Below are 121896 nucleotides of genomic sequence, written 5' to 3' on the forward strand. Positions count from 1 at the left end.
GTCGATAATAAGGAAATGGCAAATGAAATGAACAGATATTTTGCTTCTGTCCTCACTGTAGAGGATATAAAATATATTTCAGTAACAGCTATATATCAGGAGATGAAAGGGCAAGAGGAACTTGATGATGTTACAATCATTGGGGAAGCAACACTGGGCAACTGATGAATCTGCAGGCTTGAGTCCAGATGGCTCCATCTTAGGGTCTAAGAAGAAATGGTTAATGAGGTAGTAGATGAATTGGTGTTAATATTCAAAATTTCCCTAGATTCTGGATAGGTTTCATCGGATTGGAAAGTGGGAAATATAATCCCTCTATTCAAGAATAGAGGAAGCAGAAAACAGGGAACTGTAGGCCAGTTAGCTTCACATCTGTTATAGGGAAGGTGTTGGCTCTGATCATTAAAGTAGCAGTAGCTAGGTAGTTAGAAAAACTCAAGGTAATCTGGAAGAGTCAGCATAGTTTTATGAAAGGGAGACCATGTTTAACCAATTTATTAGAGTTCTTTGAAGGAGCAACATGTGCTATGGATAAAGGGAAGCCTGTAGATGTACTTAGGGTAGATGATGAGGTGCCGCATCAAAGGCTATAAAAGTTCATGGTATCGGAGGCAACATTTTAGGATGGATAGAAGATTAGCAGGCTGGTCGGCAGAAAATAGAGTAGGAATAATTGGGTCTTTTTCTGATTGGCAGGGTGTGATGAATGGAGTCCCAGAGGAATCATTCTGAGGCTTCAGCTTTTCACAATTTACATTGATAACTTAAATGAGGGAGCAAAGACATGATGGTACAAAGATAGTGAAGATTATAATAAGAACATAAGAACATAAGAAATAGGAGCAGGAGTAGGCCATCTAGCCCTTCGAGCCTGCCCCGCCATTCAATAAGATCATGGCTGATCTGTCGTGGCTCAGTTCCACATTCCCGCCCTCTCCCCATAACCCTTAATCCCTTCTCTTATCAAAAACCCATCAACCCGCTTCTTAAAAATATTTAGCGAGGCAGCCTCCACCACTTCAACGGGCAGAGAATTCCAGAGATTCACCACCCTTTGAGTGAAGAAGTTCCTCCTCAACTCCGTTCTAAACCGCCTCCCCTTTATCTTGAGGCTGTGCCCCCTAGTCCTACTGTCTTTTTTGAGCGGGAAGAGTCTCTCCACCTCTATCCTATCCATCCCATTCATCATCTTATACGTCTCAATGAGATCTCCCCTCATTCTTCTAAACTCTAACGAGTACAAGCCTAGTTTATTCAGCCTCTCCTCATAGCTCAACCCCCTCAACTCCGGTATCAGCCTAGTAAACCTCCTCTGCACTCCCTCCAGGGCCAAAATATCCTTGCGCAGGTGCGGCGCCCAAAACTGCACACAGTACTCCAGCTGCGGCCTCACCAATGCCCTATACAGCTTATGAAGAAAACAAAGCAAGTTTTCAGACAGATATCGATAGGTTGAGTGAATGGGGGAAAAATCTTGCCGATTGAGTATGATGTGAGCAAATATGAAGTTGATCAACTCAGCAGGAAGAATAAAAAACAGAGTATTGCTTAAACAGAGAAATGCAGAATTCCAAAGGAAGAGAGATCAAGGTATTCAACTGCATGAGTCGTAAAAAGCTAGTATGCAGGTACAGGACATAATCAAGAAGGCTACTGGAATGCTATCTTTTACTACAAGAGGAATTGAACAGGAAAGTAAGAGCGTTATGCTTCAGTTGTACAGAGCATTGGTGAGACTACATCTCAAATACCTTGTGTTGTTTTGGTCTTCATATTTAAGGAATGATGTAAATGCTTTGGAGATGGTTCAGAGAAGGTTTATTTGATTGACTGATGAAATGAGTGGGTTGTCTTATGAGGAAAGTTCAGACAGGCTGGGCTTGTTTTCACTGGAGTTTAGAAGAGTAAGGGGTAATTTAATTGAAGTGTATAAGATCCTGAATGGTCTTGACAAGTGGATGTTTTTCCTTGTGGGTAAGTTCAGGATTAGGGGCACTAATTTAAAATTAGAAGTTGCCCTTATAGGACAGAAATGAGGAGAAATATTTTCTCTGAGGTTTGTGCAGGCTTGGAACTTTCAGTTAGTGGTGGAAGCGGGGTCATTGAATATTCTTAAGGCAGATTTAGATAGACTTTTGTTAAGCAAGGTAATTAAAGGTTATTGGGGATAGATGGGAATGTGCAACTCAAAACACAAATAGATAGCTATGATCTGTAATCTTATTGAATGGGGAGCAGGTTCGAGGGGATGAATGGTCTACTCCTGTTTCTATTTTGCATATTCATATATCATCCACAGTAATAATCTGTGCAGAACAGGCTACAGACTTGCTATTCCCCATTGTGTTCTGCTGCCAAAGATTTAGACCTTGCTGCTTATAACAAGATCATTTGTTTCTCCAAGAGCTTAAATTCTATTTGATGAGAAAGTTTCCCCATCGGGACATTTTTTACTTTAACTGAAGTAACATTATTCTATAATCTTAATAACTAAGTTTCATACCAGCAACTTAGGGTTTAAGAATAATATGAATCCTCCTCATTTATACTTTGGCTGGATCGGTTAGATTTCCCAGGATAACTTGTTCATAATATGACACTAATTTGCACTCAACTTGCTTTTGTTCTAAGAGATCAGAATGGTGGCCATAACAGGGAGTAAAATTGTCATATTGACACTGTCTGAATGCTGTGAGCGTACACCACATTGGGGAAAATTTATGGGAATAATTTTCATTCCTTCGCATTCTGAGGGATGTGCACTTCAAGTTCCTGATATACTGATGTGTAAATGTCTGCAGTGGGAGTAGTAAATGCTGACATTAGTCGTTATCTCAGTCCACTAGTTGAAACATTTTTACTCATTTACAAAGGAATACATTTTCAATTTTGTAAATAATGGCAAATAGAGGAAATCTGTCCCACTGTTGATAGTGTGGAAGGAAATTCACTCTTCATCTGGTGCCACCTTGAAACTGATGCCAAGGCAAATCAAAGAGCATCTCATTTCCCGGCACTGGTATTCATCATTTACATGAATGAAACACTCACCCAAACAAAAATACGTTTAGAAATATGCTTGCCCTGATTTCTTCCTTTCCACTCCTGATTTCTACTCTACATGCCAAGAATTGACTTTTTACGAGGACAGTCAGCATTTAGCACCTAGCATGTCTCATTAGCACTTGTTGCCAAAGATCAGTATGGTATTTAACTTTCCTTGATGCCCCAAACTTACCTCATTAACAGCACAGCACATGCTGTTTTCCACATATGTGCAATAACAACAGATGGCTTTTTCAGTTGTAAGGTCAGTAAATTTGAGGCTATCTAGAATTTAACTACAGTGCACATTAATCTGTGGGGCTGTCCCCTTGCTGAATGCCTTTTTTTTGATCACTGGATTTCAGTATTGTAATTTTGAGTTAACTTTGCAGCAGAAAGAGTGGCTTTATTGGATCACAAGTCAGAAACAGCTAGGAGCATTGTCTCGTAAGTTACAATGGCAATTATGCTGGAGAGATCAGTCAGATAACAATCAGGACCAGTTGTGTATGTATAGCTTTGCATTGACATTTGCTGTCCTCATAGAATCCAGCCAGTTTTTGGACACTGTCAAGAAAGGGCAGGAGATAAGAGGTAAATTTGTTTTATGGCTAAATAAATACACAGTTCACATTTGAATTTTATTTCATTGCTAGTGCTAAGTGAGGAAATGTCCCTCAGGAAATCAGCTGCCAAATACATGCCAAATACTTTGCATGGATATTGAGTACAGTAACCTAAATTTCCAGAGCCTGTCCTGCAACTTCCCAACATCCAGAATGCTGATGCTGTGACAATTTCCAGATTAACCTCTTTACAATATTATGGTGAGATCCAGGCACCAGGAACACTTGCGATAGTGGAAGTAACCAATGTAGGTGGCACAAAATAATAAATTGCTGTAAGAACTGCCTTCTGGCTAAGATAAAGGCCCTGATTTTACGGGGTGGATGAGGCTCGCAGAACAGCATTCTCTATTGGCCCTGGGTGCGATCTTACGAGCCTCGGGCGAGCCTATTGATAAAATTTCGGTCCAAGTGTAAGATCAAGCCCAAGATCAGGTGAAACGCCTTATCTTGTCAGCTTGGATCTTGTTTGTCTCTCCTATGGGGACCATGAATTGTATTCAATTTGAACCGATTTTTGGAGCAAGCGAGGAGGTGAATTCAGGCTTGCTCAGTCCACTTTGTGCATCGGCTTTGTAACTTTAAGAAAGGAGTGAAACATTAAAAAACTGAACACCTGCATCAGTTTAAAGGACCAGGCATAATTGTTTTGTTCCAGATATTTTCATAAAATTTGCCTTGCGAAGATGAGCTGGAGAGATGCACTTCCCCCCAACCTTCCAGGCTTCGTGAATCTAGCAATACTGGAGATCAAGTAAAGGAGGGAAAGCCCATTCAGAAGAGAATGATGAAAAATCAAGGCAAAACTGGTCAAAGGCAGCAGAAGAAAACAACAAGGACGTGAATCAGATGCTATTAAAATACTTGAATTTCGTATACAAAGGCAATGAGGTCCACTATACTATAGCGGGGGAATCTTGCTTATCCTATTCTCCTGACTTCAGCGAGGGGCCCAACAATGGACCACACTTTCTTTGGGGAATTTTCCACAGGGTATTTCCTCACTAGCAGTGACCACCATTCTCAGTGACGTTGCTAGGACTACAGAACTGCCAGCCAAGGGGAAGGGAGGAGGGGTGAAATTTGGTCACCTTAGTCTCAGTCCTCCCCAAAGCAGAAGGCAATCAGGGTGTCCCTAGCCCTGTGCTCCATGCGGGCCCTGGCCATCACCCAAGATACTTCTCTTGGGGTTAACCCTTGCTGCCCTCAGTGACCTCCTCCTCATCTGAGAAGATGTGGTGCTCCTGTATGTCCTCCTCATCCCGCATCTCACCCAGTTTCAGTAGCAGATTGTGGAGTGTGAGGCACAACATGATATTGTGGGACACCCTCTGGGGACTGTGCTGAAGGACTCCCCTGACTGGTCCAGGTAGTACAACTACATTTTTACCAGACCTATCGCCTGTTCAACAAGAGCATGCATAGATGCATGGGCCTCGTTGTATCGAGTCTCAGCTGGTGTCTGGGACCTCCTCACTGATGTCATCAGCTACCGCCTGAGTGGGTACCTCTTTACCCCTGAGGAACCATCCCTCCAGTCACTGGTCTCCCTGGAATTCGGCTGAGATCTAAGAGCATCTGAGAATGTAACTGTCATGGTCACTTGATAGAAACATATAAGATAGGAGCAAGAGGAGGCCATTTGGCCCTTCAAGCCTGCTCCACATTTCACTATGATCATGGCTGATCATCCAACTCAATAGCTTAATCCCGCTTTCTCCTCATAACCTTTAATCCCATTCGCCCCAAGTGCTATATCCAGCGGCCTCTTGAGTACATTCAATGTTTTGGCATCAACTATTTCCTGGGTTAATGAATTCCACAGGCTCACCTCTCTTTGAGTGAAGAAATATGCCCTCACCTCTGTTCTAAATGGCTTGCCCCGAATCCTCAGATTGTGACCCCTGGTTCTGGAAACAGGCACACACCTGCTGTATGCACATTGAGTGATTATACATGATCTTGACAATGAGGGAGTGGTGTTCCCTGTGGTTGATAAACGGTACCCCATGCTGCCACAGGGAACGCAGAGCCAAGTGCAAGCTATGACACCCTGCATTTGAGGCAAGCCAGGTATGCGGACAAAGCCCAGGGCCCTGGTGTCCTGGCTTACCTGATCCCGGTCAATCTTGATGTAGAGATTAGCCCGTGCAGAAAGTGAATCAATCACCTCACATATGCATTAAGTGCGGCAGACTGGGAGATGCCGCAATGGTCACCCATGCAACCCTGAAATGAGCCGTTGGAGTAGAAATTCTGCTTCATCATCCTCTTGATCCAAAAACTGAATGGAGACAAACAGAAATGTGAGCAAAGAGGTATTCTGACAATGCCATGACCTATAGCTCTTTCAGGATTTGGGACATGCATCCGTGAACCTTTATGTGAATGCCTTTCTAATGAGCTCACTCCTTCCTCTCTCACACAATGGCCATATTCCCACATTTGTCTCTCCCAATTCTAGTTCTCAGATGTACTTGTACCTTGATGAGCAGCGGTCTGTGTGATCCCCCAAGGGTGAGGACTGAGGGCACCTGAGTGCACTCAGTTGTGCTGCGTACTGATTTCCCAGGGGTACAAAAAATTGCCCACCTGTCATGTCCTATTACAGCTGATTGATGAGCTCATTTACTCTTGCGCCTTGCACTGGGGCAATATCTGTTTTACCTCTCAGGTATGGAGAGTTGCGTACAGCAATGGAATGAAATGGTTGGGGGGGCTCAGTTTCCAAAGGGTTAACTTGTGGATGTCAATCAATGACATAGTCATGCATTGCAAGATTGACTCAAGTGGCATGACTGACTTGTCAAGGAAGGGTCTAATCGGGGAACTGGCTTGCCCTGGGGCAGGTGAGGACAACTGATTCATGACAAGACTGAAATTTACAATTAGCCTCATCCTTAGAGTTCAATGGATCAAAGGAAACATGCAAACTGAGCAGCCAGCATTCCAAGATTACATTGCTTATAGCCTGGCCACCATGACCAGTGGCATTTGACATCCACACATCTCATGGCCCGAGGCTACACTTTGCAACCTGAGGGTGGGGATTCATTTTGACTGCACACACCATCCCCCTGTGTGAGAGTCCATTTGTCCTCTGCTGCCAATCACTTCCCCTTGTCACAGTCCCCTACATGGCCCATGAAGTCTGATTTCTCGCTGGACCTACCCAGGTACCACACATTGCTGATCCTGGATGTTTATCACATCCAGCTGCCACTCCAGAAGGGCACTTCCTCTGAGAAAGACCACTTTAATCCTAGCAAGGGTGATCCCAGAAACAATAATGCCACACCAGTTGTCAGACCCCTTGGAGACCTATGGCCAATTACAGTGAAGGCTAAGATCCATGAGCAGACTGTGCCCTCCATGCCAAGATTCAACACCCTCTCCCTGGTAATCATTTAGCTGGCTCCCCCGCCCCATTCATTACTCTGGAGAATAATGGTAAGTCAAACCATCAGGACATCACGTTGGCACGTAATGAATATCAGTGATGGTGGAAGCCCCATGTGGGACAGACCACTAATGAGATGTAATGCACTTAAATGAGCTTCCTAACCTCCCTGAGTGGGAACCTCATTACATCATGGATGAGAGGCAGAGAAAATTCCAAAATGGATCTCGTCAGTGAGGATCATGTTTCTCAACTGTCGTGGGATTTTGTTATCGCTGGCAGCTAATGCAGGGTCAAAATTCCACCATCATTGCTTTGGCATACTGACTGTTGTGAAGTGGCGCTCTGGATATACATGTACATCTAAACACTGCAATGTAGTAATGATAAAGTTGCCATAATCACAGATGACAATAGGCTGTTCTCCCCTTTGAGGGGGAGCACTGACTGATGGCAATTTAAACTGAGGATCACCACATGTCAATCAAAAGGCAAGGTTGAGAAGGTGGGGCCTTAGTGAATAACCTCAGCTGGTACAGGAATTGAACCCACACTGCTGGTATCGCTCTGCATCACAAACCTGCTATTCAGCCCACTGAGTTACATCCCACTTTTCTGCCTGAGTTGACGTTTCATCAAAAAATGAAAACGTTCCACCTTTTGATTTGATTTATTATTGTCACATGTATTAACATACAGTGAAAAGTATTGTTTCTTGTGCGCTATACAAAATATACCGTTCATGGAGAAGGAAACGAGAGACTGTGGAATGTAGTGTTATAGTCATAGATAGGGTGTAGAGAAAGATCAACTTAATACAAGGTAAGCCCATTCAAAAGTCTGACAGCAGCAAGGAAGAAGCTGTTCTTGAGATGATAATACGTGATCTCAAAATTTTGTGTCTTTTCCCCGATGGAAGAAAGTGGAAGAGAGAATGTCCAGGGTGCGTGGGGTCTTTAATTATAATGGCTGCTTTGCCGAGGCAGCGGGAAATGTAGACAGAGTCAATGGATGGGAGATTGATTTGCATGATGGTTTGGGCTACATTCACAATCTTTTGTAATTCCTTGTGGTCTTGGTTCTATCTCTAGTTTGCTGTGGGGTTATTATTGGAAAATTGGATTACACCAAAACAAAGGAGTTGGGAAATATGGCACCACTTAGAAAGGGGGAAACAACTCAAACACTTTCTGTTTATGGACACGTAATGAGAGGAGAAATTAGTGCTGTTTAAATTAGCCCCTTTTCCTGTTTGTAACACTATCTATATCCCTCTGTAATCTCTTTGTATCCTTTCATTGTTTATTTTCCTATCTAACTTTAGATCATTAGCAATCTCGGATATGGTATACCTCATCCTCCTCACCTTAGTTATCAATGTGGATTGGAAACAGTTGACGGCCATATATTTAAAGTTTAAAGTTTATTTATTAGGTTACTGTTAGTTTATTTATTATTTATTCATAAGTTTGCTGACAACACCACGGTAGTGGGTCGGATCCCAAACAATAATGAGACAGAGTACAGGAATGAGATAGAGAATCTGGTGAACTGGTGCAGCAACAATAATCTCTCCCTCAATGTCAATAAAATGAAGGAGATTGTCTTCGACTTCAGGAAGCGTAAAGGAGAACGTACCCCTGGCTACATCAATGGGGGCAAAGTAGAAAGGGTCGAGAGCTTCAAGTTTTTAGATGTCCAGGTCACCAACAACCTGTCCTGGTCCCCCCATGCCAACAGAGGGAGAATTTAACAAGGCCAATACACCCAACTATCTTTTGGGCTGTAGGAGGAAACCGGATCACCTAGAGGAAACCCGTGCAGTTATGGGGAGAACATGCAAACTCCACATAGACAGTGACCCAACAACCTGTCCTGGTCGCCCCGTGCTTTCTCAGAAGACTAAAGAAATTTGGCATGTCAGTTATGACTCTGACCAGCTTTTACAGTTGCACCATATAAAGCATTCTTTCTGGTTGTATCACAGCTTGGTTTGGCTCCTGCTCTGCCTAAGTCTGCAAAGATCTACAAGAGATCGTGAATGTAGCCGAATCCATCACGCAAATCAGCCTCCCATCCACTGACTCTGTCTACACTTCTCATTGCCTTGGCAAAGCAACCAGCGTAATTAAGGACCTCATGCATCCCGGACATCCTCTCTTCCACTTTCTTCCTTTGGGAAAAAGATATAAAAGTCTGAGGTCATGTACCAACCAACTCAAGAACAGCTTCTTCCCTGCTGTTGTCAGACTTTTGAATGGACTTACCTTGCATTAAGTTGATCTTCCTCTACACTCTAGCTATGATTTTAACACTACATTCTGCATTGTCTCGTTTCCTTCTCTATGAATGATATGTTTTGTCTGTATAATGCGCAAGAAACAATACTTTTCACAGTATGTTAATACATGTGACAATAATAAATCAAATCAAATCAAATCACAAGCAGGCCTACGTTAACACTGCAATGAAAGTACTGTGAAAATCCCCTAGTTGACATACTTCAGCACTTGTTCGGGTACTTGAGGGAGAATTTAACATGGCCAATGCACCCAACTATCATGTCTTTTGGACTGTGGGGGGAAACTGGATCACCTAGAGGAAACCCATGCAGTTACGGGGGAACATGCAAACTCCGCATAGACAGTGGCCCAAGCTAGAAATCAACCCGTGTTCCTGGCACTGTGAGGCAGCAGTGCTAACCACTGTGCTACTGTGCTGCCCTGTAGGTTAATGGCCTGTTGCTTTTCCCACCGGCAGGTAGCTCAAACACTATTTGCATTCTTCTGAATATTTTGCATTCAATTCCTATTCATACAAATGCACATTGCATTTCATGAATGCTCATTAAAACAGTGCTAATCACTGTGCCACCATGCTGCCCAAATTGATCCTAATAGTTTTCATTGACTAATCCAAAAATATCCCATTTATTCCTGCGGTTTGTTTTCTGCCCATTAACCATTCTTTAATCAATACTAATGTATGACCCCAATGCTATGAATTCAATTTTGTGTCTAAATGTTCAAATTCACTACATCCAATAGTTCCCTGTTATTTATCTTACTGTTACATCCTCAAAAAACTTGAACAAATTTGTCAAATGCAATTTCTGTTTGATAAACTTGTGTTGACTCTGTTTAATCATATTAAGGCCAGGATTTTCTCACCTGGTGGATATTACAGTCTCGCCAAACTAAATGGGGATTTAAATGGTTCACTGCATCCATCAGGGGGAGACACCCCACGGCAGGGCCATAAAATCCTGGCCTGTGATGGTCTAAGTGTTCTGATACCACATCGTTAAAAATAGATTCTCGTATTTTGTCTAATGTTCAGCTAATGTTTTGTCTGATGTTAGTATAACAGGCATATAGTTGCTGGTTTTCTCTCAATCCCGGTATAAGAAAGGAAGAACTGTTTGCTACCTTGGAGTCCTTGGAAACTGTCCTAGAATGGAAGGTATGCTGGAAGATCAAAACAAATGCATTTACTTTCTCTGCAGCTCTCTTTTTTTTATGCCCTAGATGCAGCTTGTCAGGTCCAAGGGATTTGTTGTTGCTGAGTTTCAATTAGTCCAAAGCAGTTTCTTTCCTCATGGTGATTTTTTTTTTGAAGTTCCTCATTCTGCTAGACCTTACTTCCTCTTTATTTCAGGATTTTTTTAAAGTCTTCTACTGTGATGACAGATACAATTGATGAATTGTACAAATTGATGATGTATAAAATTGTATAAGTTAATGATGAACTGTATAAGTATAGTTGTATAAAGATGTGCAGGTTAGGTTGATTGGCCATGGTAAATTGATGCTAACATCAGTGGGAGCAGCAGGGTAAATGTGAGGGATTATGGGAATAAGGCCTGGGTGGGATTGTGGTTGGTGAAGATTTGGTGGGCTGAATGGCCTCCTTCTGCACTGTAGGGATTCTATTCTATGGAATTCCCAAATCCTTCCAATCCTCAGGCTTACTATCCCTTTTTAGCAACATTATAAACCTCTTCTTCTTATCTAATATTATTTTTTAACTCCTCTTGTTAGCCATGGTTGGATCATATTTTTCTGTGGGGTATTTGTGTCTTAGAAGAATGTATATTTGTTGTAAATTATGTATTATTTCTTTATTACTTATGTGGCGAAAAATTGCAGCAGGCGACGGTGCAGAGGGACCTCAGGGTCCTTGTACATGAGCCGCAAAAACCCAGTCTGCAGGTGCAGCAGGTGGTCAGGAAGGCAAATGGGATGCTGGCCTTCATTGCGAAGGGGATTGAATATAAAAGTAGGGAGGTCTTGCTGCAGCTGTATAGGGCATTGGTGAGACCGCAGCTGGAGTACTGTGTGCAGTTTTGGTCGCCGCACTTACGCAAGGATATTTTGGCCTTGGAGGGAGTGCAGAGGAGGTTTACTAGGCTGATACCAGAGTTGAGGGGGTTGAACTATCAGGAGAGACTGAATAAACTAGGCTTGTACTCATTAGAGTTTAGAAGAATGAGGGGAGATCTCATTGAGACATATAAGATGATGAATGGGATGGATAGGATAGAGGTGGAGAGACTCTTCCCGCTCAGAACGGACAGTAGGACTAGGGGGCACAGCCTCAAGGCAAAGGGGGGGGGGGCGGTTTAGAACGGAGTTGAGGAGGAACTTCTTCACTCAAAAGGGTGGTGAATCTCTGGAATTCTCTGCCCGTTGAAGTGGTGGAGGCTGCCTCACTAAATATTTTTAAGACGCGGGTTGATGGGTTTTTGAGAAGCGAGGGGATTAAGGGTTATGGGGAGAGGGCGGGAATGTGGAACTGAGCCACAACAGATCAGCCATGATCTTATTGAATGGCGGGGCAGGCTTGAAGGGCTAGATGGCCTACTCCTGCTCCTATTTCTTATGTTCTTAAATGTTTGACATTGCTTATGACTGTCATTGCATCAGATGTTTTTGTGTAGTCTACTAATCTAAGACAGCTCATCCCTTATTGCTACATAGGTTGTTTTGTTTTGATTTAAGACCTTAATTTTGGACTTAACTAAATTATTTGCGACTGTAATATAAAATTCTATCATATTTTGGTCACTCTTCCCTGATGTATCCTTAGCTACATTTTCTCAAGGGAAATTGGTGATGGGCAATAAATATTGGCCTAGTCAGCAATAGCCACACTCTATGAAAGAATTAAAAATACAAGGTTATTAATTAATCATTTCCCATTGCATACCACCTCACTTCAAACATTCTGCACTCCACTTAGTTCCTCCATGTATTGAAATAGAAAATTATCTTCCCTGAACTCATTCTTCACATTACTGTTGCAAATTTGGTTTGCTCAGTCCACATGAAGATTAAAGTCTATAATCATGGATTTACATTTATACTTTACATGCATCTCTAATTTCCTGATTGATATTCTACCCTCTACGACAATGGCTACAATTGTTCAGGGGCTATAAACAATTCCCACAAATTACTTCTGCCTCTTTCAGTCATTGATCCTCTTTGGCTCCTCTCCTGAGTTCACAGAAACATTCTGGATGGGATTTTTTGGCTGTGCTTGCCCTGAAACTAGAAAATCGCACCCTAGGTCAACAGACCTTTGCATGGGTCTGTTCCCCATCCGTTACAATTCCCGTGACAGACAAGACAGGAAAATTCCCCCCTCTGTCTCTCAAATGAAATTGGCACTCCTCTGCTCCTCTAATCTATCCTCCCTGACTCTAAAATCATCCACCTCCAGTTCATACTTTACTGTCTCCTCTCTCTTCTGACAGTTCCCCCTAACAAAGTTAATGCTGGTACTCTCCTCATTATCCTCAAAGTGTAGTTCTTAGGTGCCTCTTCCTAAAAATTATGTTTTCGACTTTTATTCTCTCTTTTCCATTCACCTTCCAAGAACTACTCCCAGTTTCTCACCCATTAACTATTCTCCATGGCTGTCCCCTTCCACCCCTCCCCATTAAAATACTGCTTGTAACTTTTTTTTCTGACCTCTTCCCCCCAAGTATTGCTTCAACCTCTCTCCCACACCAAGTTTCATGCCAATCATTCTCAATCCCGGAATACTGTTTTGGAATTTTTCTCTCTCATCCCACAAATACACATTCCCAGCTCATCACCTCTCTTCCAATTTGCAAAACAACAGCCCCCTCTCTCACTAACACCAACCCCGACATGGCACTGACTTTGAAAGCACTTTCTCTGCCCATCAACTTGTTAAAAGTGACACTCTTGTTCTAACTGATGCTGCTGGACAGCATATACTAATTCCACAGAATCTCTTGCTCAGAGTGTGCATTGTTATTAGAATATCAGATCAGATTATGCTTTGGGGAGGAGTGCCATCTATATGGATTTTCAAATGCAAATACCTTCAAAATGTTTTCTGTCTGGATCAATTGTGGACTGTTTGCAATTATGCCATCAATTAATTTCCACAAAGGTGGACAATTTCATCACAAGAGTTAAGAGAAAATCTCAACAATAATCTTCCATTTTATAACATAAACCAAGTTTACATAACCTCTCTTCATAATTTAACCCTTTAAGCACATAGTGGATCTGTGCCGCACATTTTCCAAGGTCAACATATCCTTGCTGAAATGCAATGCACTCAAGATACACTTACACAAAATACACTTCATGTGTAAATTTGCTTAGCAAACAGCTACCACCATTTAGTAACCCAGGAACTAAAGCACTCATAATGATCAAAAATACACTCACACACTCTGCTTTTTACCAACTTACCATTTTGCCAACAAATGCACAAAAAGGTTAAAGTACTCATGTATACTTAGTCTGATAATGAGTAGTGAGATTGATTGTGTGCCCAATGACCATGTCCGTTTTCCATTTTTGATTTCCTAAACAGAAATGCAATGTACTGCACGCAGATTCACAAGTTACTACATAGTGGCTGACATTAACACTGTACCATATCCCATCGTCTTTTTAAAAAAGCTAATTAATACATATATCTTTCAGTATTACAATGGGAAATATTTTGTGCATCTCAGCTGTCTTGTGCTATGGATATGTTGAGAGTTAATGCATAACATTTGATTTAATATGAATGGTTTACAAAGTGATGCTGGATCAATTATGCTTGTAGTTCTCAGAAGAACACTTTACAATTGAGATGAGGAGCATAATTTACAACTTAGCTGACAGCAGGTGAAATAGGATGACACTGATGCACAGTGCGATTCAATGAGGCAATGGTTATGATGGAGGGACCTGATAGAAAGCAGAAACAATGAGGTTGATTCTTCAGCAAGTCTGCTTCTAGGTTATATCAAGATGCACTTGAAACCAACCACTGCAAGGATTCTGATTATACTAGCCAAAATGAGGCATTTAATATATAATATTTTGACTGGACTTGCTCAATTTCAGATCCAGGTTATGATACATGATCAGTCAGTGAATAACAAAGATGTATTAACAGAATACCTATACACATTACAGAGCAGAGAAAAAGTTCTTAAACTCCATAGGCCCAAAACTCCAACTGACTGAAGCAAGTCCAGCAAGGTAATTTTGTAGTGGCTTTTATTTCAGGATTTTAGCCAATAGGATGTTGTAATGGTCCACAGCAGAATGATGATTAGGTGTGGAATTATGGGTCAGTGGTGATGTGGACATGATTGTAAGGGAATCAGAGTTCGATTAGCCTCTGAAGCAATGGGATCCTAGATGCATCTTCTTTTTCCTCCTCTCCACAAGGTTTGCGCTGCAAGAGAGCCAACATGCAGGAGACACCAGGAATTTGGAAGCTTTCTCCATGACCAAGTGGTCAAGACATTGAAACCATTGTTTTAGGATTGCATCACAACATTTCTGGTGGAAGCAAGGCTCTTATTGTATGTATTGCGTTCTAGTGGTGGACGTGGAGAGTGGGGTAAATCTTGTCACAAAGCAGCCAAATTCTGCATTGTCAAAGTGGATCAAATATGTTGGAACAGTTGACTGGCACAGAATGAAAATATCATGGCTACTGCCAGAATAGTGAGAAGTTATCAATATCAGGGTGTTTACCTGGCAGCATGCAAACTGCACATGAAGGAAATGGTAAAGTTTAAGTTTTATGAAGTTTATTTATTAATGTCACAAACAGGCTTATGTTAACACTGCAATGAAATTACTGTGAAAATCCCCTGGTTGCCACACTCTGACACCTGTTCAGGTACACTGAGGGAGAATTTAGCTTAACCAATGCACTTAACCAGCATTGTGAGGTAGCAGTGCTAACCACTGTGCCACCATGCTGTCCACCCTTGTATGGTAACCCTTGTGGTACTGATACATGCCCTATTGATACATGGTACCCATTGAGTAGGCTTTCTTCTGAGAGGCCTTCAAACTCCACTGAATGTCTTTGTTAAGTCCAGCACAACTTTAATTCAGCAATTTTTCAGTATTTCGCCAACAACACAGTACGCATATCTCATACAAGCTCTGCAGCAGTGAAAGTCAAAAGCACTTTAAATGAAAATCCCATGCTGACACCTTTAAAAAGCAATATTTGTTTAATTATTTCATTGAAATGTGAGCACTTTTTTATCCATTTCTAATTTCTATTGAACTGAATGTCTTGCTAGGTCAGTTCAGAGATCAGTGTGTCTGGAATCACATGTAGGCCAGACCAGGTAAGAACAGCAGATTTCCTTCCTGAAAGAACATTGGTGGCCTGGATGGGTTTTTACAATATTCAATAATAGTTTCACAATCACCATTACTGAGGCCAATTTTAATTTCCAGAATTAATAATTCAGTTTAGATTCCACTAGCTGCCATGGTAGTATTTGAACCCTGGTCTGTAGGGCATTTGTCTGGATCCTGGATTACTAGCCTAGTAACATTTCCACTACACTACCATTTCCCCTTGTAGATGATCCCCTGTGCTGCTGAATGCATCTTAAACTGAGATTCTTTAATAGGAGCTGCCAGATGGCTACTCTGCATGCTCCTGGTACATGCACTCCATACCCACACTGGCCTCTTTTACAAGCATGGCATGCCTCACATTCCATGTCAAAAATACCTGGAAACTGATTGACCTATAGTTTCAGAACTTTGGGCTCCTGTAGTGCCAATACTTGCAGTGCCATGAGACCCAATTTTCTGTCCACATTTTTATATAGTAAATAAGAACATGAAGGAATGAATGACTGCATTGTTTTCAGAATCTATTGCTTTTATACAATAGCTTCTAGAATATAGAACATATGATTTAGAAACACAGGCTTTGTTGTTATATAATTCTGTCATAAGTATAATTTATTCAGTTTTAGGAAGGAGGAAAACTGAAAATATTCCATTCTTTTCCAAGATTGATGTTAACAAATGCTCAGGAAAGTTCCCTCTTGCTGACTCACTGGCGTTGAAGATAATTTTTTATATTTAATGGGAGCAATTTTGAGCCCATGCTCTCCATAAACAGGAATGGCAGCCCATGCTCAAAGTCCATAGAACGCAATCCGCACTGGCACGTTTCTGAGTTCTGATCTTATTATCCCTTCGCCAGCGGAATGGTGTGAAACATGCTGCGATACCGTAGAAAGCTCACTTAATATATTAGCATGTCATTAGCATGTCCTTCTCCGGGACTTTCCCCCTCACCAGATATTCAGTGTAACATCCTGGGCTCATTAAATCTATATAAAATACATTCCAAATATATTTAAATAATTTATTCAGCCTCATACTGGAAATAGGTGTGAGGCTAACCTCGCTCGTCATCCAGTGCCGATAAAATTTGTGAGAGGAGAGATATTGAGCTGAATCTGATTCCTCACTTTTGCACAATCTTACTGGCTCATTGGCTGGTGAGTGCAATTGTAAGATCATCCCTCCTGGAAAGAAAACTGATGGGCTTCTCCAGAGAGAAACACGTTGGATTTTTGGTCGGAAACAACACTCTGCTATTTTTTTGGTAAGATTTTGCCCATTAAATGTAACAGCAAAGTTCTGTAGGTTATACAATTGATTGTTTTGTACATGCAAAATTTATACATCCTGGCTCAAATAACCAGTTATAAAATAGCCAGAAAATCAGAATAAATAATATACACATTATGGTTGGTACATTACTACTAGAGAGGCAAGTTGGAACTGTTGACTCAATGACAGGAATAAGAGATCCAGATTGCACTGCCCTTTACCTTTAGGTTTATTGGGGGAAAATGATAGTCACTGGCAACACTTGAGGATGAAGTGAAAGGTTCAAAAATCTCATTACCATGGTGGCCAACTCTCGATCTTTCTAATTTTGCTTTATAACGGCATGGTTATTAAACTCTTAGTTACAGGGTCCAAGACCTTATTACCCTTTATTTACATTACATTTGTGGAGCACAGCATTCCAGCGAATCAGTGGGTCTCCATCAACTGAACACAATCCAAAGATTTCCAAAGCATTCCTTGGGGAAAGTACTTAAAGGAGACATAGGCTGGATGACCAGCCTCCAAATTTTTTGTTAGTTATTCTTTTATTGGCTGTGGAAATTGTTGGTAAGGCAAGGCCAGCATTTGTTGTCCATACCTAAACGCTCTTGAAACAAATAGCTTGCTAGGTCATTTCAGAGTCAACACTGTGGATCTTGAGCCAGACCAGGTAAGTTTAGCATATTTCCCTCCAAAGGACAGGAAAGTGAACAAGATGGGTTTTACGACAATCATAACGATGATGTAATCAATCAAGCTTTTAGATTTTATTCATTGCATTTAAATTCTATCAGTTGCCTCGGCAGAAATTGAACACATGTCCCCAGAGCATTAACCTGGGTCTCTGGACTACTAGCCCATACACTATGATCCTCCTTTGCACTATCATCTCCTTTTTGCTGAGATTGCTAGTACAGGGATGTCAAGAGAAATACTAACACTAACTAAATACTAACACTAGATTTTCAGATCCTATCATTGTACGTATACCAGGGCTTATTCAAGTAACCAATACATGGTAACCTGATTATAATCATAACATAGAATCACAGGGGGAGTTTTCCCATCCCACCTGCCACGGGAATTGTAGCAGGTGGCAGGGGCAGGGAACGGACCATGTAAAAGTCCATTGACCTTGAGTGGGATTTTATGGTTTCAGGATGAGTGTGGCCAGAAAATCCTGCCCATGTAATCCCTATATTGCAGTCAGCAAAGACTGGCCCAACAAGTCTGCACTAACTCTCTGACAGAGCATCTTACCCAGGCCCATTCCCTGCCAATCGCTACAACCCAACGCATTGATTCTGCTAATTCCCCTCACTGATGCATCTTGGGACATTTAAAGGGGAAATGTAGCATAGCCAATTCACCTAATCTGCACATATTTGGACTGTGGGAGGAAACCAGAGCACCCAAAGGAAACAAAGACAGATACTGCTAGAATATGCCAACTCCACACAGTCACCCAAGACCAGAATTGATCCCAGGTCCCTGGTGCTGTGAGGCAGCAGTGCTAACCACCGTGCCAGCAACAACTGGATTTGTGCATTTCTGTGCATTGTTCTTGTTCAGTATTTGGGCAGCCAGGGCTCAGAAAATTTCACTCTTTAGTCTTTGGTGGCCTTAAAGGGAAAGGTTGATCTAAGCACAGGTCCACACCGGCTGAAGAATGCTGCATTGTGTACTGCATTGTAAAGAGCTCTTGCACATCCACTACTTGTCATAAACAACCTTACCAGTTCAAGCCAAGGTCTACAGCACAGAATAGCCTGTGGTTGAGCAAGAAATTACAGTTTCAATCAGAAAAGCCAGAATATAATTTATGTGTGGCATAGTAAAATGTCACACTGGTGCAGTAGCTGTTAACACTTATGGGTTGAGGTTGATACTTCATGTTAGGGCAGAACAGAACGTAACTTCCTACAACAGCTAACCCATGTCTAATATTGTTGCTGGCAACTAAAATAGGAAACCTTTCATTCCCCAATCAAGGACATCCTTAATCTTGATCATAAAGCATACCAAAATAATCAAAACAGAAAAAGAGAACTGATGTTTTGTAAAGCAACTGAGGTAGGAGGAGATCGTGGCTAATTATTCAACTCCCATTGATGATTGAGGGAGTGATTCACTGCAAGAGGTGATTTGTTGTCAACATTTAGAGAGCATTTTTAGCATTAAAAAATATCCCAATATAAATTATATGGTATAAGGGAAATTACACAAAAGAAGGACAGACCAAAAATTTAATTAGAAAAGATTTTAAGGAGAATTGTAAAAGAGGAGAAGGCATGAAGGGATTTAGGGAGAGGATTTATTCAGAATCAGACATCAACATTTTCATTACATTTGTGATAAACTAGTGCAGCATCAGCAAACTGCACTTCACACAGGGGGCTCAGAATTTTTAAACTACTGTGGAATTGACACAGTTGGACTTCCATGAGGTTGTGACAATTATGTTGGTATGAATTAAGGGTCAGCAAATGTAAATACTTCGAGGCATGCCGACTGTAAATGCAACCTGCACTAACACAGAAAACAACAAAAACATTCAGCTCCAAATTGATCTTAATGACAAAGAATGGGGTGGGAAAATGCCTTTGAGGATAAAAATAAGCATACCATCTGCTCCACTAAATCTCCCCTCATTTTCTCTCTACGTGTGACACATCTTCATTTGTTGCTGTTGGGGAATCAGAGAATCTGGCTGTAATGAGTGGCAGCAGCTTCATGGATGTTAGCTCCTCATATCTGTGGAGGCCTACTTTTCAAACATGGAGGTATTGGGGGCAATCTCACAAGACATGAATCTGACGACATGGATTGTCCACAACAGAACTCAACACCATTTTCTGTGCCAATGTCTGAGAAAGAAAAGGTTAAAGTTTATTTATTTCTCACAAGTAAGGCTCGCATTAACACTGCAACGAAGTTACTGTGAAATTCCTCTAGTTGCCACATTCCGGTCCTTGTTCAGGTCAATGCAGCTAACCAGATGAATTTAGACAGCATTAATTTGTGGTTGCAACAAGAACATCTGACAGAGAGACCTTAAGACCAGTCAGTATATTGCACATAAGTGCTTTGACCATTCGACTTCAGCTGTGGTTAATGCTATTTGTGATTTTTCGAAGTGTGTAATTGTGGAGCTATTACAAGTACACCATTTGGATACAACGTCTGAACAGATTGAGTAGCCCTTCATTGCAGGAATGAGGACAGATATAAAGCTGCAGCAGCAATGATTGTTTTTACCTTGTTCTAGAAGCAGAGCGGAGAAAGCTGCCAGCTGTTTCTGCAATATTTACTGCAACACGAGCAAAACAGAGTCCACAATGACACCAGCACAAAGCAGAGAAGCAAGTCATCAAACTTAACACAATTATCTGAAAGACAATGGCAAAATAATCTCAAATTAAATACAGGGTGCCAGCAAAAGCCATGATCTAAATACCTCACTGGTGAAAAGTGATCTCATATAAATACAAACAGGCTGACAACCAGCTGTAAAAAAATAGAAAGACTGCATTAATATGCAACAACAAAGTAATCAATATTTTTGTTGACATCATCTCATATCAAAATTCATAGGTATTAAAGAGTAAAAGTGATAAGATGCTGAACTATCAGAGAACCAAAGATCTCTATTTGGTTTGGCACACTCTTGCCATTAAAAAGACCAGAGAATTTACATAGCGCAGGGCATCCCTTTACAAAAAATTAAATACTTTTGAAGTGTTAATACTTAAAAAGGATAGCAGGACTAGAGGGCACAGCCTTAAAATAAGAGGGGGGGCAGTTTAGATCGGAGTTGAGAAGGAACTTCTTCACTCAAAGGGTGGTGAATGTCTGGAATTCTCTGCCCGTTGAAGTGGTGGAGGCTACCTCGCTAAATATATTTAAGTCATGGGTAGATAGGTTTCTGATAGACAGACAGGGGAATTAAGGGTTATGGGGAGAAAGTGGAACTGATCCACTTCAGATCAGCCATGATCTTATTGAATGGCGGGGCAGGCTCGAAGGGCTAGATGGCCTACTCCTGCTCCTATTTCTTATGTTCATCACTGTTGAGATGCAGAAACTGGACAGCCAGTTGAACATGGAAAGCTCCCACAAACAGCATGGTAATGATCTGTTTTTTTTTAAACTTTATTCCAATCCAATCAAGTCAAATTAAATCCAATTCAGAGTCCCAACAAGTTGGGACATTCTTGATCCAAGCTGACAAGACAGGGCTCTCACCTCCTGTCTTGGGCTTGACCTACATGATCCAAGCTGATTGGAGCAGGTGTAGCTCCACCTCCAAGGCTTGATCTCATTTGCATCTTAGCCCAAAGGCCCAGATACTGCTTTAAAAAATTGCTTCAAAAGAAGCTGAAATGTAACTTAATGATTTCAACCAAGTGCAGCATGTCAATACTATACTTGATCTTGTTTTAGTGATATTGTCAAGGAATGTTACTCAGGCCATGAAGGAAAACTCTCCTGCTCTCTCTGAAATATTTCCATGTACACCTTAATGTCCACCTGACAGAAAAGATGAGACCTGGGTTCAACATTTCAGTCAAAGGACTGCAATTTCAACAATACGGGGCTCTCTCAGTACTCTGTCGGTGAGGACTGTTGCCAATATCTTGTCATGGAAGAGCTGGGGATGTTAATGAATTTCTCTGATCAGCCAGTCTTTGACACGGTCTTCCATAGCACTTCCTGGTTGATTAAGATGAAAAACTTGGTTAGGTCAATGTGGAGTGGTTGATGGGGCAGCACAGTGGTTAGCACTACTGCCTCACAGTGCCAGGGATATGGGTTCAATTCCCGGCTTGGATCACTATCAGTGTGGTGTTTGCTCATTCTCTCCGTGCCTGCGTGGATTTCCTCTGTGTGCTCTGGTTTCCTCCCACAATCCTAAAGACATGCTGGTTAGGTGCATTGGCCATGCTAAATTCTCCCCCAGTGTACCCAAACAGGTGTGGTGACTAGGGGGTTTTCATACAGTAATTTCATTGAAGTGTTAATGTAAGCCTACTTGTGACATTAATAAATAAAATTTTGCTCCGGGCATTTCTGTTGAAGCTGTTGATCAATGAAAATCAGGTCCATTGTTCCACAGTTTGGTCAGAAGCCATACTGCCTTTCTGAAAGGATTTCTTCAGAGACAGGGAGAAGGTGGCTTATGAGGATTTGGTCAATGATTTTTCCTGTGTTAGAGAGTAGGGAGATTCCACATTAGTTTCTATAGTCCACTTTGTCCCCTTTCTTCAAGATGGTTGTGATGGCGGCATCTCTGAGGTTGGCAGGGACTTCTTCTCTATCTCAGGAACAGCTATACAGAGATGATGGGTGATTTCTTCACCTGCAAGTTTGAAAATCTCCACTGGAATCCCGTTCACTCCTGCGACTTTTCCATTCTTCACATGTTTAATGGTGACTTGACAGTCCACACTCAACGTGAGTCCAAGATTATCTCTGGTGGGGAGTTGGCTGATTTCCTTGAACACAATCTCATCTAAAGTTGTATTATAGTTTGAGAGTCTTTGAGGTGTTCTTTCCATCAAAGACTGATTTTTTTTCAGTCTCTCAGAAGGCTTCCAGCCTCCCTCCAGTTTGAGGTGTTGAGTCCATGTATTACCTTGATGGCAGTGAAGATGCCCTAGGTGCCATATTTGTCAATGAGGAGTTGCAGCTCCTTAGCTTTCTCAGTCCAGTATTGGTTCTTGATTTTCCTAGTCCTTCTTTGTACTTCCACCTTTGTACATGTAGCTTTTCCAGGTATGGACAGCATTCCTCTTCTTATTAATGAGATCTTAGCTGATGTGTTCATTCCCATCGAATCAGTCTTGCTGTTTCCTAGTCTTGTAGCTGATGATTTCTTCACCGGTTGAGATAATGGTTGTCTTCAGCTTTTTCCAGTTTTCCTCCATTCCATTAGAATGAACACTTTGGAGATTTTGGTGAAGACGTTGTTAGACTTTTGCCAGCATGCTTGGCTCTCGAATCAACATTGATTTTTTTTTTCAGAGCTGTTTCTTCATCTTGCATTGCTTCTGTTGGAAGTTGATGGACGTAGAAGGGCAAATGACCCATTGCCCTGTCCAACAGTCTTCTGCACTGGTTATCGCTTTGGTGATGAGGGCATCTTTTTGGTCTCAGGATTGGCTGATGACGTGGTTGGTCATGTGCCAGTGCCTTGATCATGGATGTCTTCATGAAGTCTTTAACTTGTCTTAGTGATGACAAGCTGGTGTTCCGCACATCTGATGAGCAGGAAAACCCTGCTGCAATTGCAGTTCTTAATTCTTTCCTTTCTAATATTTCCTTTCCAGATTTTGGAGTCCTTTTCAACCTGATATTGAGGTTCCCAAGGAGGATGATCTCACCTTCATTAGGAATGTCCAGAGTGGAGTAGAAGCCTTCTTTGGACTTATAATCAGCATCAATAATTGGTGCATAGGCACTTATGATTACTGCCTGCTGGTTCTTGGCAAGTTGAAAAGAAAGAGTCATGAGGCATTCATGGATGCTGAAGGGAGCTCCAAGAGTCAGTTGACGAGTTTGTTCTCGGTGGCTAATCCAATTCTGTTGTTGGGATTTTACAGCCTCGCTGATCCCAAAACCGTAAAATGATGCCCAAGGTTAATGGACTGTTCCATGGTCTGCTCCTCGCCCACTCTGATTCCCATGGCGGGCAGGCCGGTAAAATTCCGGCCAGTGTGCCCTGGACTGATCCTTGGCTTTTCCTCTCCAGAGGATGTTGTAACCTCTGCCCTTTTCCCTCAGCTGCCCGTTGACTGATCTTCAGGCCTCCTGCAAGACAGTAACATCAATGTTGAAGTACCTGAAATCATGGGTAACCAGGGTAGTTTTCCATTCCGGTTTGTTCTGTATGTTATCCATGAGGGTTCATACATTCCAGATTCCAAAACTGAATTTAACTTTAATTTTCTGACTGCAGGTAGATGAGTCTGCTGGATATGGTTTTCCAGTCAGGTTGCAGATGGAACAGACTATTTTTAGGGTACCTTTCCTAACCTCTTTATGCAGGTTGAGCAGAGTGGATCTTGAAGAGGCTGCTCAGTCGTAAAGGAAGCTGCCAAAATGCTCTTCTATTCCAAAAGTGAAACGGCTGAATCAAACTCCATCACCAAGTGCTGATCCGAAGCTAGGGACTTTCAGATCTCACGTCCCTGTCCCTGTCACCTCTTACTGATTACTGCAGGGCTTGTTTGTGTGGGGATGTGTCAGTTTCCTCCAGATAGATGCCTTTTGACTTGGAGATGCCACTGCACATCAACAGACACATGGGTCGTTGACAGAAAACAAGTCTAGTTCCAGTGGCAAAAAAACCTTGGCAAGAAAACCTTGACAACTGGACCTTATTGCTGGAGCTTTCATCCACCTTTGCAGCCATTGATATTACACAAGTATCTTCCACCTGATCCATTGAGGTCTTGTTTTGGACTGCACCTTGTCTTGTCCCTTCCCTCTGATCACCTTCATGGGTGATCCTGCCAGGAGTTTAAAACTCCCAATGGCAGCTTTCTGGGAATCAACAGATGTTCAAACCTCTCCACCACAGCAAGGTAGCAATTCATGGAAATGAAAAATAAACATACTCTTAAACTATCAAACAAAGCATAAAGATATTAAACGTCTCAGTCTATAGACAGGAACAGTATATTGTATTTTCTGGACACAATGAAGATGATGTGCTAACAGATTGTTTTGTCCTATGTTGCTTTAGTTCATCACTTCAATGTTAATGCTTGGTGCTCACTGAATCTCAAGATGCTTCTGTGAGGTATCCTTCTATTGCTTAAAGAATAAGACGCAATAGTTGTTTCACTGAAAGACTCCGGTGATGAAGCTATTTTTTGATATCTGTAAATATAAGCCTGAGAAAGTCTCGGTGTATGCTGCTGTACTTCAGTGTTTGTCAGGGTAGCATTTGTCTTGTCACCTGTGAAAGTGCTGGTTGAGGAGTGCTCAAAAATACAGAGGTATTGTCATTTAGAGAAACAGCATCCTCATTCATGGCCTTTATAGAACAGACCTTGCTGCTGGACACTGACTCAGTATAGAATCATAGAATGATACAGCACAGCAGGAGCCTATTGAGCCCATTTGAGCATGCTGTCCATTTAATCCCATTTATATTGTTCTTTTTTCATAATCCTGCAATGTTTTCCACTTCAAATATTCATCTAATTCCCATTTGAAAATTTGAATTGAATCTGACCCTATATCCTTTTCAGGTAATGTATCCCAGATAATAACTCACTGTATAAATATTTTATTTCTCATGTCCCTTTTTTTGCCAGTTAACTTGCATCTGTGTCTCCTGGTTATCAACCATAGTGCCACTGGAAATATTCTCTGCTTATTCCTGTCAAATCTGTTCATAATTTTGAACACCTGTAGCAAATCGCTCCCTAACCTGCCCTGCCCTGAACAGAATATCCTCAGTTTTTCTAGCCTTCCCACATAACTGAAATCTTCCAGCCCGACTACCATTCTAACAAATCTCCTTTGCATATTCTCGAGTGCTCCAGCTGGGTCCACTCAGTGTTTTACAAAGGTTTTGCATAACTTCCTTGCTCTTGCACTCTATGCATGTAATATTAAGACAAGAATCACATACACCCTTTTAATGCCTCAACTTGGTCTGCAACCTTCAAAGACATTACATATATAACATGCTGTTTACCACCTTGATTACCAACATCCACCGCCAAAACATCAGCCGCTGAGCCCCACCTCAAGGTATGTGGAGATGAATCCTTATTCAGCCTATTTTTCCAATCTTCGATTATTACATTGCACTTTGGCTCTTCCTACTCTACCTTTCATACTACGTAAACTTCAGCTCAACCAAAACTCTGTTGTTGCTATTCTAGCCTGTATTGAATTCCATTCGCCCACTATACTTGATCTACAGTGGCTCTGGGTCTGGCAATTCTGCAATTTAAAAATTTTTATCCTTGTCTTGTAAACCTTCTATGACCTTGCCTTTCGCTACCCTCCTTCAACCATACAAGCTTTTGAAATCTCTGCATTCCTCCAGCTCTGCTCTCTTGCAGAACCCCAATTTTAATTGTACTATCGGTGACCAGGACTTTGGCTGCCTTGGCCCAAAGCTCTCTCTAACCTTGCTGCCTCTAATTGTGTTTCTTCTTTTAAACTATTCTATTGTTATGGTTCAGCTCAGAAACTCCAAAGTGTTTTTATGAAGACTGCCTGAACCTTGAATTTGGCTAGGATAAGCATGAGGTGTTTCACTTCAGGTACAATTCAAGTGGCCCACTTGGGAACTTTTCTCAAATAAAGTTTGTTTACAAATATAGTTAACATGTAGAGTAAGAAAATTTACAAGAACTTTTATCAATTACAAGCAAAAATGAAAAATCAAGTAATGTATCACCCTTAACCAATATATACATCAGATGATCCAATCAAAACCAAAATCTAATAAACAAAACCCTTTAAGCATGTTTATAACTGCGCAGGCTAAGTCACATAATACTGGAATCCAGTTCCCTTGGTTGAATGCTAATTTCAAATGATCTTGGAAACTCAGAGCAGCTTGTGGTTTTCAGCTCCCCAAAAACCAAAAGACAGATTTGTTGCCGCACGATGGCAAACAAGATGTGCTTGCAGCTAACTGGTAAAACTTTCAAAATAAAAACAAAGAGTAAGACTTCCTTCAGCTACGCTTCTAACACTGCTGCCAAAATGAAACTAAAAACAACCCTTGTTACCTGAGCTGCACACATTTTTTTTTCTCCTGCCAACAATAACATCACCTAAGGCTGTGAGCTGAGAAACACTGACTGACAGCTGCAGAAATCATGATTTAAAAAAAAACTCTTAGAGGGACACTATAAAATCTACATTTCTAATCAAGTATTTCATCCTTTGACCTAATACTTCCTAATGTGGTTTGGTATTGTTATCATGGGGGTGGCATGGTGGCACAGTGGTTAGCACTGCTGCCTCACCGCACCAGGACCTGGGTTCGATTCCCAGCTTGGGTCACTGTCTGTGTGGATTCTGTACATTCTCCCCGTGTCTGAGTGGATTTCCTCTGGGTGCTCTGGTTTCCTCTCACAGTCTGAAAGATGTGCTGGTTAGGTGTGTTGACTGAATTAGGTGTATTATTAGGTGTATAGTAGGAGGGATTATTATTTAAAAGGCGAAAAGCTGCATCACGCTACGGTGCAGAGGGACCTAGGGGTCTTTGTGCACGAGTCGCAAAAACCCAGCCTGCAGGTGCAGCAGGTGATCAAGAAGGCTAATGGAACGTTGGCCTTTATAGCGAGGGGGATAGAATATAAAAGTAGGGAGGTCTTGCTGCAACTGTACAGGGCACTGGTGAGGCCGCAACTGGGGTACTGTGTGCAGTTTTGGTCGCCGCACTTGAGGAAGGATATATTGGCCTTGGAGGGAGTGCACAGGAGGTTCACTAGGCTGATACCAGAGATGAGGGGGTTGGCCTATGAAGAGAGACTAAATAGACTGGGTCTGTACTCGTTGGAGTTTAGAAGGATGAGGGGGGATCTTATAGAGACATATAAGATAACGAAGGAGATGGATAGGGTAGAGGTAGAGAGATTCTTCCTGCTTAGAAAGGATAGCAGGATTAGAGGGCATAGCCTCAAGATAAGGGTGGGGGGGTGCAGTTTAGATCGGAGTTGAGGAGGAACTTCTTCACTCAAAGGGTGGTGAATGTCTGGAATTCTCTGCCCATTGAAGTGGTGGAGGCTACCTCGCTTAATATATTTAAGTCTCGGGTAGATAGGTTTTTGATAGACATTGGAATTAAGGGTTCTGGGGAGAGAGCGGGAAAGTAGAACTGATCCACTTCAGATCAGCCATGATCTTATTGAATGGCGGGGCAGGCTCGAAGGGCTAGATGGCCTACTCCTGCTCCTTTTTCTTATATTCTCATGTTCTAATGACTCAAACAGGTGCCAGAGTGTGGTGACTAGGAGAACTTCACAGTAACTTCATTGCAGTGTTAATGTAAGCCTTACTTATGACTAATAAATAAAACTTTAACTTTATTGTGAAGCTTCTGGGGTCATTTTATTATGTTAAAAATGTTGTATAAAGGGAAGTGGTTGTTGCAATCTCAGCCAAAAGAATATGGAGAAAATCATTATAAAATACATCTGAAACAGCGTAAGCTTGTCATATTCAAAACAGAATTTTTATTAGTTTGCTCTGTCCATGAAACTGTCTAATGGAATAAGAAAAATTACAGTCTTCAAAATGAGATGAAATAATATAATTTAAGTTTTAAGTTTGTGACAAATGTAGAAATATTAGCTTAAAGAAGAGAACTTTCTGAAACTTTAGGACTCTTGGGGCAGGAGTTTACAGTCCCACCTGCTGCCTGGATCATTTGGACTCATTGAAAGTGATTGGGCATTTGGCTGGACCACCAAATCTCCCACGATGGGTTCCGCCACACTGAACCTGAAAATTCCAGTCCTGATTTCACAGATTACAGTGTAATTTCAACTGGAATTACATATCTTGGAATAAATAAATCTCCTCTAGTGTGAGGCTGTAATGTCTTCTTTATTCTGGGTTTTGGCAGCTATGAAGTCTCACAACAGCAGGTTAAAGTTCAACAGGTTTACTTGATAGTAAACATCACAAGCTTTCGGAATGCTGTTCCTTCGTCAGGTGAGTGGAGAGTTCTTGTGGCGGTTACTATCAAATAAACCTGTTGGACTTTAACCTGGTGTTGTGAGACTTCTTACTGTGTTTTTCCCAGTCCAACGCCAGCATCTCCACATTTTGGCAGCTATGCCATGCTGCATCATACCATGATAAAACCACTGCTTTATTTTTACTCTTGGTGTTCCCTATACGCTGTAGGGCCAAGTTTGTGTTCGACATGTCAGGGTGCTAAAGAGCAGAATCAGTCAATGATGTGCCAGTGTTCTGTATGGTAATGGTATGAGTGAGCCAGTTGATGTGGTGTCAATATACATGTGGTGAAACTATGCATACAATATTGCAAGTGTGAAGTTGGCCCAACTATTGCAGAGTAGTGGATGTGATGTTAGCGTATGTAATGCTCTGGAGATGCTGGGAGTCTGTGCAGTGCTGGTGCAATTGGGGTGCAGAGGATCTAGAGAATAGCAATGTTGTTGCTGACATTAAACTCACATGTGACATTCCAGTGATGCTGGAGAGACATTGGTCTGTACAGTGCTCATCCATTTAGTGCCAACATTGGAAGTAAAAATAAGCAAAGTAAATAGGCATGTAAAAAAGTCCATGCAGAACTGTAGCTGGAGAGAAAGCCAGTGTCAGTGCTTTGGGAAAAAGAAATATAGAGTTCACTTTATTGGTGCAATGGTGAGTAAGGGAGCAGGACTGATCTATGTGGTGCCAGAACTGCTGGAGGGTATTTCGACCTTGCACTGCTAGGTAAAAGGGATAAAGTTTATTCTGCAATGCCAGTGCTGTGATCAGCAGCGTCAGTCCATACTGTTACAGTGCTGTGATAAGTTATAAGCAGAGTGAGTTTGTGCAGTGCCAGTGCAGTGTTTTGTAATAAGCAGACAAAGTTTTGCAATGTCAGTGCTGAGATTAGCAATAAAGCAGTTCTAGTGATATGACCAGCACTAAGTAGAATGGCTCTGTGTAGTGCCAATGCTGTGCTTTTTAATAAGCAGACTTGTTATGGTTGTTCATACCAGCGGGATTTCCCTATCCCGCTGCAGTGAATGGAGATCTGGCTGGACGCCTGGCGTGAATGGTTGGTAAGATTGCTCTTGGTCTGTGCAATATGTGCCAGTACGGTGACTGACAGTGGGCCTGTGCAGTGCCAATGCTGTGATTGACGGTGAGTCTGTGCAGTGCCAATGGGTGTATGCAATGCCAATGGATTTGTGCAGTGCCAGTGGGTCTGTGCAGTGCTGTGGGTCAGTGCATTGGCAGTGGGTTTATGCAATGCCAGTGGGTCTGTGCAGGGCCAGTGGGTCTGTGCAGAGTCTGTGCAGCACCAATGGGTCTGTGCAAGATCTGTGCATTGCCAGTAGGTGTGTGCAGAGCCAGTGAGTCCGTGCAACGTTTGTGCAATGTCAATGGGTCAGTGCAGTGCCATGGGTCTGTGCAACACAAATGCAACAGTATAGTGCCAGTGGATCTGTGCAATACCAGTGGGTGTGTGCAGTGCTAATAAGTGTGTGCAGTGCCAGTGGGTCAGTACAGGGCCTGTGCCAGTGGGTCAGTGCAGTGGCAGTGTATATGTGCAGTGCCAATGGGTCAGTGCAGTGGCAATGATTGTGTGCAGTGGCAGTGCATGGGGTTTCTGCAGTGCAAGTGCATCAGTGTAGTGCCAGTGGATCTGTGCAATACTAGTGGGGGTGTGCAGTGCTAGTGAATGTGTGTAGTTCCAGTGGATCTGTGCAGTGCCAGTGGGTCTGTGCGGGGTCAGTGCCAGTGGGTATGTGCAGTGCCAGTAGGTTAGTGCAGTGGCAGTGGTTGTGTGCAGTGGTAGTGCATGGGGTTTGTGCAGTGACTGCCAGCAGGTCTGTACAGTGCTAGTGCAGTGACTGGCAGTGGATCTGTGCAGTGACAGTGCATTGGGTTGAGTGCGATGCCAGTATAGTGGGTCAGTATAGTGCCAGTGGGTCTGTGCAGTGTCAGTGCAGTGCCAGTGGTTGTGTGCAGTGCCAGTGGTTGTGCGCAGTATCAGTTCTAGTGGCTGTGTGCAGTGTCAGTACCAGTGGTTGTGTGCAGTGTCAGTGCAGGGTTGGTGCAGTGCCAGTGGGTCAGTGCAGGGTTGGTGCAGTGCCAGTGGTGCAGTGCCAGTGGGTTAGTGCAGGGGGGTGCAGTGCCAGTGGGTCAGTGCAGGATGGGTTCAGTGCCAGTGGGTCAGTGCAGGGTTGGTGCAAGTGGGTCAGTGCAGGGTTGGTATGGTGCCAGTGGGTCAGTGCAAGGTCTGTGGCAGTGGGTCAGTGCAGGGTGGGTGCAGTGCCAGTGGGTTAGTGCAGGGTCGGTGCAGTGCCAGTGTTGGGGAGGGGGCGGGGTTTGGCGCTGGCGCTGTCACGTGACGCAGTGTTTACATCCTCAGCTGTTGGAGTCTTGAGTTCAGGAAGAGCGGCGACGGCGGCGGAGAGACCGAGACTCAGACCTCGGAGCCGCGCACTGTCTCCATCCCGAGCCAGCTCCCTTCACACGGTGTGTCTCCGGCTCGCGGCTTCTTTCAGGTGTCGGTGAGGAGAGCAGCCGGTGTGGGGGCCGGCTCTCGGGGTGTCTAATCGCGGGGTCGCGGCGGTCTCTGGTGCCCGAGGACGGGAGGCAGTGGCCTAGGAGCCGGGCGGTAAACACCGGCCCGGGCCGGCACTGTGCAGCTGGGGCCCGGAGCCGGGGAGCGGGGCCTGCCGACCGTGAAGCGGCTGGGGAGGGTGTGAGGAGCGGACACACTGGCTCCTTTTGTCTGCTGAGCAGCACGATGCCAGAGCCCAGTCTCCCCACTTGTCCCACAACCAGCTCTCTGACCCTGTCCGCCGCAGACACCGCTCCCAACGCTTTGTTTTGATTAGTTGCGCATTGTTATAATCTGTCATTAAAATGGTGCGGAAAACTTTCTGTTTAAAATGGATTTGCCCTGGCCTTTGATACAGTCGTCATTGTTTTTGTGTGTGTGCCAGCAGAGCTCAAATGTGGTGTCCTAGTGGTTAAACTTTCAAAGGGACTTATTGACTCATTTTTTTTACGGTCCACACAACACTCCAAACAAACATTGAGTGGGGATGGTTTTAAAGAGCGCCTTCTGTTGTTTTCGTTGGTAAAATGGGCAGTCGACGTTTTTTTATGTCTCGTCCTTGTTGGCGAGTTTGAAGAAAGACCTGCGTAGAAATGCTGCTGACGTTATTTCAAAAACCTGTTTTGGCGACTTGCTTCCAAACCGCTAACATGTACCTTGTGAGGTTAAATTCCTAACCGTAGACTGCTTTAAGGAAGAACACTTTGTATATATTTGTATAGATATGTCTGCGGTTTTATGTACTTTTTTTTAGAAAAATGAATGCACAAGATTTTTTTCACTGGAATTTGTTTTGAATTTATGCTCACGTGTTGTTTAAAGTATTCGTGGACAGAACGGCTCAACTGGTTTCTTCGTTGCACTTTTTTAAACAGCTGTTTGACGATCACTGGTTTGGTGATCAGCAGGACTGCGAAGAGCTCCTCTGATTTATTGCATACGGTGATAAAGACCCTGTCTTATCTCAGTCGGGATTCTACTGGGATGCTCAGCTTGGGAGTTCAGATTGCTACCGAATGACCCTGCTGGTAACCGTACATAGCGTTGTTCCTCTCTCAGTCAGATAGCTTGTCAACAAATCATTATTAGAACTCATGCGAAGAATGATTGTTTAGATAATAATAGAATGCTGCTGCAAGTCCAGAGGTCTTTAGGGCCAAGGGGCAAACAAAAACTCCGAAGGGTCAATATTTGTTCTTGCATGAGTCTCGTGAACTTGAAGCACATATTGGAACAGTACAGACAAAATTATTGGCCGCCTGAGTAAATGGTGAACAGTACACTTGCAATTTCCTGAAGGATGCTTTGGGTAGGTGAGGCCTGGTGCAGGAGTACAAGTTTAGAACAATGGGTCATGCACTCCTCTGAAGAGAATTGCCTCTTATTCCAGAACTAGAGGGGGTGCTTAAGTTTTATGCTTAAGTTTTATACTTAGTTTTCTCCTTTTTTTTATGATGCTTAATTGCCCCTTAGTGTCCCAAGATGTTTAGGTTAGATGGATTAGCAGGGTAAATACTTGGCCTTGTGGCGATAAGGCCTGGGTAACATGCTCTGTCGGAGAATTGGTGCAGATTCAATGTGCTGAATGGCCTCCTGCACTGTCGGGATTTTCTAATTCTTTGTTCCAGTTTGGAATGATTTCTTGTATCAGTGTAGTGGTACAATACAATAAAGAAGTATGGAAGGAGAAAAATTTAACAATGAACTGAACCAGCAATTGTATCCAATGTCTGGGAAATAAAATGACATGGGGGACCTGTGCCTTTAAGCAGATCTGTATATTTGAACTGTTTTGAGGGAGCATTGTATCCACTTGCGATGAAGCCATCTTTCCAATGTAATTTTATCTTGGGCGATGTAAAGAGCTTAAAACGTGGTAAGATTGCAGCTGGCCAGATAGTATTTTTACTCAAAATGGAATAAACAGCAAAGACACTTCAGGAAATGTTAGCTTATAAAAAATAAGGTCTGAATTGATACTGGAAATAAGACTTCAGTTACACATTCAAAGATGTTGGCTAGCTTGGTTGAGTCAAAGACGTTGTCACTATTAACAGTGTCTCCAGAAATCGGAAACTAAGATTTAAAAAAATAAACCCTTGAAAGATGTTTTCAACAGACAAGTTAAGTGCGGATGATGTATTGTATTTCAAATAGACATGTTAAATGTATAAACATTTTGCTATACTCCTGTGTGCATTATCCTTTTGTATCCTTTCTCGTGATTTAAAAAAAATGATTTTGTGCAGATTGCACTACATTTTAATCATACTTGTATGGAAACATAATTGCAAAGAATAATCATTCTTATTACAATAACCTATTCTGGCAAAAAATAAAAAGAAGCTGTGAATGTTTAGCTTTAACTTCTCTGTTTTTAAATCCATGGCGTAAATAGAAACACATTTCAGAGGCTTGAGATGTAGTTTATAATGTATCCCATGATAATTCAGGCACTACAATCTATTAGATCTGTTGCAGGTTATTATTTCATATAAAAATGCAGCCTGATGAAACTGGAGATTGAACACCAAAGGGGGAGGAATTAGCACAATGTAATTTCATTGAACAGCCAAGCATAAACCTGAATATTGCTAGAATCTTAAATTGGAACCATTTATTTTGTTTTCATATCTACATTTTAGATCTAAATTATTGTTACAAAAGCCTTTGAATACATAATCAACTTGCAACATAGGGATAGGCCATTACGTTCTTTTATTCAGTTGAAATATAGCTGATGTATACCTCAGATCTGTTTACCTTATTCCATGTCTGTGGATACTCTTGTTCCAACAAAATCTATTAAACGCTAACTTGACAGTTACTGAACATCTACTACTATCTGGCTGATCTCAACAGTAGCAATCAAATCAAATTCCACGTGTCTTCTGAGGATACCGAGCTCTGCTTCACAACCATTCTCTTGATCTTTTTACTGTCCCTGATTTATCATTGTCTCTTATTCAACATTTGATATTGGATGAGCAAAATTTTTCTGCAGTTAAATTGTGGGAAGACCAAAGTCATTGTCTTTATTAACTCTTGACTCAACTGTTCCAATGCTCCTCTGGCTGGTCATCCATTTTTTTACCTCCAGCTAGAGCTCGACAAAAGTTTGCTGCCCATGTTCCAATTAGTATTTTTGCCCCTTTCATCTATGATCCCTGTGCTTGCTGAGCTATGCTGGCTGCTCATCAGGCAGTGTTTTGTGTTTAAACCTTTCATGCTTGTTTTTGATGGCCCTGCTCCCCTCTATTTACGTAACCTCCTTTGGCCTACAATCCTCTCAGATCTCTGCATTCATCCACTTATGGTATCTTGTTCATATTTCCTCCCTCCACTATTAATTACCTGGACCATAAACTTTGAAATTCCTTCCTTAGCCCTCTCTAGTTCTTATCTTTTCAGGCACTACTTAAACCTACCTCACTGACCATGCTTTTCAATGCCTGTTTTAATATTTCCTCATGTGACTTGGCCATACTTTGTTTTATTGTTCTAATGAAGTATCTTGGGATTTGATGTTCTGTAAGGCTGCATGGCTATAATTTTAAGATGTCTGCCTTCTTTGCTTCCTGTCCTCATACTCTTTAAACTCAATATCTTTTGATAAATGTGTGATGTAACTCTCCAAGGTTAACACATTTCCTGATGTCCAAAACTCAATGCAGCGCTCCAGTGAGAATCTGAACAAGGATGTACAACTGACCACTACATGTCGAATAACGTTAAAAACCAGTGTTGCTTTTTGATTTTGTTTTGTAGTGAAACCAAAAATGGGATTACGATGGAGGCAGGGTTATTAAATGAGTATGTTGCTTCTGTCTTCGCTAGAGCAGAGCATGCTGTCAATGTAGCAAGAAAGATCTAATGATAATCAATAGATAGAGGTACTTAAACAGGTAATAATCCTTGATGGACCACTTTGCAAAGAAGTAGAGGTGGAAATTTAGGAGGCTCTGGCCCTAATCCTCAACGTGTCGTAGAATCCCTATAGGGCAGGAGGCCGTTCGGCCCATCGGATCTTTACTGATCACAACCCCACTTGGTCCTTATTCCCGAAACCCCACATACTTATTCTGCTAATTCCCTGACACAGGTCAATTTAGCATGGCCAGTCAAACTAACCTGCACATCTTTGGACTGTGGGAGGAAACTGGAGCATGTGGAGGAAACCCACGCAGACACAGAGAACATGCAAACTCTACACAGACAGTGACCTGAGACCAGAATTGAATCTGGGTCGCTGGAGCGGTGAAGCGCGTGTGCTAACCACTGAGCCACTATGCTGCCCATTATGATGTGGTACCAGAGGAATGGAGGGTTACAGTTTTGATTTTCTTGTTTTTTTTCAAACGAGTGAGACATCAACCCAAAAACTATAGGCTGGTCCAGCTTAACACCCATGGGGGGAATATTGAGGTAATAACCCAGGACAAAATGAATTGACATTTGAAAAAGTCTTGGTGACTGAATGACATTAACAAAAGTTTATTATCCTGTTTGATTAACATAATTTCCATTGTGAAGTAATGGGTTGCTGAAGGTAATACGGTTGCTGTATATATTTTGAAAAGATTTTTTGCAAAGTACCATGTGATAGCAAAATGAAAGCCAGTGATATTAAAGGGATAGCAACTGATGTACAGAGTGAATGGTTTACTTTTTAGACTGGAGGCAAATATATACTGATTTTTTCCCCAGAAAATCACAGGTATTAAAATCACTTTTAAAAAAATACATTAACCTGGACTTGGGTATGCAAGGCAACATTTACAAAAAATTTCACTTGAGACAATATTCAGAAATGTAACAAACAATGAGGACAAGAGTAACATTCTTCAGGAGAACATAAACCAACTGGTGAAATGTGTGGACACACACACACACACAAGTGACACATTTTGATAGGAGGAAGGGGGAGAAGCAATATGATGTGAATTAAATTATACAATGTTTGGTGTGGAAACATTCACCTAAGGGTGTATGTAAACAAATTGCTGAAGATTACAGGATAAGTGAATAGACCTTTTTTTAAAATTTAAAAAAATGGAATCCTTGGCTTTATTACTAGTGACATAGAGTATGAAAGCAAGGAAATATTGATTAGACTTAGTAGGAGGTATTGTGTTGAATTCATATTGCCACACTTTTGGGAGGATGCTAAGGCCTTGGTGAGGGTGCAGAACAGACTTATTAGAATGAGTCCAGGGATAAAGGACTCCAATTATGTGGAGGGAGCAGGGAAGATTAGGTGGAGATTTGATAGAAATGTTGAAAATCATAAAAATCATTGATAAGAGTAACTAAGCAATTGTTTCCAGTGGTGGAAGGGTTGGTAACCAGTAGGTGATTTAATAGATTTAATGTGACTTGGTGAAAGAACCAGAAGCGTCATGAGAAGACTTTTTTATTAGTGAATTGTTATGATTTGCAATATACCTGAAATGATAGTGGAAGCACACTCAATAACTTTCAGAAGCAATTGGCTCAGTACTTGAAGGGGAAAAAGTTATAGGGTTACAGAAAAGGAATTGGGGGGAGGGGGAAACTAATTGGGTAGCTCTCCCAAAGATCACACACAGGTATGGTGGGCTGAATGGCCTCATTCACAGTGCATGTTCTGTGACTCCACCTGCGTATTAACTTTTGGTGATTTGTGTACCTGTCGTTCTATCTGTTTCCATCGCCCCATCCCCTCCACTCCTCAATTTCTGGCCTTTCGTTATTAAGAAAACATGCTGACGTGTCCTTCTCGGAGCCAAAATTAATAACATCACACTTGATCACATTGATTTCTATCTGGCATTTTGGTCTCTTCCTCCACTGTAAAAACAAATCCGAAGTACACTCAACGAGTTTGTCAGTGGAATAAGAAGAGGTATTGATTGATGACAACCCCAGAAATGGCACCTATTTTTAGTTCTTTAAATGTTTTGTTGAAAACTATCCTGAATAAATTCGGAAAATGCATTCGTTTTACAACTTCAACTATTCCTCTTCTGTGTTTGTGAAAATTAAAATCAAACTCCTTTTGTTTTTGTGCATTTATACATCATATATGGGAGTTGTACATTGCCCCACTATATTTTTAAGATGACTGTCTAGAGAAATGTGCAGAAATAAAGGATATTTAATTGCTTGTAATAGAATTGACATTTTTTTTGTCGTTACAGTGAAACAAGTAGCGGTGCTGTAGAAATGCTCCTACATTTCTCAGAAATTCCATTTTGGGAATCGCTTGCCTTTGGAGATGGAAGGAGGCCCAGTGTCTGCCTAAATAGAATTTCTGTTCCCATTTTACAGTAGCCTAATTCTGCGTGCGTCTCATCAATTCAGACAATAATCATAACCAGCTTCAGGGGTAAGTTTCACAACGTATTCAACTCCAAGGTACACTGAGATTTTGATATTTTAACCATTCAGCTCATTTTTTGTGTTCAAATGTTAATTCCTATCTGATGTTTTCTCTTCTATGTTAATGTAGATTATATTTCACGTTGCCAAAAGTAAGCCATTTTGAAATGCACTTTTCTGTTGCTACAAGAGCAACCCGAGCACTCTCCAATTAGCACTTATACTCCTTGTGTGTATCACATACAACAGTCTTATATTGGCCCAATATGAATGTTTGTAATCAATCCTGGGGTCTGAGTATTGTATGTTGCTTCTAACAGTTGTGATATTGGTGATTTTAATCTAAAGCTGGCCTGAAATTTAAATCATTGGATGTTGAAGAGAATGGAGAATCTAGGAAAAGAAGTGGAAAAATGCCATGCAGAATAAAAATGTAGCTTTAAAAAAACAAATGAACAAACTATGGACTCTTGGGCAGGTTGGCAGCAGTGGGGGGGGGGGGGGGGGGGGCGGTGGTGGGTGTGGTGAAATTGATTATAGTTCTCTTTTCTGCTATTTACTTATAGAACTGGGAAGAATGCTGTTTGGTCAACGAATGAGGATGTAATTAGTTTGCAAGTGCATCTCGAGCTCACATGAAATGTAGCCACTTGATCAAAGTAACAAAGGCTACTAATGTTTTTGTGTGTTTGTGATTAGATGTTTTTAAATTGCTATAGCAAAAATGTACATGAAGTGAACAGGTGATTAGACAAGAATGGTGTTGGCCAATTTGTAAATGGAATCAACTACATTGCAAAAATTGGAATGTAGAATGCTGAGCTTAGCTTATGGAACTGAATCTCAATACAGGTTCAAGATTTGGATGGATCTGAATTTCCTTTTTATTCTCCTATGATTTTGAGTGATTTTCATGAAACGAAAATCATAACCTCTGCCAATAACAGTAATGGACTCCTTCTTTGAAATGTCAGGCAATCATTTCCACCCGAATTAGCAGACAGGGTCACAGTTTCATATGCCATGTGTAAGGCAGCACTTTTGACAGTGTATCAGTTATCAAGCTTATACAATTGTTTGTTTTATATGTTAGGGGCCATTCTTCAGTTGACACCTTTTTTGAAGGGATCAGTGTGAGCTGTTTGTTTGAAGGTGTTATTGTTCTCACTTTTCCAGGTTGACTTGTGTAACTGGTATAGGGTTAGTGTGGGATGGAGTACAGTGATGTAAGAAAGCACATGACCCAGGCCTAGGGCCTGTATGGTTTTGAACAAGGACATGTTAAAATTTGGACATGGGAGGTAGTTCCTTGCTTCTGCCCTTCACGGTATAGGTGCTTATTTTTACAAGTAACAATTGGCCAGCATGGTGGCACAGTTGTTAGCACTGCTGTCTTACAATGCCAGGGATCTGGGTTTAATTCCCAGCTTGGATCATTCTGTGTGGAGTTTGCACGTTCTCCCCATGTTTGCGTGGGTTTCCTCCGGGTGCTCCAATTTCCTCCCACAGTCTGAAAGACGTGCTGGTTAGGTGCATTGACCTGAGCAGTGTGCTCAGTGAGCACCTGCTGGAGTGTGGCGATTAGGGGAATTTTACAGTGACTTCATTGCATGTTAATGCAGTGTTTATTTACTTGCGACAAATAAACTTGTGTTGTTATAAGTAGTGAATAAAGACTTGCACTTAATGTACAAAAGACTTCAACCGACATGTTCTGTGACCAGCATCGTCCCAGCACCTGGTACAGATAGCACCTAGTGCAGGTCAGTGGTAATCACCAGTTACCACCTTAGAATAAGCTGTTTGCCCCAGTGTACCAAACAGTTTAACGTAGTGATGCTATAATATGCTCAGCTTTTAGGTGAAATCTTGAATGATGGAACTTTGAGAAATGCAATGTAAAATGTTTTGAAATGATTCAGTACTTCAGTTTTGAGCTGATTAGAGAGGAATGTTAGATGGCAAATCACATGTAATGCCAGCCTGCAAATTGTCACTTGTTTCAAACTAATTTACAAAATGGGTCAGGTTTGGCAAAGTAGTGAGGCCTGCATACTGTCGTATTATTTCTGAGTGAGATTAATGATGAGTTAGGAATATTAGACCAGACGATAGTATTGCAAAGCTGCTGATTTGGTTAGCTTTTGAAGAAACTAATTGCATGTCGAAACTTCCTAAGTAATTGTATGGAAACAAGTGGAAGTGCAGTTTTTCAACATGTATGTTCGATGTCTGTATTTGGCATTTTTACTGAAGCTGCAATAACTAATGAACTGTTCCGTGTGAATTTCAATTATATTTCCCAAACTAAATTATTTTAGCCTGTATCATTACCATAGGTTATTTTAAGTCAGTACAAGTGAAATGCACTTATTAATGTATGTGAGAAAGCAGGAATTTGATCTGCATGAAAGACAAGTATGGCTCACAACATGAGTTACTTCCTTTTTTTGATAACTTGTGTTTTCAGATATAGGCAAGAAATGAGGAAGCTTTTTACTTCACTATTTAATTTTAAACCTGTAATCTGTCTGTAACAGCAAGAAAGTGGAGTTTGTGTACTGCTGTCATTGATTATATTTATTGCTTTCCAGTTGAGCTAAAAACCGGGAAATAGTGAAAAATGACATTATGAAATTGATAAATCTGTTCTCTTAAAAACATTCCTACTATGGTTTGCATAGTTAAATTGATCATGAAGTGACACATTTAATTCAAATGAACTGTTTCCAATTAGCCTTTTCTTGGTATTCCTTTTCGGTTTCAAAATATCTCGTAATTCCTTAATGCTTGCTGCATGGTGAGCCCCTTGTTCAGTGCAACTATCATTTCTTTACTCCCAGGGTTTCACAAGCCTTTCCAGCCACAGGACCTCTTCGACCTCGCTGACAGGAACTCTCAACTCCCTCTCACCTGCCCTCACCTCCCTCAGCCATTTGCATGCCCTACCTTGCATTTATTGCCCATCCCAATTTGCCATTCAGAAGGTGGTGGTCAGCAGCCTTCTTGAACTGTTACGGTCCCTGAGGTGTAAATGTACCCAATGTACTGTTAGTGAGGGAATTCCAGGATTTAGACCCGGCAAGTGATAGAACGGCTATATATTTCCAAATCAAGATGGTGAGTGGTTTGGAGGGGCGCAGCCAGGTATTGGTGTTCCCAGGTTTTGTGGCCCTAGTCTTCTTAGATATATATGGTAGTGGTTGTGGGTTTGGAAGAGATGCCTCAAGGATCTTGATGAGTTCTCGCAATGCATCTTGTAGATGGTACACATAGCTGCCACTGTACATCACTGGTAAGAAGTGAATGTTTGTGGGAGGGGTAGCAATCAAGCGGGCTGTTTTGTCCTGGATGGCGTCAAGCTTCGAGTGGTGTAGTTGTCATTGCTGTTGGCTTGCAGCATTAGGCGGATTGAGCAGCAGTAGCAGAGAAGATTAGCAGCCTTTACGGGGAGGAGGAGAAGATGTAGAAGGGCTCTCAGCAGAGGGTCCTATCCACCATTATCCTCTGAGAAAGTTTATTTTGTCTCATCCTAACCAGGAACAGTATGTGTTGTTTCTGTTTTTTGAAGGAGGTGATCGTGGAAATCTCCGTTCTTTTGTAGGCAGATCTGTAACAGCTTGTATTTAAAAATGATTTAATAAAACATCCCAAGGTGCTTTATAGAAGAATTAAAGCAAAATTTGACACTGAGCCATACCACTATTAGAACAAAATGGCCAAAATCTTGATAAAATGCGTAGATTTTCAGGAACATCAGAAAGGAAGAAAGAGAGGGAGGTAAAGAAGTTTGGGGAGGGAATTTCACAGCTCTGGACTTCGACAGTTGAAGACACAGCTATCAGTACTGCAGCATTTAAGTCAAGAATGCTCAAGGCCAGAATTAAATGAGCACAAATAGATCTTAAGATTGTAGGATTGAAAGAGATTGGAGATGGATGAGGGGAACGAATTGAAAACAAATTTGAAAATCATGACACTGTTCAATTGGGGTTCAGTGTAGCTCAGTAAGCACAGAACTGAAAGTTAAATAGGACTTGGCAGAGTAAGGGTGTAAGCAGCTGTCCCACCTGGCTGAGCATTGGAGGCAGTTGATGTGCTCAAGTATGTTGAAGGCTGAGGCAAATGGTTTATCTTGGTGATCATCATATAGGATTTGTGATGTCCTGGATGAGTAAGCAACTTTAGCAGACAAAAGTAGGAGTTGATGGTCTATGTGGTCCATTTAAATCTACCAGTGGATAGCTAAATTAATTGTATTCATTCAAGTTTATGTCCCTCAGATTTAAGGAATTAAGGAAAAAGGCTGTACTGGCTGAGTGGGCAAAGTGAGAGAGAAGGAAAATGTTTTTCTTGGGGACTATTGCATCACAGATAGAGGTGAGCAGATCACTACTCAGAGCAGGGCAGTATTGGTTCTGCCAGTGGCTCTGTTGGTGGACTTGCATTGCCTTTGAATTCTTCCAGGTTAAAGTAGGCAACATCGGTGACAGTTCCCAGATCACCTACTGCTGTTGCATTAAAGAATGTGATTTTAACTGGAGAAAGGCATGTAAGTGGGTTTGCAGGATAATGAGCTTCCCATGGTGTAGGGTAAAATTGTGGCTTTGTAGGTGTCACATCTGAATGCTGATGTGTGTTTGCAACAGCAAAAAATACTATTCATTCTGCAGTGGGTCTATGAGCATTCTCAGCCATGCAGGTTGTATGTTTGCTATGTGGACAGCAGTCGTAATGCATTTATGCTGCACCAGTTGTTGTTTCCTCAGTGTACAGCCATATTAAATGGGTGAATGGCTGCTTGGGTGACCAGGGAAATCAGCTATAGTGTCCTTTACAATCTCACCATCATGAGGCCACAGCCTTTGCCAGGATGATATGATGAGCAGTTCAGGCGGATGCAGAGGAGGGAAGATGAGCAACGTGCTTTTTCTGTCTGGGTTGTCTGCAATCATCTCCTCTGAACCCAATGTCAAATACCCATTCTGCAACAATTGGGGATCTACCCTCTGTTGCTCATGATCACAGTGCCTTATTGGCTCCAGTACCTTTTTTTTACTTTAAATTTATTCTTTTGCTGAAATGAAAGTCACCACAGACAACCACAACAACTTTATCGAGCATACTGTCCAGTGTTCCTCACAAAAGTTCATTAATGACCCTTGTATGTTTTCATTATGCCTGCTTTGTGCGTACCTTTAACTTGACCAGTCACTCCAACACAATTGTGCTCCAGTGCCTGCAGCATGGCTGGTGGAAGGTTCCCTAATGTGTTAACTTCCCGAATTTTGCTATGCTCCCAGGTAAAGAGGAATTAGCTGACTCTCCTTTACTAAACCATCCCTCCCACTTGTTTTTGGCAATAAGGTTAATTTGAAAGGGCTATGTTCCCCTGTGGATACCGTTTGAGTCCAAATATGTTTACTTTTTAGAGCCAAATTAACCAGGCTTTCTTGAGTCAAAGAAAGGTTAAGTTTATTAGTTACTAAAAACCTGAGAAAATAATAAGAGCGCAACACAGACATATATGTTCCTGATCAGAAATGAGAAGTTAAAGGTCCAGATTAAAAGTAGAAACAAAAGAATCTTGGCTTGTCTGTGAGCTTAGATGGCCATGCGTTGCAGTGATTAAGTTGGGTAATTCCAGTAGAACTGACTTTGGCAGGTTAGCAGTTAGTTTGGAGACATTGGGGTCTGCAGGTTAGCTGAAAGCTGTCCTGTTTCCTTTGTGATAGCTTTTGCTGAGCTTCACCTGCAGTGAAGTCCTTTGCCTGCTTGTCTTTGCAGGGATTACTAGCTACTGTCTCCTCTTTTTCCTATATCTCACACGCACACACTGATACTCCAGCACACTCGGTTAAGGGCTGCAGCTAGCTTTTTTAACCCATTTTCCAGTGTATTCCTGAAAGGGAAGTCTTGCGCCCCCAGTCCATGTTCTTTCTTTCAACTATTTTCACATTCTGCAATAAAAATCAAAAGGAGATTGGTTTTGGATGTTTGCCGAATGCAGCAATCAGTCTTCATTGTTTCTGTAATGACAGGAGATTAATGTTCAGTCTTTTGCAGCTTTCCTATTTCCCTTTTCAAATCTGTTTGAAGAAGTTGCTGGTACCTTTTCAGCTGCAGCAGTCCATGTTGTCTCGAGACTAGTCAATCAAGTACAACCCACAAGGGAATTTTCCAGATGGTGGTCATTTTACATTCTTGGCCATCTTTCCTTTGCTTGTATTTCTTTTAAAAATACATGTCTTCCATATGCACAGTCATGACACAGGTCAAACATGGACAAGGACCCTACTGCCAATTCTACCTTTTACCCTTAGCTGATGAATCCAAACTCTTCCATGTTAAACACCACTCGAAACAAGCATGGGAATTAGCAAGTATCCTTTGGGTGGGGAACTTCAGTGCCGCTTGCCAAGAGTGACTTGGTGGCATCGGCACATCTGGACACTTTTTTTCTATTGTACAGCATTATTTCAGCTCAAGCACATTACTTTAGAGTAAAGTTCACAATAAAAGTTCCTCCGGGGTCCTCAGCACAATCATCTTCGGCTGTTTCATCAATGAGTTCTCTGCAACATAAGATCACAAGCATAGACGTTCACTGACTGTATAGTGTTTGGTAACATTTGCAACTTGTCAGACATTGTTGTAGACCGTGCTTACCCACAGCAGTACCTGGGCAACATTCAGGTAAGGCTATTTAGAAAAATTATTTTATGGGATGTGTGCATCGTTGGCTAGGCCAGCATCTATTACCCATCCCCCATTGTCATTGAAAAAGTGATGTTGAGTCCTGTTTTGAACTGCTGCAATTCATTATCTGTATTGAAATCACCATTTTGATGTTACCATTGACCAGAAACTTGAATTGAACCACAATTGTTGTGGCTTCCACAGCAGGTAAATACAAGAGTAAAAAAAAATTCGCCCAACCCTTGAGTGCTTTCCATCTATGTCCAGTTATCCCACATGGAGTTTCTCAATTAAATTAGTTTGCAAATAATAGCAAAATATTGAACTAAATACCTGCATTTCATTGTCTTAAAATAAAAACGTTGTCAGACCTTTCAGTTTTACTTTCTGAGCTACAGAATTCTGCATTTCCTAAGTTGCTACTGCATCTTGTAGTTACTCCGACCAGGAGATGTGCTGTCATGGTACGTCAACTTATCTGTCGTGTGCTAACTTGACACATCCAATATTTGTTGTCTGAATTCACTCTGACACCTATTTTCTAACTATGTCTAGGTGACACCTCTTTCTGCTGCCCTCCACTTTGCCTTCTAGAAGAGATCTTCAGCTTTTCAGCTCTGATCAAACTTAAAGTTTATTTATTATGTCACAAGTGGGCTAGCATTAACACGGCAGTGTATCACTGTGAAAAGCCCTTAGTTGCCAGACTCAAGTGGTTGAAATGCTGGCGTTTTCCTGAGTCTTTTTTGTTCTTGCACCTTCAAGCACCTCTTCATTTGACTTATGGGGGGAGCGATTCTCCCAGTCCACTGCACTGCTCTAGCAGCGTAAGAGCTGGGAGATGTCAGCTGAGGCTGTTCCTTTTGGGCTTCCCACTGGGCACCATGACCTCCGCGCACCTCCGGGACTAAGATTTTCAGATTAATCAGCTCCACAACAGAAATCAGCGTGGAGCTGATTTCAATATGCTAATTGGGATTTCCATCTTATTCGCGGGCACGGGGACTGAAGTCTCCTGGCTTGTTAGTGTCTCCCACCTGTCCGGAATGATTCACTCCAGCAGGGTTTACAGTTGCTCCCCGCTAACAGGAAACAGGCAGTTTGACTCTGTTGGAGTGAAAAGAGTCCTTGAGGTCCCCAGGAGGTCAGGGGTATGGGAAGGTGCCTCTTGGGTAGTGCCAGCCTGGCTCCCTGGTGCTGCCCAAGGGGCACCTTAAAACTGTCCACCAGGCAGTGCCAAGAGAGTGGGCCCTATTGAGGGGGTGATGGGTGGGGAGTTCCCGCTATCACTCTACATGCATGATTGCTGGTGCACGCTGTGCATCACAGTTTGGAGATTGAAAATCATGTTAAAATTGGCAGGAGTTACTCCTGTTTTCATGTGGAATTAGGGACTTTGAATTTTTTTTTTTAGGTGAATCCCACTTTTGATCTATAAATTGAATTTTGGCATTTTTAAAGGCCAGTTTTGTTAGCAGATCTGGGTTTTCTCACAAGTGGATAAGATGGTCAAGAAGTATGACATGTTTGCCTTCATTGGTCAGGGCATTGAGTTTAATTGGCAAATCATGTTGCAGCTGTCAAGAACTTCAGGCCATATTTGGAATATTGTGTACAATTCTTGTCACCACGCTACCAGAAGGAAGTGGAGGCTTTGGAGAGGGTGTGGAAAAAGTTTACCAGGAGGGTATTAGCTATGAAGAGAAATTGGACACACTTGGTTTGTTTTCACTTGAACATCGGAGGCTGAGGAGCGACCTGATAGAAGTTTACAAATTTGAGAGGACTGGATAGTTGGAGTCTTTTCCCCATGGTAGTAATGTCAATTACTAGGGGGACATAGGTTTAAGTAAAAGAGGGAAAATTTAAAGGTGATGTGCAAGGCAAGTTTTTTTTTAAGTGCCTGGAATGCACTATCAGAGGAAATGGTGGAAGCAGATTCATTAGCAATGTTTAAGAGTTCTCTTGATAGATACATGAATAGGCAGGAAGTAGAGGGATACCAACCACATTGAGGTAAAAGGTCTTTGGTTAAGAAAGGCGTCACGTGCCACTGCTAGCTTGGTGGACCGAAGGGCCTGTTCCTATGCTGTACTGTTCTTTGTTTTTCTGAGGCGTACAGGACACCTTGCAAATTTTTTTCATGTTTCAAGCTAGAGCTTTATTGTTACTAACACATCCTTCACCTTCAGTAAATTACTTCTGTTTACCTCCTATCCTTCTCATGTCGTTTGAAGATGTGAAATCTAAAATTTGAATAGATGGCCTCTTAAACCTAATAAATCTAAATTCAGGCATTTACAGTTTGCTGTTGTATGTGTAGAATGACCAATTATGGAGCACTCTGGATAGCTATTTAAATGCTAAGAATATAAAATCACCTTTGGCAAAGCCTGTCATAACTGCCAAACAAATATATTGTTGGTTTTTAAAGCAATTTTTTTGATGCTTTAGAACCACTGGGTTGAAAGTAGATGTGGTTTTCTGCTGTGCTTAAAATCATTGATTTTTGCAATCATTAAATGAGCAAAATATTGTCTACATGTGACTTGCTTTCATCCCTGGTTAAGTTATAAGCACTTAGCAGGATGTACAAATGAAAATTACCTATATTTCCATGGAGTGAGCTGGTTGTAAATAGATAGGAGAGAAATAGTGACCTACCTGCATGCTTCGTCAATGCTTATCTTTAGCTGACTTAAGATGGTCAATTTTATAGTAACTATTAATAATGAGAGTTGATAGTAATTTTAATCATTAGGCCAAGAAATCTCCTGTTCTCCTAACTCAAGCAGTTTCAATTGTTTTGCAGCGAATTATGTAGCCTTTAAAAACAAATTATGTTAAAGCACAAAGCAACATACCATGGATATTGGAAATCTGAAATAAAAACAAAACATTAGAAATATTCAAAGATTCGTCTGCATTTTTGAAGGGAGAATTAATCAGGTCAATGGCTTTTCATCAACTGGGATAATTTAAAGTTATACAGCTGGTGGAGATTAATAAGAAGATCTGAGCTGGGGTGGAAGGCAGGAGTTATCAAATGACAAAATGGATGTTCATGCAAGTGAAAAGGAGATGATAATGGATCAAGTCTACGATGATCACCCATTAATGAGTATGATTGTCAATCTAAGAAGCTCTGTGTGACTGGTCGTGGGTTTTGTGGGTCCTTGCTTGGCTGATGAGTCTGATCTTAGAGCCACGTCTTCGACTGCATACTTCGCAGGTGTTTCCGGGAGGTGGCTTTGTTCCTTTTACTCTAGATCACTGGTATTCCTTTCCCAGGCTCCTTTTCCAAGCCTCCTCTTGCTGTCTGGTGTCCACGAAGAATTGTGTTACTCCAAGTAAGTCCCTTCAGAGCAAGCGTCTCCTAGACGTTGATGTTTATGTTTCATTTCTTGAGGTAAGTCTTCGGGGCATCTTTCAAATGCCTCCTTTGTCGTCTTCTTGTCCAAGAGCCTTCCTTGAGCTGGAGGAAGAAGATTTGCTTTGGCATTAGGGACACTTGCATCATAAGCACCATGGCCGACCCAGCAGATTTGGTTTTGGATGATCGTGGTCTCAATGCTGGTGCTTTTGTCACCTTCAAGGATGCTGATTTTTGGTATGACTGTCTTCCCAATTGATGCAGAGACTCTGTCTCAGACTGTGTTGATAGACCTCACTAGTGTCTTGAGCTGGGATCTGCACTTAGTTCAGGTTACTGAGCCACATAGAAGAGTTGGGACAACAATTGCCTGCACACAAGGCTCTTAGTGATAGCACAAATGTCACAGTCATTAAAGATTCTTGTCCTTGGGCATCTGAAGGTGGTGCTCGTGGTTTGGACATGATGGAGCACCATGTCCAAACCATGAGCCTTATTGATGTCAGCCTTCAATAAGACATGACTCCCCAGTTTAGGGAACGGTTTCTCTGATCCTGATGGAAGGAAGGACTGGATCTTGCCCTGGGGCAAGCTGGTAAAGGACTCCTTGAGCTTGAGGCTAAGACTGATTCTTTGGTAGGTTTCCGCGAAGGTGTCAAGCATGGCTTAGAAATTTTCTTTTGAGAATGGTGATGTCATCTGCATACTGCAGTTACACAAGCAATGTCCACCTTGTTTTCTTCTTGAATTTCAACCGGTTGAGGTTGAAAAGTTTTTCATCCATCCTGTAGAAGATGTCCACGCCACTGGGCAGTTTGTTTTTGACAAGGTGAAGGATGGTGGCGATAAAGGGAAGGGCACTGACAAATCCTTGCTTGCCTCCAGTCTTGACCTCAAAGGTTTCTGTTCCTATTTCTGACTGTGAGGACTGTCATTGACATCTTGCCCTGGATGAATGGTAGGGTGTTAATGAATTTTTCTTGGACAGCCGACCTTTGACAGGATCTTCCGTAGCACCTCCTGATTAACTGAGTTAAAAGCCTTGGTCAGATCAATGAAGCTCATGTAGAGTGGTTAATGTTGCTCTTGGCCTTTCTTTTGAAGCTGTTGAACAGTGAAACTCATGTCTGCTGTTCCACAGTTTGGTTGGAGCCACACAGGCTTTCTAGAAGCATTATTTAGAGACTAGTAGAATGCAGCTAGCAATGCTCTGCCTGGTGATGGAGATTAGGGAGACTCCTCAGTAGTTTCTACAGTCCTTTTTGTCTCCTTTCTTGAAGTTGGTGACGCTGATGGCATCTGAGGTCAGCAGGAATTTCTTCTCTATCCCATATTTTCTGGAACAGCTAACTATTTCATGTATATGCAGAGATAGCCAATCTGCAGTGGGGATGCTGCTGCTGATGTACTAATTTTCCTGGTTCCCTGGCCAGCACACTGCTGAGCTCAGTTCTCATCTCTCACATTCCTCCCTTTTGCAACACAGGCAAGTTGCTTTGATTAGGGGAAACTATAGGCATCAGACTAGCATGCATGACTCTGCAGCAGCAGGCTGTCAATTGAATTAGGACACATATTACAATGACTATCACAAGACTGATTAGGGTATACTTTAGGAGCCCCTTAACCATCCTCCTACAGCAGGCAGTCAGCACCACCAGTCAAAAGGTTTTTCCTCTGCTATTTGATGCAAGAACTGCAATTGATCATGTATGATTTTCACATCTGTCTCTGTTTTGGCTATGATAGAAACAACAAGACTCATTTATGGCTGTGCATATGCCTCCCTGGGCTGCCAGGAGAAGTCCAGACCCAAACGATTCTGTATAACCACCTTAGGCAGGGATTGAATCTCAGATTACAGGGCTTGGATAGTGTTGGTAAAGTTATTTTCTATCCTTTCCATAGTGGCTGAGATTTTGATGATGGCACTGTCTAACTTGGCTATACCCAAAGTAGGGAATATGGCCCTTCAGAAACTCATGGAACGCAGTGCCTCTTAATGACAAGGGGGTTTGGGACATCACGCTTGTGGCTTCTCCCACTGAAAGGGATATAATTATGAACGGAGTGGGCATAGATGTGATCCATACCATAAGCTTCAGGGCTATATACTCTATAGTGCTTGTGCCAGCCCAGTGTGTTCCTCCCTTTGCACAATTGGGGTTGGCTGGCAACTCCAAGTTGACATATTTCGAATTAGGACTACCATTTGGTCCTTAAGCCAGGAAGTATTTGAAGGGAATGTAAGCAAGGGGAGACAATAGTGGAAAAGTGGGTTCAGAACCAGCAATTAGTCCAATTTTCCCTTGTGAGGCTATGGTCTGCATTCATAACATAAGAACATAAGAAATAGGAGTAGGCCATCTAGCCCTTCGAGCCTGCACCGCCATTCAATAAGATCGTGGCTAATCTGAAATGGATCAGTTCCACTTTCCCGTTTTCTCCCCATAACCCTTAATTCCCCTGTCTATCAGAAACCTATCTACCCGTGACTTAAATATATTCAGCGAGGTAGCCTCCACCACTTCAACGGGCAGAGAATTCCAGAGACATTCGCAGAACAGCAGAGTTATTTACCCAGGCCCCGACAGTACTATGTGGGATCACTGCACAAATCAGCACCATTAAACAAAGTTCAAACATGATTCCGGTGTAGGAGCCTGCTTGCAGTGTGAAGCATGTATCCACGTTGGCTTCCCTTCAAGCTTTAGTGTGGTGTGTGTGGTCAGCAATACCAGGTGTGGCCCTTCCCTGACAATTCCTGCATCGGTAAGCGTTCATGAATGTGCAGTTCCCTGGCTGGTAAAATGGCAGGTCTCACTGGCTGGTTCCTTCAGGGCCTCTGCTATCTGTGAATGAAAACCCTTCAATGATTTTGTTGGTGCAGTGCAGTAATTATTTAGAATCTTTTCACTCATGGTGTGGATGTCCACTGCTTTGACTGTCACAGGGGCACTTATTGGCAGCCTCATAGGTCTCCCCATAATGACTTCATTTGGTGTTAGTCCGGTGGTTCTGTTAGGCTTGACCTCAGTACCATAAGTGCACTGCGCAAGGCCTCTGGCATTTTAGACCAGTCTCGCTACGTAATTTGGCTGTTTTGGTTTTCAGAATGCTGTTCTGTCTTTCTACTGCTCCAGTGGATTGTGGGTGATAGGGGTAGAACAGCCATTGTTTACATTGGAGTCCTTTCACAAGCTCCATAACATCTTGACCTGTAAAATGTGGCTTGACATGATTTCAGGAATGCCATATCTGGGCACAATTTCTCTTGGTAAAACCTTGGCTCCCATTAGTGCATCATTTTGACAAGTAGAGAATGCTTCTATGTTTCTAGAATATAAATCTGCAATTACCAATGCATAATTAAAACTCATACCCTTGGGCATTTGAATGAAGTCAGCCTGCATATGTACGAAAGAGCCACAAGGTTGGGGTTGTAAAGCAGTTTGTATGCTAGGCATTTTTGCCATATATAAAAAAATTTAATATAATTTAGTGCTAATTTTAGCAGCGTAAGCAGCAAAATCCAGAGGATACATCTGCTGGATAATATGATCCATCCCTCCCTTTGTATGCATGAAGTGATGACACGCATGAGCAAGCCAAGGGTGTAGCTGTCTTGGGGTGACCACGTGGCTGTCGTGGGACACCCAAAGGCAGGTGGGATTTGATAGCAAGCGTTGTCAGCCCAGGCCATTTTCTCTGACACGTTAGCAGCAGCTTGCAGTTGTACTATGTCATCAACAGATGGGGCTCCAACTGAATACGAAGCTATTTGTAAGCACTGAGTTACCATGGTCTCTTTGATTTGGGTGGCTGCGGATTGAGCTAAAGTGTCAGCTCGAGTGTTTCCAGGGAGACATCATTCCGTGCGCCACTGTGGGCGGCACATTTGATTACAGCAATCGCGAAGGGCATTTATATAGCTTTTGATGAATTTTGAATAAGAGACCCATGTTTGGTCGGCATCCTGGAAGAGGTGAGAAAGCCACATAATTCCCACAGTTTGCCAAAATCACAAATGACTCTGAAGGCATAACAAGCACCTGTATAAGTGTTGACTGTAGTGTTTTCTGCTGGGATGTAGGTCCATGTGAGAGCAAAAGTTTAACCGGGGGGCAATTTAGCTGATTCCAGGGCAGTGGAGAATGTGCAAACAGCGTAACCAGATTGGAGAGTCCAATCAGCTGCTGTCGTGGAGGAGTCATCAACATAAATATGAGGTCAGGATTTGGCAGAGTATAATCTTTTGAGAGCAGGTCTCGGGGTGCTAAAAGTGCTGAATCAGATAGTAAGGCAGTTTCATATCAGGAACTCAGGCAGAATGAGTTAGTAAGGAGTTGACTAACTGTGGGACATGCAGTATGATGGAGTGACCCAGAATAATGTCCTGAGAGGAGACAACTGCAAGGTAGGTAGCTGCAATTGTTTTGAGGCAATAGCTACAGGGTGGAGCTGCACACTAATAGGAGACTGGCCGGTATCCAGCACTATGCTGCTGAGTAAGCACTGACTGTGCGAACCTTTCGGGGTCTTTTGAGGCAAACAAGTGGAAAGGCTTGGTGTTGTCTGGCAGTCTTAATGCAGGAGCGGATGCAAGGGCAATTGTGATGACCACAAAAGAGGTGAGAGTGGTTTCATTCCATGTGAGGTCGTCTGGGGCAGATGGTAAGACAAGACCTTGTAGAGGTTGGCAAAGTTCTGCATAATTAGGCAACCACTGTCTACAATAACCTGCCATTCTGAGAAAATGCACCAAGTCATACTTAAAGGGGTTTTAGGACTTTTAAAATAGCAGCAATATGTTGCTATGACAGGAGACGGGTGTCCCAACGTGGCCCGAGCATGTTATGGATGACTGGCACAACTGAAGTTTTTCCTTAGAAGCCTTATGATCCTTCTAGGCTAATGCATTGAATAAGGTCACACTGTCCCCTTCCAAGGCTTCCAGAATGAGGGAGGCAAGGAGGAGATTTAAAAGACACATCCTGCTGTGATGCTCAAGAAAAAATGTTGGGGCTTTCCCTATATCTCTGTGGCAGGCGAGTCCAAGTATATTGTTTGGCTTTATTGGTAAATGCAAAGAGGTACTGTGAATCTGGGTGGATGGGTATAAAGATGAAAGCTCCGCGACAATCCATAAGTGTGATAAGTAGAGGTAGGTGATATGCAACTCTGCACAGTGGCTGGATTGGGCAGCTGAGTAGGTGGGGATTGCACATGCATTGATTGCTCAAAGCCCTGGGCGAACCACCATACTTCTTTGTGGGGTTTCTTGACAGGCCGGATAGGTGTGTGGTATGGACTAACGGTGGGGATTACAGTACTTTGTTGGATTAACTCCTCAGTGACAGGCCCGATCCCTTTCTCAGCTTGAGTACTTCAAGGATATTATAGTTTTCGTGGCAGGGGTTTCATTGGGTCCACGTGCAGTTTATATGATTCTGCTGACAAAAAGGCGAGGTTAATTGGGTGGTAACTCAGCAAACCTCGCAGGATCCCAAAATGGTAGCTTGCCTGAAGTCCGTGGGGAAGGTTTTGGTATGTGGCTGTTGTAATGGATGCTGTACCATCGGACCCAAATACTTGGCCTCATAATGTCCCATAACAGTGTAACGTGAAGAGCGGTATCACTGTGACTCTTAAAGACAATTTTGGCAACTGGGGACAATTCGACTATCATGGCTACGTCTTCGGGACTACAGTAAAAGGATGTCATACAAAACTGAAAATGTTCACTGAGGTACAGCATGGCATCACAGTCTTCTGGGTCGTAATAGGCAGTACAGTGTAGATACATTGCCAGCATTTAAGTGTTGTGTCAAAATGTGGAAACCTCACCTGTACGAGGTGATTCTGTAGCAAATCTTGGGTGACTTGGTCTTTGAGAAAGACCTGGAGTCATAATTTGCCACCACCATAAGGCAGGGTTAGTAATAAGAGTTTGTTGTGTGAGTGCAAATATATGTCCACAAAGTTGTTCTGGCACTGGTAGATTAGTTCTTCCCAGTGTACAAATCAGAGTGCAGTCTAGTTTGCATAATAGATCTTTGCCCAGTACGTCGATTGTGACATTGTTAGAAATAAAAAAATGGTGCTCTCCTAAATGGCCCTGATGGAAAAAGGGACCCTATCTGACAATTGCATTGAGAGGAGCTGACCAATAGTCCCACCACATTAAGTGAAGACGTGAATTCCTGCAAGATGGGGTGTTTGGCACTCTTAACAGTGGAATAAGTTGCCTCTGTTTCGATCAGGAAATCTCTAGTGTGGCTGTTGACAGTGAGGGGAATCACCAGTTCTTGTGAAAATAGGTATTTGTCAGTTGTTACTAATTGGGATGATGTCTGGGAGTGGCAGCCCTATTGTGATGGTTGAACGTGGGCCTGAGCCGAATGGCTTAGAACATAGAACAGTACAGGCCCTTTGGCCCTTGATGTTGCGTCGACCAATGGAACCAATCTAATGACCCTCTAACCTAAGCTATTCCAATATTATCTATATGCCTATCCAATGACCATTTGAATGCCCTTAAAGTTGGCAAGTCCACAACTGCTGCAGGCAGGGCATTCCACGCGCTTACTACCCTCTAAGCAAAGAACCTACCTCTGACATCCATCCTATAATTATCACCCTTCAATTTAAAGCTATGTCCCCTCGTGTTAGCCATCACCATCAGAGGAAAAAGGCTCTCACTGTCCACCCTATCTAATCCTCTGATCATCTTGTATGCCTCAATTAGGTCACCTCTTAACCTTCTTCTCTCTAATGAAAACAACGTCAAGTCCCTCAGCCTTTCCTTATAAGACCTTCCCACCATACCAGGCAACATCCTGGTAAACCTCTTCCGCATCCTTTCCAATGCTTCCACATCCTTATAATGCGGCGACCAGAACTGTACGCAGTACTCCAAGTGCGGCCGCACCAGAGTTTTGTACAGTTGCATCATGATCTCATGGCTCCGAAATTCAATCCCTCTACCAATAAAAGTTAACACACCATGCGCTTTCTTAACAACCTTGTCAACCTAGGTGCCAACTTTCAGGCTAAGTGAAGCATGGTGTTCTAAGAGCTCTGGCGTCCCCTGATTAATATTGGCTCTGCTCTGTGGACACACTTGTGCCCAGTGACCCATCTGTCCACAGTAGTAACAGGCATTTCTATTCTGTAACCTTCCTGCTCTTCTGCCTCTTCCTGCATCCCTTTTTGTTTGGACCCCAATATTGGTGCTGGGGTGCTCCCTGGAGGCCACCCAGAGCCATTACCAGTACTTTTTCTGTCTTTTCTTTAGCCGTCTGCTGCTGATGCTCAATCTGGCACTGACAACATTGTAAAGCACTTATGATTTCTTGCAATGGTTTTGTTTCCCATCCAATGCAAGCTGTACAGAATATTTGTTTCATACATGATTGCAATCTGTTTACAACACTTGCTAATGCCGGCCCCCCTTTACTGTGGATCAAGTCTGAAATATTTCGCGAATACACCACTAATATGCTCCACATAATTTCCAGCAACCTCTGAGTTTTTGTGTTATGTTATTAATCTTATGTCAATCAACTGTAGGCTGAGTGTGTTTAAGCAAAGAGGCATATAATTCAGACCGTAAAGTATTGAGGCTGTCCCCCTCAGTGTCATCATTGGACCAGTTACACTTTCTCTGGATTTGCTCCACTTGGCTGATCCCAGGCAGGCATCAAGGAGCTATGGAGTAATGGCACTTCTGTAGAATTAACAATTTTCTACAAATTTGTTAATTTGATCTTTAAGGTTAGGCATGGAATCAACAATTGCTCTTAACTCTGAGGGGGTCCACAGTCTGCATGTGTGAACGGGGACCCTGTCAAGTCCAGGGAAAGCCTTTGGGGTATCTGATGTGATGACCCTGGCTGTTCCCTAATTTTCTGGCTTCTTGTCTGTGCCGTAATTGGAGTAAACCCCTCGGCACTGCTGTAATAAAACACTGTTGAATCAACAGCGATTGAACCAGTTCTATCCTTGATGGACTGTGTACTGAAGGAGGTAGATTCAATGGTGGCACCAAAGAAGTCAGAATCAGTACAGTAACAGGCTGAGGGAGTGGGTCGGGTTGAGGAAAGGTAGAATATAGGGGAGTCCAGTCACTGTCCTCATCATCTGTCAGTATTTTTGGTTTTGACATCATTATGTACATTTTACTAGGCTTCTGGACCAGTCCATGCTGTTAGATTTTTCAACCTCTCATCTCATCTTCCTTTTTTTCCCCTTTCTCTTTCCCTTTTTTTAATCTGCATCCTCTCTACTCCTATGCCTGGACTCTTCCTTCCCTTTCTAGGCTTCTTGTCTGCAGCCCATAAATTGTGACTATCCCACGTCTCTCTTGCCCTGTTTCCCTTTTCTCCTTAAAGTTTCTCTCAAAAATTCTATTCTATCCTAGTTGAACATTTTCTCTGGAGGAAAACGTCCACTTTTCCTTTCTGCCCATTTCATCCATTTGTTGATGTACTGAATATTTCCGGATCTGTAGTGTACGTCCGTATAGGCTAGGGGTGTTGCCTTTTATGGGCAATTTGATTTGAACTCTGTCCCATTTTGAATTAGCTGATAGTATCTGGAACTTCTTGTTTTAGGAGACAGCCTACTCACTCAGAGCTTTGGGACTTTAACCCACACACCGACTTCTTGGGGACTCTAACTCTTTGTAGTGCTCTTGGGCACTCTAGCCCTCAAGTTACAAATCGGGAACATTCACCCCATGATGCCTTATCACAATAGTTTTCAATCAATCGTGACAACTGGCTATGGCAGAATCCTTCACTCACCCTGTGAGATGCACACGGGAGACCAACGGTCCCTGCCTTATTTGTGTGCTGGCTGAGTCATCTGTCGTCAAAGCAATGTATCAAGACTTTGCCCAGGAGAGAGGTGTTACCATCTCTGTGGGACCTCCAGCAAACTGTCGGAACTAAAAAGACATTTGGACACAGCGTTCGAAGTGATGGCTCCTTTGTTGCCTTGTTATCGATAAGTTGAGGAGAACTGAAGAATTCCTAAGGCTACTTCAATCTGTTCTGCCTGATTATGCAGTCAGTCTTATAAGGCATTTACAACTTCTAGTAAAGATAATTGTTTCTAGTCATGCACACTGATAAATTATTTACATATGAAACAGAAAGGTAGGCCCGAGACAGTAGCTGTTTAATCATGACCCATTGGTAATGTCATAATCTTTAGTGGTAGGTGGATAGAATGTCCATTCAGACAGTGGTCACTTAATAATGTCTTTATTGCTGTTTTGGTGCTGTTAGTAAGGACATTCAGTTATGTGATGGATATAGTGAAACATCCCCTTTGTCTGCGCTGACTATTTCATGTATGTGCGGAGACAGCCGGTCTGCATTGGCGGTGTTGCTGCTGATATGCTAATTTTCCTGGTCAGCTGGCCGGCCCCCTGCTGAACTCAGTTCTCCTCTCGCGCACTAGACCCTTAGACTTTTTTGGGTCGTCACAATTTCTAGCTTCATCATTTAGACATTATTCTGTTTTATCCTTTTTAGGTCCAGAGTGGATGATCTCACATTTGCCTACGTGTAAATTCATATGTTATAGATATGTTTGTTCACTTAATCTAGCAACATATTTTTGTAATTTTATGCCTGCACTTACACTGTTTACAATACCACGTATAATCATGTTATCAGCAAACTTTGTCTCCAATACTTGTAGTGGATCATGTAACTGTGAGGTAGTAAATTTGTCAAGCGTTCTAGTGTTTTGTGCAAATTAGAAATATACAATCAGAATAGTTACAGCACAGGAGGAGATCATTCTGTCCTGTTGAAGCCATGCCAGCACTCTGCAAATATAATTCAGCAATTCCCACTCACTCGTCTTTCTCTGTAACACAGTGCTGTTTATCCATTTCCCTTTCTGAAAACCACAGTTGAATCTGTTACCACCATCCTCTCTCTAGAGCCCTAGTGGAGGGAATAAATAGGGCGGTCACAAGGACTTTAAATAAGTAAACTGAGAGGAGGGAGTAGGTGATGCAGCAGTAGGCTCAGGTGAAAAAGATGGTATTAATAATTCAGAAACAAATGAAAGGAGTCAAATAACAATACATTGTACTTTAGGCAACAACGGTAAAAGAACTACAGAAAGACATAAATGATTAAGAAACCTGAGAAAAATGTTAAAGCAGAAAGACTGGTTAGGTTGTGTGGCCCAATTAAGCATTCTTCATACAAAATCACAACATCAGGAAAGTATGAAATGGAATTCAGGTCCCATTTTAGCTTAGAGGGTACGATATGCTATCGACATGGCTGCAAGGCAGCCAGGGCTGGGAACTAAACATATCAAGATTTACCTACCGGAAGAATAGGTAAAATGATGGAGGGAAGAGTGGTCTTATTGGTTAAGGATGAAATCACAATACATATTAAGAAAGCAGGCAATGTGAATAACATTAAGAAATAGAAAAGGATTTTAAAATGTAATGTGGGTTGTGCTTGGTCCTGCTGATTTAGCTTCAAAATTATAGTTTGTATAATTGCTGAGATTAGAGAAGCAGGCAGCAAAGACAGAATGGTTTTAATGAGGAATCTTAATTTATACATTGGGATTAGCAGATGAGCACGTCAGCAAGGTGAATTTATTCATGGTATCCTTTTTATGTTGTACCTTTTTTTAATGTGATCAACCATCCATGCAGATTGCAACATTATTGCCTTATTTGAATTCATTGAGAACTTATTTTTATATTGCCTTTTAAGATTCTCACTAAAAAGTTCTAATTTTTTTTTATATGGTAGGTTAAAGCTGCTTGTTTTTTTTTAAATAGTACATTGCATGCCTCGTTATAAAGTCTGGACAAAGTGAAGCATTGCAGGTTTTAAGGAAAAGTTTAAAAAAAATCTATATTTACAAGACTGACATTTCCAAGCACGTGAAGCATTGAAAACAATTAGATTAGAAAATGCTCGTCTTTCTATATTAAACCTGAAGAGGAAAAACTTTGATGGAAAACCTTTATTCTTGGGATGCAGGTCTGCATCAGTGTTTGAGATTTGAGAGTGTTCTTTATCTTCCAGTTGTACCTTTTACCATCACCTATAGATGTAGCATCAGCTTCCACATGTATGTTGATGACAGCAACTATTATCTGTCCTCTACCTTCCTTGAACCCTGAGCTGTTTATGTGCTGTCAGTTTACATGTTCACATGCAGTTTTGGATTCATAATTTCTTGCAGCTAAGTTTTGGAAAGACAGAAGCTAATATATTCAGTCACCATTGCATTACTTTCCATTAACATTCTGATTACTGTTGCAGATTATTCACCACCTTCGTGCCTTAAAGAGCTGTTGGACAGCTGACCAATGCCCTTTCCACCACAAAGTTCTTTTTTCATCTTCACGACCACTGCCTGATTCTCTCCCTTCTTGAACCCATGGCCTGCTGAAATCAACATGCATGTTTTTGTCCTGTAAGCTTGACTAAGTCAATCCTGTATTGGTCAATAAATTTATGGTAGAATTCAACTTGACCAAAGCTCTGCTTATCACCCATGCTGCACCAAGCTCTCTCTTATTTTACAGCATCATTGTTACTGGTTTGCATTGCTTCTTATTACCCCACCTGCTCCCTTTGTTACTGCATCCTCAAACTCATTCCATTTCTCTTTAGCTTTGACTTGGCTATTTACGTTATGTGTCTGCTGTACCTTTGTTGGTCATGAGCAGTGTAGAAGAGGTTTCAGAAAAGATCTTGCAAAATTTGAGTGGATGTTATGAGGTTGCTTTGTTTCAAGGTCCCGTGTATTTTATCCCTTCTCCAACTAATGTAAGTTGAATGCATTTAAATTGCATAGTTCATTTTCATGTACTGTAATTATCTTTTGCAGGTTTCTACACATTACATTGTGTTCCAATACTATGATGCTGTCCTAAGGCCCTGTATCCAGGCTTGTGAAGTTCTACACTGTTGTCATTGTCTGCTCATGCATTATCTATTGCACTTGGCGTTCTAACATTTTGTGGATCTGATCTGATTTCCCAACTCGAAGTCATGGGTGGAGCTGTGAGTGCTGGTGAAGACAATGATGATTTAATTGACAACTTAAAAGAAGCCCAGTACATTCGTACAGAAAGAGTGGAGCGAGCCTTTAGGGCCATCGATCGTGCAGATTATTATTTGGAGGGATTTAGGGAAAATGCTTATAAGGACCTGGCTTGGAAGCATGGAAACATACATCTGTCAGCACCTTGTATCTACTCTGAAGTCATGGAAGCACTGAAACTTCAACCAGGATTGTCTTTCCTGAACCTTGGCAGTGGAACTGGCTATTTGAGCACAATGGTGGGCTTAATTTTAGGTAATTCAATTTTATGCTTTTCAGGTTGCATTTTTAAAATTTTAAATTCAAAGCTTACATGGTAAAGAATTACCCAGAGATATTGCAATGGTAAGCAATAATTTATTGCAAAATCTGCTAAAATATGTCACTCAGTTTACTAATGTTGGTTAGTTTGTCTTTAAAGGCCTGAAATTCCATGTTATAGTCTGCCAGAGCACTAGGCCTCCTATTTACCTAAAGTCAAAGGATTTGACCATGTCCCAGTCCACACCTCTTAATTGCAGGTGTAGTGGTAGTCATCTTCAGGTGGAAGGGGTCTGTATTTTTTTTCCTTTTCTTTAACATTGCTGTAAAGGGAAAAGGAGACAATAAAGCACCAATAGAACATTATATTTTCCTTTGGCATTCTTGGGACTTCCCTACAGCTCAGTTGGGAACATGGGTGACCTGTTGTGTATTGGCTGCAATTTGCATGAAGTACAAGTACACTACCTTCTTCCAACCTTGAAATTGTGCTCCCAAAGCACTCCATTGGAATTCTGGGGGTAGTGCATTTTACGCAAATACAAATTTTAAGCACTCAAAAGATCTTTTGCTTGAAAGAGAAGTTATGGGAATTTTGAAGTGAATCTGAAGAAACACTTCTTCAACATGATTGACCACTTGTTCCTATATGAATCAGGCTCTGAGGGAGATCATTCCGATATAAATTAGAAGGCTTTCTTTCAGAAAATACTATTTTATGCTATGTCTGAGCAATTTTAAGAGTAGTTATATGGTTCATCTAGCATTTTTGGGAGGAATTGATAACCTTGGATCTGTGTTTCCCAAAGTTTTCCATCAGTGTTTCCTTGTTTCACATCTGGATGTTGTAGGCTACTTAATCAAGATTAATTGCCATGATTAGACACCAACTACTATTATTGTATCATCTGACTACTGAGGTGATAGAAGGGCTTTTTTCAGGACACATAATTTGTGTAAAAGTTGTGCAACAATCTACAAGTATTCAGTGTATAGAAAACTGAGTTCATGCACTTTGTATGTTTCATATTACTCAACCTATATGTGGATGGTCCTACACAGCATTTATAGATATATTAAGGTGAAGGTATAGGTGAACATGAAATAATAATAAACTTACTAATCAGCTAATGAATTAAAGCTGAGCAGAATTTTTTCTCCCCTTCACATACAATTCAGGTGTTGGTTTTAACATGTCTTTCCAACATGTCTTTTTTCACAAGCTGGTGCAGAAACTAAGCTGAATGTTTTCTGCACTGTAACCCCTCTATGGTTCTATTTTGCCCTTGAATGGAGTGGTTTGCTTGGCCATTTCAAAGGGCAGTTAAGAGTCAACGACATTATAGCTCTGGAGTCGCATGTAGGTGAGGCATTGAAGGATGGCAGATTTTGTTCTCTAAAAGACATTAGTGAGACCCTATATTTTTAAAACAAACAGTGATGTCATTACTGAGACTAGCTTTAAATTCAAGATTTAAAAAAATTACTTCATATTCCATCCATGTCCCCAGAGCATTAGACTGAGCCCCTGTGTTACTAGTCCAGTGATGTTGCTGCTATGCCACTGTCTTCCCCCTGTAATTACTGATCTGAGAAGTCCACCTTGCCGTAACTATCTTGGTCCTTTTTAAGATATTTAATCCCAGCAGCGGAAAGAACGTTGGCGACTATGTAAAAATAACATTGAAATAAAAGCAGAAAATGCTGGGACTACTCAGCAAGTTGAGCAGCATCTGTTGCTTTTGTGAGAATAACATTCTCCTAGATAAAAGGTATAGAGTTTCATTTCGCTCATCTGGGATTCTGACTGTTGAATATATTTTAATCATAGTTTGGACAATCAGATGCTGGGCCTACTATTCTGTAATTTATTCCACTTTATGGCACAAGAAGTCCATTATTCAAAAGTATTATCTTCGGCATAAAATTAATAATATTTTGAAATGGGAAGTTGCAAAATGTATGAAGATGGCAGCATAATAGTAATAATTAGTCATTAACAGGACCAGCAATGCCGAAGGTCTTATATTGTCATGATATTTAAAGTACCACAAAATTGTGCATCTGAAACCTAAATTGCTCTCACGTCTTGCATAAAATCTACAATTAGAATCGCTACAGTCCAGAAGGAGGCCATTCGGCCCATTGAGTCTGCACTGACCACAATTCCATCCAGGCCCCATTCCCATAACCCTGCATATTTTTCTTGGTAATCCCCTGACACTAGGGTCAATTTAGCATGCCCAGTCAACCTAATCCACGTGTTTTTGAACAGTGGGAGGAAATCGGAACACCCAGACAAAATCACACAGACATGGGGGGAATATGCAAACTCCACACAACAACTGACCCAAGGCTGGAATTGAAGCTGGGTCCCTGGGGCTGAGAGGCAGCAGCTCTAACTGCTGTGCTACACCTGCCAACAATTTTGCAAGCAAGAAGCAGGAATGGGCCTTTTAACCTACTCCTGCCAGGGAAGTTGCACTTCTGATTAATGAAAACATCACAACTGTACTGAGGGGGGACATACCTGAGGGTTCGTCCACTGAGTCTGTACAGGTTGAACTAAGAAATAAGAAGGGGGAAATCACTTTGATAGGTTGTACTAAAGGCCCCCAAATAGTTGGTAGGAAATTGAGGAACAAATATGTAAGGAGATTACAGATAGCTCCAAGATGATAAGGTGGTAATAGTAGAGGATTTTAACTTTTCCAACATTTGACTGGAACAGCCATAGCATTAGAGGCTTGGATGGAGAGGAATTTGTTGTGTATTCAGGAGGAATTTCTCATTCAGTATGTGGATGGCCCGACTAGAAAGGGGACAAAACTTGATCCCCACTTGGGAAATAAGGAAGAGCAGGTGACCGAAGTGTTAGTGAGGGATCCCTTTAGTTTTAAGATAGCTATGGAGAACGATAGGTAAGACCCAAAAATTAAAATTCTAAACTGGGGCAAGGCCAATTTTGATGGTATCAGGCAGGAACTGTCAGATGTTAATTGGGGGAGTCTGTGGGAAGGCAAAGAGATGTCTTTTACGTGGGATGCTTTCAAAAGAGTGTTAATCAGGGTAAGCACATTCCTCTTACAGTGAAGGGCAAGGCTGGCAGAAGTAGGGAACCCTGGTTGACTTGGGATATTGAGGCCTTGATCAAGAAAAAGGAGGCACATGACATGCATATGCAACTGGGATCAAGTGGATCCCTTGAAGAGTACAGACGGTGTAGGAGTAGAGTTGAGAGAAATCGGGAGGGTAAAAAGAGGACACAAGATTGTTTAGGCAGATCAAGCAAAGGAGAATCTGAACAGCTTCTACAATACATAAAGGGCAAAAGAGCAACAAGGGAGAGAGTAGGGCCTCTAAAGGATCAACAAGATCTTCTATGTGTGGATCTACAAGAGATGGCTGAGATTCTGAATGAATATTTCTCATCAGTATTCGCTGTTGAGAAAAGCATGGATGTTAGGGAATTTGGGGAAATAAATAGAGATGTCTTGAGGAGTGTATTAAACCTTTCTGACGATTTGAGGAACTTCTAGTGTTTAATACTTTTATGGTTGACTTAATATTGCTCGAAAGACACAACCGTTTCTTTCTGAGCCAGCTGCATTTGTTGACCATGCTTTTACCATGCTTGAGGAGAGGAGGAGGTTTTGGAAATCTGAAAGCACATCAAGGTAGATAAATCCCTGGGACCTGAAGAAGTGTATCCCAGGACATTGTGGGAGGCTAGGGAGGAAATTGTGAGTCCCCTAGCATAGATATTTGAATAATCGGTAGTCATAGATGAGATTGAGGGTGGCAAATGTTGTGCCTTTGTTTAAGAAGGGCTGCAGGGAAAAGCCTGGGAATACTGGCTGGTGAGCCTCACATCTGTAGTGGGTAAGTCGTTAGGTATTTTGAGAGATAAGATCAACAGGCATTTGGAGATGCAAGAACTGATTATTGTCAGTCAGCATGGATTTCTGAGTGGGAAGCCATCTCACAAACTTGATTGAGTTTTTTTTTGAAGGGGTAACCAAGAGGGTAGATAAAGGTAATGCAGTTGATGTTGTCTACATGGACTTTAGCAAGGTCTTTGATAAGGTACCGCATGGTAGATTGTTGCATAAGGTTAAATCTCACGGGATCCAGGATGAGGTATCTAAATGGATACTAAATTGGTTTATTGCCAGAAACCAGAGGTAATTGTAGAGGGTTGTTTTTCAAACTGGAGGCCTGTGACCAGTGGTGTGCCTAAGGTATCGGTGCTGGTCCACTATTATTTGTCATTTATATTAATGATTTGGATGAGAATTTAGGAGGCATCATTAGTAAATTTGCAGATGACACCAAGATTGGTGGCATAGTGGCCAGTGAAGAAGGTTGTCTCGGATTGCAATGGGATCTTGATCAATTGGGCCAGTGGGCTGATGAATGGCAGATGGAGTTTAATTTAGATAAATGCAAGGTGATGCATTTTGGTGAATCGAACCACTGCAGGACTTGCTCAGTTAATGGTAGGGTGTTGTGAAGAGTTATATAACAGAGATCTAGGGGTACAGGTTCATAGCTCCTTGAAAGTGGAGTCACAGGTGGACAGAGTGGTGAAGAAGGCATTCGGCATGCTTGGTTTCATTGGTCAGAACAGGAGTTGGGACGTGTTATTGAAGTTGTAGAAGACATTGGTAAGGCCACACTTGGAATACAGTGTACAGTTCTGGTCAACCTGTTATAGAAAGGATATTATTAAACTAGAAAGAGTGCAGAAAAGATTTATTCAGATGCTACCGGGATTTGACGGTTTGAGTTATACAGAGAGGCTGGATAGATGGGACTTTTTTCTCTGGAGCATAGGAGGCTTAGGGGTGATCTTATAGAGCTCTATAAAACAATGAGGGGCATAGCTCAACTAGATCATCAGTATCTTTTCCCAAAGATAGGGGAGTCTAAAACTAGAGGGCATAGTTTAAGGTGAGAAGGGAGAAATACAAAAGGGTCAGGAGGGGCATTTTTTCACACAGATGGTGAGTGTCTAGAACAAACTGCCGGAGCTAGTAGTAGAGGCGAGTACAATTTTATCTCTTTGAAAAGTGTTTAGACAGTTACATGGGTAAGATGGGTATAGAGGGATATGGGTGAAACGTAGGCAATTGGGACTAGCTTTGGAGTTTTTAAAAAAAAAGGGCGGCATGGACAAGTTGGGCCAAAGGGCCTGTTTCCATGCTGCATACTTTTACCACTAGCCCCTCAAGTCTGCTCCATCATTAAATAAAATCGTAGCTGATCTGATAGTAACTTTAATCTATTACCCCCTTGCTTACCAACAATCTATCTATTCTGGCTGGAAAATATTCAAAGGTTCTGCTTTTACAATCTTTTCAGGAAAAGAATTCCGAAGACTCACGACGCTCAGTGAAAAAATTTCACCTTGTCTCCATTTTATATGTGAATGTACTATTGCCAAGTTTGCAGATAGTGCAAAATAGGTAGGAAGGCAAGTGGTGAGGATGACAGAGTCTACAGAAGAATATAGACAGGTTAAGAGAGTGGGCAAAAAACTTAGCAAATGGAATATAATGTAAGAAAATGTGAAATTATGCACTTTGGTCAGAAGAACAAAGGAGCTTGAATATTAAATTGGAGAAAGACTGCCTAAAGCTGCAGCACAGAGGAATTTAGGGGTGGGGGGATGGAGCCTCCGTGCATAAATCACAAAAAGCTAGCATCCAAGTTCAACAGGTAATTGGGAACGCAAACAGAATGTTGATGTTTATTTCAAAGGGAATAGAGTATCAAAATAGATCATTCTTGCTAAAATTATGCAAGCTATTAACCTTCTGTAGCAACCTTTTGTGAGGCACCTTATCAAATGCCTTTTTGAAATCTGAAAACACCACATCCACCGGTTCCCCCCTGTCTACCGCACTAGTCACATCCTCATAGAAATCCAATAAATTCATCAAACACGACTTCTCCTTAACAAATCAGTGCTGCGTCTGCTCGATCAAACCATTCTTTTCTACATGCCTTGCTATTTCTTTGATGACGGATTCTAGCATTTTTCCAACTACAGACATTAAACTAACTGGCCTATAATTCCCTGCCTTTTGTCCGCTACCTTTTTTAAACAGTGGCGTAACATTAGCCATTTTCCAATCTTCTGGTACTTCCCCGGAGTCCAGCGAATTTTGATAAATAATTACTAAGGCACTATCACCTCTGCCATTTCTTTCAGAACCCTGGGATGCATTCCATCCGGTCCTGGGGACTTGTCCACCTTCAGTCCCATTAGTCTATCAAGCACTACCTCTCTAGTGATAGTAATCGCATTCACGCCCTCAACTCCTACCATCCTTCTATCTTTAATATCCAGCAAACTATTCGTGTCCTCCTCCGTGAAGACCGAGCCAAAAAACTTATTTAAAGCCTCAGCCATTTCCTCATCTCCCACTGCTAAATCACCCCTCTCATCCTCCAAGGGTCCAACATTCACTCTAGCCAGCCTCCTCTTTATATATTTATAAAAACTTTTACTGTCATTTTTTATATTTAGTGCTTGTTTAGCTTCATACTCTATCTTTCCTTTCTTTATCACCTTCTTAGTCATTCTTTGGGAAAGATTTAAAAATCAACAATCTTCTAATCACTTCTAATCATCTATTTTTAGCTACTCTGAATGCATCAGCTTTTAATTTAATACTTTCCTTTTTTTTTGATAACCACGGCTGGTTATCCCTTGTCCTACAGTCCTTCACCATCGGAATATATTTCTGCTGAGTACCGAAAAAGATCTCCTTAAAAATCCTCCACTGTTCCTCAGCCGTCCTACCAACCAATCTGCGCCCCCAATCTACATTCGCCAATTCTGCTCTCATCCTATCATACTCCCCTCTGTTCAAACAGAGGACACAGGTTCAGGACCCTACTTTCTCATCCTCCATCTGCATCAGAAATTCAACCATACTATGATCACTCGTCCCAAGAGGATCCCTCACAAGAAGTTCCCTAATTCTACCTGCCTTGTTACACAACACCAGATCTAAGATAGCTCGCTCCCTCGTAGGTTCCATCATATACTGTTCAAGGAAACTATCCTGACAGCATTCCAAGAACTCTTCCTCAAGCCCACTGCATCCGACTTGGGTCATCCAATCAATATGCAGATTAAAATGCCCCATAATTATCGCCGTTCCATTTCTGCACACAATTATTTGCTTGTTTATAGCCCGCCCCACCTCAAAGTTATTATTTGGGAGCCTGTAGACCACACCCCCAGTGTCTTCCTCCCCTTACTATTCCTTATCTCCACCCACAGCGATTCCATGTTTGGAATCTTTGGAGCCTATATCTTCCCTTACTACTGCCCTGATATTATCCTTAATTAACAGAGCTACCCCACCCCCTTTTTCCTCCTGTCTATCCTTCCTAAACACCTGATACCCCTGGACATTCAGCTCCCAGTCCCTGTCACCTTGCAACCACGTTTCTGTAAGGTGTTAGCGTGGATAGACGATTGGCTGTCTAAAAGGAAGCAGAGAGTTGATATCAGTGGGTGCTATTCTGGTTGGCGGTTGGTGACTAGTGGAGTGCCGCAGGGATCGGTGCTGGGGCCTCAACTATTTACCATTTGTATAGATGATCTGGAGGAGGGGGCTGAGTGTAGGGTGACAAAATTTGCTGATGACGCAAATTGCGTGGAGAGTGTGGAAAGTCTGCAGAGAGATCTGGATAGGCTGAGCGAGTGGGCGAGGACCTGGTAGATGGAGTATAATGTTAGCAAGTGTGAGGTTATCCACTTTGGCAGGAATAATAGTAGGAGGGATTGTTATTTAAAAGGTGAAAAGTTGCAGCATGCCACGGTGCAGAGGGACCTGGGAGTCCTTGAGCACGAGTCGCAAAAACCCAGTCTGCAGGTGCAGCAGGTGATCAGGAAGGCAAATGGAATATTGGCCTTTATAGCGAGGGGGATAGAATATAAAAGTAGGGAGGTCTTGCTGCAACTGTACACGGCACTGGTGAGGCCGCAGCTGGAGTACTGTATGCAGTTTTGGTTGCCGCACTTGCGGGAGGATATATTGGCCTTGGAGGCTGATACCGGAGATGAGGGGGTTGGCCTACGAAGAGAGACTAAATAGACTGGGTCTGTACTCGTTGGAGTTTAGAAGGATGAGGGGGGATCTTAGAGTCGTATAAGATAATGAAGGAGATGGATAGGGTAGAGGTAGAGAGATTCTTCCTGCTTAGAAAGGATAGCAGGACTAGAGGACACAGCCTCAAGATAAAGTGGGGGGGAGGCTGCAGTTTAGATCAGAATTGAGAAGGAACTTCTTCACTCAAAGGGTGGTGAATCTCTGGAATTCTCTGCCCGTTGAAGTGGTGGAGGCTAACTCGCTAAATATATTTAAGTCACAGGTAGATAGGTTTCTGATAGACAGGGGAATTAAGGGTTATGGGAAGAAAGCAGGAAAGCGGAACTGATCCACTTCAGATCAGCCAGGATCTTATTGAATGGCGGGGCAAGCTCGAAGGGCTGGATGGCCTACTCCTGCTCCTATTTCTTATGTTCTTTTTGGTTAGACCACACCTTGGAATTGCTTTGGTCCTCTTTACCAAAAGAAAAAATATACTGGCATTGGAGGTAGTCCAGGAAAGGCCTGTACTCATTGGAGCTTAGAATGAGAGGTGACCTTATTAAGACATGCAGGAATCTCAAGGGGCTTAACAGGCTAGATGTTGGGAGGTTGCTTCACCTTATGGGAGAGTTTAGGACCAGAAGGCATAATCTCAGGATAAGGGGTCACCCATTTAAGACTGAGATGAGGTGAAATTTCTCCAAGCGTTGTGAATCTGTGGAATTATTTACCGCAAAGAGCTATAGAGGCTGGGTTGTTAAGTAAATCCAAGGCTAAGATGAACAGATTTTTAATCAGTAAGGAATCCAGCGTTATAAGGAATAGGTGGGAAAGTGGAGAGTTACATCAGATCAGTCATGATCCCATTTGATAGAAGAGAATGACTAATTCTGGCTGAATGCCTAACTTCTGCTCCTATGTGATATGGTCTTGTGGGTCAATCAAGTCACATTTTAATCTTCTAAACTTCAGTGGATACAAGCCTGGCTCATCCAGTGTTTCCTCATAAGACAACCCATCTATTCCAGGTCGTAGTTTGGTAAACCTCTGAACTGCTACCAATGAATTTACATCTTTTGTTAAATAAGATGGACCAAATTGTATTCCAAAGGTGATCTTTCTTGTGCCTTGCACAACTGAAGCATAATCCACCCTGGCTTTTCTATTCAATTCTCTTCACAATAAATTATAACATTCTATTAGCTTTTCTATAGCTGCACCAATATACTAGCTTTTTGTGATTCACACACTAGGACACCAGAACCCTCTGCACCTCAGAATTCTGCAGTCTCTCACTATATAGATAATTTTTTTTATTCTTCTTGCCAAAATGGACAATTTCACATTTTCCCATATTATACTCCATTTGCCAGATCTTTGCCCACTCTCTTAGAGAGTAGGCAAAGCTGTGTTATCTCCCCTTCACAACATACTTTCCTACCTATCTGTGTCTTTAGCATATTTGGCAACCATCCCTTCAATCCCTTTATTCAGGTCATTTATATAAATTACAAACATTTCAGCTATCAGCATTGATCCTGAGAAACTCAACTCATTACATTTTGCCAACTTGAAAAGTACCCATCTATACATACTCCCTGCTTCCTGTAAGATAGCCAACCTTCTATCCATAAGTTACTCCCATAACATGAGCTGTTATTTTCTGCAATAACTTGTAATATAGCACTTCATCAATTATCTGGAAATCTAACTACAATACATCCACTAGTTCTCTTTTATCCACAGCAGTTTGCAATCACAGAATTCCAATATGTTGTTTAAACATGATTTCTCTTGCACAAAGCCATGTTGATTCTGTTTGATTACCTTAAAGTTACCCAAGTGTTCTGATCTAACTTCTTTAATAATAGCTTCTAGCATTTTCCCTACGATGGATATTAGGCCAACTGGCCTTTAACCGCACATTCTGTCTCTTTTTGAATAATAGAGTTAAATTTGATATATTTTAATCCAATGGGAGCTACCCCATATAGGAGTTTGGAAAATTAAAACCAAGTTTAATCCTGTTTTAATGAGGTGTTCAAAATTGAAGATCATTACTAAGACTACCCACTTTCATCTTGCTCAGGTGGTTGAACTTCACCGCACCTCAGCTTATTACTGCTGAAATCTTCTTGGCCTTCATTTTGCTTAGACTTAACTATTCCAGTGTTCTTCTGGCTGGCCTCCCATGTTGTATCCTCTAAACTTGAGGTCACTCAGAACTCTGCCTGTGTCCTGTTTCCCTTTTGCTCCTGTGACTGCTGACCTACATTGGCTCCTGAGTAAGCAATGTCTTGTTTTTAAAACTCTCACCCTTGTTTTCAAATCTCTGCATGGCATTGCCCCACCCTCTATGTAACACTTCTTAACGCCACAACATTCCAAGGTATCTGAACTGCTCTAGTGTTGTGCATTCCGAAATCTACTTGTTCTACCATTGGTGACCATGCCTATAGTTGCATTGACCCAAATTCTGGAAAAGCCTTCCTGCACCCCTCTCCCTTGTTTTCTGGCTCTCCATTTTTAATACCCTCATTAAAACATACCTCTCTGATCTAGCTTTTGGTCATCCTTATGTAGCTTGATGCCAAGTTATGGTTTGTAATGCCTCAGTGGACCACTTTGAAATGATTCTATATTAATGGTGCTATATAAATTCTTGACCAAAAAAAAACTTTTTAATAGCTTTAGTGTATCAAAGTTTGTTTTGTATTGAGGTTTATAATAAATAAGTGCAGATAATAAAAAAAAATTCAGACTTCTTTCTCCTTGTGGGCTGGACCTATTCTGTTTGGTTCCCAAGTGCTATTGCTTCAAACATTCAGTCATTTGCTCAATCATTGGATAAGCTCTGTTTTGCTTCTCCTTTTGATATTGAAATTTGTATTTTGAATAAACTAGAACAAAATACACAGACCCATGCAGGATGTATTTCTTCAAAGAATGCGGTCTGTAACTGAAAACATTTATTGCATGATTGATTGTTTGCAATTTATATAAATGACCTCAGTGAAGGATTGAAGGGATGGCTGCCAAATTTGCAGGTTGAGGTGGCAAAATCACTTCAAAATAGGCGTATGTAACAAAAACCTTGCACTGTTTTAAAATAAGATTGATTGAAACAAATGTTCATTATGCAGTTGTCCCATTAAGTTTTTCTTCTGATCTTCGAAGTAAGCCTCTTTTAAAGAAATTACTTAACCACAAATGTGTGAATGTAATGTCCCTGTATTTGCTGATGATTTTGAAACCTGTGTGGTAGGTTTATGCCATGAATTTTGCATTCTGTGATTTTTTTTTTGTTACAAGTTTACCAATGTTTGATTATCGGGTTAATCAAGCTGTTTATTGAAGATTTTTGAGAGTGGCAAATGTTTTAATTTGCATGAAAGATTGTTGGATGTTGTATTTTTCAGAACAAAACTAATATTTAACTTTTTTATTTGTGAATTGTTTCTGGCACGTGCAGAACAAAACTGGGTGTTTAGGACTACTGCCAGGCTTGACCCTCTGCTAATTTATGTTGCTATTTTCTTGCCTTCCTCTTGCCTTCCCTCACTAAACAAATCCCAGCAATTCTGTATTTTCTTTTAGTTGTGCCCATTGATATAGCTTTACCTGATCAGTTGCACGGATGTTGATGGAGCCATATCTATAGTACTGATTCTGTGATTTTGTTTTTTAAGCACAACAGATATTGACCTTCCAGTTTACTGTTATCTTTCCTTGGGCCTTCCATCTTTATTAAAGTTATGAGGAGGAGGACAAGCAGGGACAACTAAGGAATTGTTTTCAAATTCTTCCATGGCCTTGCCCCATCCTCTTTGGTTAACCCTTCAGTTCCACAACCCTATGAGATGTCTGCGCTCCTCAAATTTTATGCATTCCAAACTAAAGATGTCTAATGTGTCACATGGAACCATCACTGGACCTTAAATCTGCCACCAGCCTCTATTAGATGATCTGTAGAAAAGTGGCAGTAAATGTTAGTATAGTACTTTGTGTATGTTTCATTCAGTACACAGTTTTTAGGTAGCTTTGGGTGACATTTGTGACAGTGGTCAATTTGTATTGCCCTTTTTCCTCAATCAGCACAGGTCTTCTTTCAGTTTGACTATGAACTATATGTTCCAAGACAGTAATACAGTATTTTAGACTCTCTAATTTTCCCATGCCCATTTAGCTAGCAAAGCAGCCAGCGTATGAAGTCAGGAACATAAATGCATATGAGTGCAATAAAAATGCTCTCACAATAAATTAATGACTTTTTAATAAAGTACCCAGCTAACTACTGTGGCATGGGTTACCCTCTATATCAGTGGCTTCTGATGGCACTATAAAATCCAAGAATGTTCATGATATCACTGCCTGCCTTCTCAACCTTGCTCCTCACCTGAGGTATAGTGACCCTCAGGTTAAAATCGCCACAACTCAACTCCCATCTCAAAGGGAAAGCAGCCTTTGGTCATCTGGAACAATTTTACCCAGATTGTGACAATATAAAATATCAGTATTCTGAAGACATAGTTCAGAGCGCTTGGTTAAATTGGTGGGAGTTCTCTAGTACGTCCAGTAATAGACCATAGAACCCTCCAGTGCAGAAAGAGGCCATATGGCCCATCGAGTCTGCACCGAACACAATCCCACCCAGGCCCTACCCCCATATCCCTACATATTATACCCACTAATCCCTTTAACCTACACATCCCTGGATACTAAGGGGCAATTTCTTAGCATGGCCAATCAACCTAACCTGCACATCTTTGGACTGTGGGAGGAAACCGGAGTACCCGGAGGAAATCCACGCAGACACGAGGAGAATGTGCAAACTCCACACAGACAGTGATCCGAGCTGGGAATCGAACCCAGGACTCTGGAGCTGTGAAGCAGCAGTGCTAACCACTGTGGTACTGTACCGTCCAATGATCTTCCACATCACGGTTGCCTGCTTTATATTACCCAATGTCATTTATAACTCCAAAGCATTTATACATGGAAGCAAAAGCAGTTGTGTTCAACATATTTGATGACTTGGGATTGATGGTTAAACAGCAGCAACTCACTAGGGGCAACATTGGCTGAATCTAATTCAAGACCTTCATGATAAAAGTCTCAACACAACAACGTGTTCTAGAGCAGTTCCAGTGGGCGTACTGTGCTAAAAGCATTCTACATTTGGTCCTTTTAATCAATCGAGCAAATGTGATCAATGAAAGTTGTACTATATTACAATGAACATACTGGATTATTTATTGTTCCACATTACATACCCTTGCCTACCAGGTGGCCTTTAATGCCCACATTTTGGCTTTTCATCCGTTGTTGTAGTAAGCTTGGAAGTGAAAGGTTGAACTATTGCTGTAGAGGTGAGCCTCATCTTAAAGCAGTTAAAACCCAAAAGGACCAACTGTTAACTGTAGCTCCCAAAAGCTCAACCTGATGCTTTTTTTTTATTTGCAGTTGGTTGGTGGTGAGAAGGGCACTCCCGTCAGATCCTTTTATGCACACTCGATGTCTCAACATCACCGCACACTGCCCTCGAAGTGGCTGCGGGGCTGATGAGACGGTCGCACACCTCCTTGTGAAATGTGCCTTTGTAAAGAAGGTCTGGAGTGAGATGCAGTGGTATTTGTCGAGGTTCGTCCCAAGCAGCTCGGTGATGCAGGACTCTGTGCTCTACGGGCTGTTTCCAGGGACGCACGCCGAGACAAATATCAACTGCTGCCGGAAGGTCATCAACTTGGTGAAACTTGCTGATCTTCCAGTTGAAAGAACTGTCCTCGACCGAGTGTTGCAGACTGGCACATTCCAATGTCCGGGACTACGTGCTGAGGACGCGCTGAAGCTTGGGGCAGCTGCTGCAAAGGCACAATGGGGAAAGGCCACACTATAAGGCCTTTTAACGGAGGCAGACCGAGGGCCCAGGAACTGCAGAATACCTTTGACCTGCATAACTGTGTGCCAATCTGAGAAATAATGGCACACAGTAATTTTTGAGGCATGTATATAGTTTTAAGTTTTGAAATGTCATGACTGTAATTTGTATAGAACTGTAAGTTTTAATTCTGCACTGTTTGCAATTCATAGACATGTAGATTTGAGCGACCTGGAGAGAACAGATGGAGGGAAAGAACTCTTCCTATTGGTAGAAGGACAGTGAACAAGAAATAAGAAATAGGAGCAGAAGTAGGCCATCTGGCCCTTCGAGCCCGCCCCGCCACTCAACAAGATAATTGGCAAAAGAAATATTGGAGGCATGAGAAATTTCGCACAGCGAGTAGTTGGGATGTGGAATGAATGCTTGTGTGATGGAGGCAGGTTCAGTCAATGCGTTTTGGAGGGAATTGGAGAATGTGTAGGGCTACCAGGAGAAAGCATCAAGTGGCACTAGGCAAATTGTTCCTTTTGGAAAGCCAGCCAAATGGCGTCCTCCTGTGCTGTAACCATTCTGTCATTCCACAAAATACTAGAGAAACAAAAGTAGTTTTAATTCAACAATATTTCAGTGCAGACACCCCTGTTCTTTCAGCCATCTTCTGCCTTCAATGAGTTTACTTTGTATAATCAAATAGTCAATCCTGTCAGCGCAAACAGCCAATGTAAGTATAGTGATTTCTAAAATTGGCAATCATTAAAAATAAATTGCTCCCATTCACCAGTATTGCTCAGAATTAAATAGAAAGTATAGCACACAATGCTTGAATATACCGGTGATTATGCCCACACAAACTTCCTACTACATGTTGTCTTCAGGCTCCTATCAGAACAACCACTTTCTTCTCTCGTGTGTTTATACATCTTCCTCTTGCAATGCATCTTTGCTATTTACCTCAACTACCCTTTGGGCAAACTTCTTTTTACCTACCCGTCCAAACCTTTTCACAATTTTTAAAGACACTTTAGGTCACCCCTCAACCTTTCAGAGGAAAAAAACCCAACCTATTTAATCTCGCTGGGGTCTTGGAGGCGAACTCGCTGGGGTCTTTTAAAAGACTTCTGGATGAGTATATGGGGTTTAATGAGATTGAGGGTTATAGATAGGTCTGTAGGTTGGTAGGTGATGATGTGATCGGCGCAACTTGTGGGCCGAAGGGCCTGTTTGTGCTGTAGTGTTCTATGTTCTATGTTCTATGTTCCTGATGGTTATAATCTCTCAGCTGTGTTCAATAGTTAGGAATAGATATAATCTGTCAGTACTTTTGCATCTAGTTAAAGGTTTCCAATAAAACTAGCCTAGCCAGTTCTTGCACACAAACAATCAAAAGGTTATTTTAACCACTCTACAATTCAAGTCAAACTTCCTATATTTAAACAACTTGTTTTTGCAAATTGATTAAATTCCATTTTTGTGGGATGTCTGGCTTGCTTGATTGTTCAATAGCTTGCTACGGACGTGTGGGTGTCCCATGTTTGCTGAGAGCTGGGAAATAATACTTAAGTGGTCCTTCTGTAAACATTGTCTCTTCCATGTGGGAGGCAGTTGGAAGGAATGTTAATATAGGAAAGCTTAATGCATATAGTTATTTAACCAAAAACCATCAGTGCAAAACAGCTATTTGATACAAGGATCATTTTCTCTAGGGCTAAAAAGATGAGTCTTGCTTATTCATATTGCTGCTCTGATATTTTTGTGTGACTTAGTGCCAAGTTACTGTGGCCCATCCATTCATTTGTGGGGCTTTGTAAGTAGTTAGAGCTGCTGGTACTAGTATTTGCTGAGAGGTAAGCATACTTGAACAGTAGCATTTGCTTCTGCCCAGAATACTAGCAGCACTTGTGGTGACAGGCTCAATCAGTTTTTTTTCTCTCATTCCAGCATTGCTGGAGATATTTCAGGTACTTTGGAAGGATGGACAAACAGAAAGCAAAAAGATTGACTTTTCTCAGCTTTATGTGGTGACTGGAATGAGGTTGAAGTTTTTTCTTGGGCATAGCGATCTCTTGCTTGAGACTAAGTAGGTGTGCCTCTGTTTCTTGTGTTTTTTGTTAAATCATGTGAAGAGGTAACTTGAAGCACAAATTAACATTGGGTCCCTAAATTAAGGTGCAGCTGCAATAGTGTATTGTTTGGTATAGTTGCATAGCTGTAAAAAAAAACAAGCTATCAAGGCTTTTTCCTTTGAATAAGGTAGAAAACAATGCATGTGGTTTCCAGGGTAACTATTAGATCTGTGGGAGTGTCTGGCCAGTAAGCAGTTTATTTTTGCCATAGTGCAATCAGAAGCTGCTTGAAGTGACTTTGGTCTGTCCATCACTTCTTTCAAGTACTTCAAGTTTACAGACTTGGGTTACATGCAGACAATTAATTTCTATTGCGACTGAGCATATAGCTCAAAGTTGGCTGTTGCATTTCCTTATAGTATGATCATTACTTCCATTGCTAGTCATTTGCTGGCATATGCAGAAGTTGTGCAATGCACCATACAAATTCAACCTTTCTCACCTTTTTTGTTGGCACTGAAGACATTGGCACTAACAAGTATGAACTCATTTTTATTCAGAAATAATGGCCCATAACTTCTGAGCTCTGGTAGCAGGGATACCCTAATGATGTGCCCCCCAGCCCCCAATTCTGCACCCCACATGTAAGGATTGCACAGCAGTTTTCCAGGAAGTTCAGACTTCAGTTGGGCAGTTGCTCTCAAATGGAAACTATTGCAGACTTCAGATTGTTCTGACTATCTTACAGTAATAATTGCCCAGTGAAAGTTAGAAGAGTTAAAACCACTAACTCCTGGGCAACAATACTATTAATTCCCAACCCTCTGCTGGCTACCCTCCCTGCTGACTCCTGTCACTTACCTTGCACACTTACCATTTAAAAGTTGCTGGGCCGTTAGCTGTCATAAGGCAGATATGTTTAGTTCCTTACATTTGACCCTTCTGCCCTCGATACGAGACCTTGGGAATTGCTGCACTGACCCTTTCTCACCTGGCCTAGGGTGTGTCTTTATTTTATGCTAAGTAACTAGGAATGAAGTGGCAATCTAACTGTGATTGCCACTCCATGCAAGTTACAGTCCAAAAATAAATTAATTGCTGCCCATTTTAGGATACTTTTCACAAACGTAATTGCAGCCACAGAACAGATTGTACTCTTTGATAAATGTCACTAGGTATTTCAACTGTAATTGCACTCCAGTCGTAATTTAGGAAGCAGTCATAAAAGGACCAATCAAAGATAATGTGCAGAAACAAAAATAAAATAATTTGAATGACTGGAATATGTGGATTTTCTTTTTCCTGTTTTTTCCTCGTGACCACAATTTCTTCTCACTATCTTCGCCTGACCGTTTGCACCGCCCGCCGCCCCCAACATCCCCATAACAGGCTATTGTTGTCCAGTGATAGTAACCCTTGTAAATATTTGGTGCTACCTACATTAGAAGTATTTAATATTCTACAAGTTGGGATAAGTGTTTATACTAACTTTGCCTAAGGCTTTTAACATCCAAAAATATAATAACAAGTTTGCTGTTAATGGGAATGATTGATGTCTTAAATGCCTGCTGGCTGCTTGATACATTTGGCATGGGCTTTAAGTTCGTACTTTGTACGGCAGCTGAGTTGCTCACTATTTTAGGTTTGTTATGCTCATGTCACCCAAACTTGCAAAATGCTTGCTCTTGACGTTTTAAATTCTTGAAGTATTCTCACACACCTCTACAAACAGGTTTAAAGGAGCCCCTTACAGACAAATCAGTACTTCCTTTTATTCATTTTGTGGATGTTATTAGGCCTGCATTTATTGCCTATCTCTAATTGCCCTTGAGAAGGTAGTTATGAGCTGTTTTCTTGAACCGCTGCAATCCACATGGTGTGGGAACACTCACAGTGCAGGACGAAAGTTCTAGGATTTTGACCCATTGACAGTGAGGGAGTGGCAATATAGTTCCAAGTCAGAATGATGCATGACTTAGAGGAGAGCTTACTGATGGTGGTGTTCCAATGCTACGACTGCTCTGTCCTTCCAGGTGGCAGAGTCGTGGTATGGGTGATTCTATTGAAGGAACTTTGGTGAATTGCTGCTGTGTATCTTGTGAATGGTACACACAACTGTCACTGTGGTGGTGGAGTGCATGTGGTCACTTCTGGTTGGTTTCCGATCAGTGGTAACGCACAGGGTGTTGCTAGTGGGGGTTGTTCATGATAATACCATTGAATGTGAAGGAGAGATGGTTAGAGTCTCTCTCGTTGAAGATTGTCATTGCTAGCACTTGCGTGGCCTGACTTTTGTCATTTATCAACCCAAGCCTGAATATTGTCCAGGTCTTGCTGCATATTGATTTGGATTGTTTCAATATCTAAAAAGTCACAAATAGCACAGTACATTATACAGTCATTTGCGAACATTCCCACTTCTGACATTATAGAGGAAGGTTGTTGGTGAAACAGCTGAAGATGGTTGGATCTCGGGCACTACCCTGAGGAAACCCTGCAGTGATGTCCCTGGGCTGAGATGATTGACCTTTAACAGCCATAATCATTTTCCTTTGTGTTAAGTATAACTCCAACCTGTGGAGAGTTCCCGCTCCCTTCTGATTCCTAATGACACCAGTTTTGCTAGAACCCCTTAACTAATGTTAAGGGTAGTTACTTTCACCTCGTCACTTGAGTTCAGTTGTTCTATTTGTTCCTGGACCAAAGCTGTAATGAGGTCAGGAGTTAAGTACCCCTAGTGGAACCCAAACTGAGTGTGAATGAGCAGATTATTGCTGAGTAAATGCCATTTGTTAGCCAATTGACACTTTGCTGATGATCGAGAGCGAACTGATGGGTCGTAATTGCCTGGGTTGGATTTATCCTGCTTTTTGTAGACAGGAAATGCCTGGGCAATTCTCCACATTATCAGGTGGATGCCAGTATTGTAGCTGTACTGGCACAAGTTGACTTGGGGCCTGGCCAACTCTGAAGCTCAAGTCTCCCATGCTGTTGCTGGTATAATGTCAGGCCCCATAGCCTTTGCAGTATCCAGTGCTTTCAGCCATTTCTTGATGTTTTGTGGAGTGAATCAAATTGGTTGAAAATCAGCACCTTCAGGCTCGAAGGACGGAATGACCTACTCCTGCTTTTAGTTTCTATGTGATATTGGGGACCGAGAAGGCTGAGATGGATCATCACTCAGCACTTGTTAAAGATAGCTGCAAATGCTACAGCTTTGTTTTTTTCTACTGATGTGCTGAAGAATCACTAATTGTTTAAATGCTTGCCACTATTCATCACAAGGTGTTGCAGGACTGCAGAGATTAGATCTGATGGTTAATTGTTTGATCACATGTTTATTGCTTGCTCTTTGGCACGCAAGTAGTTCAGTGTTGTAGCTTCACCGGTTGACACCTTTGTAAGTATGCCTGGTATTACTCCTGACCTGCCTTCCTGCGCTCTTAGTTGAATCAGGGTTAATCCCCCATCTGGATGGTAATTGTAGATTGGGGATATGCTGGACAGTAAGGTTATAGATTGTGATTGTATACAATTCTGCTGCTGCTGATGGCCCACAGTGCCTCATAAATGCCCAGTTTTGAGCTGCTAGGTCTGTTTGAAGCTTGGCCCATTTAGCATGAGACTTTCCTTGCCCATGTTTGACCTGATTTCATGGGGCCCAGAGTCAATGTTGCGGACTCACAGAGCAATTTCCTCTGGACTGTATACCACTATGCTGCCACCTCGGTGGGACAGGGTATACCTGGGGATGGTAGTGTCTGGGACATTGTAAGGTATGATCCTGTGAATATGACTGTCAGGCTGTTAATTGACTAGTCTGCAGGACAGGTCTCCCAAATTTGGCAGAAGCCCCCAATGTTAGTAAGAACAACTTGGTCTTTAAGGTTGGGTGCCATTATTGTTTCCAGTGCCAAGTTCAATGCTGGGTGGCTCTTTCATCTTTGACTCTTCTTGGCAGTTTTATAAAACTGAATGGTTTGTTGGCCATTTTAGAGGGCATTTAAGAGTCGACCACATTATTGTGGGTCTGGGGTCACCTATAAACCAGACCAGGTAATGCTGCAGATGTCCTCCTTGCAGGACGTTGATGAACTAGAAGGGTTTTGTGGTCTTTGAGTAGCTTTCATTCCAGGCTCATTAATTGAATTAAATTCCACTGTCTGTCATGGTAGATTTCAAACCTGTATTTCCAGAGCAATAGTCTGAACCCCTGGTTACTAGTTCAATAACATTATTACTATGCTATCCCCTCCCCTTACAAGGCCATGACATTGCCAAGATTCCTCATTTTGTTAAATGAAAACTGACTGTACTTGAAATAGATTATCCAGCATGAATCTTTTGACATTTGCCAGTTGAATAAATGTGATGTGTAATATCCCAAGGATATTATTTCAGTGCACATTGATTCTGTCAACTGATGCATGTCGTTGAACGGATTTTGGCAGGGAATGACATACATAGGGTGTAATTGCTTGCAATAATTTATGGCAGTTTGAGAAACAAAACTTCTGATGATTTAGTTTTTAATTATCTTGGAAGTTACGAGGGAGCCTTGAAGTTATCTCTAGATTTTAAGAAAATCTTTCGGTGTGTTGCAATGGGAAGATGGTGGGCTATCCAACGCTGCTCCGATTGAGTTGGGATCCTGCTGTTGGGAACATTTCTGGGTCCTGACACCACATTGAGCTGAGCTTATTATTCCCTGAACTGGGAAGGCAGTTCACAAAATATGAAGACCTGGACCAGTTCTACCTGAGTAAATTCTGAATTTTGGGTTGGAGGCAAGGTGCTGTGGGGAAAAATTGTATCCTTTGTCTTAGGGCTGCTAGTCACTTTACGCTGATGCTGCAGAAATTTCCTTTCCCTTCCTTGGGGATTCTTCTTCACCTGGTGACTGCAGAAATATAGCCGAGCACTCCCCAAGTATTTAAGTGAACCTGAAATCAGAAGATCAGCCTGTTGCCAATCTGGGAGTAACTCGGCCAGATTTGAGCTTCTTATTGCGTCAGTGCCTGGTTCCAGAGCAATTTTCAAAAAGATGATCAATTAGTGGCAAATGGTGCCTTCACCGTCCAATTTAGGATGATTGGCAGACTGCTAAGATTGGAGGTCTGGTGGAGCCATATTAGAGCATTAGCATCCTAGTTTGCTGCCAGGTGATCACTTCCATTTTTTGGCCAAATTTTGGCCTCAGCGAGTGACCACGCATGTCAATTGAAAAATTCCAGGTGATGTTGGAAGACTGGCCTTAATAGGCTCTTCGACTGTTAGATGGCCTGACTCTTCTCCCCAAAGCAGCCTCTTTTGAAACTGGCCTGGAGATGGGAACATCCTGACAAATCGGCCTGCTGCTCTTTGCCAGATTGATGGTGTGCTCACGTATGATCCTGCCTGTAACTGAATGGGAATTTGGTGCCTACATTCTGGGGCATTAGTGAACCAGTTGGGTTTTCATGGTAATCTGAGAGTTTCACAGCCACCTTTTTTTTTACAGTTACCAAATTTGTATTACTGGAATTTTAAAGCTAAATTCAAATTCTTAACTTGTCATGATGGATTTGAATTTACGTTTTTGAGACCATCAGTCCAGGCCTCTGGATTACTATTCTGGTAGCATCACTGTTAGCATATTGTCTTTGACTTCTGCTTATTTGAGATACTTCAGATGAATATGAGTTGATAATTTTTCTGGAATTTTCTTATTTCCTGGTAAACAATATAGTATTTGGTCTTGGCCTCTAAATCATTAATTGTGGTTTCGGAGGATAATGTCTTTGCAAGCAATCTCCTCCATGACAGGTGGTGATACTAAACCTTATTTTCTGTCTCTCTCTCTCTCTCTCTCTCTCTCTCTCTCTCTCGGTGAAAAACTTATTATTGCCATGTGGACACAAAACAAATGGGAAGGCAGTTCACAAAATATAAAGACCTGGACCTTCTAACTGAGTAAATTCTGAATTTTGGGTTGGAGGCAAGGTGCTGTGGGGAAAAATTGTATCCTTTGTCTTAGGGCTGCTAGTCACTTCACGCTGATGCTGCAGAAATTTCCTTTCCCTTCCTCGGGGATTCTTCTTCACCTGGTGACTGCAGAAATATAGCCGAGCACTCCCCACATATTCAAGTGGACCTGAAATCAGAAGATCAGCCTGTTGCCAATCTGGGAGTAACTTGGCCAGATTTGAAGATTTAGGCCAAAGAGTTTTAAAAACCTGCTGTGGTTAAATTCCATGTCTCAGCCTAATTTGATGCAGCTGCTGAGGATAGGTTTGCCTGGCTTTCTTGCAGCGAGGATAACGGCCAAGTTGCATTCAAACAAATGCACACCATGTGAGTTGTCCTGTAGTGTATGACTAACTGCTACTCTTGAATATATCTTGCAGTTAATTGAAATCTAGGAAACCTTGCCAAGTGTTTTTGAGACTATTTAATAAACTATTCATGTTCAGTCATGTCAGTTTAAACCTTCAGAAAAATAGTAGGTTACACTAGCTGAATACTGTGGCTAGAGCAGATTTTCAGGAAAGAGCTACAGATAAATAAGTTTTTCACAGAATGATAGCTTGGTACGTAGATTCTTTATTGTTCAATAAAGTATATATCTGATTTGCACAAGCTAAAATTGAGTTATAAATAATATGTTCATTTATTCACCCTGGACAGGCACAGAGTCCCAGCAGCTAAAGTAGTTAACTTTTGCTCTTGTTCTTTACTATGGGGAATGTCATCTTATGGAAATTATGAAAAATAACATATCTAGAATAAGATAGAAAAGACCCCAAAACATATGTGAGCACTGTTATAATGTCTGATTTATGTGATTTGCAGTCCCAACGGTTTTTTAAATCTTTCATTGGGTGTGGGCAGTGTTGGTTAGGCCAGCATTTAATGCCTACTCCTAATTCCCTTGAGAATGCTGCAATGAGCTGCATGAATAATTGCAAAACGTGCTGTACGTACACCTACAGTACTGTTAGAGTTACAGGATTGTGATCCAGTGATGATGATGGAAGAAAGATATAATTCCATGTCGGAGTGATGGAGATTACAAGTGGTTGTGTTACCATTAACTGCTGCCCTTAATCTTTGGGGCGGTTGAAGTCATGGTTTTGGAATGTACTGCCAAAGGAGTCCTGATGAGTTGCTGCAATGCATCTTGTAAATAACGCAGACTGCTGCTACTGTACTTTGGTGGCAGAAGGAGTGAATATTTAAGATGGTGGATATAATATCAGGTAGCAATCGGTGGGTTGCTTTGTCATGGATTGTTGAGTAAAGAAATTTTTCCAGTGTTTTATCTGCAAGTAGGTTTCACTGAGACAGTCTTCACAGAGCTTTAAGCTGTTGTGCCAAAACTGAGTATCTTCAAAAGTCCAGCCTATTGTTTGTTTCCTAAAGCTTAAAGGTATGCTAATAATTGAACAGTTGATAAAAGATGGGTGGAGAGCATTTTGCATTGGTACCATTTTCAAGAAAGAACACTATAGCAAAGTTTAAAAATGCCACCCATTGCTACAGTTTCCAGGCATCTAGATCAAGTTCCAATTGCAAGGCAGGTACCTGGAATAATTCTCAAATGTTTACAGTTCATTATTGTCGAGGGTTCATGCGTTGCCTGTGATAATATCATGTCCCTCTGACATTGGACATTTTGGATTTTCTATATAGACCTGATCATCTCCTACTCTATCTAATTAGATGGTGATTTACCTATCTATTAGATAATTCAGCTTTGATATCTATTCTCCAATTGGTAAGGAATGACAGGGTTCCACATTTTATGTCAACTTAAGTGTTAAGTGTTGTGCTTGGATCCAAAATAGTACAGCTGTATTGAATGGTAGGGAATTGTGATGTTATTCATCTAAAGCAGCCAACATAATTAAGGACCCCACGCACCCTGGACATACGTCCTTCCACCACCTTTCGTCGAGAAAAGATACAGTAGTCTTGGGTCACGTACCAACTGACGGAAGAACAGCTTCTTCCCTGCTGCCATCGGACTTTTGAATGGATTTACTTCACAATAAGTTGATCTTTCTCTACACCCTAGCTATGACTCTGCAGTCTCTCCTTCTCTGAATGGTATGCCTTTTCTGTATCGTGTGCAAGAAATGATACTTTTTACTGTATACTAATACATGTGACCATAATAAATCAAATCAGAAAATCTTGTGTACTAAAATCACATGGTTTCCAGGAAGCCAGTTAAGCTAAACTTAACTCCTGTGGTGTGTAGAAGATTTGCATATTATTCAAAAAGAAGAAAGACTGTACCTCTCTTTGAGCATTGCTTTTGTGTTTTTTGTTCCTTCTGTTTTCTTGACATGTGTTTGTTCCTGTTGATTTTTGCTGATTACCAAATAATTATATTTAATTATATTGGGGCCACTAGTCTCCAATAATTCTACTACATTAGGGATGTTATTCTAGTTTATAAAAACCAGGAATGGATGAAATTAGAATTTTAATATTCACTGGAATCTTGTATCATATTTGGTAGGTTTTAATCTGTTGCCATGCCAAGTAGCATTTAAACATGCAAGCTGCATTCTCCCAGCTCTGGGAATCTTCTGACTCTTGAGCGTGGGGTGAGCCTGGCAAGAATCACTACTGGTGCAGTGGCGTGTTGGCTACGTTGGGGCCTTGGAAGCCATTGAAGCCCCACATAGGTGGAGACGTGGTTGGGTAGTGCCTTGGAAGTGGGGCCTGAGTGCGGTGGGACCACCATGCCAGTGATCATTTTTGGGGAGAGGGTGGGGAAACATGCTGCTGCTGATGGGCAGGGAGGTGAGGAGGGGTGATTGTCCCGATTGTCCTTGGTGGGGAGTGAAGGTGTTTCCCAGTGCGCAGAGATGGAAGTATCCTTTCAAAACAGTGCCAGATTGCTTTGTAATGGGCTCACAAAACTAGCACTCATCTCGCCGCTCATTCAAAAAATGACTTGAGTGTGGGACAACTGCAGTCCGGTTCATACCAAAAGGACTGGCCTGTATTGCTCCAATTTTCTTGCCATTTATGACATTTAGTCTTTTTTGGGAAAATCACACCCATGATGTTTCCACTGCTTACAAATAAGTACAGTCCAGAAAGGTGCCTTACTTTAGAAATTTGGATTTAAATCAGTTTAAAAGTATTCAATAAACCCTGAAAGACCATGTCATCTTTGACTACTTAAAGCAAAACATTACAAGTCCCTAACTAAATCACAACAACCCCCAGTATAGTCATTGGAAGAGCAGTTAAGGTCATAAGTTCTGAGGCAGCAGTAACAGCTTTGGAGTGGGAGTGAGATTTGACTACTCTGGGATTGGCTGCAGGACCCCTTTTAAATGTACATGAGCCCATTGAGCTTTGAGGACTGATCGTTGGCACCAACAGAGTTTGAATAATGATTATTCTTTGCAATTTCATCACTGCTGTTCGAACCCCCACCCCATTCAGCAGTATTCACTCCACATCTCTGTTTTCACTCTGGGGTTACATCAAGTGTGAAACTTTAAAATGGGGTCATGGCAGAAATAAGTTGTGGAATCACTGGTTTATGTATTTATTGGAGCTGTCCTAATTGATCACTTGTTCAAATTTTAATTAATGCAAATTACTGGATTAAATCATTTATCGTGCCTTCCAGAGTTGGCATATCTGAACAGCAAACACATTTGATTACTTTATTAATTTTTTCTGTTTGTATAAATAAGACATGAAAGCATATTGATTTGTTGAAATCATTTAAAATATTCTGATAAAATTACTCCGCTGAAAGAAGCTACTTGCTGCATTTTGGCAGTTCCAGCTTGACAGCAGGAACTGTCGAATTACATTTCCTATCTGTTCCCTGCATCCAGTGAATTTCTTTTCATGCGTTTATCTAATTCTGCTTTGACTAGTGTTTACAGTTTTTGCTTCACCACCTACTTGTCACTTTTTTCCATGTTTTATTAATCATTTTTACATGAATATAATTTCTTCCAAATTTTCCCTTTTGTTATGTTAGGTAATTCTGAGCTTATCAGCTTCCTTGCAGCACTCAGATTACAGTGTCGAGAGGATATACATCGGCCTTGTCAGAATGATGCAAACTTTTACAAATCTTTCATTATTTTGAAAATCTTTATTAGATCCTGCTTAGCTCGGGATCCTCTAAAAAATGACGCTAATATCAATCAATGGTTTTTATTTATTACAGTCCTAAATGTTCATGCAAGCTGAGGTTCAAATTCAACCCACGCCCACCCAACCAGTATTTTTGATAGGAAAAAATGGACACACTAAGTGAGCATGTTTGTGACCGTTTTAACAGTACTGTAAGAAAATTAGATGTTTTTCTTGAGTCAGAGTGAGTCTATGACATACATATGAGAGTTAATGGTTGAGTAAAGTACTTTTTTTCACTTTTAGGGGTGAAATGGGAAAGTAAGGGAAAAAGAGCCAGCAAAAGATTGGGTCCCAAATTGCACTGATCAATGATAGTATGCTATCCAACTGACAAGAAACACACAAATCAGTGTAACCACAGAACTAGTCATCAGCAATTTTATATGTCTGTGGATGAATTCTAGGAACATTGGAAACATCATGAATTTCAGGCTGTTGTGGGAACTGTGAAGTAATTGGAATTATAGATCAAGAAAAAAGTGCAATATATACAGTTAGATGTTTGGCAAGGGTAAATAGGAAAGTATGTTGTACAATTATACGTATTTGGGACTATTTGGAGGCTTAAGGTCCCATTTGAAGTGGAAAACTACAAAGCACATTGGGAAGCTATCAGAATAGTTTACTCAGCTTTGCCTACCTGCCTTATTCTTGGGAAGCTGTCAGAACTTTTATGTTCAATTATAACGAAACAGCAATAAAGTCTATAAAAAGAGTACGTAGAATTATGTTGAATTGCCTGTTGTGGGCTGTATATTCTATTATTTTAGTCCATGCAGTATTTTTGATCAGCTAGAGCCTTCTACTGTCTTTGCTTATCAAACTCTTTCAGCATGCATTCCCATCTCCCTCATATACTTATCTAGCTTCCCCTTAAATGCATCTGTGCCATTTGCCTCAACCACTCCCTGTAGTATCAAGTTCCTGTTCTCTCCATTATCTGGATAAAGAAGTTTATTTTGAATTCCAATTTGATTTCTTGGTGTCTACCTTGTATTGGTGACCTTTTAGTTATGCTCTTCTTCACAAGTGAAAGCACTCTGTGTCTAATCTGTCAAATCTATTTTTAATTTTAAGCCTTCTGTTCCCAAAAGAAATGGGATTCTGCTTATTCATTCTTTATTAAAATAACATTTCTGCTACCTTCCTTATAAAATGTTTTGATTTTCCATCCTTTCCTTTACAACCAGAATTATACACAATGTTCCCACATGTAGCCTGACCAAGGTTCAATAGAGATTTAGCATCACTTCTGTACTTTTCAATACTATTTCTCTATAAATAACCCCTCGAGCTTGATTTGCTTTACTTCTAATCGCCATTAACTGGGGCTGCTGTTATTGAGTGACCCCTCTATTTGTACTGCCAGATTATTCCATTTAAATTCCAAGCAATATGTGACTTTAATTATTTTACCGAAGTTTGATGCAAACACTTATGTAGAAATTCATTTGCCAATTATATATCCATTCTGCAAGTCCCTTCATGCTATCTAGTAATTTGATGCAATTCTCTTCTGTATTAGCCATCTTCCCCAAAAAAATTGTCCTGTGCAAAACTGGAAGTTGTTTTTGACCAAAGTCTAAAATATTAATAACTAAGCTGTATCAGTACAGTAGAAATCTGAGGATATTGTGCTGAAACTGGTGCTCTGGTTAGACCACGTCTGGGTACAATGTCCAATTTTGATCCGAGTGATGCAAATTATACATTCAAATCCTGCAAGTGTAATGGGACAATGAGACTGGACCCTAATGTCAGAACAAGTTAATTGATGAATGATGAGAGATACTTTAATTTTTCAGCCTTGAAAGGAAGCAATTGAGAAGTGAAAACAATGAAGTATACAAATAATTTGTAAAATAAAAATCTATTTCAAAATAAATGTTTCAAGATAAATGTGATAGTTCAAGGTTCAAACTGGTGAAAGGCAAATTTTGGAATAATGTCAATGTTCTTGATGAACACAAGGAATAGACTTTCGATTGACCATCTAAAATTTAATAATAAGTGATGAAAATTCTTATTGTTCGATCAGTGAGATTATACAGGCAGTAGCACGTATTTTCCTTGCTACTTTAATCTATTTGGATGATGTTTATTGAGAAGGGAATATGACTAGCGCACTAGAAGAATTTTCAACTCCTTTTCAAAGTGTCTCCTGGATCATAAGTCCATCTGAGCAGATCAATGGGACCACAATTTACTATCTAGCACATAGTCCTCTAATAATGCAATTCTCACTCAATATCACATTGAATATCAATCCAGACTATTTGCTCAAACCTTTCACTTGAATCCACAACTTCTGACACTAAACATACTTGCACTGAGTCGAGGTGACTTTTTTGAAATAATTTAGAATTATGGGTTTGTTCAGAATTCATTAGCTAAATAGATGAACGTTTTTCATCCAGATCTGTGTTATGTTGTAAAAAGAGATTATTTCAGTTATTAAGATTTGTAATTTTTTTAAATTTCTAGGCCCTTTTGGGATAAACCATGGAATTGAGGTTCATGCTGATGTAGTAGATTACGCCACAGAGAAGTTGGACAATTTTATAAAAAACAGTGATAGTTTTGATAAGTAAGTATTATGTGATTTCAGCTTGCTTTCTCCATCTTTTTTAAAAAAAATTCTTCCAAGCCCTATTAAAATCTGAGGTTTTTTCCCCAATATTTAGATGCATGTCTGTTAAGTGGATCTGTTTTATTGGATGATCTTTGTGCTTAGTTTTGCATGAATTTCATGTTTTGTAAATGTAATATTTGTGTGAAAGAATGTTATTGCATTCCTGTGGCAATATGCTGAGATGTTGTCTTGACCTACCAAATATAGGTATGGCAATATAATTTTTAAAGCAAGGAAAAATTTCTTAAGTATTAGCAAAAACAACAACATGAGTTTTTAATACCTTTATTATACTGAAACATCTCAAGGTGCTTCATTGAGATATTATGAAAGAAAATACAATACTAAGTCACACAAGGAGACATTAGAACAGATGACCAAAAGCTTAATGACAGAAATAGCTTTAAGGAGTAAACCATCAAAGAAAGTGAAGGACAGAATTCCAGAGCTTAGGCTCAGACATCAGAAGTGGTGAAGTAATTAAAATTAGGGATCGTCAAGAGGCCAAAATTAGGAGTGCAGGTATCTCTCAATTTTTAAAGGGCTGGAAGAAGGACTACAGACATATAGAGGGGCCAGGCCATGGAATAATTTGCAAACTAGAATGAGCATTTCAACATTGAGCAGTTGTTTGAAACTTTGTTTCCCAGTTAATGATGAGAGTTCTTGGGTGAATGGCATCTGATACAAGTTAGCACATGAGCAACAGAGCTGTGAATAATTTGATGTTTAGCAAGGATGGGATGTGGAGGTTGGTCAAGTGTGCTTTAGAAAGCATGGATTAGGGTTTCAGCAGACAAATTGCTGAGACAAAGGTGGACAAGGGCAACGTTGTGAAGGTGAAAATAAGTGACAGCAGGTCTATAGCTGAAAGCTCTCTTGGCCAAATATGTTATCGAGCTTGCTAGCAATCTTGTTCAACATCAGATACTTGTTGGGGGGGATGGAATAGGTACTGAATGAGGGGAATTAGATCATTATCTTGCTCCATTTGGAGGAAATTTAAGTTCATGCAGGACTAGAGTGTTGGTCAGATAAGCAGCCAATATAGAAACAGTGTTGGGTTCAAAAAAGGTGGTGCTGAAGTAAAGCCCAAGTGTCATCAGCCAATATGTTTTTTGGATGCTATCACCAAGGGCAGCATGTAGATGAGAAATAGGAGAGGCTGAATAGATTGCACGCCAGAAATAATGTTTAAGGAATGGGAGGAGAAACCATTGATGGCAACTTATTAGCTTGATTAGGTAGATTAGAATGGAATCTGGTGAGTGTAGTTACACCCAGCTGGACAACAGTAGATAGGTTTTGGAGGATGAGGTATTAAGTCTGCAGACAAGTCGAGTGTGGCTGTGGCGGGGGTGGTGGTGGTGCAGGACAGGATTTTGTGGGCTGTGAGGGTTCTACTTGGCAAACAAGCTGGGGGCAAGCTCACTTTCATTCTAGAGGGTGTTTCTGCAACTGTGTAAGACTACCAGGTTGTAAATTGGCGTAAGTCGGACCTTCTGCCCCATTGGAAAGGAAGTCCAACCTCCCAGTACAGCTGGCTAGTCAAATGGATGGCAGCACTATGGTTCCACCAGAAAGGCCGCTGTCAGAATTGCGGGCAGGGGCAGGGCTAGAAGGCAGACAAAGGCAGGGGGTAGACAGGGCAGGGGATGTGTAATTCTCCAAGGTTGTTGTTTCAGTTCCAGAAGTGGAAGCTGATGAAATTTCAATTAATTAAAAAAGCACTGAACTCGAAAGCTAGTTTCTGTAATGGTGATCATGAAACTATTATTGATTTGATTTTCAACAAAAATCAACCTGATTACCTAATGCCATTCAGGAAGGAGATTTCCCATCTTTACCTGGGAACTGGCCTAAAAGCGAGTCCAGATCTGCAGCAGTGTTATTGACTCTTAACAACAATTCAGTTGAAGGGCAGTCAGGGATGGATGAGAAATGCTGGAATTGCAAATGACACTGACATCCCATGAAAGAATAAATTGCAAAAAATCTAATGATTCTAAGCATTAATGCTGGAGCCTTGTATTTAAGCCCTTTTCCCATACCCCCCATTCCCCCACCCCTTCCCTATCTTGTGTGTGCATATACCCTCTTGCTGTTATCTCTCAGGTAGCTTGGTCACATAGTAAATTACTGGAATTAAGTTATTTTTGCAAGAAATCATCTTGTAGAAGAACCTAGTTCTTAAACGGACCAACACCTCAACATAGAATCTCGGTCTTTCCCCAAATGGACGTAGACCATTTTTGAGGAGAAGGGCGATGACAACAGATTTGAAGAAAAGAGACACAAAACCTAAGAGAGAAATGTTAACGAATGTCAGCAATCATGGAAGCCACATGCTGTTGTACAAACTTTCTGCTTGGTCTGCCACAGTTCCACAAAATAATTGCAAACAATTTAATTTTCATTAAAGCCCTTTCTAAAAAAAAACATTGTGAATCCAGCAATTCATTCTGTGTACAATTCTGGGGAAGAAATGTCATTTACTTGCAAACTGTCTAATCTTGGGTCCTGAACCTGAACCTACGGTCTTAGTCCTATCCTTAGGTTCAAACTCAGGAGGGGTCTGGATAGAATAAATGGATGTGGGGTGGGAGGAGGTGTTTATTTAAAAGAAAGCTAATTGGTATGACAAAAAATCTTTTTCATGCAGTGAGTAGTTCAGGCCTGGAATGCGCTGTCTTAAGGTGCTGGTGGGGGCAGGTTTGACCTAATCATTCTAAGAAACTTAGACTTGAAAAGGAAGAGTGTGCTGTGTTGTAATATGTTGAGATTTGTGGTGTAGTTCATGTGGATCTGCTCCTCACTTCGTCCCATACTTGCAACAAGGTGATCCGCTGTCTTGCTTTCTTTTGTGGGGATGTCCCTTAATTTTGATGATAGTTATTGTTTCTCCTGTGACTATTTGTCCTGTAATTTTAAAGATATTTGCACAGTCACAATCCTTGTGATGGCCACAAGGTGGTGCAGGATTGGAGCCTCTGGAGAAGCATGCATCTTTTGGGAAGGCAGTGTGACCCATGAGGCAGGGTTTGCAGTCATCCTGGTCTAGGACACTTCATTGAGCCTTATGTCATTGGGAAATATAGAGAACTTGACTGAAATTAAGAAATGTAACTGAAAATAGTTTTTTTACAAAGCACTTTAAAGCACATGTCCATTGCAATAGTTTATTAATTTGAATATTTTGAAGAAGCGCTTTGGAAGGATCTCCAAAGATGAGTGGATTAGCTTGATTGGCCACGATAAATTGCCTTTTAATGTCAGGGGATTAGTAGGGTAAATACGTGGACTCATGGAGATGGGGCTTGGGTGGGATTGTTGTTGGTGCAGGCTTGATGGGTCAAGTAGCCACCTTCTGCACGATCAGGAGTCAATGATGGTAAGATGTTTTTCCCTCCAGCCCCTCTCTGTGAAACCAGCCTCCTGCTTTCATAGCCACACCTTCCCCTACCACCACACAATTGTTATGTAGCACCCAGTCACCCAGCTCAGGGTGCAGTGAACTCTCCCAGCTCCACACCCACGCCCCCCTCCCAATGTTCTGTACTGAGAACAAAGAAGAACCCAGCACGGGAAACAGGCCCTTCGGCCCAACGAGTCCGCGCTGCCGCATCACCCTACACCTATTCTACCCTGCGTGTCTACGAATGGAACCCCTAACTTAGCCAGATTCAGGGGAGAATAGTGTCAATTTGGTAAACCAGTCAGCCTAAGAGCACATCTTTGGGGTGTGGGAGGAAACCGGAGCGCCCGGAGGAAACCCACGCAACCACAGGGAGAATGCGCAAACTCCCACAGACACAGGCCCAAATCCATGTATCTGCACAGCTAGCAGTGCTAGCCACCGAGCTGTTGCGGCGCCCGTCTACCGGTCCAGAATCAAGCACACACACAAGTACTAGGCCACTCCCGGAACCTCCAAGAGCAGCCCACGCACGACCCACCGTGTGCATGCCCCTCGTTTGTCAACGAGGTGGACCTCCACCTGCAGAATAAAAAGACAAAAACGTTAACTTACAAGTCTGCATTTCCGGTGTCTCCCGAGGCTCTGACCTTATTTAATAGCCCCTACTATAACCCTCCATCCTCGTTTCGCTCATGTGTTTGTCTAATTGAACCTTAAACGAGTCCAACGTTCCTGCCTCCACCACCCTACTCGGTAGCGCGTTCCATACCCCCACGACCCTCTGCGTCAAGAACCTTCCTCTCACATCCAAATTATACCTCTCCCCCCTCACCCTTAAATCATGACCTTTCGTATTTGTACCCAGTCTAGGGAGCAAGTCTCTCACTATTGACTCTATCTATTCTCTTCAGTATCTTATATACCTCTATCATGTCCCCCCTCAATCTCCGTCTTTCCAAGGAGAAAAGTCCCAGTTTCTCCAACCTTTCCTCGTAACCCAGCCCCTCCGTGCCAGGCAACATCCTGGTAAACCTCCTCTGCACCCTCTCCAGAGACTCCACATCCTTCCGGTAGTAAGGTGACCAGAACTGGACACAGTACTCCAAATGCAGTCTAACCAACGTTCTGTACAACTGAAGCATTAGAAGGCAGCTTTTATACTCTATACCCCTTCCTATAAAGGCTAGCATTCCAAAAGCCTTCCGAACAACATTCTCCACTTGTGTCGCTACCTTCGTAGACTTGTGAACCTGCACTCCCAGGTCCCTCTGTATTTCTATACTCCTAATCGGTCTACCTTTTATCACATAGCTCCTCTCTGCATTATTCCTTCCAAAATGCATCACCTTGCATTTGTCAGGATTAAATTCCATCTGCCACCTATCTGCCCAATGCACCAACCTATCTATATCCTGTTGTATCACCTGACATTCCACTTCAGTATCCGCCAAGTATCACCTGACATTCCACTTCAGTATCCGCCAATCCGACTATCTTTTATAAGAGTTGGCCACACCCTGGCTTATGGAATGATGTTCTTTCAGCATATATATAACCAACCAATTGTCTCTGTCCAATAGATAGAGATGCCCGTGATCCTCTGCAGACTATAGCGTTGTATCTTACGAATCACCAGTTTTTTTTCTTTTTTCAATTTTATACTATCCAAGATTTTTTAGTATTATTCAAGTTGCTTTATCTTAAATTTTCTTCCCTTCTTTCTGGGAGACTTTTACTTTTTTGAGGATGTGTGGACTGCAGCAGCATTGCTTTACGCAGTACTCATAGCCAGTCTTCATGCATGAACCATGATGGTTCACACCTTGTTTAACTGTAGATTGTTTTCCAACAAAGCAAAATCCTATTCTCTCTATTTTAATTGTTATTTATAGAATGTGTTGGAAATGTGCAGAAAATGCAGATGTATGGGATTGTGGGTAATCTAGGAAGTTGGATCAGGAATTGGCTATCAGATAGGAGACAGAGGGTGGTGGTGGATGGTAAATATTCATCATGGAGTACAGTTACGAGTGGTGTGCCTCAGGGATCTGTTTTGGGGCCACTGTTGTTTGTAATTTTTATTAATGATCTGGATGAGGGTATAGTTGGGTGGATTAGTAAATTTGCTGATGACACCAAAATTGGAGGTGTGGTAGATTGTGAGGAAGGGTGTCATAGTCTGCAGGGAGACTTAGATAGGTTGCAGAGCTGGGCCGAGAGGTGGCGGATGGAATTTAATGCGGAGAAGTGTGAGGTAATTCACTTTGGTAGGAGCAACAGATGTGTCGAGTATAGGGCTAACGGGAGGACTTTGAATAGTGTGGATGAACAGAGGGATCTAGGTGTGTGTGTACATAGATCCCTGAAAGTTGGGAATCAAGTAGATAAGGTTGTTAAGAAGGCGTACGGTGTCTTGGCGTTTATTGGTAGGGGGATTGAATTTAGGAGTCGCAGTGTAATGTTGCAACTGTACACTACTCTAGTGCGGCCGCACTTGGAGTACTGTGTGCAGTTCTGGTCCCCGCATTACAAGAAGGATGTGGAGGCGTTGGAGAGGGTGCAGAGGAGGTTTACTAGGATGGTGCCTGGTATGGTGGGGAGGTCCTATGAGGAGAGACTGAGGGATTTAGGGTTGTTTTCGTTGGAAAGAAGGCGGCTAAGAGGGGATCTTATTGAAACATATAAGATGATTAGAGGTTTAGATAGGGTGGATAGTGATAGCCTTTTTCTTCGGATGGAGAAAGCTAGCACGAGGGGGCATGGCTTTAAATTAAGGGGGGGGTAGCTACAGGACGGATGTCAGGGGTAGGTTCTTTACCCAGCGGGTGGTGAGGGATTGGAATGCCCTGCCTGCTGCAGTTGTAAATGCGTCTAGTTTGGGGGCGTTTAAGAGATCTCTGGATAGGTTTATGGACGAAAAGGGATTGGTATAGGCTAGTGGGTCATTGTTTTTGTAACTGGTCGGCGCAACATCGTGGGCCGAAGGGCCTGTTCTGCGCTGTAATGTTCTATGTTCTATGTTCTATGTTCTATTATTAGTTTTTTTCAAGTTAGCACTGCAATATTGCACATCAAAAGTTTGATGATGTTCTGCTATATTTCATGTTGAAGTTACCTGTAAAGTGGGAGGGGTTTATAAGTCTAGTGGCACGTTCATATTCATTTACGAAAAGTATCGAAACTTCTGCATTTTTTGTTCATTACAGGTTTGAATTCTGTGAGCCAGCGTTTGTGGTTGGGAACTGCTTGGATGTTTTGTCGGACAGTCTTCAATATGACCGGGTTTATTGCGGAGCTGGAGTTCAAAAGGATCATGAAAATTACATGAAAATCTTTCTGAAAGTTGGTGGAATTCTTGTTATGCCTATGGAAGATCAGGTACGTTGCCCTTTAGAGCAATATTCAACAATTTATTAATTCATTTTATTGTCTCATTCATTCAGTTTCTAACATAAGTTATTGGAACGTCATTATCATTGGAGCATCAAAGGATGAGAGGGGGACCTGATAGAGGTTTACTAGATTATGATACGCTTGCATAGAGTGAATAATCTTTTTCCCAGGGTTAAAGTATCAATTACTCAGGGGCATAGGCTGAAAGTGAGAGGGAGCAAGTTTAAAAGAGATGCAAGGGGCAAGTTTTTCACACAGACTGGTTAATGCCTGGAATGGGCTGTCAGAGGAGGTAGTGGAAGCAGATTCTATAACAGTGTTCATGAGGCATCTGATAGATACATGAATATGCAGGGAATAGAGGGATATGAATCACATAGAGGCAAGAAAATATTAGGTAAGAGAGGCATCTGTGTTTGCACAGACTTGGTGGGCCAAAGGGCCTGTTCCTGTGCTGTACTGTTCTTTGTTCCAGTATTCATTAAAAAAAACCACCAAGGCCTGTTGCCTAAGAGATCCAAAGTCAAGTCCAGCCCAAATTAATGGATTGAAAATTCTCTTTGAAAATAATGTACGTAAAATGACATTCAACAGCCATAAACTAATTTCTAATGAGCATGGCAGAATTGGCAAGTTTTCTGTTTTCCACCATTAATATCACTCGCCCTGAGTAAACAGATTTTGCAAATTACAGTCTCGAGCTTATTATTTCTCATCATCTTCCTCATCTCAAATGCATTCTGCAATATGACCTAGATACAAAATGCTTCGGTATTTCGTTTTGTCTGTTGTCACTAGTATCATGCAGCTGTTGTCTACCTTGGAAAAAATCTTAAAGATAGAAATTCACCTCTCGCATTGTTGAAAAATGAACAGTATTAAATAGACCGTCAATTTTCCAGGGCACCTGATTTTTCAGGTGCCCTGGAAAATGTGCTAGTTTTTTTTTTGTCTCTCACTGAATATCTCTGTCCACAGTTATTCAAAGTGACTGTTGTATTGAAACATAAATCTGAAAAATGCATTGAGACTCGTTAGCAATTGCAAACATACTTAAAGTTTATTTATTGGTATCACAAGTAAGCTTACATTAACATTGCAATTAAGTTACTGTGAAAATCCCCTTGACGCCCCACACTGGCACTGTTTGGGTATACTGAGGGAGAATTTAGCATGGCCAGTGCACTTAACCAGCATGTCTTTCGGACTGTGGAAGGAAATCCACGCAGACACGGGGAGAATGTGCAGAATCTGCACAAACAGTGACCCAAGACAGGAATTGAACCTCGGTCCCTGGTGCTGTGAGGCAGCAGTGCTAACCATTATGCTGCTCCTATTTAAGCAGTAAACACTTTTTCTTGCTGCCCAGTGAAGCTTTAGAGTTGAGGCTGCAGGAATAATGTTTTCGTTCAAATATGAACTTTCTGCGCAATGCAAAACATTTTGTGCCGTTGTAGTGTTTTAGTACCAGTCAACCTAGAATGTACTCGGGGGCCCAAATAGCCCTCCAGTCTCCTCATTTCTGCTTTTCTTTTTCTTCCACCAACTCTCCTTACATCATTCATTTTTAAGTTTGTATTACCGTTCAATTTGTTCACCTTAAACTGAAGTTGTTTTGGTACATAAAATGAACAACATGACTTGTTATTTTCTGATCTCGAGCTACTTCACACTTAAACTTATCAAGAATTTTCAGTTTCCCAAATGAATTATTTCAAGTATGGAGCCAAAGTATGACAATTGTATGGTAATTTGCATAAATTGAGAAATAACATTGCTGACAACTATAAATTCTAAGAACTGTCTGATTGGATTTCAGCATATTGTACCTTCTTCCCTGAGCCTAATTTCATCCAAAATTTACAAAATCTAAGACTTTCATCTAAAATGATTTTGAGTAGTCTTCATTCAGTTCTTAATTGACATACTTCTACAGAATAAGTATACCCATAATTTAACATCGATGAACATTAAACTTTCTGCCTATCCTTTCCTAGATCACTGATTTGGGAATTGTGTTGGAGGAAGAATGATCATGAAGTAGCATCTGCCATGTTAGGTCCTTGCCATATATAATCCATCCTGTGTTTTACCTTGAGCTACTTGATTCAATTACTGTATCAAAGTGAAAAATCATCCTTTACCTAAACATTGACGTAAATGGAAAAAACTCGATGTATGAAGAAGCATCTTAAAACATATCAAATAATTTACTTCATTAGTAGCATTACGCTACTGCTGTTGCCTCATTTTTTGCCTGGGAGCATTTCTTCTTGTAATTTCCTAATTTGCTTAGTTTTCATTTAATGCAACTGTCAATAGCTCAAGAGTCAATCAATTGAGTTTGAAATATTAACAATATTGTAGATAAACTGTAGGGGTAAGCATGTAAATGTTATTTAGTTCAAGATATCTGTTGCGTAATTAAGTCCATGTTGGCCAAAGGTTCACTCTATATTCATAAGCACCCAGGAAAAAAAACGGAGTTTAGTAATAGACACTAATTGCATGTTTTCATAGTGATTGATAGCAAAGCACTTGTAGCTGCTGTGTTCTAAATGGGAATAATGTGTCTCTGTTTATGACCCTCTTATCTGTGAAAAATGTATCTTACACAAAATACAACTGTGTAGAAGACATTGCATTACTTAACCAGTGCCATCCTTCTCTACAGCTTACTCAGATAATACGCACAGGACAAAATACATGGGAAACCAAAAACATATTGGCTGTTTCATTTGCTCCTCTTATCCAACCAAACAGATCCGATTGTTTCAAGTCAGAGAATGTAAAACTACGTAAGTTTTCCAGCTTTTTTAAGAAAGATGTTGAGCTAGCTAATATTTTGCTGTTCAGCAGTAGGTGCGTGAAAAACAAATGTTATATCAATAATATGCAGCTCGCCCATAATATTGTTAGCATGCTTTCAACATAAATAAATCTAGAGATCTGCCATGCTGTATTCAAAATACTTGAACTGGATTGTAAATATTAAAATAGTACAAAAATCTTTAATTTTAAAAACTTAAATGTAATTGTAACACAAAAGCATTGAGTGTTATATATTGTGAACAGTTGGAATCTTGCATCACCAACATAACCTCATGCACAACAGGAGATTCTTAGAAAATCACTACCTGTTGAAAAAGCATTTTAAAATTATTGAATTAGACCTCCTATCATGTACAGTTGGACAGGTTCTCTGTATTTAAAGTTTAAATTCTCACTCCATCACTGGCAATGTTAGTACCACAGTGAACCATTGGTTCTTGCAGCAAGTTGGATAACATATTGAACAAGATACTTCTATCATTTGTCTATTGTTTCAATATGTCCACCGCATTGATAACTTCTAGCAGGAGTTCTAATGGGCGTGAATATAGCTGGGGACAGGGTGTAGCAGTTGCTGTCAATCTTTTGTTCAGTAAAAGAATAGTGAAAGATTGCAGTTAGGAGGTTCATAATTTTGGCAAAAATTGCCTTTTTCATTCACATAATTCATTTGTTCACAGTAAATTTAACAAGATTAAACTTCTAATTTTTGGTAGGATTTTGGCTGTAACTTTGGGTTCCCCAGCATCAAATTTTGGGGTGAGGGGGTACCCCAAAGATGTGATGAGGAATCCCTCTCTCAACTTCCCAGCTAAGTATTTGCACAATAACTATCTAGAAGCGCTAACTTACCCATGGCAATTTCACTATGCTATGAATCATCCGAAAATGCGATTTTAAGTTGCAACTTTGGATGGTTCCATCAGGGTTACGCTAATAGATGCTCTGAAAAAGTTTGAAGGCTTTAAGTTTGATGAGGCAAACATTGAAGAAATTTATGTTGGTTTGTGGCCACCAGTAATTGCCACTAATGAGTATAGCTCATTAAGATTCAAATTTTCTTTTAAAATGTTTGCATACCAACTGCATTTTTTTGTTTGTTTTTTTAAATAAGTAGTTAATTATCTCCAACCTTAAATGTGTCTAGCTATGTTTCAATTGGTGCTCAATGTTTTCTCTCTCAACAGGAATAATTTAACCTGTTTTTGTTACCATGATGCAAATTGGTACATACATCAGTCTAAGCCCCAGTGATTTCATTTATATTGTATTTTAGACTGAATAGGTTTTAACACAGGAAAAATGATCAATCAACTGTATTTTAAGTGATTTCACTTTTTATTCATAATTTTTCATTTTGTAAACCCACATTAACCTTTGTAGGATCACGGTGCAGTATTAACATTTTTAGCTATTACAATTTGATTATGCAAATATATTTTAGTGGAAACTTGAACTTTAAACTAACCAGCACAATTATAAACATAACTTGCGGCCAATTTTCCCAACTATGCCAAGCCGAAACTGACCCTGATATTACTTACCATTAACATGCACTGTTGAAAATGGCAATCGGGGGTGGGGGGTAGGGAACCATAATTTGTTTTTAAAAATAAAAATTAAAACACACTAGTAGTATTTAAATGTGATCGCGGCTATAGGAGGACAAAATTGAGGAATGTCATGTTTAAAAACCATGCAATCGTTGTCTACATATTATGAATTCTATTATTGTAGCACAAAAATAATTTGTGATAGTAAAGCATTAAAAATGTTAAAAATCATTAGTACACTGCTTTGTTAAATGTAATAGGGAGGGTCAAACATCAAGGTTATTTTTAGTACAAAGCTTCTTGCATTAAATATTTTTACCAAACATGAAATTGTTGATCTAGCACAATTGATTAGCATAAGAAATTGTTTATTTAAAAAAAACCTGATATATTCGAGTGCTAAACTGGTGCAGTTTTTTTAATGAAGTTGAAAATGATTTTATCACAAAAAATAAACAGTTAATAAGTGTTTAGTCCTTCGTGAGTAACTTATATCACTAGAAATAACTGTTATAAAAATTGTTACACTTAAATTTGCCAATTTCATAGGTGTAAACCGACCAGCTTAATAAGTTCAATATTTCCTATAATGCCAAAACTTATGAAACATGCTTACTAGTACATGTTCAAATTGAAGCCACTCTGTGGAACACTGGCAATTGGCAGAAACACCTGCATTCTCCTCATTTCAATCCAGATTAAGATGTGTCCAGATTTGTGTCAGGGCCAACTTTGGAAGATATTATTAAATCAGCATTAAAGATTGCAGAAAACGTTTTTGGGTTTGAATTAACTTGTATTTAAAATTCTCTCTTGAGTTATACTTGTTTGGCCACTTCACCCTGATTTATGCTGATAATACTGGCAGAAACTCTACCACATCATGTTTAATGGCTTAACCAAACAAATTAGGCAAAAATTAGATCTAATCAAGAGGTCAGCTAGTTCCTGAATATTTTTGAATAGTTAATTGAAAACAAGGTTATGGTAGAGCCTTCATCAGCAATTCTCATCTACAATATTATATAAAGTTCAATACCAAACAAAGTTTAGAGCACAGAAGGAGTTATTTTGAATATATTGGCTGTGAAAACTGAAAAAGAGTTTTCAGACTAATTCCACTCTTGGCCTGAAGAGTTGAAGGTCACTGCACTTGGTTGCATTCCGAGTTTTTTTTTAATGTGATAAGATTTTTTGTCTTAACCATTCTTTCAGGCAGTGTGTTCCAGTCCAAAATACACTTTGAATGAGAAGAATTTCTCCTCGGCCCTCTTCTAATTCATCCAACAATTACTTTTAAGTTTCTGCTCCCTGGTTTTTGACCCCTCTATGAAAGGAAGCAACCTATCCATTTTATTTTGCCCTTTTTTTTCCGCTCCCCTCCCCACCAATAACTTCATACATCTTAATCAAATCGCCCCTCAACTTCCTATGTTCCAAAGGAAATAACCCCAGCTGATCCAATTTTTTTCCAGCACTAAATTTATTTATTCCCTGATTGCCTTTGAGAAGGTGGTGGTGAGCCACCTTCTTGATCCACTACAACCCATGTGGTGTAGGTACACCCCCAGTGCTCTTGGGAAGTGAGTTTCATAATTTTGACCTAGAGACAGTGAAGGAACAGACAGGATGGTGAGTGACTTGGAGGGGAACTTTCAGGGGTTGGTTGTCCCATGTGTCTGCTCCCCTTGTCCTTTTAAGTGAGAGCAGTCGTGAGTTCAGAAGATGTTGTCTCAGGAGCCTTGATGAGTTCCTGCAGTGCACCTTGCAGTTGGTACACACTGCTGCTAACGTACGTTGGTATTTCTTATGTATTAAATAAAAGCATAATGCTGGAAACACTCAGCAAGTCAGGCAGCTGAAGCCAGGCAGTGGTTACACTGTGCTGTCCTGAAAATGATCCATTCATTCCTATTTTGTTTCCAATGCCCTGGTCACTTTGACATCTGTTCTCCTTAGATATCTCAGCCTTCAAAATCACTGCAGCACTTCATTCCAGTAGGGATTGATCCAGGTGTTAAAAGTTCTCTTTAAAGTGCTGTTATAGAAATGACCCGTCAGGATTTCCTGGGAGATCCCCTTGCTTCCTCTCATAGCCCACAGCTACTGTGAAACCCCTTTGAGATACTTCAATGGTCAGTTTCACTGGGGACTACCCTTTTAACATTGGAACGTTAGCATCTGGTGTCTACATCTTTTCAAGTGGTTTGATTGTTAATGGGAAAGTAATCTGCACCTGTCAAAGAGCCTTGTTTGTTTTTCTTTCCCTTCGTGATTGAATGCATCTTGAGTGCTTTGGAAACATTGTTAGAAATGAGGAAGTCAGTCCTCTCGAGTGGGTAGTCTTTGTCTCTGAGAAGCCATCGCTCCAGCCACTGGTCTCCCTCAAATGTCTGGGATCTTGGAGCTTCTCAAGATGTAGTTGTCATGGACACTCCTTGGGAAACGGGCACATACCTGCAGGATGCTCATAGCTTGGTCCCACACGTTCTACTGTTGAGGGAGTAAAATCCCTTGTGGTTGATAAACAGGGCCCTATGCCACTATGAGAATGCAGAACTATGTGGGTACAGTCAAAGACATCTTGCGCCTGGCCCTGGCTTCCTGGCTCACCTGGTCCTGATCTAAGTTGCTGTACAAGTGAATCCTTGCAATTAGTGCATATGTCATCTCCCTTCTGTATTTGTGTGTGGCTAACAAGGAGATGCTGCGCAGATCATTTGTGTGGACCTGAAAAGAGCGGCATCCCTGTGGTGTCACCTCCTCCATCACCTAGCACAGGTGGTCCAATATACCCCAGGCAGACTTCCCTGGCACTGGATCTCTGACATTTGGAGTTGGGATACTTTCTGACGGCAGACCTGTGGCTGATAGTGCCTTCTCTGAGGCACTACCAGCCACGGGTCTGCCATCAGAGAGTATTTGTGGATGTACTGGATGTAGATCCACAAATGACCTATACCCAATAGATCAACGGGCTCTGCCTCCCCTCCTCTTCAGGGCGCTGGTCCTGTCTGCTCCCCCTCTGTTTTACACCCTGGAAGGTGATGGCGATCTGAGCACTCGCCTCTGATATCCCCTTCAGAGGTGAAGCTGCCAGGTTCTCACTTTTATACAGCTGTTGTAAATCAAGCCATTGTGACGTCAAGTTGGAGCACAATGAATATTCAGCAAAGGGGGGAAGCTTGTTGCTCCAGTGGGAGGGTCCACTAACGAGAAGTTAAATCATGTAAGTGAGGATCCTGACCTTCCTGAGTGGGGAGCCTTATTACTCCCATCAGTGAGAGGTATAGAAATCGGAAAATGCGATCTTGCCAGCGAGAATAGAGTTTTCGGATTCTGGATTTTGCATCTATATCACCAGTCTTGCTGACTGCTAATGCAGACTCAAAATTCCACAAAAAGAGTCAATTAACAGCTAATTTAATGAGCCAGGGAAGTGTTTCAGCATTAACTATAGTTGTATGGCTTCTTACAACTCGGCAGTAAAATCTAGGCAAGAGCACAGTGGCAGTGAATGGGACAAAAATTACTCCAAAATAAAACCTCACACCTGCTTCTTTATCTAAGTGAAAGACTTGCTTCACACTACTTGTGCTAGGAGTTGTTTTCACAACATTGGAGTTCATTTTCACCATTTTGGAGTTTTGTGCATTTATTTTCTGCTTTTCAACTTTCACATTTCAGATTAGCATTGAGTGCCGTTTATGCTTTACTTTGGATCTGAGGTTATCACCAAGATGAGCAGCAGGAGTATTAACAACCTTCTCCTAATGGCTGCCACTCTGCAGCAGAGGAGGTGAGAACAGAGGTACTTGCAGCAGGAAATACCTGCAGCACATTGCAGAAAAGATCAACTACCTCAATGTCTGAACACTAGTGCTTCCAAGAGCTCCACATATCCCATCAGGTCACCAGAGATAGTTGCTGCCTACTGGCCACATTTTGTCACTCGCCATCAAAGTAACCACCATCCTCAATTTGCTTTTGCTTCCGGCTCCCTCCAGTGATCAGCGATAAGTATTTGCAAGATTTCTCAATCAGCTATCCACAAATACATCAAATGATGAGCTTGTTAGCTAGCTCAGGCAATTATGTACACTTTGGGTACCAGTAAGGCAGTCAGAATGTGTGTGTGCTCAACTTTAGTTTTCCACAGTTGCAGGGTATCATTTGATTGCCATTTGTATAGCCAGGCATCACAGATCTCTTGTGTTTGATGGGAGCGGTAGCCCTTATAGTTAGCAATGTGCAGCTCATCTACAGTCGCGAAGAGATTATTAGGCTGGTAAGTGCACGATTCACAGAGATTAATTTCACCTGTGCCAGTATAACCTTTGCAGTCTTAAAACCATGGAATTGTTTACCAGCTGACTGTTGGGAGACTGTAACCATCCAGTTTAAAATCTGGCTGATGGCACCAATGAGATGTTGGCAGTGAAGCCGAAGAATGCCATTGAGCAAATGACCAAGAAGCTGAAGGTGCACTTCAGGAATTTGGACAGATTTGGTGTGCTTTGAGGGGTCTTGAGAATGTTCATGTATGCTACACAACATTGTGTTGCAGGACCAGTAAGAGACAGAGTGCAGTTCCTCTACAGTGGAGAAGGAGAATTGTTATGTGACTATGGCATCAGAAACAGCACACACAACTATCTGGGATTCCCTCATTATGGCAAGATTGCACCCGTCTATTGGCAGTAGACTGAGCCCACTTGTCTCCCAACATGAAACAGTACTGTAATCAACAATGTTTTTCACAGGTGCTCATAGATCAGCTTAGTCTTGTCTTACCATTTGTCATAAGTGAAAAGGCCGCTTACCAGACATCAGGCAAAAAAGGCGAGATGGAAAGTGATTTGTTTGATTGTTTGATCTTCTCTCTCAAGGCTCAAATAGTACCCTTCGCTGCTAGCAATTAACAGGGGAGCACTTTGTTGCACAAGGCCAGGGCTGGGCTTTTAATCTATCCTGTTTAAGGTACTGTTCATTGGTGAATGTCAGCATGTACTCATTTGATTGCTGCATTTGATGCTTCTTGCAAGTGGCTACTCTGCTCATGGATGTAAATATTACAGAGATGTATAATATCAATGCTTGAAACATCGTCAAATTCTCCATAAATATGCATGCTGAGACTGGAAGACCTGCCAAACCTACTTCAGTTTTTTTTTGATTGCTGCTGTTCCAGAATCATCTGCTTCATCAACAGCCGTAAAGATTCAGCATCTAAAGGCAGCTGAACAACCTTTGGCCTATCCTGCAACCTTCATCACAGACTAACCATTGCTGTTCCTGTTTCACCACCTGCTTGTACTTGTGATCTGTGAGACACCCAGATGAAAACACACCAGGCTGCCTTACTGGTCCCACCAGATTTAGTGTATCTGAGCTGGTGTATGGTCTCCATGAGTTTTGCGATTGTGGACCCTCTGACCGATCTTCTCTGAGGACACTTTAAATCCTCTTGCAACTTCCGCAATGGGATGCTTATTGGGCCTATGGGAGTTTAAATACATGAATTAGAACTATCAAGATAAAAAGGTGATAAGACCATAGTCATATTCCATTGGCTGCTGACATCAGGTCAAGAGGGATATTGTATGCAATATTGGAGCGTGATACTTGATTCTATGAGCTGAAAGGCTCTGTCTATCATCTCCAATGATCAGGCCCACTTAGAGTCTCTTATTTCCAAGCCTACTTCCTCTGCAGTTATCAGGGTCTTCTCCAGGTCCCTGCCGCTGGATGGTGTTCTGAACTTTCCTCAAAGCAGGGAATGAAAAGACGTTTCAATAAGGGTAATGGAATATGTCAAACGGATGGAAGCACAATGTTTGTTGAGAGTCATTATGAAGGAGAGGTGTGATATTGCATTAAAATGATGGAAAATCCTTGTCATGTTGGAATCCACAAATACAATTTCTTAGTCAGTTGCCTGTCTCCAGAAAATTGACACTGCATACCTGACCTTCTATGATGTAGTATGTCACCACACTTGTAGGAAGAGCCAGAGACACCAACAGGCCCAGTCAAACAAATTAATGTTTTGGACTTATGAGGCAAATACCATTGTGTCTCTAAATGATGCTAGAAAAGTCAAGATTGGTAGCACTGAGGTGGAGGCAGTGGATAAACTGAGTACATTGCCTCAATGATAGACACCAAAGTTACATCCAAAAATAAGTTCCAGGTTAAATTATCTATGGCAAGAGGCTTGATGAGTGACTTAGAACAGTGTCTGGAAGTCCAAAAGCATCAGTATGCATCTGAAGAATTTCTGGTTGCACTCTATGGATTTGACAGTGACTATAAGGAAAGAAGATAACAGCATTTGAAATGTAGCTATGGCTGTGTGGAGGATACTCAGAATTAGCTGGATGAACAGAAAGACAAATGAGTGGGTTAGATCAAAAATAAAAGTTCAGGAATCAAAAAGTTAGAGAAAGATGGCCAAGTATGGATGCTGGAAATAAAGACCCACTAGCCTTGTCTTATCAAACACTGAAGGGGAAATTTAGGGTAAAAACAGAAACTGAAGAAGATAATTGGGTGGACAACCCTGAGACATGGATTGAGGGAGCCCAGAAAAATGCAGGAAGGAAATATGTCAATGCCCCACGAAGGCTGTGATGAAAAATATTGAAAAAAAGTCTGTATTGGATGGTCAGATGGGGATGTATGGAAGTGCATAGAGAGAATGGATGCACCTGCATGGTAAGTTAATGTGAGGGGTGATGTCTAAGAGTCGGCTTGGGAGGGCAGAATGAAGGGTATGTATGTGATGTATACATCAGGCTGTGGTTGAATGTGCCACTATATATTAACTTGCTGCCCTAATTAGTAATTTAAGCCACTTCTGGCACTGTGTCCATGAACATGGTACCATATTGCTGTTGCTAAGCTCCTCCAAAGTCTCCATCCACAACTTCCCTTATTTTCTCAGGCTGGTTGCTTCTTCCCACTGACAGTGTATTTCCCTGCAGGCCCTCGCACATTGCAGCAGCATATCTCGGGGAGCATCTATGAACTAAGCCTCAGCTTTGTCAATTAGAAGTTCAATAGTATAGTTTTTTTTCTGTTCCCTCCACCTCCATAATCCTTCAATTACCATCTTGACTACCGTTTAAAAAGTTCATCTGGAGTAGACATCTGCAGATCATCATTATGCCTGTTCGCTCTAATTTGAAACTCAGAAGTCAGATGCAAATGAAGTGGCTTAGTTAAACAAATCACTGACACAAGTGTTGCTGAAACTCCAGATTCCCCATGCTATACCTAGTTCTTCTACTTTTGGCAGATCAAGAAGTTAAAATTTCCTCAAATGTTTATTTTTCTGCCACTCCTTTATAGCTCATTAGAATTTTTCCTGTCTCTTGTGAAAGCTCTTACAATTTGCTTTTTTTAGATTTCTTGTAAGTTTACTCTGATTCCATTTTCTCCTTCCTTCTCTTCAGTTCTTTACCATCCTTTGCAGATATTTTAATCACGTCCTTCCCCATTCCCCCTCCCCTTGCCTGGCTTTCCCATTTTATCTATTGCTGTTTGAGTAAATTGTAAGCCTCTTTTAATCTAATATTCTGAAGGGACTGTATACTTGTTGAGAATTGTGATTTTAAAAATATTTGTCATTTGTGTATCTGCAGTTATAACTTAATTTCCCTGAGTCAGATTTTAAAATCTCATCTTTGTGACATGCGATTACAGACCACAGCAATGTGGTTGAGACTCAAATGCCTTCTGAAATAGAAGGCAGATAGGGATGAACAATAAATGTAGCCAGTGCTACTCATGCACTGTAAAGTGAACTTTTTAAAATCCCACCATGGTGTAACTGCACCCTGCCTGTCCCCACCCCCTAGGAGAAAAAAAATACTTTCACCTGCACTGAAACCCTCTGCCTAAAATCTTCATGCCTTTGACTCTGGGTTCCTATGACTCTTATCCTCTGTCACATCATTGGCAGCCACACTTATCTAATTTATTCATTGAACAATAGGAGGCATAATAGCTGTTCATACTCATGAAATTGTTTTATGGGATTTAAGTCTGCATTCCTTCATTTACTGCGAAGCCCTCAAGACAAGAACATCAAAATAGAGAATAATTGCACCAGTAATGAAATGATGCAAAGAAAATACTGCACACTCTGGGAGATCCTACTAATCAGTATTTGCTGCTGATTCTTATGCTTGGTTTGGGATCATGATTAAAAAAAAATGTCAAGCAGGAACAAACCTGCCATTCTTTCATTTTAATGAAGGCAGGAGAAAGGATGATTTCTCAAGTTAACTTCTAGGCTTGGGAGAAACTTTGTATTGAAGTTTGAGAATGGCTGAAAACATGATTCAAGTGCATTTACAGCACTATTTGTGGGCCAGGAGCAACAGTGTCTCCTGCAGACCCAACAAGCCATTCAGTGAAACATATACCCATCACTCTGACCACCACAATCCCTGCAATCTGGTCACCTCCCTCGACTGCAATTTGCTGACCAATACACCACCGCTACCCCACCTAGGTGTACTTTTTCTCTTTGATTGTAGCATCATGATGTGGATTCATTTCCGTGCCCTAAGAAGCTCCCTGTTAATCTTTGTGTGTGCAAGAAATCTTCAGAAAAAAATTTAAAGGAGTCCAGCAGTTAAAAACTACTGTATCCTGTTCAAGAAACTCATTCATCTGAGTCTCCTGGTCTCAGAATGATTCCCGTGCTTGGAATGTACCTCCTGGGCTTGTATCCAGACCTTTAAATATTGGGATCAAGTATCTTTGCATGTTTTCATTCCTGCCTTTCCAAGACTTGCCAGTGTGTCTCTAGAAATTGCTGCATTTTATGCCCATGTTTGATCAGCCTAGGGGACTAAAAAGATCTTTCCTTGCTCATTCCACTTGTTTCTCTACCTATAGTGGTATTATTTGCAGACATGCAGTCAGTTTCTGCACATACATTGTTGATACTAAGCTCTGCTCTTCCACCGCTGTTCTTGACCACCTCTGAGCAATATTTCCTCTGATTTTTGTTTGTTGTGTGTGACGAGCTTTGGTTGTACAGCGCAGCTCAGAGAATATTTCCTTTAATATGAAATTATGGATGAGTCAAAAAATTCTACCATGGAGCATTGGGAAAACTAAAGCCATTGATTTTATCCTTTGCTATTATTTTTTGTTCTTTGTCATTAAATTCACCCCTTCCTTGGGCACTTTTCTAAGAATATTGTAAGTCATCAAATACAATTTAAAAGACTTTCATAACAAAATATTGATTTCAGTTTCCAGCTTGACTAAGCTTAAATGTCTGCTAGCAAATAAGAATTTTGAGGAGGTACAAGATTTTTATGTCCATATTTATAGTGGAAAGTGATTGTGTAATTTTGCTGAGTTTTAATTGTAATCTCCCTTGCCTTCCCAGTGCTACTACCAGCAGGATGAGATAAATAATAAGTTCACACACTCAATTTCTATTATGAGCATATGAATTGGGAGCAGGAGTAGGCCACCCGATCATTCAAAAACATTCTGGTTGATCAGACTGTAACCTCAACCCCATATTCCTGTTCACATGTTAATCTTTCATGCCCTTGTTAATCAAGAATCTATCTACCTCTGCCTTAAAAATATTCAAAGACTCTGCTTCCACCACATTTAAGAAAGAGTTCCAAATACACTCAACTCAGAGAAATAATTTCTCCTCATCTCTGATTCAAATGAGTAACCGCTTATTTTTGAACAGTGGGCCTAGTCTAGATTCTCCCACAAGAGGAAACATCCTTTCCACATGCACCCTATCCAATCCCTTTGGGATCTTCTACATTTCAATCAAGTTGCTTCTAGTTCTTCTAAACTTCAGTGGATGCAAGTCTAACCTGTCCAACCTTTCCTCATAAGGCAAGCTGTCCATTCCAAGTATTAATCTAGTAAACTTTCCCTGAACTGTTTCCAATGTATTTAAATTCTTCCTTAAATAAGAAGACCAATACTATACCAATATACGAATATTGTATAGGAATTTATAATAACTGGTAACATGAATGAACAAGAACCAAATATATTTTAGTTATCATTTTAAATTAATCTACATGATCTGGAATCTTATTCCCCCATCATCTAACCCCACTTTAGCCGAAGATTGTACATGGTTCTTGCTTGCTACATGCAACACAATAGGTGATCCAATGTATGGCAGATATAAATATTGTTTTTATCTTTCATAGCACCAGTAACTGTACGATGTCTGCAGGACTTGGCAAGAATTTACATTCGCCGCAATCTTAGAAAATTGATAAACCAAGAGATTCAGGCCAAAGGCATTCCTCAGAAGGTTGCACCAAAACGGAAACGCAAGAAAATTCGCCGGCGTAAAATTGACACCTATGTATTTGTGGGCAATCAATTGATACCTCAGCCATTTGACAGTGATGAGGATGATAAAATGGAAGAAAATAGAGAAGAAGAAGAAAAAGAAATGAATGAAGACCTCAAACAGGAAGAGGCTTCTCCAAATTTGCTTCGTGAAAGAATTCTGAGTCTGCCACTACCAGAATCTTTGAAAGCATACCTAACCTTCTATCGACAAAAATAGCACTGAACAAAAAAAATCTTAAAGGTATCTATGTTAACTGATGTCTCTTAATCCTCAAATGTAGCATTTTCTAGAGTAATCACTCCAAAAAAGACATTTGCTTGAATATAAAGAAAGCAGGTTTCAAATATTAAAAGTATGATTAAATTGGTTTGACTTGATTACCTGTACCAGTGAAGGAAATCATTATGTTCAGATGCTGAGTTCACATTTGAAGATTTAATCAGAATACTTCAGGTTATACACAATCTTGAGATTTCTGATGTTATGATAAGAACACTTTGAGGCAATCGTCACATTTTCTATGAGAAGATGAAAAGTAGGTTATTTTTAAAGTTGCATAAAAGTTTTAAACATTTAAGTGGTGAGTACCATTTAATATAACTTGATTAATCAGATTTGCTAGTGCAATTAGCAATTTTTACTTTATTACCACTTCCCTTCATAAGTCATGCATGCGCAGTCATACAATAAATAACAGACATAAAGCAATGTATTTGTTTAACTCTGAGAACTGTATTAACCTTAGAAAATATTTTCTATGACAATGCAAAAAAACATATGGCCTCTTGGAGCAATTCAGTACAAAAGTGAATTTAGCTATACCAGCAGTCATTGGTAATTGTACAACTACTTAATTATGTGTTTACAGCCATAAATATCTGGTAGGTCCTTCAATTGGGCATTGACAAATAATGATTTGATCTTCATGAGGATGAATACTATTTAGACTCAAAATATCATATAATGTCCTTATACAGCAGATGCACTTTAGAATTGAGGAAAATTTAAGTTTGCCAAGACTTTTAAACATTTTTGACAAAAACTTGCTTTGTGACATTATTTTTGAACTTCATTTCAAGTGTTCAAACAATGAAAATGCTGTTACCTTTTTCACTTTGAAATTACTTTGGGATAATAAATACCCTTTTACAATACTCTGGGACTTTAGGGATAATGTAGCAAATTTGCAAAAAAGTGAGGCAATATACCACAGCCACTGATTTGCTTACTGTAGTACTTTGCTCATTTGCACCTCTCCTGAATCATTAGTTTGCAAACAGCTCAGGGAGAGGACACTGAGGGATCTTTTCTTGATAACTTGTACAGTAGGTTGTACTGGTGTACCAAGATGATTAATCCATGGTGGATTGTGAACTTGGTGTTGCTACTTGGAGTGATATTCAGGTAAATATTAGACTTTTTGTACAGACATTGAAAAATCTTTTTTTCTGCACTGTTTGTCATTTGATCTATTATATACAGTGATTTAAAAAATAGATGTATTTTCATAGATATGTAATTTTCTGCAACTTTGATCAAGAAATATAAAGTCATCTTTAGAAGTGTTGCTTTTTGGTGTCAAATATGGTTTGCTTCTTTTCATAGAATTACTAATTGCAAACACTAGCAGTTCTATGAAAACTCAATTTAAATGAATATGTTTGCTTCTGTATACATTTATTTGGGGAAATATTTTGCAATAAAATGATATTCTTTGTCATACCTGTGCAGCAAAACGTTTATAAGTCTGCTGTTTGATTGCTTGGATTTAAATAAGTGCACCTTTATTTCAAAAACAATGTATCTACAATTTGGCATCAACAAAATGAGTTTGGTCTGCCTTTAATGAGCTGCCCCATTTTCTAAAAAGCAATATTTACAAAGCAGCTATTAAGGCAATAACTAATGGACTTTTTCCATAGCATTGTCTCAATGTATATTTAGCTAGTAACCAGTACTAAAGCATATGTCAGCTTTCTCATCAGTTTTGGAATGAGGTAAAGTGTTCCACTGAGTAAAATCAGACTGGAGCTGAAATTGCTCTCTCACTCTGCTGTATAAATAATGGTAAAGCAAGCATCTATATATCTGTGGTTAACACATCTGACCCCATTAGAAGTATGTGTCATCTGAGTTGGGCTGCCTGATTTTAATAGCAGAGTGTCTGTGCTAACAAGGATGTGTTATACACAGTCTTTAGATGTTAGAGAGGGGATGGGATTGGAGTGAAGCAAGCTGCAGTGCTGAATTCTAGAGCCACAGAGACCATGATTCAGGTCTAAAGACATGGACCCCACATACACCCTTTATGATCTTAATGTGGGCAACACTAACAGCAGGGTCACATGCTTTATATTACCCATTCATGAGTCCTGAGCAGGAATTTGCTTTGGCTGCTCTTCCATTTGGAATGGGCTATTTCCAAATAATGTCCAAATTGTGGACGTTAAGAAGGAGGATGTGTTGGAACTTTTAAATTCTGTCAAGATAGATAAGTCACCGGGACCGGATGGGATGTACCTCAGGTTACTGTGGGAGGTGAGGGAAGAGATTGCAGAGCCTCTGGCGACGATCTTTGCGTTGTCCATGGAGATGGGAGAGGTTCCAGAGGATTGCAGATGTGGTTCCTATTTTCAAGAAAGGGAATAGGGATAGCCCAGGAAATTACTGACCAGTGAGTCTGACCTCAGTGGTTGGTATGTTGATGGAGAGGATACTGAGGGTCAGGATTTATGAACACTTAGAGAAGTTTAGTATGATCAGAAGTAGCACGGCTTTGTCAAGGGCAGGTCATGCCTTACAAGCCTAGTTGAGTTCTTTGAAAATGTATCTAAACGCATTGATGAAGGAAAAGCGGTGGATGTGTTTTACATGGACTTCAGCAAGGTGTTTGATAAGGTCCCCCATGCAATACTTCTTGAAAAAGTGAGAGGGCATGGGATCCAGGGGGCTGTGGCCTTGTGGATCCAGAACTGGCTTGCCTGCAGAAGGCTGAGAGTGGTTGTGGATGGGTCTTTTTCTGCATGGAGGTCAGTCACCAGTGGAGTGCCCCAGGGATCTGTTCTGGGACCCTTGATGTTTGTAATTTTCATAAATGACCTGGATGAGGAAGTGGAGGGATGGGTTGGTAAGTTTGCCGACGACACAAAGGTTGGTGGTGTTGTGGATGGTCTGGAGGGATGTCAGAAGTTGCAGCGAGACATAGGGTGCAAGACTGGGTGGAGAAGTGGCAGATGGACTTCAATGCGGATAAATGTGTAGTGTCCATTTTGGCAGGTCCAATGGGATGAAGGAGTACAATATCAATGGTAGACTCTTAGCAGTGTAGAGGAGTAGAAGGACCTTGGGATCCGGGTCCACAGGACTCTTAAATTGGCCTCGCAGGTGGAGGATGTGGGCAAGAAGGCATATGGTGTACTTGCCTTCATTAATCGAGGGATTGAGTTTAGGAGTCGGGAGATAATGCTGCAACTTTATACGACCCTTGTCAGACCCCACTTGGAGTACTGTGCGCAGTTCTGGTCACCTCACTACAAGAAGGATGTGGAAGCTATTGAGAGGGTGCAGAGGAGATTTACAAGGATGTTGCTTGGATTGGGTGGCATGCCTTAGGTTGAGGGAGCTAGGTCTTCTCTCCCTGGAGAGACAAAGGTTGAAAGGCGACCTGAGAGTTTTATAAGGCGTTGAGAGGTATAGATAGGGTGGATTCTCGGAGGCTATTTCCCAGAGCTGAAATGGTTGCTATGAGAGGACACAGGTTTAAGGTGCTGGGGAGCAGGTACAAAGGAGATGTCGAGGGTAAGTTTCTCACTCGGTGGTGAGTGAGTGGAATCGGCTGCCGTCAGTGGTGGTAGAGATGAACTGGTTGGGGCCTTTTAAGAGACTTCTGGATGAGTACATGGGATTGAGAGTTATAGATAGGCCTGGTAGGTAGGGATATGATCGGTGCAACTTGTGGGCCGAAGGGCCTGTTTGTGCTGTAGTGTTCTGTGTTCTATTTCTGCATACACAATTTTTTTCATCCCTGCCAGGTCACTCTGCCTCATCTCTTTGCCTTGACCTATAATTGTGTCACTGCTCTGAGGAAATTGGGACCAATTTATAGCATTCATATGCAACACCTGTGTTATTGAAGTAAACAAACTATTTGATCCGGGATATATATGGAAGTGACATTTAAGATTTTGGCAATTAGAAGAGGCAGGGAATTGAGTATTTAAAGAAATATGGAAAGCAATTTACACTTTATTTTTCCTAATATCAATATAGAGAGACATTGTGTATATTAGATTTCTGGAAGGAAGGTGGGAGTGATTGGCCTTTGAAATCAAGGTAACATTTGATTGTGTGGCATCGAGGAGCTTCAATAAAACTGAAGTTAATGGGGATAAGAGGGAAAAGCCTCCACTGGATAGGATCAGAACGAAAGCAAAGAAAGATATTTGTGATTATGGAGGACAAATCATCATAGTTCCAGTGTGTTGTAGGAGTTCCTCGTGGAACCATCTTCAGATTTTTCATAAATGCCTTCCCATTGTAGATCAGGTTCTCTGTTAGTCACAGTTCCTCAGATTAAATAATGTTTCCCATGCCTATATGCAGCAAAATCTGAACATCATCCAAGTTTGGTTTAAAAGGAAAAAAATATTTGTGCTGCAAAAGAGCCAATGACCATCTCCAACAAGAAGTCGTCTAACCATCTCCCCGTGGTATTCAATGACCTCACTATTGTTGAAGCCCCCATCATCAAGTCTCTAAGGGTCATCATTGACTAGAAACTTAACTGGACTAGCCATATGCACTACTGTATCTACAAATACAAGTCAAAGGCTGGGAATTCTTGTGATGAGTAATTCACCACTGGATTTCCCAAAGCCTGTCCACATTGTGGTTACAAAAGCTGGACAGATATTCAGTGTTCTGTGCTGAGCAACTTCTCACCACCTATGGGGACAACTCAGGAATGTGTTAGAGTACATCTCACTTGCCTGGATGACTGCATTCCCCAATAACACTCCAGAAGATTTACATCAGCTAGAACAAAACAATTTGCTTGATTTGTACTCTGTCCTCCTCCATTTGTGCAAAATGGCTGCTTTATGGAATGTAAGAACTAGGAGCAGAAGTAGGCCATCTGGCCTCTCGAGCCTGCTCCGCCAGTCAGTAAGATCATGGCTGATCTTTTCATGGACTCAGCTCCACTTACCCACCAGCTCACCATAACCCTTAATTCCTATACAGTTCAAAAATTTATCTATTCTTGCCTTAAAATATTCAGTGAGGGAGCCTCAATTGCTTCACAGGGCAAGGAATTACACAGATTCACGACCCTTTGTGTGAAGAAGTCCCTCCTCAACTCAGTCCCAAATCTGCTTCCTTATTTTGCCCCCTAGTTTCACCCGCCAGTGGAAACAACTTTGCTGCTTCAATCTTAGCTATTCCCTTCATAATCTAATATGTTTCTATAAGATCTCCCCTCATTCTTTTGAATTCCAATGACTATAGCCCCAGTCTACTGTCTCTTCTCATAAGCCAACCCTCTCAACTTCAGAATCAACCTAGTGAATCTCCTCTGCACGTCCTCCAATGTCAGTATATCCTTTCTCAAGTAAGGAGACCAAAACTGTACACAGTATTCCAGATGCGGCCTCACCAGCACCTTATACAGCTGCAACATAACCTTGCTGTTTTTAAACTCCATCCCTCTAGCAATGAAGGACAAAATTTTGTCTGCTTTCTTAATTTTTACCACTTAAATAATAGTCCATTTTGCTGTCATTTCTACAAAAATAGATGACCTCTCATTTACCAACATTGTTCTCCATCTGCCAGACCCTTGCCCACTTATTTAGACTATCTGTATCCCTTTGCAGACTTTCAGCGTCCTCTACGCACTTGGCTCTACCATTCATCTTAACGTCATCTGCAAATTTTGACACACTACACTTGGTCCCCAACTCCAAATCGTCTCTGTAAATTGTAAACAATTACGGTCCCAACTCTGATCCCTGAGACACACCACTAGTCACTGATCACCAACCAGAAAAACACCCATTTACCCCCACTCTTTGCTTTCTGTTAGTTAACTAATCCTCTATCCATGCCAGTACATTACCCATAACACTGAGCACCTTTATCTTATGCAGCAGTCTTTGGTGCGGCACCTTGTCAAATGCCTTCTGAAAATCCAGATATACCACATCCACATGTTCCCCATTGTCCACTGCGCATGTAATGTTCTCAAAGAATTCCACCAAATTAGTCAAACATGGCCTGCCCTTCATGAACCCATGCTGCATCTTACCAATGGGACAATTTAAAAGCAGATGTCTCGTTATTTCTTCCTTGATGATAGATGCAAGCATTTTCCCTACTACAGAAGTTAAGCTAACCGGCCTATAGTTACCTGCCTTATGTCTACCTCTTTTAAACAATGGCATTACATTTGCTGCATTCCAATCAGAGGGAATCACCCCAGAGTCCAGCGAATTTTGGTAAGCTACCACTAGTGCATTTGCTATTTCCCCACCATCTCTTTTAGTATTCTGGGATGTATTCCATCACGCCAGGAGATTTGTCTATCTTTACCCCCCATCAGCTTGCTCAACACTACCTCTTTCATGATAGTGGTAGTTTTTAGGTCCTCACCTGCCATAGCCTTCCTGGTCATCAATTTTTGGCATGTTATTTGTATCTTCCAGAGCGAAGACTGACACAAAATATCTGTTTGATGCCTCAGCTATTTTCTCATTTCCAGTTAATGCATCCCCCTTTATCTGAAGGCCCAAAGTTTATTTTCACCATTCCTTTTCGTTTTATGTATTTGTAGAAAATTTTATCATCCGTTTTTATATTCTAAGCTAGACTACTCTCATAATCCATCTTACTTTTCTTTATAGCTTTTCTCGTGGCTTTCTGTTGACCTTTAACGATTTCCCAATCCTCTAGTTTCCCACTAATCTTTGCTACTTTGTATGCCTTTTCTTTCAATTTGATGCTCTCTTTTATTTCTTTGGATATTCATGGTCGATTATCTCTTTTTCTACAGTCCTTCCTTATCACTGGTATATACTTTTGCTAAGCCCTATGAAAGATTGCTTTGAAATTCCTCCACTGTTCCTCAATTGTTTCACCATAATGTTTTTACTTCCAGTCTACCTTAGCCTCCCTCATCACTTTGTAATCTCTTTTGATTCACAAGACACTGGTTTGGATTTTACCTTCTCGCGTGCCATCTGTATGTTAAATTCAATGTGATCGCTTCTTATGAGAGGATCCCTAAGTGTAAGATCATTAATTTTTCCTGTCTCATTACACAGGATCAGATCTAGGATAGCTTGCTCCCTCATAGGTTCCATTACATACTGTTCAAGGAAGCTATAGCGGATACGTTCTATGAACTCCTTTTTGAAGCTGCCTTGACCAACCTGGTTCGAACAATTGATATGTAGATTAAAATCCCCCATGATAATTGCTGTACCATTATTATATGCATCAGTTATTTCTTTGTTTATTTCTTGCCCCACCATGATATTATTTGGTAGCCTATAGCCTACGCTTATCAATGACATTTTCTCCTTACTATTTCTAATTTCCACTCAAATGGATTCAACCTCTTTTTCCAAACCTATTTCATCTCTCATTACCGCCCTGATGTCATCTTTAAATATCAGAGCTACACCACCTCTCTTACCTTCATGTTGTCCCTCTAAACATGACACCCCTGTGTATTTAACTCCCAGTCGTGACCATCCTGCAACCATGTCTCTGTATTGGCCACCAAATCATACTCATTCACAAGGATTTGTGCCGTCAATTATACAGGCATTCAGATAAAGTGTCCTTATGCTTTTGTACCTTCCTTTTTAATCCTCACACTTCCATTAATAACAACTCCTGAGTTCTCCTTCCTTTTACTTTTCCTGATTTTTGATGTAGTTGGAACCTTTTCCCCACATTTTGTCCTTGCTCCCTCCTTCTCGGACTCCTTACATAGGTTCCCATCCCCTGGCATATTAGTTTAAGCCCTCCCCAACTGCTCTAGCAAACACTCCCCCTGGGACATCAGTCCCAGGCCTGCCAGGTGTAACCTGTCCAATTTGTACAGCTCCCACCTCCCCCAGAACCGGTCCTAATGCCCCAGGAATCTGAAACCCCCTCCCTGACGCCATCTGTTCAGCCACATATTTATCCGATATACTCTGTCATTTTTACTCTGGCTAGCATGTAGCACTGGTAGTAATCCTGAGATCACTACCTTTGAGGTCTGATTTCTTAACTTTCTTCCTAGCTCCCTATAGTCCACTTTTAGGTTAAAAAAAAAGGGATGAAGTTCTATGTCATTTGTACCAACGTGTACTATGACCACTGTCCCCTTTAGAATGTCCTGCAGTCGCTCTGAGACAGCTGCTGGAGATTAGCGACTTGGGGATTTTCACAATAACTTCATTGCAGTGTTAATGTAAGCCTACTTGTGACACTAATAATTAATAAATAAATACTGGACATGCAATGCATCCAGCCAGGAACTTGATTTCCCAAATCTACGCTCTAAATTGGCTGTCATAATGGACTGAATTTTCAGTTTCATCCCTTTCAATGGGGTTATTTTAGCGTAGCCTTATTTGATGATCACACAAAGTGGTGTCTCTGGAAGAGAGAATATCTCTACTTAAAGAACTCATGTAACTGAAGCTAGATTCTTGTAAGCCAATGCCTTTTATCCCCCTTTGTATTTCTATGACTGTATGACATCCTTGAACCTTGCATCACGAAGGCAACATACCATCCTGGACTCTCGTTTGTGGCCACAGAAACACTTGTCTATTCCCCTTACAATTGAGTTCCCCTATAACTATTGCACTGCTACACTTTTTACTCCTTCCCTCTGCAGCAGAACGAGCCACCGTGCACTGAGTTTGGCTGCTGCTGCTTTCCCCAGAGAGGTCATTCCCCCTCAACAGTATCCAAAGCCATATATCATTTTGCAGGGGAATGGCCACAGGATATTCTTGCACTACCTATCTACCTCTTGCTCTGTCTGGTGGTCACCCATTCCCTTCCTGCCTGTGGAGTCTGCCTGCAATGTGACCACCTCTCTATATGTGCTATTCACTCGCGGATGCTCCAGTGTCTCCAGCTGCTGCTCCAGCTCTGAAATTTGAGCTCCTAGGAGCTGTAGCTGGAGACACTTCCTGCACACATGCTGATTCGGGACTGGAACTGTCCCCATCTTGCCACATGGAGCAAGAGGAGCCTACCATGGCTTGGAGCTCTCCTATCATGTCTTACACCTTTGAATTAAGCTTTTGAAAGATGTTTTGTTTCAGATCATATCTAATTTTCTAGGGCCCTTCTTTCCTGCTCCTTGTTACTACTGAATATAACCTTTTCAAACCATAAACCACAGAAATTACACCGAAACACTATTGTAGTGTACAGCAACTACAATGCCAAGAGCAAAAAGAAAAAATAACACTTATTGACAATCTGCACTCTCTCTTGTAGCCTCTGCTGCCTGTTTCACCTAACTCTCTGTAATTACCCAACTCCAAAAGCACTCCTACAGTCTGGCAGCACCCGCCGTGCAGTCTACAATATGCACTGTGGATCTTGCCAAGGCTTCCTCAAGAATACCTTAAAAAGCAATAACATCTGCCACCAAAAGGAACAAAGGCAACTGGCATATAGGAACTAAGCACCGGTATGTTTCCCTTCAGTTATGCATCTTCCTGACTTGGAAAATATAATACTATACCTTCATTGTCCTTGTTTCAATCCTGGAACTCCCTATGTGACAGCACTGTGGGTGTATCTTTACTATGCTCACTTGTGTAGTTTAAGAAGTCTCATCACCACCACTCTTCTAAAGGGCAATTACAAATAGCCAATAAATGCTAGTGTTGCCAGCAACGCTTGTTCCACAAACAAAACTAGTAAGATTCTCTCAAAATCAGATCAGCTAGTTTTGGAATACATTTCAAATAATGACATGATGAAAGCCAGTAACTTCATTTTTTGGGGAAGGTGCAGCTAATACACAAATGATTTTCAGAAAGCAGATCAAGCTTTTCCTTTTATTTAAAGATTTTGGAAACATATATTGGTTTGGACGCTCATTTATAGTTGAGATAATATAGCATAAACTGCTACATTATTACTAAAGTAGCCAGCTAAGCAGGCATTCCCTGGATGTAAGTCCGAAGATTGTTGATGTGTGCATTCACTACAAAGGAAAAACTGTACTTTGAATATTTATAAACTGCTAGCAAAAGAAATGATGGTTCATTTTCTGAATTTTAAGAAGTTGGTATAATCTGAGGATGAATCAAGATTCCTAAAATATTAATATCTAAATTTAACCCAGACAAATTTGAACTCTGGATTTGCTCAAGTATTGGGAATTGTATACAGTTATATTGAGTTTGGTGAATTTCAATTGTGATAGCACTTGCAAGCTTGCTTCAGGACTGCAGATATTGAATTAAAAAAGTAACAAAGTGAAAATGTCTGATGACATTTGAAATGACTGTTGAAATAACTTGCATTATTAACTCTGCTGTGAAAATCCCCCAGTCGCCACATCCCGTCATCTGTTCGGGTATACTAAGGGAGAATTTAGTATGGCCAATGTACTTAACCAGCTCATTTTTTGGACTGTGGGAGGAAACCCACACAAACATGGGGAGAATGTGAGACTCTGCACAGTGACCCAAGGTGGGAATCGAACCTGACTCCTAGGTGCTGTGAGGCAGCAGTGCTAACCACTGTGCCACCCTAATTGAAGAATTAATGTATTTGGCTTGTCACAATTATAAGGAATATATATTGATAATTATGTGAAGCTGACATGAAATTGTGGCCCAACCATGACTTAATAGAATCATTGAATTCTACAGTGCAGGATGAAGCCATTTGGCCCATTGAGTCTGCACTGACCGCAATCCCAGCCTAGTAGTGAAAGAGGACTGACTGGGCCTCTGTGCGAGAAGAAGTGGAATGATCTCAAGCCATCCTGGTGGGGGAATGAAGGTGTTGAGATGTTGCACATATATACTGAAAAATAATGGATGGGGCCAGAAACTATTAAAGTGATGGAGAGTCACCAATCTAAATGGGAAGAGACCAGCCAAGGGGAAAAAATTAAAGTCACAAGAGGAAGAATTCAGCTCAGTGGGGCAGTAACAGGATCGTACAATGGGTCTACCAGGACAATCCTGTTTGTGGATTTTGGGAAGAAGATTAACTTACAAGGATGTTGCCAGGGCTTGAACATTGCAACTATGACGAGAGATTGGATAGGCTAGAGTTGTTTTCATGAGAATAAAGAGGCTAAAGGATGGCCTTTTTTTCCATTTTTTAAAATTTTTTTTTGAGGTGTACAAAATTA

At 41.2% G+C, this 121896-nt stretch overlaps 1 protein-coding gene across 4 annotated transcripts; it reads left to right on the forward strand.

The window, feature by feature from the left end:
• Positions 1-31093: 31093 nt before the first annotated feature.
• On the forward strand, positions 31094-112243 carry pcmtd1 (protein-L-isoaspartate (D-aspartate) O-methyltransferase domain containing 1). Of its 4 annotated transcripts, XM_080194235.1 has the most exons (8): positions 31094-31208; positions 32172-32324; positions 37476-37663; positions 59618-60088; positions 88798-88900; positions 95570-95741; positions 98431-98554; positions 110356-112243. In XM_080194235.1, exons 4-8 carry the CDS (start codon positions 59782-59784, stop codon positions 110721-110723), a joined length of 1074 nt encoding a protein of 357 aa, XP_080050361.1. In that variant the 5' UTR covers positions 31094-31208; positions 32172-32324; positions 37476-37663; positions 59618-59781; the 3' UTR covers positions 110724-112243. The 4 variants fall into 4 exon arrangements, with proteins under 4 accessions (XP_080050361.1, XP_080050363.1, XP_080050360.1 ...); XM_080194237.1 differs by lacking the exon at positions 32172-32324 and having other exon boundaries at positions 31094-31243; XM_080194234.1 differs by lacking the exon at positions 32172-32324.
• Positions 112244-121896: the final 9653 nt, after the last annotated feature.

This window comes from Carcharhinus amblyrhynchos, chromosome 8 (genome assembly GCF_965287045.1).
Source record: "Carcharhinus amblyrhynchos chromosome 8, sCarAmb.v2.hapA, whole genome shotgun sequence".
NCBI classification, from domain to species: Eukaryota; Metazoa; Chordata; class Chondrichthyes; order Carcharhiniformes; family Carcharhinidae; genus Carcharhinus; species Carcharhinus amblyrhynchos.

Excerpts from the sequence above, each read along its gene's own strand:
- pcmtd1 (XM_080194237.1), top strand. The coding sequence starts at position 59,782 with ATGGGTGGAGCTGTGAGTGCTGGTGAAGACAATGATGATTTAATTGAC. Across the intron at positions 95,742-98,430 it reads TTATGCCTATGGAAGATCAG|CTTACTCAGATAATACGCAC; the intron begins GTACGTTGCCCT and ends CCTTCTCTACAG. Across the intron at positions 98,555-110,355 it reads GTCAGAGAATGTAAAACTAC|CACCAGTAACTGTACGATGT; the intron begins GTAAGTTTTCCA and ends TATCTTTCATAG.